At 41.7% G+C, this 121,896-nt stretch overlaps 1 protein-coding gene across 1 annotated transcript; it reads right to left on the reverse strand.

Annotated features, from left to right (window-relative positions):
* Positions 1 to 27,178: 27,178 nt before the first annotated feature.
* LOC102930848 (myocardial zonula adherens protein) lies at positions 27,179 to 121,318 on the reverse strand. The gene is made up of 15 exons (XM_037910810.2): positions 121,108 to 121,318; positions 112,805 to 112,894; positions 90,383 to 90,541; positions 86,111 to 86,203; positions 81,368 to 81,481; positions 80,246 to 80,398; positions 77,443 to 77,568; positions 76,404 to 76,532; positions 73,676 to 73,761; positions 72,626 to 72,731; positions 51,204 to 51,287; positions 50,598 to 50,698; positions 30,677 to 31,387; positions 29,138 to 29,360; positions 27,179 to 27,880 (listed from the first exon to the last, which is right to left on the reverse strand). The coding sequence occupies exons 1-15, from the start codon at positions 121,189 to 121,191 to the stop codon at positions 27,740 to 27,742; spliced, it is 2,400 nt and encodes a 799-aa protein (XP_037766738.1). The 5' UTR covers positions 121,192 to 121,318; the 3' UTR covers positions 27,179 to 27,739.
* Between the last annotated feature and the right edge of the window lie 578 nt (positions 121,319 to 121,896).

The following is a 121,896-nucleotide window of genomic DNA, read 5'->3' on the forward strand; positions in this document are numbered from 1 at the left end:
CTTTTTTAATATCACGACTGGCCTCTGTTCTTCCTCCTCACACTGAACCAGTGCAAGTGCCCAGCCCATGGCTCCCACACGTAGCTGTCACGCAACAAAGAGGCAGAGTTGATGCTAATACTGTCCCTACTACATTCCAGTCTAGGTGTTACTTGCAGAGTGATGAGACGATATCACTACTAGGAATGTGCAAACATTACAGGCATAGATAGGCCCCTTAGGGTCATCCCTAAGCTCTGCTGCAATCAGTTTGATGATTAGAGTTTTAATACAGTGCTATGGGTATACAAGGACCCTGCAGAGATCAGAAGCATATAACATACCCCAGCTACTTCCAGACTAGGAATGTACAGAGTTACACGGTAATGTATTATATTGTGAAACAATTCCAACCAAAGGGAGCAGCATGACAGAAAGTGGGAGGATAATGAGCTTGAAGATGATGAAGAGAAAGACAGGAAGCTGGTGGAGGGGTCTGAGAAGTAGGCTGACAAGGTCTGAAGAATGGGAGAGGAAGATTATTTTAGCAATAGCATTTGAATAGATTGTTAATGAGACAAACAAGAAGGTAGGCCAAAGAGAAGGAGTCCAGAGAAAATAAGGCCAAAGTTAAGGCCTTTAGACTGGTAGGGTAACTCTTCCGGCCTGCTGCAGATTTAGAGCTCTTGGGTTAAAGTATATTTATCAGAGTTAAAAGCAGAGTCAGTGTTTCAATTAGGTAGGGCATTTCCACTCAGGAAATTCATAACCACAGCTTTCTCAATCAACTGAGAGGGAGAAAGTGTGATAACATTCTTTAAAGATTGCGCAAATGTACCAATGATCTCAGGAGCTGATTTTTTCCAGGTTGGTTTAAATTGAGGGACGAATGAACACTCTAAAGAGCATTTTCAGGCACCCTTTGGTTTTAAATCAGCAAAAGAAAGAAATAAGAGCTATTTTAAAAGGTCTTTAACATATGGACTTCCCATATCCTGACAGGAATATAACACTAAAAAACAAAAGAAAAATGCTAATGAACTACACAGGCTCCTTCTTCATTGGGCAGTTCATACCTACCTAGACCTATCCTTCATTCAGTGGCTACAGCTTTTTCATTGGAGTGAAGGTATTTGGAGTTACATTCTTTTAACTTAAAGGAACAAATTAAAACTTGAGCTGTGTCGAACCCCCAGCCAGTTCTGAGATTGTAGCTCAAATGGATTTCCATGACCCAATTTGCCATTTACAGTTAGTATGATTCTATACCCATTCAGTCTTGATTCCTTCAGAACCCATCTGTCAAAGGTGAAACCCAAAACAGAAACATGTGCACAACTCTGTTGATTTATTTTGTTAACAGTTGTTGACTATTTAGTGGTAATTCTTGAGCTTGGCTAAGCAACAACTAAAGGATCCCATACCATTCTACCAGTACATCAAAGAGGAACAAGTACTATTTAGTGATACAAAGAGAATGAAAATCCTGGCCTCATTGAAATCAATGAGAATAATAATCAGGAGAAATGAGATGAATGTAAGAAACAGAATACTTAGGTTGAATATTCAGTGAGGAAATATTACCACACATCTGCACGAAAATACTCAAGGTACACACACAAATCTGGTAGATGTGTATGCACTGGTCAGTTTAGGACCCAAGTGGGGAGATGTATGTAGAAATAGCAGATTGCATAAGACTGCATTTTGCATAAGTTAGATACATATAAATATGAGGACATAGTTGTATGCATATAACTTTGATAATCTGGCCAATAGCGTAATGCCCACTTATCTGGGTGCACAACTTCCTTCTATAAGTTCGAAAACGTTTATTTTTCACCATCCTGTACTTCTCAAGCCTGCAGCACCCACACACAAGAGAAATCTCACATATAAAGATGTTCCTGTGCTCAGCCAATATGTAAACTTTGTGACAGTGGGTTCCACAAGTGCTGTAAAAAGAGGTAGCATTATGAAAACCATTGCCATCCTCCCTCTGAGTTAGTAGCATGCTCAGGTCCATGAACAAAAGCCCCTCTTTCCAGTGGAGTCCTCCCAAAACCACAAGGAGCATGGAAATATATCTTAAGTAATGCATCTTAAAATTTTCAGGGTATATTATAAACACAGCTGCGCAAACATTAGCATATGAAAAAAAGAATTTCAGCCAATTAGCACGCACTCCACCATTTAAAAGCCCCCCGGTGTCATTTTTGTTTCAGTAGGAAGAACTTAAATTTCAATTGTAACTACTCCAGAATTTTTATTTCATGGTAATCTGCTTTTCCATAACTCTAATCTATTTTATTTTCATTGCAATAGATGTTTCTAAAATGTAACATCTGGCTAAAAACAAAGAGTCTGAGCACTGTTTGGCTTTGTCTTCTGTTTATGAACCCAAGGTGAAGTACATATCAAAAGGAGAAAAGTTGTCATTGGTTTAATTCTACCTGCAAAGTAATTTTTTTCTGAGGTAGAAATATTGCACTAGTTTTCTGTGGGATTCAAAGGCACAACTCATCCTGAACAAATAACATAAAACATTGATTGATGTATATATACATTTTCACGCAGCATATTTATTTTCATACACTGCTGAATTCCGCTGTTACAAATTAGGAAATATTTATTGTAAGTTCCTCTTTGAATAATATTTCATTCTGATTTCACTAGTAACATGTTGACATTTTATCAACAAGATTTTCACCATGTGTATGTTACGAAAGTCTTTTTAACAAAAACTATCATAGTTTATGAAAGATGTCTCCCTTGGTTGAGTGTTCAGAGTGGAAAGCAAATGATAAGGGGACTTTAAAAGGGTTTTAATAAATGTGTTTGTGGGAATGTTAATAAGAATGAATTAAACTGCAACTGTCAAATATTCTCTTTATTTAGGCAGTGCCTGGTCCATCTAAATGCTTTATTCAGAATATTTATGTAATTTCTGCTTAACTGTGGAATAAATTGATGCTAAAGGAATTAGAAAAATAAATATAAAAAGATTATGTGAAAATAGCATTGGCAGTTTGAAATAAATGGAAAAACTAAAGCGACAGCTGGCACTTTGCCCTAGCATCTAGTGCTATAGTTGATTTATTACAGTCTTGCAGAGATGGTAGCGATAGATGCCCTTTAATGGGATGTCAGTGCTTCCACTTCCAAAAATATGGAGAGCTATAAAACTTTACAGGTATCTAGAAAACACATTTTTTCCCTAGTGCATCAGGGATTGATCTACTGCAGTAGAAATATCCGAAAGCATCATGGGGTTTTAAATTAAGCCTGTTGAATCAAAAACACCACTTTATGCAGCACTTTGGTGTTTTTTAAAAGACTCCCGTTCCAGTTCTGACCAAGGTCAAGCATGTGATAGGATCACAAAAAATGATAACGCTAACCTCTTCTTGTATGAGGATATCACCAGTGCTTGGCTGCAATGAATGTGTTTCCTCCATACGCGCAGGATGTTTAAGGTTTTGAAGTTAAAACAAGCCTCATGTCTCGGATTCGAGATGCCACAAGAAAACTCAGCACTAGTAGAAAAATCTGATGGAGGCCTAGTAGAAGCAGTGGATGCCTTTGTACTAGCCAGAGGCCCCGATAACTAAATAGAATGGTACTTTATGGCCATAAAGAAATCCTTTACTAATCTGGGGAGCATTCCTTGCTGATTCTCAATGCCACTTTAGGCTTGGTCAGAGAAAGCTGCACTTCTTGGGCTCTGAAAACTGCTAGATGCTCAAGTCCAGATTCTTTCTAGAAGGGTGAGCTCCTCAGGAGAGACCGGGGAACTTTGTCTGAGATCCTGCACTGTATTCCTAGAGATCAGCTACTGACTCTTTCTTTTGCACTGCACCAAAGTCAGATTCTTCATTCTTGCTTTTGAGGCCCTAAATAATCTTGCCACACCCACCTCTCTGCTTTTATTTCTTCCTGCTCCCCCTCTACACTCCTCTCTGTTCCTCTCATTTTACTGCTCCCTTAGTCTCTGTCTCCCGCTTTGTTCCTTCAAGCCTACTGACCACTATATTATGTGAGTACAAAGCACCCATCTTCTGAAAATCAGGACCCTTTACAGTGTCTCAAACTGGACACCCAGAATAACTTGTCATTTTTGAAAATTTAGGCTGTCAGAATCTCCCCTTTTCCTGAAATACCCATTCTCCCTTTCTTGAACTATTGTCCCATGTCTTGCACAGGTTTGTCTTTGTCCTGTCTACTGTAAACTGTTTAAGGCAGAAAATGTCTTACCCTGTGATTGTTAAGGGCTATTTATATTTACAGTGCTCTACAAGTGGATCTTATTTATAAATAGTTACATAGAATAGCCTATTTGCTCCAGAAGATGCTGCAGCTACGTGAATATGAAAGCACATTGTTACCGTACAATGGGTGTGGGTGTGGGGCATGGTGAAGGAGTCATATCCCTTATGAAATGCCATTTGACCTATGAGGAGAGCTACTAAACAGGCACCAGCAGACACAACAGTTGAGCCCGATTTGAAGACAGAGTAATTTTTCCACTTTTTTTCTTGTTCTCTGCTTGTGTACAAGCAGCTGTTCCTATTCATCATTTGAGAGCCCAGTGAGCATTTCGAAGAGATTGCTGAACCTTTTTCTAACTTGATGGAGGTCAGCTGGTGAGGATCTTTACCTGTAGAGCATTATTGATCAGGACATCGAATATGGATAATTTATCAGATGACCTCCAATTATAATATTCATTTCTATAAATGGACCTCAGGGCACACTTTCTGTATATAGAGACCACCACTTCAAAGGTAACAGACCATGTTTCCCTACCTTGCTTACCTATTCACATAAAACGCTAGAAGGCTACAGAAGCTTGTCTGGCAGAAAATGAAGACTACTTTATAGTGCCTTTCTCTCAACAGCTCGCTCCAGCCTCCACTGCACTGGGTCCCACATTCACCTCACACAGCCTGAGAAGTACAGTTTACTTTTAGCTTTGCTCCACACTGGCTTCTTCTTTGCTGAGGTCATTCTGCGTCCACACTGATGGTATGAAATAAAGAAATCTTAGGAGGCAGCTGAAGCAGAGTTGTCTGGGCTGTTATGGAAAATAAGATCAGTGAGTCGGGGGTTCTTTTGATTGATCACAGCCCCTGGGTGTCTGAGCCCAATAAAGTCCTCTATTCCTCCTGATTTTTAGGGAATACCTACAAACATAGCTCGCCTCACATCTGTCCAGCATGCACAGCTTTGCACCATTCATAAACCATGCGCAGTGGCTGCATACAGCACTGACAAAGCGACACCTATCTCCCTGTACCACGGACGCATCTGTTCTGTCCTCTCTCACTCTGTTTATCTTGTGTTGTGTTTCAGGCCCTACAGATGCCTATATCTACAGTACAGTAAATAGGGCCCCTGCAGGTAGATCACTGCAGGAACAAACACATCTTTATTTTTCCTTAAAGGAAAAATTCTTGGAGTGGTACTTTAAACTCCTGAGCAGCTAGTTAGCTCCACCTTCAAGACCCTGGCTGCTTCACCTACATAAACTGCTCTTGTCACAGCTCTGCAGAGCTTCCGTAGGAGAAAGAGTGAAGGGAACCACTGGAGCAGCCCTGGTTTAAAACATTACAAAATAAGAAAATAACTTCCTGGGCTGGGCATGATGGGTCACATTCACCCACATGCATAGTGCCCACATAAGGCCCACATCCAGCAAAGTCCCTCTGAAACCCTTCCAACAGGCTTTGTGCAAGCTCGCTACATGAGGTGATCTTCCCCTTATTCACATATTGCTGTAATCCACTAACATGGTGTTATTTCAGCATGGATTTCTCACCCAACGCTAGCTCATTCAAATGAACTAACAGTGAGCTTGGCCATTAACCCTAATAACACATATCAAACAGGAATACATCTCATACTTCCTGGCTCAGTTCTTTGCCACGATGTTTGCCCACCCTGAACAGTAGATTTACTTTCTCAATGTATTTCATCAAATGGTGGACGAACATCAAGCTGCTGGCCCTCTCTGGCTCCTCCAGTGGGACTGGGGATTGAGCCCATGGCCCCATTCTGGCTCCCTGGGTAGCTAAGGCAGTAGGAATCATAACTATACCACCATGAGCATATGACTTGTATGCAGCCACACAACTGAGTTTGCATGTTAGCCTGGATTCTGTCACAACACATGCATTATATAGAAACGCCAGCTGTCCACAAGAAAAGCCCAGGCTGGTTCATGAGGAAGAACTGAACAAGTGAAAGGAGGGGGATAAATCCTCTGGCAACATTAGTGGCAACCTTACAGCTTTCTACAGATAAAGCTGAGAAATTTTGGCTTAAGAAAATGGCTTTCTAGTGCTCCCCTGAAAGGGAGGGCTGGGTGGAGGCATTCCTGTCAGAACGAGGCCTCAGTATTCTCCACAGCTTGCATGCTGAATTTCTTTGCTTTTCAGAGTTGCAATTCATGGTGGCCTGTTAACACTTGTCAATTTGCTTAATATACAGCACTTTAGGTGACCTTACTGTATTATTTTTATTATTAATAATAGTCATGCTTATTACTTTAGTGCTTAGGGGGCAACCAAGGTCAGGACCCCACTGTGCGATGCACCCTACAAACGCAGAGCAGAAGACAGGCCCTGCACTGAGGAGTTAAGTAGACAGACAAAGGATAGAGGGGAAAGATATAACAGATACACAGAGCGATCAGTGTAATGGTGGCAAGTGTCACGCTAGTTCCACTAATTCGGGGGGGGGGGGGAGGAGGGCTAGGGAGGTGGGATTTAATTAAGAGAGAATGAGCTAAACAGAAAGACAAGGGATTGCCTTGCCTTCCCTACACTTACTACACAGAATACCTTGAATGCGACAGATACTGAGGTTATCTAATTACAATACTTATTTAACCATCAGGGACATTTGTCAAGTTTGTAAGTGTAGCAACAGTATATTGCACAAGATGGGTGAAGTCCTGGTTCCTTTGGCGTGAATGATAGAACTCCCACTGATTTCAATGGAGCCAGGATTTCCCCTGTGAGTTCACAAGAGTGCAAATAGTGCTAAGCAGGATACAAACAGCGTATATCACAAACCCTTAAACTTGCACTTCCCCTCATTTGCATGTGGTGGTTTTATAGTGTTGCAGATCAAGACGCCACCACGGCGTTCTGGAGTTCATTTAGCTCATGCAGCAATGAGGCACACTCACTGTTTGGTTTTCAACCAAAAACACTGCAGGGGTTGAAATTAGATAAAACCTCATAATTCCCCAAGTTTTTCCCCTCAGTCTCTATCGTAATTACCTGTTTGTTGCAGCTCAGTTAGCAATATTTTTCTCAGTTCCAAAAAGGTTTCAAACTCTGTTTCCTTGGCTTCAGTTACACACACAGTACAAGACCTGAAATTCTGTCTCCCTTATCGGTAGAGCTTAAACTGCTTCCCCCCGCAATATGTAAGCATATTTCAAACCTGTTTATGGATAGATTGCACCCCAGATAAATACAGCAGCATCTCCCAGTGTTAAACATGGGAGGGCTTCATTAATTTTCTTGGGGCAGCACACCTGATTGACATCAAATTCAGGCCCTCTGAGCCCCAGCTACATAGCAAAGAGAAGGAGAAGAATAATTCTGCCTATGGACTGTGCGGATGGGCAGAGCCTAGCCAGGAGCTGTGAGAAATCTCACACATGTTTGGTTTTCAGGAGTTCATGTGAACCTTTCCTTTGATTCTCGATTTTACGTGGTTTTGTCCTCCCTGAGTTTCACTTTGAGTTTGAGGTTTGAACAAAAAATTTAAAAGCTCAAATTGAAACTCAATTGAAACCACCACGTTTCATTTTCAAAACCATAAGTGGGCTCCAGGTTGATTGAAAGGTGCAGATTAAGGAATTTAAGTGGAACCTTCAACAGCTCTGGGTTCATTTTTGAGTTTATAACAAAACTTGAAAGCAGGCAAGTTTCATGTGGTTCTGTCAGGAACATTTCACACAGCAGTTCTCTGGGCTTATTTTTGGCAGTGGGGGGATGAATTTTCTCCCCTCTCTTGCCAAAGATGTTGCAATCCCCTAATTTGCCAAATTATTTTCCTTTAAAATTTCTGCTCAGTGGATCTCCTCCTAGCTCTCTCTGAAACAGGAAAAGCATAAGACCTTGAGGCCACAGATCTTTAAAATTCAGCCCTCAGAACTCAGTTTTAGAACATCAGTGACTCCTTGCACATACTAACACGTCATGTTGTCATCGCCAAAGGTCTCATTGCAGAAGATGGCAATCAGTTGGGGGCAGAGTTGGAGACTGCCACTCAGAACAGGGTGCTACAGGGTGCCTGGTTTAGCATTCTCTAGGCACAGGAGATTCGTACACTCAGAACAGGGAACAGCCTCCACAGCTGCAGAGCACAGGAGGCCCAGAGAACTTCCTAAGGCCAGCAGCTGTGGAAGGAAATTTTGGCTGGATTGATCCATTATTGTTGATGCACACGAGGCATGAAACTCATATTCAGGAAACGGTGCATAAGCTGGAAAGACTTGCTGACTTAAATCATATGTTTAGTTATGCAACTGTATAGTAGTTGGACCTAGCTTTGATGTGGAAACTGTTATATCAGTATTGTTGGTATAAGTAAAAGCTTATGCCATCCTTTCCACTGAAATTGTCCATTACATATATACATACACACATAAATATACACACACACACACACTCTCCTCGCAGCGGCCAGAGCAATTTCCCACATCATCTACATTAAGCCATTCGTCCAGTAGTCACTACTTGCAAAAGTTGTTACAACCATAACCTATGTAAAGTTAAAGATTTCTCCTTTTCATATTATGAATGAAGCAGACATGGTCCAGCATTTACTCTCACATGTAAACTATTTACCATTCCAGATTACCCACCAATCTGGCAGTCTGCCTAGCAACATAGCCAAAGTCTATCTTCCAGAGGTATCTTAGGTGAGCAACATGCAGATATCGAAACAGAACCAAAACTGTGCAGCATCTTTGCACTTTTCAGTACTTTTGTTTCAGTCATGAAGTGTAATGCTGGGGACCAGGAGATCTGTTACTACTCTGCTTCTGGTTTACTGTGATTTCTTGTGACACCTGGGCTAACTCACCTAATCTCTCTGTGCCTCGGTTTCTCCTTCTGTAAAACAGGAATAATCCTTACCAACTTCATAGGGGTTGTATGGTTTAATTAATTAAAGCCTGCAAACTACTTTAATATCCTCCGATGAAAAGTGGTGTGGAAGTTCAAAGCATTAATGGCATCAGCACAGACACTGGGAAGGTTGGGAGGATATTTGACCCACAGCTTTCAGCAGTGTCTTTTCCCCCCTTCATCTATGATGAAGAAATAAAATAAGGTCAGTTCCAGTCCTATATGAACTGCTGTGTGAAGCAGCAGACTCGACACTCTCCATTCCCTCCCCTGTGGAGCCACCCACCAGTTCATGAGCAGAGTTGCTCACCAGCTGAAAGACAGCAGTAGCACCAGACACCCAGCAGACAGCGCCAAGGAGGAAGAGCCAGCTTCCTTCCTGCTGGCTACAAAGGAAGGTGGAAGAAGAGTCCTCTCCTCACAACCCTACAGCACCTTGTCAGAGGCAAAGAACACCCATCAGACCCACTTCCAATGAGGATGAGGAAGGAACTGCTGGAAAGATGACAGATACGCCCTATTGGGAGACTGTGAACTCCCCCACACACAAAAAAAGAAAGGGGAGTGGGACAAAGAGCACTGGGGAGAGATGGGAACAGAGGACACTAATGGGGGAGACCCAATATTAGGTACCACGGGAGACAGGACGCTGGAGGTGTCAGAACTCCAGGGAATGGGGATGCAGAGCACAGGGGAGGGCAGAGCACTATGGGAACAGCCGAGGGTCACCAAGCACGGGGAACTAACACAGGAAGGGACAGCGAACAGAGAGACCTTGGGATACAGCCCTGATACAGGGCACTGGATGACACTGTAACAGAAAGATATCCACATGTGCGCACACACAGGTGCATATGACTTTATGGTGTAAATATATACAAAGTGCTAAGGGGGGGCTTTTGGGAGGACAGGAACTGAGCTCAGCTGTGGAGGCAGTTCTTTGTATATTTGGGGTCAGAATTACTCCATTTGTTCACTGTCCCCCCAAATATTCTTTGTGGTTCCACCCACGGTTAGTGGGATCTGGAGCAATTTGACCCAAGGTCACCAGTTTGGCTCTATCCCCATCCCTAATGAACAAAGGCTGTTACAATCTGATGGTTTGGGGATGGCCAGTGGGAGGTGAATTTGGTGAGACAGGTGGTCTCAGCCCACTTCCCAGTGAACGAGTGTCCACATCACAAGAAACAAGCAAGCAAACACCACCAATGGACTAATTAGCAACCCTGCACAATTGCGAGCAAGGTGTAAACAAGCCATGGAGACTCAGCTATTGTTCATTCATAGAGGTGATTTCTCCAGGGTATGGTTGAGGGGACACATTGGCAGGGCAGTGTAGGGAAGCTTTCACTGCTGCTGCCTTTGCTATACCTGTTCTGTGACAGAATAAGATTTCGTTCTCCAGAACTACCAATCCAGTTCTTCATCTCACCTTTCAAAACCTCTAAAGGGGAGTGGGAAAGAGAGAAATGTCCGAACCAAAGAACACAGAAACACACAGTGTCAAAAGAGGGTAGGAATCCAGCTGGATCACATGTGAAGGAAGGTACTATATTCAGGCAGTCCAGGAAACAATGGGACCCTTCCAGTCACTCACTCAAGCAAGTAAATATCAAAGCAAGAACTCTCTCCTTCCCATTTAATATAAAATATACATTTCTGAATATTTTTGCTTATCTCATAAAACTTAAAGTGGAATTAAATGCTTCTGTTAAGCAGGAAAAAAATTCTACCGAAAGGATTTCATTCCATGTCCTTTCTTTGCAATTGTGTAGTCCTGAGGGCCCAATCCTATTCCCAATGGAGTCAACAGGATGTTTGCCACTGACTTCACTGGGAATAGGATTGGGCCCCTTTTTTGTAGCAGAGAGTTAACTAAATGTAGTTGAAGCTATATTGTAGGAGACAGGAGTAAATCAAATTATGTGAAAACATTCCCACGGTTTTGATTTACTTCACAGAAAGAAGCAAAATATTAGACATCTTATATTACTTCACATTTGCCTTGGGGGCAGTATGTGAGGTAAACTTGCTGAAAATTCTAAAAATGTAGCAATAAGCCCTTTCCACCAAGTTCTGTATGATTGTTGCTTTATGGAGAATACATTTTTTCTTTTACAATGCCAAATTGTAATTTCTAATCCCATCTCTATTATAGACAGAGGCCAATAGATTTGACTGGTTTAGATTGCTACTCCTATGCAAAAGTGAAATTGTAAAAATAATTAAAATTGTAAACAGGACTTGCTTGAAGCAAGAATACTTGGAATGGTTGTAGTGTTGCTGACATCTACTGAGGAAAAGTGAAATAGCACCTCTTGAAGAGTTGATTAGAGGGAGGGAGTTGGACTCTGCTCTTGTTTTTCAAAAAATCTGCATTATATTATTTATCGTCATGTATTTATTTAATATTTATACTCTGAGCACTCAGATGTATCAATCAGGATAAGGTCCCATATAAACACATACTAAGAAATGGCCCTTACCCTGAAGAAATTACAATCTAAGTCCGTGATCCTGCAAATTGTTCTTGTGTGGGTACAGAAGTCTGAGTGCATGGAACAACTTAACTTACAGGGAAAGGGCTTAAAAAGACTAGTGCAAATGAAGGCAAAATCTGGCCCTGAGGGCAAAAGAGTGAATGCCCATGCTGCACAGCTGATAATACCTGTAGAACATGATGGACATTCAAATATAACTTGCCTCATTGTGAAAAGGGAATTTCAGATAAACTACACCAGAAACTAAGAAGGATAAAAATATCCTCATTGTGAAAATGTTAATTCAAATAATGATACAAAGGGGACCTTTTGGGTAGAAGATAATTGTCTGCTGCTGTAACTGCTGCTCATGATGCATGATCATTAAATGCTTTCAGTCAATTCAGGAATGTAGTAATATTTTTGCTAGGATTATGCATCTCATAAAGTTCATTTTTCCCAGTCCGAACATGGAACAATTTAGTATTATCCATTATTACAGCGCTTATCTAGTTATGAATTTTATTTACCAAAAAATAAAACAAAAGGTCTATATATCTATCTCAGTATATGATAATGATTATGAACCCTTGTTTTAAAAAAATGACAGCTACATCATGCAAAGATGTAATAGCTCTAAAAATTCTTTGAGAATCTTGATGACTGTGATCAAACTTGTGTATATCCCTTCTACTGGGCAAAATTCTCATCACTGAAGTTATTATAAATTTACAGGAGCATAGATGAAATTAGAATTTGACCCAGTAAGTGTTTGCAGAACAGAGTGACACAGTCACATTGTTAACAAAACAGCTTAATTAATTTACCTTTTATAACACACACACACATGCACACACTAATTTGAATGTGTGATTATTACATTCATTAGGAAAAAACCTAACATTCAATAGGGCCAGGATTTCACTCACTGCCTCCAGTATATATTTCTCTATATGTGTAATTCTCTTTTGTTCCTGCGTATTGTTTAATGGAAATATACATTAATGGAGATCCATATCCTGCATATCCTATTTGCATAAATGTATCACTCAGAGATTTTTAGTTATGCAGAACCAAATCTTGCTTGCCTTTTTCACATATGTAGTTCCAGTGACTGATGGAAAGCCTCTTAAAGAAATATTATACATTTATACTCTTAAATCCATCCAATTTTAAAGGACAGCCCTTACATTCCAGAGCACCTAAGGATTTAGTGGAGTGAAATCCTACAGCCTGGCCTTTTAGCTTCTATAACATTCCAATATAATGTCTCAAATAAGAATTACATTGATTAAAAATTAAAGGAGGAGGAGGAAGACACAGCTGAGCAGCCCTTCATTATAAACTGAACAAAAATGACTTCCTTATTGAATTATAAATCAATTTCAAATTACCTAAAGAGAATGTTGAAACATTTGGCTTGTTAGAAATAACCCAGTTCCAAAGATGAGTCCCTGAAAGAGCTTGTTCTGGATTGGGCTCAGATTAATATCAACATTTTGGAGATTCTAATAACAAAAGACTGCCAGAAATATGTTATCTATCAAATGTACACAGAAGAAACATGTGAGAATATTAAGACCAGATGTCACAGATATCTTAGAAAATACTTATACTCTCTAAGTACTGCGCAAGGCTAGACGTATGAAAAGTTATACAAGATAAAATTAATGTAGCTTTTTTCAGATTCCTTCCAAATACCTATAAGTTGTTATAGAACAATTTATGCTTGATAACACCATGGTGGAAAAGAAGGTTTGTATGTTTTCTTGCCAGTGGCTCTAACCCTTAAGAGTCCTGAGCGGCAACAGTTCAAATAAATAAATAAAGTCACCTTTCCTTGTCTGTTATTCAAAACATTAAGCTCTGTTTTAGAGAAAATGTATCAGACTGTTCAACTATCCATCACCATCCAGCTGTTTAAATTCTAATTCCTCCTCTAATGACCAGGAGACATTTTTTTTTCTACATACCTAAGTGAAAGGGGCCCAGTAGAAGAGTGACTGCAAATCTTACTCAAAGTAATTAGTGCATTAAAAAAAAAAAATAGAGGCTAAAAACAAAAGGCCATTTAGATCAGGGTTTTGTGACCCAAAATTGGATCACCAGAATGCATCAAGCGGTCGCAGTATTGGCTGGGCTCATCTCTCCACCCCAGGCATTGTAATCTGGTGCACGGGGTCATAGCACCACTCAGATTTAGTCAAGCTGCCCCTCCATCAGGGGCTAAATTTGAGTGAGTGGTGCTGCAATCCCATGCACCAGGTCACAATGTCACTTACATAAATGTGGCCTGGCCAGCGTCGCCTTCCCCCAACAGGAAGGCTGGGCCAAACCTGAATAGCAGTGCAACCTCGGAGGTCACAACACCAGGGGCAGAGAGCCAAGCCCAGCCAGGCCCACAGGACAGGAACCCCATCTTCCATATTCCGACACTGCAAGACAGTAAAATCACCAGAGTTGGCAGTACTGTATTTCTCATTGGAGGAGTTTTTTAAAGTCAATAACCAATAAATAAACCCAACACAACAACTTGGCATGCATGGATTTGAGCACATTCTTAAAATTAAACACATGAATCAAGGCCTAAAATATTACAAGTGAAAAAATATGCATCCTCTTCACAATTATAAGATGTGAAGGCACACATGGCATGTATTAATAGCTTAGTGTCTTCCTTTTGAATAATCTGATATCCAGTTTCTATAGCAAGTGGAATAGGGTTTACATTGTTTTTTAATTTCCTTTGTTTACTAATAAAGAGCAGTCAATGTGTCTTATTTACCTCATGGAATATAGCAGAGCAAGAAGGGATGCTTCAGTCTCCATCAGTGGTATGTGCTGATGGGAGTAGAAGGAGGTGCTGAGGTTTTATTTACTTATTTTGTTAGTATCTTTAGGCCCCAGGGCCCCATTCCTGCTCACCTTGGCTGAAATTCAGATCAGGGCTGTCAGCTTGGGAGAGCATAATACCTTCAGGTTATGGGCCATTTAGAAGTTTTTCTCAGCTCTCACTGAAATTTTTTCCTTGGCTCAGTTAGCCAGTGAAGGACCCAGTGGTTCCCCAGGTCCCTCCAGTCATTCCCAATTAATTCAGTTGCCACCTATGGTGTCAACTTCAGAGACTGCACCCTAAGAAGGAAGCTGTGCTTGAATACCTCATGTGGGGTATGATCCTGCAACCCTTCCTCACAGATATAGTCCTCCACTACGAGCCTTCCTGTGAGTAAAGGTGGCAGGACTTGGGTCCTTCGTGTTCCACAGATGTATTTCCCTCTCATGCTGGCATAAGTCCATTGACATCGGTGGACTTTCACTCATGTAAAACTGGTGTATAACATTCAGCCTCTTAGTTGTGTGCCTGATCCCAGGCAGCCCCAGGACATACATTATTACTATAAACATTTAATCACCATAGCTTTCTAGGTGACAATGCATGAATTTCATATCAAGTTCCATGATGAAGAGCAAATTGACTCAGTGCTCCTGAGCCTCAGCAATAAAGCTCCTTACTTAGACCTTGATTCAGCAAGGACCTTAAGCAAATACTTAACTTTAAGCACGTGAGCCGTCCCATTACTTATTCATGCCCCTAACATAGGTTAAGAGAACACCAGTTAGACAAGATGCCCCAAAGATTGCCTTACTCAGGCATAGGTTGGTCTCTGGCAGTACTAAATTGCACAACAACATCAGAACCTTTTGGAGTTGCCCTTTCCTGCACCTTGATTTATCGACAGCTTTAGAATTAAAAAGAAAAGAAAAGATACTTTTCTGCTTGTTACATTTCATATAATCAGACATATCAGACCGTAACCACCTTCCCTTTGCAGGCGGACTCTGGCATCTGTGGAATGCCGTGGTCATATAAGGTTAGAACCTGAGCTGCTGTTCTCTTCTCCCCCAACTGAAGGACTTCAACTGACCCTCCATGTGCCTAGAACCAGGAATTGCATTTGGGAGCTGGAAAGTTGAGGTTACAGTCTATGTGATATCACCATTTGGATCCCCTCACAAATGCCAGAGTCCTCCAGCAAAAGGGGGGTCTGATATTTCTAATGAGAAAGAAGAAGCAGACAGGAAAAACATTTTTGTGGAAGAAAAGAGTGATACTTCATAGAAGAACACTAGTGGGCAAACCTTGTACTGTAAAACTTTGCAGATTCCCTTTATGATAATGGCAATAGACTTTATGGGTCAAATCCTCAGCTGGTGAAATGGGATACAGCTCAACTGAAGATCCAACTGAGGATCTGGCCCACTTTATTTTATATAAGAACTGTGGTATCTTAAGTATAATATCTGTTTACTACTATGATTTTATAAGACAAACATATTTTAAGTTGTATTTAAACGCTGCAAAACTTTAGAACTGTCTCTTGTTAATACTGATGTAAATCAGAGATTTAATCAAGGTTAAGATTTTTTCTGCATCTTAACTTATACTATTGTGTAATGACAGGTTTCAGAGTAGCAGCCGTGTTAGTTTGTATCCGCAAAAAGAAAAGGAGTACTTGTGGCACCTTAGAGACTAACAAATTTATTTGAGCATAAGCTTTCATGAGCTACTCACGAAAGCTTATGCTCAGACAAATTTGTTAGTCTCTAAGGTGCCACAAGTACTCCTTTTCTTTTTATACTGTATGTCAAGCAGCTTTTAAAAGGCATATATGGAATAGATTGCTGCGTATTTTTAAAATAGTTAATTAAAATTACACCCCTGCAAAACTTTAAATATCACTTTAGAAATGAAAAATAAAGACACCACATTTAGGAATGATTTAAAAATGTAAATATGCTGGTATTAAGTATCTAATATTCATCAGGCTAAAACCATAAAGCACCATTAAACGGACCTTCACTATACTACGTGGGAGTTTGCAGGTCAAAAGAGGGGTCAAGGCAACCAGTATGAACACTTTTCACCTATATACAAAGAACGCATTAAAAGAAATGTAGGCATGTAAATTATTTGTGCTAAAAACAGCTTGAAGTGGGTTTTACTACTGTTTTCCATCAGCACTTTTCAGTGAGTTATCTTCCTTTTCTTCAGGAATGAGTAAATTAACACTTGGGGAGAATGCTATTAATAAGTAAGAAAACTACCCAGAGAATCCAGTCCCTGTGGTGAGATTGGATGGCAAAGATGGCCAGGGTAACTTTGACAGTCAATTTTCAGAGTAGCAGCCGTGTTAGTCTGTATTTGCAAAAAGAAAAGGAGTACTAGTGGCACCTCTGAGACTAACCAATGTATTTGAGCATAAGCTTTCGTTAGCTACAGCTCACTTCATCGGATCTCTAAGGTGCTAGTAGTCCTTGTCTTCTTTTACAGTCAATGCATTTCAAATTAAGGGCCTAGGTGGCAGTCCTCATTGAAGTACAACTTCCGTTAATTTCAGTGGGAGTTACAAGACAGCATAATCAGGCCTTAAGTTTTTCCCCACATATAGAAGTGAAGAGTATTGGTGCCTCATAAGAGAGGAGTATTTTTCAAATATGGAATGAGATAGTGCAACATATATAGAATTATAGACATCAGTAATAGGAAACATTGGTTAGCTCCTACAGTCCTACCCTTTACCAATGCAGAATTGTTCTCTATAGTGCATTTATTAGCACTTTGTCCAATTTAGTTTTAAATATCCTGCCTCTGCACAGGGGGCTGGACTGACCTCTCAAGGTCTCTTCCATTCTTACATTTCTATGATTCTATGAAAAATGGGACTTTCCCTTAGAAGACTATTCAACAGCTAACATACCTTAGAGTTAGGAAGTAATGCTTGATATTCAATCTATATTTTCCTTTTCTTAATTTCATCCTCTTGCTCTTATTTATTCCTCCTCACACCCCAAATACACCACTCTCAATACTTCCTTTCCCTCATCAGTGTTTATACAAGAGTGAAATAAATTACATTGCATCAGCTACAATGCTGACAGCTTATGGTGCACAGTTTTAGCAGTAAGAAATCAAGTATTCTAATAAATATAAGGTTTATAATTAATTTCCCCTACTTATAAGCTATAGATCAATTAGCAAGAAGTGAAATTGCAAGAGTGAAGCTTTTAGATTATCATACTTAAGGTTGATTTGTAGCTTTCTCTATACTTCCCTACCCATCATTTTTATAGTATATAGAAAAGGCCTACAAAGCACAAATTGCATTTTGTTTAATTAACATGGAAATTTTAAACACAGATTCAGATGAGAATAACCAGGATAAGTTACTGGTTATTTTTAGGATATCAAAGCAGAAAATGTATTTTACAGCTCTCAGAGTTGTGATAACATAGAATAAATTCTCTACATCGTACATACACCTGCAAACCCGCATCTCACTAATTCATTCCGCCCACCCCCCATGATTGGCACACACAAGACAGCAGACTTTTCCCTCTTTTCAGCACACTTTTGATGGCAGAGGGCCACTTTGGGCATCACTACAATGCAGCTGAGAGGCATGATTCCCAGCATGGGTAGACAGACTAGCTAGCCATGCGAGCTAGCCATGCGAGCACAGACCATATTCTTAACACAATTACTTTTACAGAACTAAGCAAAATCAGAAAAGACCCTTTTAAAAAGATATTGGGAAACAGCTTTTTTTTTTTTTTTAAACTGTAATCTTCTTTCACCACTATTTTAGTGGGCTGCATGGCTGGAATGAACTATAGTGCACGGCCAGGGTTTTCAGAAAAGGCCCTTCCACCCAAGGAAAAGTTCAGTTGCATTCTGCTTTAATAGCATTTGGCAAGCTTATGCTATTGTTTTTGTACAAACAGAAGTAAATTTGATATGAATAAAAAACTGCATTTAATGTGAATGAAACAAAAATCAAATTCTGTAACCTTCAAAAGAAATTATATACTTGAATGATTAACTATGATGTATTTATAAAACTAGAATAATTGAAAACAGGATTTTAAGGTGATTCATGTAGGCTGTGCTGAAATATTTATTATTGCAAGTCCAGAAGATCTGTCTGGGTTTTGTCACTGGAAATGTCTAAGCTCAGTGTCCAGATGTTTATTTAAGTTGCTCCCACATAGTTCTAATGTCAATTACCAGAGGTTATCAGAGAGCATCACTGTGTATCTTCCTTGACTAATATTCTCATTTCTTCTGCATCTTTGATGTTTTCTTTCATTAAAATTCCTGGCCTACAGCCACAAAAATCTGCTGTGCTAGCAAAAAAAATGGTCTGCCGGCATGACATATGATGATGCCCTATGTCTGTGCAAGGATAATATTTATCATCAGCTATCATTTAAGTAGTATTATAATCAGTACAGTGCCATTTTGGAACAGCTAAGATGAATAATATGAAACTAGGGGCTGAGAACTTATAACTAATATGAGACAACATAAGTCAGTAAAGAAAATATTATTTCACATAATGAGGATTTTGGGAATCCATATATTTATCTTTTTCCTTAAGTGGGAGGAAAAACCAACTGAAGACAAAGGCATTTCACACATAATTAGGAATGGATCTCATGGATCTGTAACTCCAGAAAACATAATTGCACCAAGAAGCTCTCCTGAGACATTTAGGAAACTGTGGAACTTTCATAGTAACCAGGAGGCAACAGAGCATTCATAATCTAACAGAGACTTGAACACGTCTGTCATCTTACACACAGACCTGAGGTCTTTCCTAAATTCAAATGAAAATATGAATAATTATTGTCTTGCAAGCTAACTGCTTTTTTTGAAAGCTCATTTATGCTCTTCATCCCCTTGGAGATCAGCAGTCTCCTTTGGCTCGTATTAGTTATGAATAGGGCCTTATCAAATTCACATCCGTGAAAAACACCTCACGGACCATGAAATCTGGTCTTTTGTGTACTATTACCCTATACTATACAGATCTCATAGGGGAGACCAGTGTTTCTCAAACTGGGGGTCCCGACCCAAAATCGGGCCCTGGGGGTGTTGCAAGGTTATTATAGGGGAGTCATGTATTGCCACCCTTACTTCTGCACTGCCTTCAGAGCTGGGTGGCTAGAAAGTGGTGGCTGCTGGCCAGGCACCCAGCTCTGAAGGCAGCACTGTCAGCAGCAGTACAGAAGTAAGGGTGGCAATGGGCGGCTGGAGAGTGGCGGCGGCTGGCCGAGCTCTGAAGGCAGCAGCGCAGAAGTAAGGGTGGCAATACCATACCAGGCCATCCTTACTTCTGTGCTGCTGCTGGTGGGGGCTCTGCCTTCAGAGCTGGGCTCCTAATCAGCAGATGCCGCTTTCCAGCCTCCCAGCTTTGAAGGCAACACTGTCACCAGCAGCAGAGCAGAAGTAAGGTAGGCAATACCACAACTCCCCTACAAGAACCTTGCAATCCTCCCACTTCCCTTTTTTGGGTCAGGACTCCTACAGCTACAACACGGTGAAATTTTAGATTTAAATATCTGAAATAATGACATTTATGATTTTTAAAATCCTCTGACCATGAAATTGACCAAATGGGCTGTGAATTTGGAAGGGCCCTTGTTATGAAAAGTGTATTACAATTAAGGCTGTCAAGCAATTTAAAAAAATTAAACACGCGATTAATCACGCTGTTAATAATAGAATACCATTTATTTAAATATTTTTTGATGTTTTCTACATTTTCACATATATTGATTTCAATTACAACAGAATACAAAGTATACAGTGTTCACTTTCTATTTATTTTGATTACAAATATTTGCACTGTAAAAATGATAAACAAAAGAAATAGTATTTTTCAATTGATCTATTACAAGTACTGTAGTGCTATCTCTTTACCCTGAAAGTGCAACTTACAAATGTCGAATTATGTACAAAAAAACCTGCATTCAAAAATAAAACAATGTAAAACTTTAGAGCCTACAAATCCAATCAGTCCTACTTCTTGTTCAGCCAATTGCTCAGACAAACAAGTTCATTTACATTTGCAGAAGATAATGTTGCCTGCTTCTTGTTTACGTCACCTGAAAGTGAGAACAGGCATTTGCATGGAACTGTTGTAACCGGGGGCGTCGCAAGATATTTACATGCCAGATACGCTAAAGATTCATATGTCCCTTGATGCTTCAACCACCATTCCAGAGGATATGCGTCCATGCTGATGACAGGTTCTGATCGATAACCATCCTAAGCAATACGGACCGATGCATGTTCATTTTAATCAGCTGAGTCAGATGCCACCAGCAGAAGATTGATTTTCTTTTTTGGTGGTTTGGGTTCTGTAGTTTCAACATCAGAGAGTTGCTCTTTTAAGACTTCTGAAAGCATGCTTCATACCTCATCCCTCTCAGATTTTGGAAGGCATTTCAGATTCTTAAATCTAGGGTTGAGTGCTGTAGCTATTTTTAGAAATTTCATATTGGTATCTTCTTTTCATTTTGTCAAATTTGCAGTGAAAGTGTTCTTAAAACAAACATGTACTGGGTCATCATCCGAGACTGCTTCAACAAGAAATATATGGCAGAATACAGGTAAAACAGAGCAGGAGACATACAATTCTCCTGTGTGCAGTCACAAATTTAATTAACCCCTTATTTTTTTTATTGGGCGTCATCAGCATGGAAGCATGTCCTCTGGAACGATGGCCAAAGCATGAAGAGGCATATAAATCTTTAGCACATCTGGCACATAAATATCTTGTGACACTCGTAAATGTAAATAAACTTGTTTCTCTTAGTGATTGGCTGAACAAGTAGGAGGACTGAGTGAACTTGTAGGCTCTAAAGTTTTACATTGTTTTCTTTCTGAGTGCAGTTATGTAACAAAAAAGCCTACATTTGTAAGTTGCACTTTCATGATAGAGACTGCACTACAGTACTTGTATGAGGTGAATTGAAAAATACTACTACTTTTGTTTACCATTTTTACAGTGCAAATATTTGTAATCAAAAATAATATAAAGTGAGCACTGTACACTTTGTCCAAGTCCCATTCAAATTCAACAGGATTTAGGCTCCTAAATCACTTCAGCACTTTTGAAAATTATATCCACAGTCCCTGTGACAAGGAGCTTACAATCCAAACCAAGTGACAACTGCAGGGCCAGGGATAACAATCACATATAATATTTTTTTGCTAAAAAAAGTTTGTAATAAAATATCGTCATCTGCCCCTCAATCTGGGCTCACCCACTTCACAATAGAAGCGGTATTGGAGCTCTACATGGTTACCACAGCACATCAGCTCAGCCCCTGGCTGCCACCAGCCTTCTGCAGTCTGGCTCAGACCCTCTCATCCCTGCCAGTCCTGGAAGGACAGAGCTTTACGCAGCTGCCACATACTCCCCCAGCAACTGGATGCTGTCTATACAGGGAACCTGAACATCAAGCCTTAGTAGGCATACATTTCTCCTTACTCAGGCCTTTCACGCTGCACTTCCAGGGAGGACTCAGCAATGTATTATGAAAACAATCACCAACTCATAAATCTAAGTAACATTGTCATGGAATTGTGGGTTTCCTGCCACAGAATTTGAATTTGTGTCACAGATTAGATAGGGCCTGGGGTTTAAGATAGCAGTGGGGGAGATGGTAGAACTGCAGTTCAAATATTGGTGCAGCAGAGGAGATTATGTTATAACCAGCACAAGGCTAATCCTATCACTACTGGGCAGTCTTTTAAATAAACGACATCACTACCGTGAGGGTTTCTCTTAAAAGACATTTCTATGATCGACATCAAAAGAAAAGTATAAACAGAAATCTTTCAGCGAGATGGGCAGTCAGCAAAAGTATACAAAGGGAGTCTTATAAAGTGTTCATCTTTAGACTAAGACTAGACTTTGGATTGCAACAATTTAAGCCTGTTACAAATTCACAATTATATTGGACACCTTGATCTAATAACTAACTACATTAATACCATCTGTGTACACAGAGAGGGAAGAAATATAAATATCTAAATTAAACATTATGGACTTCAATGACCTCAGTGATGACTCCAATGGATTTGCACTGATTTACGCTAGGTGATGACCCAGTCCATAATGTCAAATTTAAAATGTAAGCTGGAGGGATACTACTTAGTAGAAATTCCTGTAACTTCCCATGGTAAGAAATAACTCTCACCACATACTGGTATCAACTGCCAGTTGTATTTCACTGTTTTAATATGATTGTTTCCATTTTCCTGGTGAATTTTCATCCTAAAGAGCCATGGTGGTTTCGGTAAAATCTTTTATTGGACCAACTTCTGTTGGTGAGACACAAGCTTTTGAGCTTACACAGAGCTCTTCTTCAGATCTGGGAAATGTACTCAGTGTCACAGCTAAATACAATGTGGAACAGATTGTTAGACTGTTGTAACAAGCCAGAAATCTAGTGTGTCTATTCAGTCCATAATTTTTAGTATCTAGCAAAGTTATGCATTTAAGCTCCCAGGCTCGTTGTTTGAAGGTGTAGTGCAGGTATCCTCTGAGGACGAGGACTGAGAGGTCAGATGCAGAGTGATCGCTCTGTGAAAAGTGTTCACCCAAAATCTGGCCATTCAGACTCAGAGAATGAATCTGTAGGGGAGGAAGTCAGCCTGGTCATGGGATTTCAGCCAGGGACACACCACAGCACAAGAGCAGGAGCTGAGGAAGCAGATGTTGAGGGTAAACCAGGCTAGCAGTTGGCAGAACAGACCTTGTGATGGAAGAGAGAGGAGCAAAAGAGTCAAGGGTGGAGGAGAGTGAAACATGGAGAGAATCAACAACCATATTGACAAAAGACAGGGACAAGAGGACAAGGAGGAAAGGGCTGAAAGCAGATGAGAACTCATTAAAGCTGATGGACTGGATATTACAGAAAGGCCAAGACACAGGACATGCTGGGGGAGCTCATGGGCAATGCTGAGACCAGATGATAGTCGTGGGGGAAATCAGCTAGAGAGAGATCAGAGCAAGAGCACTGCTAGTTGAAGAGCTAGGCAAGTCATTGGCCTTTTTAGTGAATGAGAGAATTGAACCAGGGCTGCATGGTACAACAAAGAGATGAGGGTGAGGAAACTTTCAGATAAGGGGTCAGGTGGGTCATCAGCGTGGAAGCTGAAGTCACTAGAGAGAGATAACAGGAGTCAAAATCAGAGAAGCAAGCTGATGGGGAGGAGTTGGGTGGATGGTAGATGACGGCAACACAGAGGGGAGAGGGAAGAGTCAGATGCAGGGTTGTTCAAAACACAGAGTGGGAAATAGCGAGAAGTTGGAAGCAGCAGGAACAGAAGAGGAGAAACTCAGCTCCCTCACCATGTCTGATCCAGGGCAGGAAGTCAGAGAGAAGGACAGGCGTTTATGGCTATGTCTGCACTGCAGCCGTGAGGTGTGATTCCCAGTGCTGGTTGAGACTTGCGCTAGCTCAGCTCAAGCAGGCGCACTAAAAATAGCAGTGTGGATGTTCTGGCATGGGTGGCAGCTTCAGCTAGCTGCATGACCTTGGACCATGGGGGTCAGGTGAGCTTGGATCCGGGTGGATAGCCTGAGTTCTGGCCCATGCTGCAACATCCAAACTGCTATTTTTAGCCACTTGCTGGAGAATGAGCTAGTGTGAGTTTGTCTACCTGCGCTGAAAATCCCAGCTGCAGTGTAGACATACTCTAAAAGAGAGGGCAGCTGCAGAGCCAGTGTCAGATGAAGGGATTCTAGTCTCTGTGAGGGACAGGAGCCTGGAGGGAACAAGATATGGAGTGGTCCTAGATGGCTGTGATCTTTTCAGAGATGGAGTGGGTGTTCCAGAAACAAGAAGAGGAGGAAAGGAGTAAGATAGATGGGAGGTTAGGAATGATTGACTAGAGGGGCAGAGGAAGTGGCATAGATGGGTGTGGGAGGTGGAGAGGATGAGGATGGAGGGAGGACCAGGGCTGGAGCAAATCTCACCAGAGATGAAGGGGAGGAGGTAGAGGAGTGTGTGGACGTGAGAGCTGGATTGGTGCTGGGGGAAGAAGGCAAGCCTTTTGGGAGCTGCACAGCTAGGAGAGTCAGGGTGGGACAGTGGGGCTGAGGAGGATACTGGGACAGAAGCCTCTTCATAGTGGAAATACGTAATAGGGTGCAGCAACAGTACTTAAGCTGAGAACCTGAAGTGATGAATATTGTATCCAACTGAAACTGAAGAGGGACTTTATATATGCAAAATCTAGTCTCCAGAGCATCCTTACTCTTAAGAGAGACCCGAGATCTACATTGACTAATAACTTGACATTTGGTGGCGCTGAGCACCTGCCACTCCCATTAACTTCAACTGAGGTTGCTAAGTTTTAACGTTCTGAAAAATCAGATGTTAAATGGTCAAGACTACGGGATGTCCCTCGTAAAAGATGAAAACTTCAACAGTATCCCTTAATAGCACAGTCAGACATTGATTCATGAATGAATGAATGCCACTTATGAGCTGCCAGCACTTCCTGCACCACCTGGCTTTGTCCTTGGGAGATTCTCTGCTTGCCCCTCCCAGTCAAGAACTGAGCTTAGAAGAGCAAACCAGATAGCAGTTTAAAGTGGGATGGTTGCAAGAATCACCAGTAACTAATGCATAAGAAGGTTTAAGATTAGTGTGGGTGGGACTTACATAATTAAACAGGAGCAAAATCCAAACTCTTCTGGCAAGATTGCTCCTAAAACCCACAGGATCACAAATTAGACATACTTACACAGTTCCATCCCTTTAAACATGGGGCACTGAGGAGCAGAGTATCTGCTATTTAATCTTTCAATATACAGGAAAGTTAGTTTATTGCAATTGTGTCAGAAAACTTGCAGGATTCCCAAACTTTTAAACAAATATAACCAATTTCCAGTCAGTTTGCATTCTAATATAATTTTTAAAACCTGAAGATTCAACATATGTTTTCCTTACCAGTTCAACTGAGTTATTTTTGTACTAAAGGTTAACTGTCACTAAACAGAATCAAATTTTAAAAGCATGCATAACAGAAGTCAAAATGCTGAAAGTTTTGGATCTAATCGGATGCTTCATTATTCCAGAATGTACAAAACAACTATTCTGACTACATCCTGCAAGCCAAGGCTTTTCTCCTTTTCGATTAGCATCCTCCAGTTCCCTAATACAGCAACACAATTTCAGAATTATCCTTTAGATCAGAGGTGGGCAAACTACGGCCCGACCGGCCTACCCGGCCCTTGAGCTCTTGGCCAGGGAGGCTAGCCCCCGGCCCCTCCCCGTTGTCCCCCCCTCCCCTGGACTGATGCCACCTCACAGCGGCTTGCACCCGCCCACCTCCCAGGCTATCCAATAAGCCTGTCCTGCAGCTCCGAGCGGCATGGTAAGGGGCCAGGGGGGTTGGATAAGGTGCAGGAGGTCCCGGGTGGCAGTCAGGAGACATGAGGCAGTTGGATGGGGCGGAGGTTCGGGGAGGGAGCGGTCAGGAGACAGGGAGCAGGGGGGGTTGGATGGGGGTGGGGTCCCAGGAGAGCGGGGGACAGGGAGCAGGGGAGGTTGGATAGGGGGTGGGGTCCTGGGGGGGGCAGTTAGGGATGGGGGTCCTGGGAGGGGGCGGTCAGGGGACAAGGAATGGTGGGGTGGATAGGTTGGGAGTCCCGGGGGGCCTGTCAGGGGGTGGGGGCATCGATAGGGGGTGGGGCAGTCAGGGGATGGGGGGGTTGGATGGGGATGGGGTCCCGGAGGTCGGTTACGGGAGGGGGTTCCCGGGAGGGGGCGGTCAGGGGACAAGGAGCTGGGGTGGGGGGTTGGATGGACCAGAGGTTCTGAGAGGGGGAAGTCAGGGGGCAGGAAGAGGGGGGGTGGATAGGGGGTGGGGGCCTGCTGTTTGGGGGGCACAGCCTTCCCTACCCAGCCCTCCATACCATTTCCCAACCCCGATGTGGCCCTTGGGCCAAAAAGTTTGCCCACCCCTGCTTTAGGCAATAACCTTGCTAGCTATGATTTAGCTTGTTACTTATGTTTGGAAGCTAGAAAGTTTGCCCACCCCTGCTTTAGGCAATAACCTTGCTAGCTATGATTTAGCTTGTTACTTATGTTTGGAAGCTAGAAAGGAATCTGATGTTCAGGGTCACATATTTGAAGGACACAATGCTTGAGGCTTCAGAAACATGCATCTGAACACAAGACCGGTAGCTATGTACGATTTGCACAAAGTGTGTTTTATAGGTGTGAGCATACTTTTACAAGTATGGCACTTCTATGGAAAGGCCCTTACGTTTCCAGGTGTCAATCATTCAAAGCAGACTACACTATAGTATATTTAACGCTAGTGGACAAACGAAAGTCTTTTTACCTGCCATGGCTTGAGTTCTCCTACAACAGCTAATGCTATTCCCAATAACTAAGTCTGCAGCAGGGAACTGCATTCCTTATGCTGCAGAGGAGTCTTAGAACCCAGATCTTGGCAAGGAAAATAAAGAATTTTCTATTATTTTTTTATCTGAGCTGTATTTCTTTGCAAATAAGAAAAGCTTTTCACTGGTGCTCTCCACTTTCAAACGTCAGTTGAAGCAAAGAAAATGATGCTGTGTTTGAGAGATTTTTGTTCTTCAAGGGTTGGCTAGTTTGCATTACTGAAAAAACACCCAAGACTTTATTTCTTCCAATGAAACTAGAGGAAGGATCTCTTCTATTAATTTCAGCAGACAATAGTATTCCAAAAGTTTAATCAATGTACAAAAATAGTATGAAGTAAAAGAACACCAAGGCCTTTAATAGAAAATATTAGTCTTCAAATTAATTAAATCTTTAGATTTGCTTAACACCATAGCTGGAGAGAATGTCCCTTAGAGCCTGAAGAGGATTTAAGTTATTTTATAACTCAGAGTTCTTATCTATTCACAATAGGTTTAAGGGTGGAAAAATAAAATATAAAAATATATTCCTTTTACATTCATTTTCCCCCTAACTATAACCATCTTCTTGTAGACACTCTGTCACTGCTTGAACAGCTACTTTAGCTGAGCTATATAAAGCCCAATGGGCAATTTTCAGAGGCGCTGAGCACACACTCTGCGTATGAAAATCAGGCCACAAACACCAATATCATTTGTACTCAAACTATTAATCCCTTCCCAGAGCTGCAGTGCCACATCTCCTCTAGCAAACACAGCAATCTACAAGGCCAAGAATCCTGGTTATCGAGTTTTTAAAAGGATAGCGCAAGAGATCAATTACACTGTCCATTGCCAGATATTTTCCTTTTTGAACTCAGTCTTCCAATGAATGGTAGTCTTCCTCATCCCTCACTTCTCTGTATTTCATTGATGTTTCCCCCTCAGGTTCATACCTGACCATTTTAATATTCAACCTTTCTGCTAGCTTTTGTGCGGCAAGTTTTGCTTGCATTTCCTAAAAACAAAACACACACAGGAAGGAAAGAGAGACAAGTTAAACTATAATTTGTTATTCATCCTGGATGTCAAAAATCTACTAGCTAAAAAATAGAAACATTACAGAGTAACTCGCATGATCACACTAAGTGTCAACCCAACTATTCCTAACATCTGCAAGAAACAGTGGACATTTCCTTAAATTTAAACAAAAAGATCTTTAATATTTTGATTTAGAAATGATTTCATTTTATTACTTGAGCAGCAGTTTCTCCATGCTGCAATTCTTACATAAGACCTGCTTCCACTTGAGCAAGATCAGGCCTATGTAGAGATGTTGCCTACCAGAGTCATGTGAGAAACAGAACTCCCAGCTCCAACAAAGACTGTGGCCTTTGGCAACTCCTGTAATTTCTCCAGTTCTAATTTCTCCAGTTCCAATTTTTCCACCCCCCTGTAAAAAGTTCTTGTCTATTCACAATAGGTCTTAGGGCGGAAAAATATATTATTCCTTTTACATTCATTTTTCTTCCAACTAACACCATCTTCTTGTAGACACTCTGTTACTGCTTACTACAGTATGTTGAACAGCTACTTTAGCTGAGCTATTTACCTAACTCTCAGGAACGCTGAGATTATTAATTGGCAAGTGCTTGTAAAATATTAAGCAGCACCACACTGAAATTAAATAGCCCAACACCAATAAGTTTTTACTAGCTGTCCAGTTTTAAACGTTACCAGTCTGTCATCATATGGAATTCAATGCCAAAATCCAGTGCCACAGGAGATCTCTGTTCAAAATGAAATTTCCCTACTACAATGACTACAAAGAACTTGGTCATTGCCAGTCACAGTGCAAAGAAAATCAACGGTAATTACCTGCTCACATTTCAGATCTATAACACTGGATACTTCTTTTGCCTTTATTAGCATGAATGGGGCATCCAGCATACACTAGTGACTGGTATGCTCGTTACAGAGCATACTTTTTGAGTTCAAAGCAGAGGTGACAAGTGACACTGCAACGAATTGATCATTACTATATGCAAAGAATAATGCTAAATTTTATTTACTGCTTGATAAACAGCTCTAAAGACTGAATTTGAAAACACCACTGACAGAATCAAATAGAAAAATTAATCTGACCTTCTAAAGAGAGTCTGAGAGTCTCGACTGACTAACATATGAAAAGCATACCCTTTATACCATGGCTTTCCAGAATGGTCTCAGCAATATAATTACATTTTCCAGTCCAAACAGTAACACTGATTCATACCTCATATATTTCTTTTTGCTGTGTCTGAAGTGCTATTGATTCTTCTACAGATAACAGTTGGGTAGGTGCATGATGAAGTGGTGGCAGCCGGGCTGCTGTGATGTCATCCAGATGTTTCTTATCTCTAAGACGTCTTTCTTCTTCGGAAATTGAAGATCCAAGTCTCCTAGGTGAACGACTAGGTGAGGAATCATGAGATGAGCCACTCCACTCAGCTGGTAATCTAAAAGGGATCAAATGGGAAGTTGCGACCCATATTTGCAATGTGAATTTAAGATGTAGTTTTTAATTCTAGAAATAGTCATTTCTGATACAGAAAGACTAAGAAAGAGACAGTATAAATCAGGTCATATTATAATGTACCACATAAGTGAATAAGTTGAACTTTCATAGTGCTTCTTCATGTAAAAAGGTAATTAATTTTCACAGCACTTTTACAAGGAAGGAAACTTTACCAATGAGGAAAAATTCATGGACAGGTTAAGTGACTTCCCCAAAGCCACACCGTAAATCACTGCTTTCGCAAGGATTAGAATGGAAGAGTTCCCAGCTCAGCAATAAGTCTATTAGAATATGCAGCCTCTCTCAATCTACTGAACGCTATCTACTTCAATTAACTTCCCTGAGGTTGAGGACATTCATTTTTTCCACAGGAAATGCTCCAGCACATTGAAGGATCGTGCCCTACTTAAGTACAATCTCTCTCTACATACAGGTTTCTAATACTAACCATAAAATCACATACTACACAGACACCTGGAGTCACTCTTTCCCGCCTTCCTCTGTGAATATCTGAAGTTTTTAATCAATGGAAAAAATGAACTAGTGATTTCATACAGCTTGTAATCTTCTAATGTAGTGATCTGCAGCTACAATACGTTAATCTTTTCAATTATATGAAGGCACTATGATGATGCTCCATGATGCATATCAATTGTTTCCAGAATAGCACCTAGTAAAGGTGCAAAACGCTATCATGTCACCAACTTGTAGCAAATATTCTTTTCGGGGGGAAAAAATCTCTGCCAGAAGTTGTACTTCTAGTTCTATGTTTCTGTGTATTTTGTGCCCATAAAATAGCAATGGCTGGGAGTCAGGGAAACTTCAGGCAGTCACTGTTGAAGTTTCCAGACAATTTTGCCAATATAGAAATTAAAATTCAGAGTGATCCTGAAAAGCCACCTGCTATTACAGTTCAATTGTAGTCCTAAAGGAATATTTGCCAGTTAAGTAATAGCTTCGTAGCGTGAACCAAAAAAACCTTTCAGGATTGATGATGGTTATTTATTACTCGTGGAATCAGGAGACTAAGCGACACATTTTTTGATGATAACTTTTGAATCAGGATTTTAGCCCCAGTCTCCAGATGTGGGGGACTAGCACATTAAACTAGCATGACACTAAATGCCATACGTCTTTTTGATCCTCTAATTCTGTCAAAACAAAGCAAAAGCCAAAAGCATTTACAGTCGCAAATTTTATATAGATAATAGTTAGCCCTCCTATTTATGAGAAACTTCTATATTCCGCAATACTTACAGGTTGGTTTTAAATTTATTTTTAGCTCTTGGGTTCTTAGCTCTTGATTCTAGAACTTCAATATAATGTGGCTTTTTTGATGCCACGGTGGGAAAGCTTCCAAAGGGATTCTTCTTAAATTTAGCAATGTTCTGTTCTTTTTCTGATTTTCTTTCATTGTTATTCCCATCTCCAACTGCAACTCTTTCAAAGGCATCCACCAGCATGTCACCACTGCTGCCTGAAGCATCCACTGCACTTTCTGTTTCACCCAGAGAACTGTATTTAGGTATCTGCTGATCAATTTTCATCAGGCTGATTGTGGATGAATTTAAATTGGATTCACTTTCGTGAGATTTTGCAAGGTCTTCTATCATACTCTCTATTTGATCAAGTTTTTTATGGCCCTTTGAAGAAACTGTACCTGTGTCTCTTTTCTCGGTACATTCACCTTCCTTGTCTTGCAAAACAGTTGTAGAAGTTTTGTTTACAAGAGTAGCAGAGTTTTCATAAATAGATGAGAAAACTTTATATGTTGATTTGTTCTCACTCAGGGCAACTCTTTGCTTGTTTGTATTAATCTCCTCTTGTTTTGTCTGAAACTCCAGTCTAACAACAGACAACAGTTCAGTTGTCCTCCTTAATTCTTCCTGCTGTGCTATGGAAAGCTTCAGCTTTTCAACAAAATCAGAGATCTTTTTACCTTTATCTGGAAGTCTATAAATAAATGTCCTAAAAATAAGAAAGAAATAGTTATGTGACAAGCCTCAGTCTTATTTCTGATATTCACATATGTAATATCAGATGGATAAAGTTAATAGTTTTAATATTTTCATGAAACATTGCTGGTTCCATGACATTAGAATTCTAATGTTTTCAGAATGTTTTAAGTTTGCATAAATGCATGACATCTGTAGTTTTATAAGTTCATGACTATAGCAGAAAAAAAGTAATCATTTTGCCAAACCAGTGAAGATTATTCTGAGCTGAAATAATGATTTGACAAATATTTTACAACGATTTCATTTAAAAGATCACAGAACTGGGAGGGGAAAATACAAGACTGAAGTGAACTGTGCTATGATTACTGAAGATATTTATCAATTGACTTTAGAACTGTGAATTTATAAAACTTGAGTATACTTCTAAAACTGTTGTCTTGACAGCCTTACCCAGAACAGTCTTCACAACTCTATTATCTTATCAAAGCTATCTGTAGCAAATTAATCACAGAAGTGTGCGCGTGTGAAATCCAACCTATAAAGTGATGTGATTCTGACACAAATGAGTAGCATTCACAACCAGTAAATTGGGTCCAAGAAAGTTTTACTAACTGATTTTATGAAAAAATCAAGTGAAGTATCAGTAAGTAGATCTCTTAGGTGTAGTCTACACTAGAAAAGGTTTGCTGGTAAAGCTATACCAGCAAACCCTCCTAGTGTATACACAACTTACACTGGCGAAAATCTGTTTTTGCCACTATAGTTTATATCAAAATAAGCTATATTAGCAAAAGCACTTCTATGCCAGTATAACTGCATCTTCACAAGGGATGTTGCTGCTATAGAAATGTTGCAAAAAACCCAAAAAACCACAATGCCCTGACCAACACCAGGAAAAGATTTCAGTGTAGACCAGACCTTAGAGAATAGGGCTAAAATTGCACATTTGTGCAGGATGCATGTTTGTTCTAGTTCTTCCTTTTCCCCACTCTTTAGTTTTCCTTCACTGGAAGGAAAAAAAAAAAAAAAAAAAGATATGTCTTTATACTAAGTTAGCTACCTCACTGTACATTTTTTAGAGGGGACCAGGCACAGAAGTTTCTACCTCAGCATAGCTAGTTGTAATCAAAGCCCCACTGATTGGGGTTTACCTCAACTAGCTACACTGAGGTATAAAACTACTTGTGTCTTGTCTCCACTACAATTTTACATCAAACTTGCTATCTCAATGTGAAACAAGACATATCTTTTTTTACAATGAAGACATAGCCTAAGTTTTAGACACCACCCCTCTATATTTCCCCCCATAAATTGTGTTCCCCTCCCCACTTTGGCCTTTACTCATTAACTCTGTCTCTCACACACACTCTTTTTATTGAAAGAAGACTTGAAAGCCTCCTTAAAAACCACGTATTTCTGTAGATGACATGTTATATTTGCAAATCATTAAAGCCCTGACCCCGCAAACATGTAAACACGTGGGGTGGTTTTACTCATGTGAGGAGCCCCACTGACTTTGAATAGAGTCACTCATGCTTAAGTGCTTGCAAGATCAGGCCCTACTAACACAAAAGCATCACTTATTTATTGTTCTTCACTGGTTCTTGCTCCCAGACTCAAGATCTAAGTGATCACCATGTGTTGGGTCAGGAAGGAATTTTCCCTGAGGTTAAATTGGCAGTGACAAACTTTTTCACCTTCCTTTGCGGTGTGTGGGTGCAGGTTACTTGCTAGGATTAACTGCGTCTACCGAACAATCACTTTCCTGGCTTTGGGCGTAAATGTACCTCACTCCCACCTATTCTCTGCCTGTGGCACCTAACAGTCTAGTCTTCCGTAGACTGTAATACTTTGGTCATTGGGTTTAGCGTGTGGGCGCTGGGTGGCGTTGGTGGCCTGTAATATACAGGAATCAGACCAGATGATCCGGTCAGCCCTTCTGGCACTGAATTCTATGATTGTCTGATCCTGTATTGCTTGGACTCCCAAATCCTTCTGTCTTCTATCAGTGCACTCTCTGTGCTTGGCACAGCCCCTGTGAAGCGGCCCCTTCAATAGGGGAAAATTCTTCCGGCTGTTGAGCCTGTTCTGCCCACCAAACCCAATCTGTGACCTGGTTGTTATCCCTCTCACAAGAACTCAGCTCCTGTCACTGTGGTATCCACCATCCAAAGTGACAGCAGACAGTGGGGGGACAGGTGCTCCTGCAAAGTCACTGGCAAGATCAGGCTTCACTGTGTCATGTCTGCGTGTCTTGGAAATGGTGGTGGCTGTGGGTGGGTGAACAGGAGGAAGGCAGCTATGTGTGTGCGCACGCGTGTACAAGTAGGGGGGGATGATAGCGGTGTGTTGGTCTTGCGGTAGTGGTACCTCTATTTGTGTGTGTGTGTGTTGGAGGTGGTGGAAGCTAGGGGACAGGACGCAGGGCAGCTCTGTGTGTGTGCGTGGTACGTGTGTGGGGGGGATGACAATACTGATGGGGTAGTGGTGTGTCTGTGTGTGCGTGCGCGCGTGTGTCTGTGTTTTAGGTGGTGGTAGTGGTTGGGGGGGCAGGAGGCAGGGCAGCTCTGTGTGTGGAGCAGCGATGACAGCAATGTGTTGGGGTAGCAATGCGTATCTCCGTGTGTGGGTGCTGGGGGGGCCGGAAGCAGGGCAGCTCCGTCTGTGGGGCGGGGGGGGAATGAGAGCGGGGTGTTGGGGCAGCTCCGTGCGTGGGGCGGCGGGGGAGGGAATGAGGGCAGGGTGTTGGGGCAGCTCCGTGCGTGGGGCGGCGGGGGAGGGAATGAGGGCAGGGTGTTGGGGCAGCTCCGTGCGTGGGGCGGCGGGGGAGGGAATGAGAGCGGGGTGTTGGGGCAGCTCCGTGCGTAGGGCGGCGGGGGAGGGAATGAGAGCGGGGTGTTGGGGCAGCTCCGTGCGTGGGGGGGTGGAGGGGGAGGGAATGAGAGCGGGGTGTTGGGGCAGCTCCGTGCGTGGAGCGGGGGAGGGGGGGAATGAGAGCGGGGTGTTGGGGCAGCTCCGTGCGTGGAGCGGGGGAGGGGGGGAATGAGAGCGGGGTGTTGGGGCAGCTCCGTGCGTGGGGCGGGGGGGAGGGGGAATGAGAGCGGGGTGTTGGGGCAGCTCCGTGCGTGGGGCGGGGGGGAGGGGGAATGAGAGCGGGGTGTTGGGGCAGCTCCGTGCGTGGGGCGGGGGGGAGGGGGAATGAGAGCGGGGTGTTGGGGCAGCTCCGTGCGTGGGGCGGGGGGGAGGGGGAATGAGAGCGGGGTGTTGGGGCAGCTCCGTGCGTGGGGGGAATGAGAGCGGGGTGTTGGGGCAGCTCCGTGCGTGGGGCGGGGGAGGGGGGGGGAAATGAGAGCGAGGTGTTGGGGCAGCTCCGTGCGTGGGGCGGGGGAGGGGGGGGGGAATGAGAGCAGGGTGTTGGGGCAGCTCCGTGCGTGGGGCGGGGGAGGGGGGAGGGAATGAGAGCGGGGTGTTGGGGCAGCTCCGTGCGTGGGGCGGGGAATGAGAGCGGGGTGTTGGGGCAGCTCCGTGCGTGGGGCGGGGGGGAATGAGAGCGGGGTGTTGGGGCAGCTCCGTGCGTGGGGCGGGGGAGGGGGGGGGGAATGAGAGCGGGGTGTTGGGGCAGCTCCGTGCGTGGGGCGGGGGAGGGGGGAATGAGAGCGGGGTGTTGGGGCAGCTCCGTGCGTGGGGCGGGGGAGGAATGAGAGCGGGGTGTTGGGGCAGCTCCGTGCGTGGGGCGGGGGGGGGGAATGAGAGCGGGGTGTTGGGGCAGCTCCGTGCGTGGGGCGGGGGAGGGGGGAAATGAGAGCGGGGTGTTGGGGCAGCTCCGTGCGTGGGGCGGGGGAGGGGGGAAATGAGAGCGGGGTGTTGGGGCAGCTCCGTGCGTGGGGCGGGGGAGGGGGGAAATGAGAGCGGGGTGTTGGGGCAGCTCCGTGCGTGGGGCGGGGGAGGAGGGAAATGAGAGCGGGGTGTTGGGGCAGCTCCGTGCGTGGGGTGGGGGAGGGGGGAAATGAGAGCGGGGTGTTGGGGCAGCTCCGTGCGTGGGGCGGGGGAGGGGGGAGGGAATGAGAGCGGGGTGTTGGGGCAGCTCCGTGCGTGGGGCGGGGAATGAGAGCGGGGTGTTGGGGCAGCTCCGTGGGTGGGGCGGGGGGGAATGAGAGCGGGGTGTTGGGGCAGCTCCGTGCGTGGGGCGGGGGAGGGGGGGGGGGAATGAGAGCGGGGTGTTGGGGCAGCTCCGTGCGTGGGGCGGGGGAGGGGGGAATGAGAGCGGGGTGTTGGGGCAGCTCCGTGCGTGGGGCGGGGGAGGAATGAGAGCGGGGTGTTGGGGCAGCTCCGTGCGTGGGGCGGGGGGGGGGGAATGAGAGCGGGGTGTTGGGGCAGCTCCGTGCGTGGGGCGGGGGAGGGGGGAAATGAGAGCGGGGTGTTGGGGCAGCTCCGTGCGTGGGGCGGGGGGGGGGGGAAATGAGAGCGGGGTGTTGGGGCAGCTCCGTGCGTGGGGCGGGGGAGGGGGGAAATGAGAGCGGGGTGTTGGGGCAGCTCCGTGCGTGGGGCGGGGGAGGAGGGAAATGAGAGCGGGGTGTTGGGGCAGCTCCGTGCGTGGGGTGGGGGAGGGGGGAAATGAGAGCGGGGTGTTGGGGCAGCTCCGTGCGTGGGGCGGGGGGGAGGGGGAATGAGAGCGGGGTGTTGGGGCAGCTCCGTGCGTGGGGCGGGGGAGGGGGGAATGAGAGCGGGGTGTTGGGGCAGCTCCGTGCGTGGGGCGGGGGAGGGGGGAATGAGAGCGGGGTGTTGGGGCAGCTCCGTGCGTGGGGCGGGGGGGAGGGGGAATGAGAGCGGGGTGTTGGGGCAGCTCCGTGCGTGGGGCGGGGGGGAGGGGGAATGAGAGCGGGGTGTTGGGGCAGCTCCGTGCGTGGGGCGGGGGGGAGGGGGAATGAGAGCGGGGTGTTGGGGCAGCTCCGTGCGTGGGGCGGGGGAGGAGGGAAATGAGAGCGGGGTGTTGGGGCAGCTCCGTGCGTGGGGCGGGGGGGGGAATGAGAGCGGGGTGTTGGGGCAGCTCCGTGCGTGGGGCGGGGGGAATGAGAGCGGGGTGTTGGGGCAGCTCCGTGCGTGGGGCGGGGGAGGGGGGAATGAGAGCGGGGTGTTGGGGCAGCTCCGTGCGTGGGGCGGGGGAGGGGGGAATGAGAGCGGGGTGTTGGGGCAGCTCCGTGCGTGGGGCGGGGGCGGGGGGAATGAGAGCGGGGTGTTGGGGCAGCTCCGTGCGTGGGGCGGGGGAGGAATGAGAGCGGGGTGTTGGGGCAGCTCCGTGCGTGGGGCGGGGGGAATGAGAGCGGGGTGTTGGGGCAGCTCCGTGCGTGGGGCGGGGGAGGGGGGAAATGAGAGCGGGGTGTTGGGGCAGCTCCGTGCGTGGGGCGGGGGGAATGAGAGCGGGGTGTTGGGGCAGCTCCGTGCGTGGGGCGGGGGGGGAGGGGGAATGAGAGCGGGGTGTTGGGGCAGCTCCGTGCGTGGGGCGGGGGGAATGAGAGCGGGGTGTTGGGGCAGCTCCGTGCGTGGGGCGGGGGAGGAGGGAAATGAGAGCGGGGTGTTGGGGCAGCTCCGTGCGTGGGGCGGGGGGGGGAATGAGAGCGGGGTGTTGGGGCAGCTCCGTGCGTGGGGCGGGGGGAATGAGAGCGGGGTGTTGGGGCAGCTCCGTGCGTGGGGCGGGGGAGGGGGGAATGAGAGCGGGGTGTTGGGGCAGCTCCGTGCGTGGGGCGGGGGAGGGGGGAATGAGAGCGGGGTGTTGGGGCAGCTCCGTGCGTGGGGCGGGGGAGGGGGGGAACGAGAGCGGGGTGTTGGGGCAGCTCCGTGCGTGGGGCGGGGGGAATGAGAGCGGGGTGTTGGGGCACCAGTGCATCTCTCGGTGCGTGCGGGGGCGGGGGGTTAGGAGGTAGGCGCCGGGCGGGGATGGCAGCAGGGTGTTGGGCGGAACGTGCACGAGGGCAGCTGTGTGCGTATTGGGGGCGGGCAGCTGGTCCCCGGCGGGAAGCCGTTACGTCGGTTACCCGTCTCCGCCGCGCGGGCCCGTGGCCGGGGAAGGACGGGCTCAGCCCAGCCCCGGGGTGGTGGCCGCGGGGCGCTATTCCGGGGTCTCGCTCCCGCCTGCCCCGCGCTCACCGAGCGGCCAGCAGCCTCTCCTGGCGCCTCAGCATCTCCTGCAGCTCTTGCAGGCTTCGGCCCCGCAGCTCCCCGCCTTCCCCTGGCGGCGATGACATGCTGCCAGCCGGCCGGGAATAGGCACCTGCCACTGCAGGGGGTTCCCCAGCGCCGGCTCCGCCAGCGGCTTCCGCCGCACACAGGAGGCCGCCATGTTACCGGAAGGGACGGTACGGCAGCAGGGTCAGACTGTGTTGAAAGGCGGAGGCGTGCGCCACTGATCCCTGGGCCCTTAGCCGGTCGTCCCGCCCCTCTCTAGGTCCCGTTTTTCTACCAAGTGCGCGCACACCCACCCCCGGCCGGGTGGGTCCCGCCCCCCCCCCCACCCCCGTCTCTCCAGCGCCTCCATCCCAAATATGCCCAATCTCCCTCCTCTGCCCCTAAACCTCCACCCACCTCCCCCCTGCCGGACCACTGACCAGACACCCCCCGCTCCATAAACCCCTGCATCCCCCACAGACATTATACCCCCATCAGTTCCCCCCCCCAAACGAGTCCCAGGCTCCTCCCTCCACACAACCCTTCTCCAAACCCTGATCACCTCCCGCTCTACATGACCCCTGCTGCATCCCATACACACAAATAAACCAACTCATGACCAAACCTCACGGTCCTCTTCCCTCCATGCCCCCTTATCTCTACCCGCAATGACTTTGGGGTCTAATATCCCACGGCCCTGCCAACTGCACTCCCACTTTGCACAGAACTCCACACTCACCTTCCAGATAACCGTGTGTACGGTCATACATTATAATGTTTTTCTCTACCATAGATAAAACTTTGTGGGGCACTGTGTCTTAAAAATAAACGGTGTCAAAGATGATGTTGGAGTTGCGGATACAGACTAACACAGCTGCTACTCTGAAACCAGTTGTGAATGCAATCCTCAGTCACCCAAGTGTGTTCTACCTGTTCAGACCAATGATGCGGCCAGCTTAGAGTCTGCAATGTTTTCTCTACTGAGATCCTGATGTCTCATTAGATATTAATGCAGTGTTTTAATTCATTAGGGACAAATGCTATTCATTCCTCCCTCCATGATGTAGGAACAAAGATGTAGAAGAATCAGTGTGGTGGTTTCACTGCTCCAAGGGCAGGATTAGGGTGGTTACTCAAGTCTGAATTGTGGGGACTTTTACAAAGTCCCTCCACCTCTCAAATTAGCTCCTGGTAATAGCTGAAAAAGCAAAACCGATGGGAAAGGACAGCATCTATACCCTTCGTTCAGCACCCTTAGCAGCCCGCATGTGTCAAAGTGGAAAAGTTGTTCCTTTCGCTCACCCAACCTAAGTGCTTCTGCGGTTAGAAAGCAGATGCCTACAGCCAGATAGAAAATTTCCTCATTCCTGAAGCCAGTCATTTTGTTAAACTTTCTAGTAGTACTTTAAATAAACAAGAATAACAGAAAGTAGCTGTCTACCACCCCAAAAGCAACATTTATATAATGTTGTCATATTCACTCAATTATTGTGCAATGGGGCAACCCTTGTAAAGTGACTGATGTAAAGAACAGATACCAGGATGAGACTCAAAATGGCAATTTTCAAATACATCTATATTCCCTCAAAATATTAACACAAGACAACCAGCAAAATAGGAGAAATGCACTCAAGACTACAGGGAGTGGGACTTAAACAGCAGGAACCAGGAAGAAAGGGGTGGGTTAAGAGTGGAAGGAAGGGAATTGAATGAGGATGGTAGGGTGGCGCCAGTTTCCTATTTCAAGCTGAGTGGTGCAGATGTTTGAAAAGATCTGTGGCTTATGAACCACAGGTTGCTGACTTCTGCACTAAATAAATCAAGTGACCCAATTGAAGCAAAGGGCCCTCAGCCCATCAGAGTTCAACTCAAGATGGATCCCCATGTCACACAGTCTGCATTCTTGAACGTGGTTATTACGTTCATTGGAAGAAGCACATTTTGTAGTAAGCTGGATGAAAGAAAAAGTAGAGAACAGAAGCAGATACTTGTGTCTGGTGTTCAACAGTCAGTTTACTGAAAAAGTAGTGGGGGTCTAGATTTCTTACTAAAACTGATTTGCACTTTTCACTGGTAAAAAATCTAGCCACTTCCATTTGTTTAAATGGACATTATCTTTTAGCTGACCATAGGATCTTACTGGGACTCAAGATTTTTAATTGTCCGGGATTGCTCAAGTAAGGGTAAAGGTAGAGATTACAGGGATTTTTGCAAATTGACATTTTCTATTGACTATTTTTAGTTTGGCCACAAATTTACATTTTGAAAATACAGGTTTTTATAAAATGTAGTGACAATGAATACATTTCTACCTTTTTTAAAAAATTCCCAAATGAGAACAGATGATTTGAAGTAAATAAACATTCCTCTTCACAATGCAAGAGCTAAACCTTGCAACACAAAAGAAACCAAAAGTGAAACTGACCCCATTGACTTTCATTGTCCAAACAGAGAAATGCAAAATCTAAACAAAGAACATAGATGAGACTTGTTATGTCAAACTTGTTTTAAAATATCTTTGTGGGTAATACACAAAGTAAATATAGAACTTGAGACTCTGTTGGTTTGCTTATTTTGTTTTTTCTGAACTGGTTGTTATGAGTGCCATGATCTTTATTAAACCCACTCCATCTAGTAGTAATAATAATAAAGCCATTAGCTGAATGGTGGTTCCCAGGTGGCAGATTTGGGTCTTTTAAAGTTTATCCCAATAGAGGCCGCTTGGTCCAAGTACTAGTAAAGAGACATTTCTCAGAGATTGTTAAAACAGTTGTTTTATGAACAGGATGAACTGAAGGCCAGTCCCAGAGGGATTGAGAGAGGAAGCATGTTAAAATGACTATCCACCCCTTTGTTTGCTCAGCTGGAAGGTGAATGGAAAGGCTGAGGGCCAGGGGAAATGAGATTAATCAAGTCGGCAGCTACCCATTGGAAAAAAAAAATACCATGATCAGGGTGAGAAAAACCCAACTAAGTGACTAGTGAGTGGATTGTATTAGTGCCTGCTGCCCCCAGACAAGATCATCCCCTCCTGCAGAAAATCCTACAGGAGAAGGAAGAAATCTCTGTTTGCCCCATTTCTCCCTGATCATTCTGTCAGGGGAGGCAGGTTTGCCTCTGACAAATAGGCAAGAATACTCCCCCTCCCCAATTTCGGTGATCCCAGGGAAGCTGTAATACGCCAAATAAAGGCTCTATTCCCCTGCATCTGCTCTGAATTCTAGCCCCTCCTCTGGCCAACTCCCAAGCCCCAGTAACCCTTTAGACCTATAAGTGGAAGTTTTTTAACTTACTCTTCACACAGCCAGAGGCAGGATGATGCATATCCCTCAGCTCACCCCCTCCTGCCCTATATCTCCACCTCTTCTCCTTGTGCAAACCACAGAGGAAAAGGTGGCAATGTCATGGAAAGAGAATGCCCCCTTTTTCTGTAGGGGAACAGGGAGGCGCACATTCAGAGGGTCCTTTTCATGCACAGGTCTACGCAGGATGATCTACAGCTCTATCACTATTATACTTTGAGTTGCTGCTGTGTAACTTCCGTTCAATCATTATTACATGTGCAGAAAGGTAATAGCATTTACAATTTATATTTCTAACTCTGAACTGCAGCACCACCGTGCAACAGTAGGAGAAAAGGTGATGGGAATGAAATCTCATGTTGCAAATTACCAACATGAATCATCAGCAATGATGTGCTGGATACAAAACATGTGAGAGTTCCCCTATGGCATCACTCATAAGGACAATCACTCAGACTGTGACATTCATCTATCTTTAGCTAGCATCATTAGGAAAAATACTGAGTAGATGATGCCTGTATTAGGATAAGATTTAGAATTCCCTTTATGGTTTAAGTATGATCAGCAATTTAGGTGGAGGTCATCAAGTGATCCACCTATAGAAAAGAATGGGGGTGAATATACATTCCTGGTCAAATTTGATCTTGTCACTTATTCAGCAGAAGCCATTATGGATGCCTAGGCAGTGGAAAGCAGACGCTAATGCTCAAAGGTAGAAGTGGATCTGAAACACCCTCATCCTCCCAACCCCTACCCCTACCTCCCTGCTATGAACTGGCAGCCGGAGCAATTGCGGGGAAGGGGAAGGTCATGCATTCTCAGGCCTTGCCAGCTGAGAGTACAGAGAACTGTTTTGTAGGAAGGAAACCCCCCAAACAGCCCTGTTTCGAAGACAAGTAGATCTCATCAGACAGAACGTGGTCAGCCTAATATAATCTAGGGACTTTGGCCACTTCTTTTTCTACTGGGGTTTAACATATTTACATTGCACATCAGAAGGGTTGCCAATTTTGATATGATGAAATCTCCAGGAATACATCCAATGACAATCTTTAATTAAAGATTAATCTTTATTTCCTGGAGACTCCAGGCCAATCCTAGAGGGCTGGCAACCCTACACATCAATAGTATTTTCACAGCTTGTCTTGAAGAACATTCTCTTTGTATTAGAGCATGTTTTGCCTCCACATTAGAGGGGAATATTTCTTCCAGTCACCAACTGTTTTCTTGAACACTTTGTTCAGCACTCATATAAGGTGCTTATTATTTCACAGGATTGGTCCCTTTGTTTCTTATTGTAGTAGACTTTACTATGCTCCCCACTTTGGATATTGTCCCAAGAGAGGGTGCTATTAATAACAGCTGACAGAAGGCGATAGTCTGTTTTCTGTCATGTCTGAAGTCAAATGCAATTTATTCCTCAATAGTATGAGAACAGTTGCTATGCAATTCAGCGTTATTTGTATGGCAAATATCTTGGAACCTACAAGAAGATCCAATTATAAGAAGAGCAGCAGAGAAGAAAATCCACTCTTCTGATAAATAAAATAGAATAAATGAGGTGACAGATGAGACAAGGATAGGAGAGAGGAATATTGCTCTTTATATAGGGAGATTAGGCTTTCAAGTAATTAGGCAATGTATTCAAAAGTATACTGTTTGACATACTATACAAGTCACTGGGTACATTCTGATAGAGATAGATGTTTGCGTGTGTGAATTTTTAATACTTCTGGAAGGTACCAGAATGAAGCTCTCCATCCAAAGGATAGAAATAGGAAAAAGGCCACAGGATTAAAGCCAGTCAATGTTTTTCAACTAAAAAGTTTTATTGGAAAAATGTGGATGCATCAAAATTTTTGATTTACCAACTGGGAAGTTCTAAAAAAAAATGAAAATCTTAATTTAAATTGATATTTCAAAGCAAAACTAAAAATGTTAAATTTTGACTCAAAATGCCATTGACTTTTGGGTTTTGGAAACAAAAATTTCAGTTTTCCATTTTTTATTTTTTTCTGGTATCTCCTACTTAAAAAAAATTAAAATAGATGTTTCCATTCTCTGCCCCTCCCCCCCACTAGTGGTGTGTGTTCCTGCACTGATGATGGTGATATCTCCAGCACAGCCTATGGGTTTAGTAGAGGGCCAAATCCTACACTCCTAAGTTTCTACACTTTTTAACCTGCTCATCCACTCATAAAAACCCCCAATGTCAAAACCTCTCCAGCACATCAAGGATCTACAACCTATCCTGAAGGACGATCCCTCACTCTCACAGATCTTGGGAGACAGGCCAGTCCTTGCTTACAGACAGCCCCCCCAACCTGAAGCAAATACTCACCAGCAACCACACACCACACAACAAAACCACTAACCAAGGAACCTATCCTTGCAACAAAGCCCATTGCCAACTCTGTCCACATATCTATTCAGGGGACACCATCACAGGACCTAATCACATTGGGCACACTATCAGAGGCTCGTTCACCTGCACATCCACCAATGTGATATATGGCATCATGTGCCAGCAATGCCCCTCTGCCATGTACATTGGTCAAACTGGACAGTCTCTACGTAAAAGAATCAATGGACACAAATCAGACGTCAAGAATTATAACATTCAAAAACCAGTCGGAGAACACTGGTTACTCACACCTTCTTGTCAGCTGTTGGAAATGGGCCATCCTGATTATCACTACAAAAGGTTTTTTTTCTCCTGATGATAATAGCTCACCTTAACTGATCACTCTCGTTATAGTGGGTATGGCAACACCCATTTTTTCATGTTCTCTGTGTATATATCTTCCTACTGTATTTTCCACTGCATGCATCCAATGAAGTGGGTTTTAGCCTGCGAAAGCTTATGCTCAAATAAATTTGTTAGTCTCTAAGGTGCCACAAGTACTCCTGTTCTTTTAAAGATTTTAGTAGTGCATTTGGCAATTTACAGGAAAACCAGAGTCCACGTCTGAGATGCACACCAAAGCTATCAAAATTGCGCATACAAAAAGACATCTAAGACGGTATTAGCTAAGCTATAACACTTTACAGAACTCATCTTAAGAAACCAAACTAGTAACACTGCTCATCATTGATTAGTCACTGGTTCTAATCTTTGCTATTGCTTGCATATTTATAAGGCTCTTTGGATGCAACATATTATTTGCTTCATTTAAAATATGTTTTTAGAAGACAATATACACTCAATGTGTGTGATGAATAATGGAAATTGAAGTTATAAAAAATGGGCCAATTTATTCTAGTGGTATAATTCTAGTGAGGTCAATGGAGCAACGTCCCTGATGTACTTGGGAATCTGTCTTAATCTGTCCTTGGTTTAGACAACAGAACAGATAGTCATTTTTATACCAGTTTTTTTGTGTTTGTTTGAGGGACAAGGGACCATTATGCCAGTTATTTTGTATACAAAACAAGTTCTCTTTTCTTTAATTAAGAGCCTCATCTATTTGATACTTAGCTCAAAGAGCAGTTTTCAGTCTTAAACAAGGGAGTGATTTCCTGTTCTCAAGAGTGTATCTGCCAAAGGAAACATTAACAAGAAATTCCAAGAGCCAAACAAATCACTTTCAAATTAACACATGTTTTGCACCTAGAAGGGTTTGCAGGATAAGTTGTTTCTATGATTTTTATGGTAAGCTTATGTTATATTCAAATTAGTGTTGAGACACTAGAGTATAAAAATTCCTATAAAATACACAATATTTATTGCTGTTTATCCTTTTCAAAGCCTACATACCATAGATATTAAAATGTACAATGTAACTATTATTTATATGCAAACTGAATCCCCAAGTGCTTTCTTGATTTAAATACAAGACAGCTGACAACATGGTTTAAATTACAAAAGAATATGGGCTACAAACACTGTATTGTGATCTAAATAAAGTGATATAATTTACTCTTACATATTCAATGCACTTTATAGGACCTAGCTACATGGATCTCATTGACTATTTCCTAATTTCCAGTGCTGTAAGACACATTTATCCAAACCAGTGTTGACAAACAGGATATTGAAATATGAAAACATTTTTACAGTTTGACTTAGGTTCATATACTCAAAGGCCAGAAGGACCCACTGATCACCTAGTTTGACTCTTGACAGTGGAACTATGCTGATTTACACAGCTCATGATCTGACCCTAAATCTTTAGCTGATCTCTGAGTAACAAACTTTTTTCCCCCCTCTCCCTCCTTCTCCACCTTCATCATCAAGACCACACAGTACCCATCAATCAAGTTTGAACAAAATTCAATTATAAAATCCTTGTCTGTTTTTAGTCAGTGATTTCTATGCAGCGTATCAGATATCAAGATGTCCTTAACTAGGGCTGAAGAAACTATGTACTTCTCATTTAGTTTAGAAATTAATCCATATTTCAAATTATTCTATAAATAATATATTTTTAAGAGGAAACTTCTACAAGGAAGACTCAGTTGCTCTGAAAGAAGCCCAGTGCAGTTTCACAGTCAGAGTGGTTGATTTTTTTGCTTTACTCAGAGTTAATGAGGCCTGTATGACATTTTCCAGAAGAGATTCCATTGAACCCTTTGAAAGCATAATGAATTTCCTTTTGATATTTATAATAAAATACTGCCCAACATTTCCCCCATTCTCTCACAATCTCCAAGCAAATGCCATTTGCTGAGAAACTCCCCAAAATGACTCTTGTTTCTGAACCTTTGCCTGTGTAACTTCATTGGGCTCCATTATGACTCAGGGGGGAAAAAGGTTAACATCCTTTGTAACCATGCACCTTTCCCCCATCTTTTAATTCAGTCTTCATCCAGCCACCTGAAGTTTAAAGATTGCTCCCATATAATAAACCAGCCTCATCACATGATCAAACTGCTTGTGGAGCCATCTTGCCATGTAAGATGTCAAGAGGTGCTTGTGTAATGAACTGTGACTGCGTACCCATGAGGACACCAGAATCACAAGTGCGGTTCAATTCAAAAATCCTCAACATCAAGAGCAGAAGCATCTATCCCTTGAACAAAGTAAAAACATAATGAGGGCCTATCAACGCTTGAAACACTACAGCGACATAGCTGCAGTGCTGTAGTATTTCAGTGTAGGCACTACCTGTGCGGATGGGAGGAGTTCTCCCATAGGCGATCCACTTCCCTGAGAGGGAGTAACTAGCACTAGCACTGTCTACACTGGGGTTAGGTCGACTTAAATACATCTCTCCGTGGTGTGGATTTTTCATACCCCTGAGTGACTTAGCTGGGTCGACATAACTTTTTAGTGTAAATCAGGCTAAGTTATGAAATAGTCTGAATGGTTGCTGCTATCAGCCACTAGAGGGAGTCATGATCACATGCACTAGGCAAGCATACCATATATGCATTGGGTATAGAAAAATCAACCACCATTAGAAGAGTTCTGTGTAGCTCGAAAGCTTGTCTTTCACGAACCAAAGTTGGTCCAGTATAAGATATTACCTTACCCACCTTTTCTCTCACCATCATCTCTAGCACATATTAATGTATTTGAAGATCCTGCCAATAGTTTCATTTCTCATTTATAATTCTGATAAACTTCAAACTGGCTGTAAGATGGTGGAAGCCCAGTTCAGCCAGCTTAGTCTTTCAGAAACCACCAGGGCACCAAGTCTCAGGCACCACAGTGTAATTCAAGGAAAGATCCTCCACACAAGATTAAAACAACAGTTATCACTGATCTCAGGGTGTGAGTAGTTTCAGTGTACTTGCTACCTGGTCACAAGACAATTCCTCTGGTTTGCAGTATAAATATAGCTCCTCATTTCAGGGGTCTATAGAAAGTAACCCATTTTAATAAAAAGTAGGGGGGCTTGTCCTCAGGCCCTTTCCCAGTGGAGTGGTTTCTATGCCTTTTCACTACGAGAAACAGATTTATCCCTTCACTGGCATTAATGCAGAATCAGTATTTTAGAATTTTTTTTTTTAAACAAACATTTAAGAGCTACTTCTATGGTAGCACAGATTAAAATAAAACACTTTAGATAAGCAGATATTATACAGATCTCCATCCAACTGTATTTGAAGTAATTTATATATTCCTTGATTTTTTTTTTTGTGTGGTGGGGGAGGAAACAAACACTTATTCTGAATTTTGAAGATAGTATAATAATACTGAACTTTGCTTTTTAGAAAATGAACACTTTCAGTGTTCAGAAGCTGAAGTCCAGGTTCACTAGGCCCTACCTCTGCAGATTCACACACACAGTGAGATCTACTGTGTATATGAACTTGCAGAATTGGTGCCTTAGTTGATATTCCATTCCATTGCTTTGGTCTCTTCGAACAATTAATGTTTCTGCAAGTGTTCCAAACTATCCACACCAATGCAGACACTTGTGATTCCATCCTGCAAAATGTGCTATTTTATTTGCCAGTTACAAAGTGCAATTTCAAGACAAACTTCTCTAACAAGCATCCAAAAACATGAAAAACTTGGGAGTAAGCAAGGCATTTATTACATGTAGATTACTGATAATTTTAATTAAAAACACGACCTCTTACTTTGTTTCTACAGCTGGTGCCAAAGTTTAAAATCTTGGGTTAAGGTTGGGGAACACATTCATTTTGTGAAACCCTGAGGCATGCCTATTGTCGTCCAGTAATAATATGAAATGCTGGAGCAACATTAAGTAACAGTACATTTTTAAAAATAAAACGCAGCTGTGACTATAATATAAAGTTACTCTGTTTAAAAACTAATTTTAATAAAACCATAAGAAAACATTAAAAATAAAATTAGCATTGTTTTTTAAATTCTGGGATTATAAACAAGGTGTGAAAAATCATCTCTGTATTAAAATACTCGCAGGTAGAGCAGATGGAGTAATTTCTGCTAGTACATAGAAGCTGGGCATGAGATGTTAAGCCAAATTTTGAAGAAATGGTCTTCTGAATCAGAATCCAAAATCACATAATAGAATAATGCAGCTACTGCCGTTTGAAGGCAAAATTCTGCTCTGTAGTTATCATTCCTGTTTCTGGGGCAAAATGGACCAAGAACAAATCCAAATCCAAATGTAGGGCCTTGACTACAAGACTTGGTCCTGATTCTACAAACATTTATCACTGAATATAATTGCTTACATCTAACAGTAGTAGAAACGGAGGTCTCAATCCAACAAAGCAGTGAAGCTTTAGTGCTTACTCCTGAGAGCAGTAAGCAATACGTTCACTAGCAAGTGTTTGTAGGATCAAGTTCTTTGATAGTTACCTAAGGTACACAGCTCCGCTGTAAACATTCTGCAAAAGAATGTTGGACACTGGTGAACCTTTTTTGGGCAAACAGAGCCCATAGGACTGTAACAGGTGACCCATCCAAGAAGAAAAGAGGTGGCTTGCAAATCAACACCCTTTTGCAGGAGAATTACAGATTTTACACCTAATTATATTAGATTGAAAATAAAATAAATTACAGCTTCATTTTACAGAAAGATTTAAAACACACAATCAGAAAAACTATACAACTGTACAACAGTCTCTCCTTCAATGTGTTTGAAATATGAAAAATTGCACTATACAGCTTCCTCTCAAGAAGCAATACAGATTGCATTTTCAATCTGCTCTTCTTCCAAAACCCCATGCAAAACACTAATGTCAGTAGCAACTTCAGATATGGAGCTACTAAAAAGCTGCACACAGAAAATGTTGAGCAAGACTCTCTGCGGCTGGTCTTCTCTGTGGCTGCTTAGTTTAATTCTTATCAGACGTCAAGCTGCACAAGGCACTTGCTTATTTGTAAGGAATGCATTGACTTGTGTGTTTAAGATGTATTATTCTTCACACTAAACTCCAGGACTCTCTTGAATGGGATGTATGTCCTCACAGGTCTTGAAGTTTCAGGAGACCTTCTGCTGTCGATGTTTGTACTGCTAAGAGATGGAAAGACATTTTAACTGTCAAAGTCTGTGGGGTTCAACTTGTTTTGCTTGACATGTCAATTTGGGCAGCTAGACATAAACTTCACTGCAAAGAACTTGTGTCTTGAAGGTTCTTTTTGATACTAGCTCTAGAAGCTGTAATGCACATTAGATACACCCCAGATATCTTTTTAAATGTCATGAAGAACTCTTGGTAATCTTATGCCAGATAATAGCAAGTTTGGGATGTGAGCATCAACAAATCACATATTAGAATACATACCAACACAGGTGCTCTAATTTAGCATGCTTAAGTCTCCCTAAAGCCATAAAAACTAGTGACATGGAATTAAAAAATAAAATTGACTGTAAAAATGTAGTTTCATGAAAACTAAACTAGGTAGATGTCACAGATAAATTTAAAGAATGGGAGAAATCTGAGAGCTATGCAAAGGCTGCTTTGAGATCTAAAGGGGCCCCAAGAAGCACCACAAAGAAGGGTTTGTCAGCTTCATAGTGCCATTAAATTACACTCTAGGCTCAAAGTTGCCAAACAAGCTGAAAAACGGGCATGGTAGTTTTTATATTATGAGGGCAAATTATATTATACAAGATAGTTTACTGATTTCATGTGCCTACTTGCATTCCTCAAAATTAAATATTTATTTTGCAGGGCTGTTAAAATGGATTATTGTACCGCTGGGTATTTTAAAAATGGCAACGCTATTGGGGTTTATTGTTCATGCACAATTACTACTTTTTATTTTAAGTGAGTTTTGAGCAAGTTCTATCCCCCTCCTGATGCAAGTGCACGGAGCCTTGGTTATAGAAGAGCTAACATGGTTCCACTGGAGCATGTAAGAGAGAGAGAGTGTAGCCCATACAAATGGGCGGTGAAGACACCCTTCCCCTCAAAGAAAATAAAGCAGTTTAGGTGCAGGCTCAGGAGATAAAACAAAACTAAGCAGATCCAGTGGCCAATCCCCATGTAGGGCTGGGGGCATGTACAAGAACTACAGCAGCCTTCAAAGGAGCTCTACTGCCACTACTCAACCTTCAGAAGGAGTTGCCACTTTTTCCTCCCACCCCTGAAGCTTGCATTAGTCAGGCTTGTAACAGGATTCACCTAGCTACATGCACAGAGTCCAACAGTTAATATGTTAATAGTTATATTGTAATAGCTTTCAGAGGAGCTCTTACTGCAAACAGTGATCAACAATACGTTATTGCCTATATTAGGTTCCTGTAATATCTCAAATAATATCTAGCAATTTTAAGCTAACACTGACTTTTTAAAATAGTGATGGACCATGTATGTTACGAATACACAACATTAGCCTAATCTGAATTATGGAGCAGCCAAATTCCAGTACTGCCTAACATACTGGATACTTTACGCAACCCAACTGAAGTGCTAAAGTTCTGCAGCTATGTTCTGCTGCACTCACAGTAGGAAAACTTGAACACTATTTTTCCTATAGGTCACAAGAACAGTTCTTTGATATCCCCCCAAAAGGTGGAACTCTAGGGGGCCTAGGTTTAAACCCTGCTCATTTCACCCTTTTGTAGTTAAATACTCCAGGAGTCTCTACCATGCTCCATCATTTAAAGGAAAGAGACATGTTTGTTGTAGGTGTCAGAAATTAATTAAATGGTAAATATCATTTCTATGCTACACACCACTCTGTATGCCATGAAGAAAAAGATCATTAAATAAAAGTACATTAACCATTAGGCTGCAGATAAGTTCTTGAGAAATTACTGTTGGTAGATATAAGTGCTGTTGTTCCAAATCCATTTCTGGATAGATTTATTGACAGTGATTTTCTGCGGAGAACCTTTCCAGTAAATTATCTGAAGCTCTGAATACCTGGATGGAAGATCACATCCTATTCCGATCTCTCTTGTTTCTACATTAGTCCTTGGCTGGGTTTCCATTAAGTAGTCCAACCTGTCTTGTAATTCTTTATTCTGGAAAAGAAGGATTTTCTGCATGACCTTTCAAGTTGCATTTTCCAAGAAGACAAATATGTTTTAATGATTTTAGCTCATTAGCATTGTATTTTCTCTTTTAAATTAATAAAGTCCAGCATAAGGCTTTCTTCATCAACATTCCAAAATTATTATTTAGAATACACAAAAATTTTGGAAAATAAAGTTACTGTGACCATAAAACACAAGTCAATCAATGCCCTACATATAGAATGCTAGATTTTTTAAATGTCTCTATAGTGTAAATGCATAACTATGTTACAGAAGTTCAACATGAATGTGAAGATTATTTGTTTATTACATGCATTCATGATGATCCTGATGTTACAGATATTTCTGTTTCCATATTCAAGACCAGTTACTACATACAGTGAATTTACATAAAGAAAATATCAGACAGCATAGCTCCAACTCTAACAGTTCTTGTAAATCACATCAAAACAATTTTAACCCTTAAAAGAGTAAAGCTAATTTAAGTCCTTACCTCACATTCTAGGAAAGAGATTTTTTCTAGAAGCTGCATTATAAACAATTCCTTTTGCTTGATCTTTTTCTTTAGTATTTCGATCTATGAATGAAAAAAATCAGGAATATCTTAAGGCAAAGAGGTTAAAAAAAAGAAGAAACAAAAGACTATTCCACAAACCGAAACCAAAACTCACTGGATTTCAGTGTGCAGCCAATATTGTACTTTCTGTTCTAGAATGTGTATATATTCCAAAACAGTTTGAATTCAAAAGGGTCAGCTTGGGTGGTTTATACCATAATCACAGACATGCACTAACATGGCTTAATGCAGATGCCATGATCATACATGTGTACTAACATGGCTTCTGACACTTCATGCATTTTTAGTCTTTGGAAAGTAAACAAAAGTTTTCAAGTAACAACTAGCTGATATAAAAATATGTAAAAAAATAAAAAACTAAATTACAGGGTTCAGAGGACTCTGCTCTCAGATTTTAAGCTCACCCAAAACTTTTATTACATGGTGCTAATCTCTTGCCCTTTTTTGGCATTTATTTGGCATAGCATGAAAATTCAAATATTTCTATATGAAAACTTTTATATTTCATAGTTGGGGGGAAAAGTCATCATCAACAATTGCTTGTCAGATTGATTATAAAACAACAACAAGAGGCCACCTCAACAATAATGTGACATTTTCTGGGCTCTGTAGGGAACAATATTAACATCAATACAGTATTAATAACTTCAGATTCCCCCCTTCATTAGGGCAACCTTTCACCACTCAATTTGTGCAAACTTGTCTTAAAAGCTAATTTACCCAGCTACAAGAGGATCTCCCCTGAGTAGTGGGATCTTTGCATATTATTGTAGCAATTTTTAATCACACATCCCTCCCAGCCACTACTGCAATGGGTGTGGCCAGAGAAAGATGGACATGGCCAGGATGCCACAGAGCTCCCCAGTTGCAGTACCAGTCCCTTGGGGTCATTGGTAGATGGCTTAAGGCTGTTCTTAAACTGGGGGGCTGGTTTGCAGCATGTAGCCTCTGAAAGCCTCTATTGTCTCCACTTTTGTCCCCCTGCCAAGTTATGCTGATGCTGCTTGCCTGCAGCTGAGGTTCTGGCCCAACATGTGCATTTCTGTCTCTTGTGAAGGAGTATTTTAAGAAACCTGTTAACTGATTGCTTAAGTGAGTTCCACTGAAGTCGATCTGTATGTTGTTTAGAACAGAACACTAGTATAACAGCTCAAAACACAAAATGGAGTAGACAAGATTGAAGAGATGAACACTGAAGGCTTTGCAAAAGTACATTCTAAGAACCTAAAGGAGAAAAAGGGACGCTGCTTGTTGTGGGTGTGTGAATATGATGTAGTTTCAGGCACAGGAGAGAAATGCAGCACCAAGAGTGACAGAAAACAGCTCAGGTTACACCTACATTACAAAAACTACACTTTTCAAGAACAGTTTCAGGTTAACTAGTTGTGCCACTACAGTGGAACTGGTATAGCCTTAAAACGTTGTTTTAAAACTATACACAATACAACTAAGCCGTGCTAGCGGTGATGGTTTTTAGTATACATAAGCATAGGCTAGTACAAAGAGAGAATTTTGGAGGGAGGCTTGAGAGGAGCAGAAATGGACATTTTCCAGTACTTACTACATGTATGTAAGACGTGATACCTGAACACTTTACATAGAGTGCTGCAATGCAAAACCAATGCTACATTCAAAGTACATGAATTACTTGATTGTTCCAGATTTATATGTTGTATTAAAGGGCCATGGTCTAGTCAGACTTTAGACCTGAAATTTAGGTTATTAGTAATATACTAATATGTATTAGTAATAAATAACTTAATACACCAGACTGTACCCCTTTAAGAACAAAATGACACTACTCAGTTATTCATCCTATTAACAAATAAATATTTTAAAATTAGTTTTTAAGTTATTAATGGTATTTTCTAAACTGTTTAAGGATTCCTTAATGGTCTGCGTGAAGAGACGCTGACAAGTTTTATGTTACTAGAACCACTCCCCTAGATTATTAAAACGGAATTTTCTTTTAAATCTAGTTTTTTTTATTTACTATATATACTTTGTTTACTTAACTTTTTTTCCAGCCTGGACAACAATAATGAAGTCAGACTAACTTTCAGGTAAAGCTGGTAGAAATTTTTCAATGAAAAGATCTTGGGTGAAAAACAAAAACAAAAAAATTAGTGAAATTTTGATGGGCTCAGCTTTCAGCTTCTGAATGCTGTAATGTTTTGCTTCCACTGCCTGGAAATACTTAAGAACAACCTTTTCTAGTGGTTTTTTTGAAAGGTCACATTTCTGTTTACATCCCAACTATATTTTGGAATTTGAGTCAATGGTGCCTCTCTAATATAAAATACAATTGTTGGTATAAACATAGCTTTTAATCTAAAAATAATATATTTTAAAGGGTGCAGGTCATGTCCTAGGTGCAGAAAAAGGGAATAATAATAAAAAAGCCAATAATATTTACTGGATTCTGTACTCTGTATGAAGCTAAGTCACGTCAGGACTTAAACAGCTAAGTTCCAGTCCACCTTTACTGAATAATCAACCAACCATTTAAAAAAAATCAAAAGATCACACTAACAACTGGATTCTGGTTTCACTGAAGTCAGGATGAATTTTGATGTTGGACTTCCATGGAAGCAGAATCAGACATCAAGTTAGAGTTTTAGCAAACCTAGGCCCCATTCCTGCCTACTTCTGCATGTAGGTATAACCTCCTGCTCATGGAGTACCCATTGACATAAGTGATTTTACTGTTATCCATAGATGCTGGAATACAACATATGAAGAAAAAAAAAAAAGTCATGCATGCAGATTCTTCTTTAGACCTGCTATACTAGTATACAACCTAGCACTGTGCAGATGAAGGAAGGGGAATGCTACAGGAGCTGCCACTCAGCAAAACTGGATATGCCATAGCACAAAAACCTGAACATTCACCCCTTCTTCCCCCAATTAAATTCAATAGTTTGGGCTGTGAGCCAAGAAAAATTTCATAAATGCCTATAACTGTTGCCACAAGAAAAGTATAAAAATACTCATGAGCAATAAAAATAGGTATTTTCTATAAAATTCTCATTAAACTGAATGGATTTTATCCTGTCAGATTGCTGAATGGCTGTGACCTTTACATATAAAATTCTAAGGAAAAAAAAGTAAAAACTATTTATTCATAGAAGTGCAGTAAAATTTTATTTTAATTAATTAAATTTAAAAAACAGCCAATCAGAAGGCAACTGAAGTTCCAAATAATTCAATTTTCCACTTATAACTGTCACTGTGGTACACTGGAGAGATAAGGTGTTTGAGGTAATATCACTAATATGCATCAGAGTAAAACAAATTCCAAAAGCCTGTCCAGCTCTCTCTCCCTCTTCATTTCATCTCCCCCCCCCAACTTTAAATTTTTTTTTATTAAACTGTTTTTTGCTACTAAAAACCCCTTCTATGTAAAGCTCTCCAACATATCTGAAAATAATCAATGAAAAAGGTCTCAGAGAAAGAGGAAAAGAATCTGAAAAATTCAATTTAAATATTAAATACAATGGCCATCACTTTCACAAAATATCCATTGCAAACCAATATAAAAAAATTAATGAGTGCAAAAAACCCCAAAACAGTTCTAAAGAGAAAGACCTGGAAAAGGTTAGAGTAAAACACAGATGAATAAAAAAAAGGAAAAGAACTTAAAACATAAGATTTGTGAAGACAATAATAAAAAGAAGTACAGCTAACATGGGTATTTATCTTAATAAAAGTGATGTGTCTAATTTGTATTTTTAATCATTTATTTTCAATACAAAGAGGTGGCAATTCAATTATTGAAAAAAGGCAAGTGTAAATTCCATACTGTAAATTTTTCAACTAAATGATAATGATAAAATACACAGCAGTGAAGAAATGCTATGATCAACTCATCCATTTCTTTGCAAATAAGGGGTTTATTTTCAGTTCAAGCTGGTGCTCCTTCATCTGTCTTTCACTTTAAATAGCAGATTCTTCTCTGGCTAAAATATAGTTCCATTAGCATTGTCATTTAAAACTAGATTTTAAGTGATCTTTTCAGCTTTCATATCTTCATAGAAAAGTAATGTTTATAGCACCTGCAGACACTTGACAGCTATTGATCCTAGTCTTTAATTATTGCTATGTCTAACACTATAATTATAATTATAGTTCAGCCAGCATTTTTGTTATAAGTGGGTTTAGTCTTCCCACAATTTTGAAAGTGGAATATACTGACAGTATAAATTGTTTTCTTATGGTGGTATTTGGCAGGAATATTCTGTTCCCCTGCCATGCACAGAAGGAAATCGTTTTGGTATCAGACATCTGTATGCGTAGTGAGAGCAGACTTTCAGGTTGAAACCAAGTACAGCTGTGTAATCAGAGGACAATTTTTCCCTTACTGAGGCAGATCCTGTTACTGGAGATATTACACAGCAGTTGGTGCCAATTCTGATTTTTAAATTAATTTGGAAAACAAATGTTTTTATTTAGAGTAGTAATCTAATTAGACACCAATAAACATTTCTGAAAGCCAACTAGGGCCTTACACCTCTACCTTTTCATAACAGCTTATTTTACTGGTTCACAGAGTGATTATAATTCAAAGCCTTTACACCATGAAAGTTAAAATTGAGCAAAGAAGATGGTTCAGTATCACACTGTCAGGTACAAGTAGATGCAGTCTGATTAAAATGGAATCTACGTATATATTCATATATATTCCACATCTACTCAGAGTTAACACTGTATACACAGATCTGAATGATCTGAAAATGGTCTAGGGAGATTATACCGAGAATAACAATGAAAATGCTAGAATTAAAAGGAACATATTGAAATCTAGAACAGAACACTAAGATGGAAAGCCTGATGGATTCTTCCACCTCTCCCCAACATGGTATTGACTGATTTTCATTCAACTGGTATTCTATGATTTGGCATCAGATTTACTGCATTTGTGTTCCAAGGCAGGAGCCACTAACGGCTCTGGAGTTCTGAACCATACACACCAACAGCAACATGTCTTGGCTCATTTTAACATCGCTTTATGGCTGCAGTGCAATTCTATTCATCCTTTTCTTCAGTTCCTTTGGAGGACTGTGCTAAAATTGTAATCTAGTAAGTATACAAGTGTGTAAGAAAAGCAAAGATTCCTATGGCCTAAAAGCGTATTTGTTTATATCAGTAAAAATAATATGGGGTAAGATCAGCAGAGGATCTGGTTGGACCATGTGGATTACACTTGCAGTGAGTTGTTACACAAAATACCTGACTCCTCAAATCCTATAACACTGTTATTTTACATATTATATATAAGTGACACTTCATTCAATCCAAGATTTTAGCTATGTCGACTAAAATGATCCTAAATCCATTAGGGGTGAAACACACCCAGCAGTGGATAAGCCACAGACGTCTCTCTACCATGCAGAGAGGAGGACAGAGGTGCAGAAAGACTTTGCACCCCCTGAATGTGGCAGAGCTATTCTCTGTGCCAAATGCACATAGGCCAGCATGGAGGATGAGCAGGAATGTAGCCAGTGAGCTTGCAGTTATTCTGACCCTTTGAAGGGGACAGTCAGGTTCTTGGCAACTGCTGCAGTCCAGGACCTGGAGGAGCCACCACAAAGGGGCTATAGAGCTGCTGAAGCCTTGTCCAGGAGCTGACAGTAGATTAGACCTCCACTAAGAGGCCATTCACTGCATCTTTGGATAAAAGGTGTTAAATTCCCACCCTATGGCCTTTCATGTTGGGAAAAGACATTAAGAAGCAATCAAACCTGATCGTATAAAAACTTTTAGGGTACTATGATACCCCTGATGAGGAGATGCTACATTTAAAGGAAACATGGGAAAGGAAGCAACAACTTTGGATGAGTATAAAAGATATATTAAATAAAGCATTCAATTAAACACAAAATATAGGTACAGTTCATTGATATAAGTAACATTGCATAAAGTGAAAGTGTGATCTTCACTATGTTAGGAATGTAACAAGGGTATTGGCTCAAATACGCATACTTTCTGGTAAAATGTTTTTAAAATAAACAGAAGGGATACTTCAATCTTCCATAGTGCTTTCCTTTTTGCAAAGAGCTAGACAAACATTAACTCATGGAATCTAATCTAAAACACACACAACATCCCAACACACAGAAAGAGATGGTCTCTGCCATGAGCACTGGCAGTGTAAAGCAGACACACACTATGTGGGGCAAAAGACCAAAAAGCCATGAAGTCAGAGTTTTCATGTAGGGATATCTTGCAGAAAGAAGTGGATTTTAAGCAGCCTGTTCAAGGCATAGGTGAATATGTATGGGGAGAGAAGGAGCATGACAAATTAAAGATGATAATCAGGCTGAGAGCCTGACAGGAAGGATGGCAGAATTATCCACAATGAAAGATGTGGGTGAGAAGTGGAGCAGTTTGGGACAAAAAATAATCCTCCAACTCTTCTCAGACTCACTCCTGGATCCACTGCAGTCTGGCTTCTATCCTCTGCATTCCACTGAAAGTGTTATCACCATGGTCTAAAAGGACACCTTTCTGGCTAAGACTTAGAGCCTCTAATCCAGGGGTCGGCAACCTTTCAGAAGTGGTGTGCAGAGTCTTCATTTATTCACTCTAATTTAAGGTTTTTCGTGCCAGTAATACATTTTAATGTTTTTAGAAGGTCTCTTTCTATAAGTCTTTAATATAACACTAAACTATTGTTGTATGTAAAGTAAATAAGGTTTTTAAAATGTTTAAGAAGCTTCATTTAAAATTAAATTAAAATGCAGACCCCCCGGACCGGTGGCCAGGACCCAGGCAGTGTGAGTGCCACTGAAAATCAGCTCACATGCTGCCTTTGGCACGTGTGCCATAGGTTGGCTACCCCTGCTCTAATCCATTCTTATCCTTGATCTTTACTTAGCCTTCAGTACTGTTGGTCACTCCCTACTAGAAATCCTGTCCCCCCAGATAGTTTTCATGGCATTGTCCTCTCACCATTCTCTTCCTCCTTCTCTGACTGCTATTTTGGTATATCCCATAGCCCCTCTCTGGGGGAGCCTCACTGGGCTCTAACCTAGCACTCCCTTTACACCTTATCTCAGCTGTTCTTATCTGTTCTCACAGGTTCTACCAACATCTCTACATAGAGTCACAATTGTTCCTCTCTTCAGACCCATACTGACTATTTCTCTAACACTGTTATTTGTATTACAGTAGACCCTAGCAGCTGAAAGCCTCACTGGGTTAGGGGATGCACATCGTTCTGGATGGCTAGTCATCAGCTCAACTTTAAATATGGCCACTCTAAAGCCCTTTATTTTTCTTCAGTGCTCACCATCTTACCTCATTTTCTGTTGTCATTGAGCGCACCCCCATCCTCCCTGTCCTGCAATGTCATGGTCATCTTTCATTCTCAATCTCTCAGCACACATCCAGATCATCATCAAATCTTGTATTGTCTCTCTCTCCACAACACTTAGAAAATCCAACCCTTCCATTTCATCCCATCATTTAAGATGCTTGACTATGCTCTTCTCTCTCACCTTGGATACAATGACCTCCTCAAATTCCCTTCCTTGCTAAAACAGACTATCAATCCTCTCTTTGAAAAACTGTTCCCCTGACATCTCCTGGCATAGTCACCCCAGTTTAAACCTTTCAGTTTTTGTTTCAAGGCCCTACAAACCTTCAACCTGAACTACATCTTGGAACTCTACTTTGCTCTCTTTCATGTGAGCAAAGATGCTGGTTTTGACACCTACTTAATTTCTTTTGCCCTCTCCTGTCCTCTTCTATACTGCCCTCTGTGCATGGAACAAACTCTCAAATTCAGAGCATCAGGCTCACACTCCTCTTCCCAATCTCTTTCGCAGACCCACTCTATCTGAAGCTCCAAACAAGATTGTTTCTTTTAAATTATTCTCAATCTAATACAACTCCTTCCCCTGGCTCTCCCAGAGTGTCCTGTCTGTACTGAAAAGTTAATATTAGTTTTATACAATTTGCTCTTGAGATGGTGAGACACATCTGAAAGGAAATAGCCAGAAATGAAAGGTTAATGGTAGAAAATTAGATTTGGGAGTCATCAGCATAAAGCTAGGACTCTGAACCCATAAGAGTGAATAAGATCATTAAAAGAAGAGGAGAAAGAAAAGGACACTGCCCTGGGACAAAGATGTGGGGAAGGAGCAGAAGAAAATCTGCCAAAAAAAATGCTGAAGGAGCGAACAGTGAGATTAGAGAAGAATCAGGAGAGTACAAAGCAATTCAAAGCCAAGGAAATGAGAAAGAATGACAAAAAAGAGAAAATATTTAAGAGAATGATAAAATCATGTCAATCTTTGCCTTTTTTAAAAAGGGGTTGTGTAAATGGCACAACCTTGACATATTGGTTTTTTGCTAAATATGATCCATTTCAGAGCTGGAGGCTTGAAAATGTGTATTGATTTATCAGGTTGGAGTAGATCCAGCAGTTATTTAAATTCACCCAAGATTTACCACACAATGATATCATCCAGTTGAAGTTATTTCTCAGTACATCACATTGTACATTTACATGAGTATTGTATATTATAAAAAAGACATTTATATTTTACTGTTCATCTGCCATTAGTGAATTTGACACCTGTAACATGGTGATACATGACAAACAAAAATGGACAAACCAGTTATAAACATGACTAAACTTATTACAAACACACAATGGACTAAACAATACAGGACAGACAAGACATCACAACATTGACTAGAATGCTCAGCCTTTGTCATCTTTTTAGGGAGACAGTTGCTGTACAGGAAAGACCAGATTTCATTCTAAAAGTCTAATGTTTCATTCAACTTTAATTTTTAAATAAGCCAAGTTTATTGTATTCTAGGCATTAGAGCTGAGATTTTTCCAAGGGGCTCTATCAAAAATCAATAAGAATGAGCATCTTATTCCCTTAGGCCCCATTAAAAACTCCAGACTCAGATAATATCTTCTACTTTTTTTTTTGTTAACGTCACAGTTTTCACACTCTCTCATATATATTATATACACACACATACATATACATACACATATACACACACACATCAGTAAAAACAGATTTAACATAGTTGTAGTAACAGATATTATTACTCAAACTAGGTTTAGAGTAAATTATTGCACTAATTTAAGGGACTTTCTAATCTGTCTAGTTCTAGTAATATTATACCAGTCTTTTTCTCAATCTACTGCTACAGTAGCTCTGAGGAATCACTGGTGTTCTAGTGTGTAAGAAGTGTTTGTACAGTGTCTAGCATAACTGGGTACTGACCCTCCTGATTAGGAACTACCATAATACAATAATAACGTGGGTTTAAGTATGCTAGCTGGTTTGCTGCTCCAATACAAGTTGCAGGCGTCAATGCTTTGCAAAGTGGACTCTATAGATGAAGCTGGACCAGAAATGACAGATTGCCTCTGCCACAAATACATGAATGAACGTTCCCACCAAAGATCTCTGGTGGTTCTATTTTTGTTGTCTGTAGAGGTCTAATACATTCCATGTAGGATGTTGGACTGTATAGCTTCGTTTTTTAGATTCACTGAGGCATTCCACAAAAAGAAAAGGAGTACTTGTGGCATCTTAGAGACTAACAAATTTATCTGAGCATCAGCATTATGATTCTCTGCCATTTATGCTTTGAAGTTGCTCTTCTTAAGCCATGTTCCCATATGGCTTTTCTTTCTACATGTGGGCTCCTTTGTTGAAAAATATAGAGATGTTGTATCCCACACAAGTATAGAGTTTTGTTAGTAAAAATACAGCATCCCAGTTTGGATGGTGATTCCACAGTCCATGTTTCAGTGTTGCTTCTTTTACAGTTTTAAAAGTATTTCCATATTAAAACTGGCAATACCATATAATATGCCTGGAGTTTCTGAAATGTCTTGAGTAAGCAGTTTTCAGCTGGTCATATAGCCTTTTTTGTCACGATTCCTTCTCTTTTCCATTTGTTCAATATAATGTGTATCTTCATTATTTGGGTTAGGATTCACTCCTTAGCAGATGGTATACAAATATTCTCTCTTTCATGCCAATATCTGCTACAATAAAAAAAGGATATAGCTTCTTTTTCTTATGTCTGGCCGCCACTTATCTTCCAATGAATCTGAGACTAAATGTGGAGAACAGCTCGTGTGCCATGACCTGGAGACAGTTCAATTCAGTAGGTTAGGGGAATGTCATTCTAAATTTCTATTCTGTAGATAATTTCTTGCCAAGGAAAAAAACCCCTTCTTTCCCCTTTAAATCTCTCTCTCTCCCAAAATGCTCAGTTTCAAATTTCAAATTCAATCCTCTCTCAGTGATGAAATGCTTTATTATGTCAAATAAAGTCCCTTGTGTAATGAAAATGTGATCTTTTTACAGCATAATACTCAAAAGCAAAGGAAAGAAACTTCAAATCTTTTAAATGTCACCAGGTTGAAATTTAGCACATAGTCACTCAGCCTAGATGAATACTTTTGTTTGTTTAAAAAAAACCTAAAAATAATTTGATTTAAATTTTTATGTTTCATTTTAAGTTCTTTTAACTTGTTGTTTTTCTTAACAAAGTCCCTGCAAAAGGTTTTTGGGGGACGGAGGCAATTACAGCTATCCTCCACCATGGCAAGAGAAGGAAAAGATCACTTTAAAGATTTCACCCATGTCCATGCATTTAAGTAGACAAAAAAAGTGAGGCAAAGGTTTGGCAGCAACACCATTACCAGGTCAGAAGCACTGCTATCATCTTGCCTCAGGTCTCATAAGTCTGCATCTGCCTGTCCAGTTCTGTATCATCTTATTGGTGGCTGATCTCTCCAGTGAAAGTGTTTTGAAGAAAACATTTCTGCCCACTTCAATGTAACAGTTCTGCCTAAGAGTTTCACCATCTTTGACTTTCTTTCACTGCATTAGGCATTAGCCTGTCTGGTTAATAACCAAGTACTTTAAGATGTATACATAGGGAGAGCAAGAAGCAGACTATTGATAGTCTCTCAATTTCTCCCATATTAATGCTCACTTCGATTTATCCACTGAGATCCAAATGATCCACCTTCTCTGACACTTCCTTTCCTAAAAGAACCTGCACTGTAAACTTCCTAAAGTTGGCACAATTTCTTCTTAAAAATATAAATATGCCATGCCACCAGACATTGAGATTCTCCACCTACCATGGTGGTGGGGTCTTTCACATGCAGCCATTGGCATGGTAAGTAAAAAGGAAGTACAGTATATTGTGTAACAGGGCAGGGACAGAAGACTATAGGAAAGTAATGAGAAACGGGTACATTAGCTCTAGGCTAAACAAATCCCTGTTACCATGGTAACCAAATGGCAGTTGCTCCAGGTTAATCAAGACACCTGGCTAATTAAGATCCTTCTAGAAAGCAGTGGAGACAGCTAGGTTGATTGGGACACATGAAGCCAATCAAGGGCTCACTGGAACTAGTTAAAGGCCTCCCAGTTAGTCAGTTAGAGGTGTATGTCAGGAGTAGTAGTAGGAAGTTGTGCTGCTGGAGAAACTGGGCAGGACCAACCCGATCTGGGATCAACCTGGCTGGGATGATTTAACTGGGAATTGGTCCTGCTTCGAGCAGGGGGTTGGACTAGATGACCTTCTAGGGTCCCTTCCAACCCTGATATTCTATGATTCTATGATCAGGCACAAGGAAGGGGGCCCTGAGTTAAGGATGAAGTAGATGTTGAGGAAGTGGGGGCTGCTGTGGGGAAGTGGGCCAGGGAATTGTACTTGTCCTGTTTCAAAAAGTCAGCTACAAATAGCTGCTACTATTAGGGTCACTGGGCTGGAGCCTGGAATAGAGAGTGGGCCCAGGCTCCCTCCCCCGCCTCCACTCTCCCCGATTAATCACAGAGACAGTGACTGTGCGAGGGAGGGTTGCTTCTTCCCACCTCCCTTGCTGACTTATGATGAAAACGGCTGAGTAGGCTCTGACCCTTGCCTCTAGAGAGAGAAAGGCTATGAGGAAGGTCACAGTTAGCCTCTGAGGCTAGCATAAATCTGCCTGGAAGCATGGGACCCACTGAGACAAGGTTGGAGCTTTGTCACAATTGGGAACACATTTATTTAACAAGTAAGTTCTGCTTTGAGAAAATCTGTCAGTGTTAAATCATCTGCGGTTCTTCCCTACTTATAACACCAGACTTTATCATGCAACAACAACAACAGCTGGCAAGAAAGTTCTCTAACCAACTATTCTCTTTGTGTCTCACACAATAAAGAAACCCTATGAGGCTGCAAAATGGCTTTGTGTGGGGTCTAATGCAAAGAGATGTTGAAGGTCACAGATTCCAGTCAATTTCCATTTCATCTCTAATTTAAACATTTATTTTCCTCTGGCAGTTAGTTTCTGTCCTGAAATTACAACTAGTTTGTCTAGCTCAAGCTGACTAAACTTTTACTATAGCATGTAAGATGAGGGTTTCTGTTAAAATAGGGAGAACTTTGGCGAAAACACTCCTGGCATGTCGAACACAGAAGGTTGATCTTGGGCTTGATTTTTGGTCCCATTGAAGGCATTGGCAAAACTACCATTGAATTCAATGCCAGCAAGATTGGGGCCTCTGTGAAGAGCAGGGTTTAATAGCATTATTTTAAAGTGACTCCTTCTGCATCAACTCTTAGTCACTCTGTTCATCTGTCCTCACTGCCTCCTACATCCATGCTTCACTTCGGACTGCTCCTTTTGGACATATCTAGACTAGGGTTGACCACAACCTGCTAACACTTTTTTTAAAATGCTGGACACTGTCTACACTTGTGTTTAAAAACATATTAGTGAAAGTGTACTAGCTAGCATATTTCCTAATCTAGACAGTGTCTCCTTCAGCCCCTTCTAGTTTCATGCAACCCTTCTTGCTTGTAGCATCCCCTTAATTATTGTTTGCCAAGTGCCCTCAGTCTCCTCCTATAACAGAACTGAAGATCCACCTATTATGTGGAGCACTCTAGCCATAAAAACTCATTTCCAGTCTGTGCTTGCTCAGTTTTGGATACTTCTGTATAGAACCTGTATTTGCTTTTAAATTATATAGACTCTCTGGGGCAGGGTCTCTTATTTATTTGGCACCTTCTACACATGGGATACACGGAATATATGGGATTTCACACAAACTCTTGGTACAAAGAAAGGTAAGGGCTAGCACAAAGCTGCCTCTATATAGGAATAAGCATTGCACTACAATGGAGCTAGGCTGAAAAACTGTTAAAAGGAAATATGTTAACTTTTTCATACAGGAAAATCTTATGGCAAAGGGAACAGGAATTGGGAAAACAGGCAAAGAAACTGGGTAGATGGGTCTAAGTTTTGATATTTGCTTCTCAAGGTCCCTCAAATCCTGGTGTGCACAGTGAAAACAGATCCCCACGGGGTTGACAGATCTGGTCCCAGGTGCCCCAAAGTTGGAGTGCAGTCTTGCCACCAGAGCTATATCCTATTAGAACCTATAGGAATTGGATCAGGCAGTGTCAAGGTTCTTTCTCCACTCTGAACTCTAGGGTACAGATGTGGGGACCTGCATGAAAAACCCCCTAAGCTTATTTTTACCAGCTTAGGTTAAAACTTCCCCAAGGTACAAACCTATTTTACCTTTTATTGCTGCCACCACCAAGTGTCTAACAAATATATAATAGGGAAAGAGCCCACTTGGAAACGTCTTTCCCCCCAAAATCCTCCCCAAACCCTACACCCCCTTTCCTGGGGAAGGCTTGATAAAAATCATCACCAATTTGCATAGGTGAACACAGACCCAAACCTTGGATCTTAAAAACAATGAAGAAGCAATCAGGTTCTTAAAAGAAGAATTTTAATTGAAGAAAAAGTAAAAAGAATCACCTCTGTAAAATCAGGATGGTAAATACCTTACAGGGTAATCAGATTCAAAAGATAGAGAATCCCTCTAGGCAAAACCTTAAGTTACAAAAAGACACAAAAACAGGAATATTCATTCCATTCAGCACAGCTTATTTTATCAGCCATTTAAACAAAACAGAATCTAATGCATATCTAGCTAGATTACTGACTGAGTTCTAAGATTCCATTCCTTTTCTGTTCCTGGCAAAAGCAACACACAGACAGAGAGAGCCTTTGTTTCTCCCCCCTCCAGCTTTGAAAGTATCTTGTCTCCTCATTGGTCATTTTGGTCAGGTGCCAGCGAGGTTATCCTAGCTTCTTAACCTTTTACACATGACAGGGTTTTTCTTCTGGCCAGGAGGGATTTTAAAGGTGTTTACTCTTCCCTTTATATTTATGATAGGCAGAGATGATGCACTGCCTGTCTGACTAAACAGTACAGTCTCCTGGGATTTAACGATCATCCAGTTGGGACGGTACCATATTAAGATACTTATATGGCCCCCATTTCCCTGGTGTCTGAGCGCCCAACAAACTTTAATGTATTAATCCTCACAGAATCCGGTGATACTGTTGTAATAAAGATGTTCAATTCAGACCTCAACTATCCCTCATTTTAAAGAACGCCATTGATCTTAGCCTCTTGCCACTTATATTCCATACAGATTGTTGCTCCTTCACTTTTATTGCTGAAAATAATTTATATCAGAATAAATAATAAAAACTGAGTTTACAGTGTTATTTATACTGAAAGAATGAATCTCATAGCATTTAAGTCTACATTTAGGTTTTAACAGGTTGAGAGGTAACTAACAAAAGCTTATTCTGTAATCAAGCAAGCAGATGCTTACCTGAGCTTCTCACTTAGCTCTGTAGTTTAAAGCTTCTTGTTAAAAAAAGCAAACATTTTGCTTCACCTCATACAAGCATTATTGATATTTCTAAATTTATATACCACATATTTCTGTTCTGGGGTTCCTAGAGTAACCTGTTTTCTCAAAGCCAGGCCACAGTGATGCCAAACTGCATTATAAAATAATTTCCTAATTGTAAAATACTGTCACTCTTTTTCAATGATACTATTCAAAAGGATGTCGTCATTCTTCATAAGATGAACACATCCCTATGAACAGTAGGATGGGTTTTTGTTTTTGAATAGAGACAAGCCATGAATGTACTGCAATAATGATTAATAAGGTACCTTAATAAATTCTACCTCCCCAAGTTACGAGCTATTTCCTTTTGCATTATCTAAATAATTTAAAAGACTAACAGAAGGGGCAGTTCTGGGTATACTCTGTTGAACACTGAGTATGCCCAAGTCTCTGAACCTTACTTAACTGTGGAGCTCTAAAATCTCCCATGTTTAGGAGATACATGAAGCCATCATTTAATTTACTTTCAAATCAGTGGTGCCACTGTCTTCACAGACACCATTTCCAGGAGTACAGATTCCTTCACCCCACCAAAAGCAGAAATTCTGGTGTTGACATGAGTGTTAGTAACACTCATTCGCTTACGCAATGAATCCACTCCAAGAAATTCCGTTTGAAGCTTTGATTTCAGAATGGACATAAAAGCATGACCATCTATTGTGCTTTATCCATAGGTAAATCAAGTATTAAAGGGTGTGCACAAGCAACTGGAGGGGGGAGAAAACATTAACACCCACCTCTTCCCCATCATGGACTGTTCCTTTTTTGAAGGAGCTCTAGTTTCTATCATATATAAGACTGCTTTACTCTAGCCTTTTGAATAAATATAACCATTTGAATACACAGTTTAAAAAAAAAAAAAGGCAGGCTGACATCAATTTAGATGTAGCCTGAAACAGAGAACTTCAGAATGCTAGGGAAAGCATAAATTAACCCATCCTCATGCAGTTAAGGAAACAGGGTTCCCAAACCTATTGCAGTATGATCATCATCTGCTGCAGAATCCATTATGAACTGCAGAAAGTAGAGAATGCAGCGCTAATTGTGCTCTGGGATCTGCACAGAACCCTGACTGTAATGGAACTCTATGTGGGCACAGCAATCCACACACACAGAGTTCATTGTAAGTTCAGGGCCCAAGCTTGTATTTGGCATTATCTGATCTGATGAGGGTTGACCAATCACAAACCCCTACCTTGGGAATGCCAAAAACGGTTAGTGGTGAAAAAGGAGAAAGAAGAAAGGGAAGTTAGTTCACCTTAAAAGAAAATGAAAAAGAAGGTGCCTCTGAAAAGGTCCATGAAGCTCATGATGAAATTGATTAACAAAGATGCCAGTAGTTTCTTGTAGTTTTACATTCCTTATGGCTGTGTGACAATATGAATTTTCCCCAATTGCCATAATTAAAAAAAAAAAAAAAAAAAAACTATTCAAGGTACCAGCCTTTTATCTTAACTAAGTGGAGACTTGCACAAGGGCCAAGAAATGACTTGATAGGTGTCATATGCCTTTCTATTCTCTAGGATGATGACAGTGATTAAGTTATACATACGAGCAGAAAGCTTGTTTTAAAGCTTTAGCAGTGATACAAAAAGGTATTCCAAGATGAATATACTCTTCTATATTATAAGGATCCAACCAGACAAACTCACCCTTCCATTATTTTACTGAAGTTTATGAAGTTACACTAGGAATGAATTTGGTCCAATATTTTTGTATGCTTTTGCCAAAACACTCAATATGGAAAAACTGTAGTTGTAGAACCTCTAGTGAGCCAAGTAGGTACAACTATGTTGAGGCAAATTCCTAACAAGTTGCACCCATGCAATTTAGTACATATTTTGCAATAAAGAGCAAAAATTAGCTCATCTTATTTAGCATTTCTTCACAAATATTCCTGGAATCACCTTGCCTGCCCTGCATGTCATGGCTGAAGAGAGAATTCTCGTAGTTTTGTGAAAGAAGAATCTGCAGGGTGCTAGTTTGCTTATCTACACTGAAATGAAATTCTAGTAATAATTCTTAATATGTTCTGCCAGAAATCCATTAAATAAATGAGCACTGGAGAGAGAGAAAATGAATCCTGTCTATGCTGTGGTAGAAAGGTTTTAACAACAAGTTTGGAGTGGTTGGTTGACGTGTAGGTGGTGAAGCCATGAGTTAGGCAGGTCATCCAAGCGAAAGTGCCAATAAAACCTTTATACCACAGTGTTATGCACTCAGTATATGCCACAAATGTTACACCCAGAAATAGATATTTTTGTATCCCTCTGCCTCCTCATTTTCTTGATACATATTTTTGTATCCCTCTGCCTGTAAAACTAGGCTCCCTTAATATTAAAATGTACAATTATTAAATGTACAGGAGAGGAAAATTACAACCAATAATTAAAACGCCTCTAAAAATGGCCTAAAATATCTTTTCCAAGTTTAACACTATCATGATTTTAAAATCAAACATCAAGACTAGAGTGGGTTGGAAGTTTTCCAAATTTGCAATTTTGTCAAAATTTTTACTCCAAATACATTTTTGTGAAAATTGCATCAGAACCAGCTTTAGTTAGGGGCATTCAAGATTAGAATCAAGTGCTGCAGGGCTCAGCTGGTATAAATCATCATAGGCCCATGGAAATCAACCAAGGCTCATTCCACAGGGAATCATTTCCTCTTTCCAGTGCCAAAAAATCTTCCTGAAAAAGCACAAGATCAAATCCGCACAGACACACCCCTGGAATCCCGACCTCGGATATTCTATCTACTACCCAAGATCCATAAACCTGGAAATCCTGGGTGCCCCATCATCTCAGGCATTGGCACCCTGATAGCAGGATTGTCTGGCTATGTAGACTCCCTCCTCAGGCCCTACGCTACCAGCACTCCCAGCTACCTTCGAGACACCACTGACTTCCTGAGGAAACTACAATCCATCGGTGATCTTCCTGAGAACACCATCCTGGCCACTATGGATGTAGAAGCCCTCTACACCAACATTCCACACAAAGATGGACTACAAGCCGTCAAGAACACTATCCCCGATAATGTCACGGCTAACCTGGTGGCTGAACTTTGTGACTTTGTCCTTATCCATAACTATTTTGCATTTGGGGACAATGTATACCTTCAAATCAGCGGCACTGCTATGGGTACCCGCATGGCCCCACAGTATGCCAACATTTTTATGGCTGACTTAGAACAACGCTTCCTCAGCTCTCTAATGCCCCTACTCTACTTGCGCTATATTGATGACATCTTCATCATCTGGACCCATGGAAAAGAAGCCATTGAGGAATTCCACCATGATTTCAACAATTTGCATCCCACCATCAACCTCAGCCTGGTCCAGTCCACACAAGAGATCCACTCCCTGGACACTAAAGTGCTAATAAACGATGGTCACATAAACACCACCCTATACCGGAAACCTACTGACCGCTATTCCTACCTACATGCCTCCAGCTTTCACCCTGACCACACCACACGATCCATCGTCTACAGCCAAGCTCTGTGATACAACCGCATTTGCTCCAACCCCTCAGACAGAGACAAACACCTACAGGATCTCTATCAAGCATTCTTACAACTACAATACCCACCTGCGGAAGTGAAGAAACAGATTGATAGAGCCAGAAGAGTTCCCAGAAGTCACCTACTACAAGACAGGCCTAACAAAGAAAATAACAGAACGCCACTAGCCGTCACCTTCAGCCCCCAACTAAAACCCCTCCAACGCATTATTAAGGATCTACAATCTATCCTGAAGGATGACCCAACACTCTCACAAATCTTGGGAGACAGGCCAGTCCTTGCCTACAGACAGCCCCCCCAACCTGAAGCAAATACTCACCAACAACCACATACCACACAACACAATCACTAACCCAGGAACCTATCCTTGCAACAAAGCCTGTTGCCAACTGTGCCCACATATCTATTCAGGGGACACCATCACAGGGCCTAATCACATCAGCCACACTATCAGAGGCTCGTTCACCTGCACATCCACCAATGTGATATATGCCATCATGTGCCAGCAATGCCCCTCTGCCATGTACATTGGTCAAACTGGACAGTCTCTACGTAAAAGAATAAATGGACACAAATCAGATGTCAAGAATTATAACATTCATAAACCAGTCGGAGAATACTTCAATCTCTCTGGTCACGCAATTACAGACATGAAGGTCGCTATCTTACAACAAAAAAACTTCAAATCCAGACTCCAGCGAGAAACTGCTGAATTGGAATTCATTTGCAAATTGGATACTATTAATTTAGGCTTAAATAGAGACTGGGAGTGGCTAAGTCATTATGCAAGGTAGCCTATTTCCCCTTGTTTTTTCCTACCCCCCCCCCCCCCCCCAGACGTTCTGGTTAAACTTGGATTTATGCTGGAAATGGCCCACCTTGATTATCATACACATTGTAAGGAGAGTGGTCAGTTTGGATGAGCTATTGCCAGCAGGAGAGTGAGTTTGTGTGTGTGTGGTTTTTTTTTTTTTTTTTGGGGGGGGGGGGGGTGAGAAAACCTGGATTTGTGCTGGAAATGGCCCACCTTGATTTTCATGCACATTGTAAGGAGAGTGGTCACTTTGGATAAGCTATTACCAGCAGGAGAGTGAGTTTGTGTGTGTGGTTTTTGGAAAAAGGGGCGGGGGGGTGAGAAAACCTGGATTTGTGCTGGAAATGGCCCACCTTGATTATCATACACATTGTAAGGAGAGTGATCACTTTAGATAAGCTATTACCAGCAGGAGAGTGGGGTGGGAGGAGGTATTGTTTCATGGTCTCTGTGCATATAATGTCTTCTGCAGTTTCCACAGTATGCATCCGATGAAGTGAGCTGTAGCTCACGAAAGCTTATGCTCAAATAAATTGGTTAGTCTCTAAGGTGCCACAAGTACTCCTTTTCTTTTTGCGAATACAGACTAACACGGCTGTTACTCTGAAAAAAATCTTCCATATCTAGTCCTGTGAAATATTGGACCTTACACTTGTCACTGCTCAAGGACTGAACACTATCCACATTTTAGGGAAGGAGGGGACCCATTTATTTAGCAGCATGTTTTTTTAAAATGACAGCTTTTTGAAACTACTCTGAGGTTTGGAAGGTTAGAAGTAATCTAAGAAAAAGAGGAATCGGTGAGAAGAGCACACGTGAAGCACTCAAAGGCACATGATAAATGCAAATGAGCATATAGCTCTACAATTTAGCACACAAGTATCACCACACGACATGCAGTGTATACATACGTATGCATATGTATGTTGTATATTAATGCCTTTTACTTGAAGATTTGAATGTAACATCAAAATATAAAAAATTCTGTGTTTGATGTGAGGAAATTTTCAGACATTTAAAATTATGACTTGACAGCTGGCTAACATTCCAAGAACATGGGCAACACGTCCCTATCCAGAAACTTATGTAATCAGTGTGTGTCAACTCCTGATTAAAAAAAAAACCAAAAAACCAAAAAACACACTTTTCTTCCCCACCGCCCCCCCCTCCAAAAAAAAAAAGTGCTTAGTGCTGCTGCTAAAAACAAAAAACAAACAAACAAAAAATGTTAAAATGACTGTTCTCATCTTTGGAACTAGGAAAACAAACCAGGATACAGAAATTTTCATAGCAAAGCAGTAATACCACAATGCTGAATTAAGGGAAGAATTCCTATTCAGATCAGCAACAGCATCCATAATAATTCTCCACCATGATGAATGTTTGTCCAAATCTAATTGAAGGTGAATCTTCAGAGTCCTCCCTGACTACAATATTTGGGCCCAATACACTAGTGCAATTTGATTCCCCTGTGTCACTCCAATTTAAACCCAATTTCATGTCCAAAACCCTGTGCCATATCAGCCCAGCCTGCCCTGCCTGGACTCTAGCTGGCCTGGCTGCTGGAACAGCACTGGGGCACAGGCCGCTGGTAAATGAGCGCGGAATTCACATGGAAAACTGCTTTACCTTCCATTGGAGACCAACCCAGCCCCACGTGGTTCCAGGATTAGAGAAGTATAAGGGTAGATTAAAGCCATCTCTTCTGCACAGTATCTTTCATAGATATATTACTAAAAGCAAATAATCCTTCATCTTTTTCATTCCACAGACCACTTGTTTAGAGAAGGAACCAACCTCCTCACCCACCCACCCACCCACCCACCCCACATCCCCAACCCCAACTACTTGTGTGCATCACGTCTCCATTACTCACTGCTTAATTCTGAAAGAGTTTCATTCCATGGACCACCAGGAAGGGATCCAGAGCTACCACTGATACAGACTATAGCCTGAGAACCACTGGTATAAACCATTTTAACTTCCTCTTTCTGCTTTGCAATATACAGATGCATAGCTCATCCACTATTGATGCAGTAAGCAACATGGTGTAAGAAGGTAACAGGCTAAATAAAGCAGCAAGCAACATGCAGAGCTTTTGGTAGTGGAACAGGCAGAAGGACTTAGAAGAGAGCTCCCTCCTGGGCTATGTATTCAGCTTTATGGTGTACAGTGTTAAAACCTTCAAAAAGTTGTTTATGGAATGTATTGTTTTACTAGAGCTCACCTCTTCAACCATATGTTTGACTTTCTTCTGTTGGCAATGGACCATGTCATCCAGATGTTTGATTCGTTCTCTAAGACCAGCTGCAACATCTTCCAGATGCTGTGACCTGATATAAGTTATAAGAACTAAGTAAATATGTAGGAAGCCATGCAATGTAAATAAAAGAATAACTAAACAAAAACAAAAAAATAAACACAACGCCCAAGTAGATCAAGAAAAGGAACCGCATTAAATAAGCCAAATTCCACTGACAAATGTCATTTCCTATATTTGTCTAAAGTTCATTTTTATGGTTATCTGTTTGGTCATTAGTCATTGTCAGACACCACCCACTTAGCTCACCTTTACCTTACATATCAGAGCTGCCAATATTTAGAGAAGTTTCACAAGGGATAGTTGTTCAAACAGAATGATGATCTGGGATCTTCTAGACAATCAGCCCTGGAGAGCTGCAGGTACATTATGGTTTGTTTTAGCACTTACAAGCCGTTATCTGATCAATCCCCACTTCATCACCAAGAGGCAGATGTTACCAAGGAGAAAAAGTAAGAGTTCACAGACTGTGCTCACTGAGCTGTCCTACAGTTCAACATAGGATGTGGTACAGAAATTACTTTTTTTAAAATGTTGTGAATATACATATTAGAGAAAGAGATAATTAAGATATTGATTGCAAGGATCCTAGCAGCCTGATTTTGGGTGCTCAGCACTTCTGAAAAAAGAGTCTGACCTTTGTCTTTTATATCTATTTTAAAAAAGCATAGCAGATATGCATGAAACTATATGGACCTAAAAACTGATTTCTCAGCAATGCAATGTACTCTACCTAATCCATCATGATTGCACTCAACTTCTCTCATAAATAAAGCTAAGAAGGATGAGTTTTTGCAAAATAAATTCTCTTGCAGTTTTCCTACATAAAATAAGGCAAATAGAATTTGGGAAGGAATTATCCAGCTGGAACATATTACAACCAAAGTTAATATAACAGATTCAGGTTTGAAAATTTTTTAACAATGCTAGAAATCTCAGTAAGGAGTAAAATCTCACCTCTGTCTGTCTGAATGGGTTTGAGATTTTGCTCCAGATATCTGGATTTCATGTTGTGCCAGTTGTTTTTGTAGCTGGTGGCGTTCCTAAACAAGAAAATGTTATTTCTCCGCTTCTTCACATTGTAAATTTAAGTACATTTTATTGTGATTTAAAAAGGCCCATAATATGTTAAACAAAAACAGAAGCTGATTCAGCTACAAGTTATTACTATATTACAGGTGGAGCATGTATTTCCTACAGCCAAGAAGCACAGAATGGAAAAAACAAGGCTTGAATAAAGAGAACCCTGAATTCTCAGCTGAGCACAAGATAAATGGCAATGTTTTCAGTCTTCAGCGCCAGTGTCAAGGGGCAGCTTTGCTTGCAATTTTGTAGGTAAGTGAGACTCTGAAGGATAAAGACAGTGTGAGCTGAAATGCAACTCTGAAAGAACATTATCTTTCTGACCCACAAAGGGACTCCATCCCTCTAAAATTCTTACAGATCGAAGATATGATTGATTTAAGGTCTTGGATGCAGAGCTTAAATGAACCACATGACCACTGTTGATAAAATGAATATCAAATTTTCCATATTATTCCTCCAAAAGGATCTCCTGATCCAATGTATTTTGGCAGAGATAGGAGGTGTCTCCCTATTTTTCTCCCAAAATGTCCCTACTTGTCCTGTTCAAATGTTACCCAGCATGAGTGCTGAGAGGATCTGTGCACATGTAGGGTCTGATCATGCACCACAAGTCAAGGCGAGTTTTGCCTTTCATGTCAATGAGACCAGGACTGGGGCCTTAGATAACAGCCAAATATTTAAACAGCAACACAAGCAGAACAGCAGGAGTTTAGAGCTGACTGCATAAATTAATTAACAAAAAGTAAAGTTCACATGCATTTCCTAACACCAAGGATCATAATGTACCACTTTACTCATTGAATACCACCTTTATCACTATGAATAACGCCACTAAACGCAGTGGGACGACTTGTAGAGTAAGGAATTACACTCTGGCCCAAAAGTGATTTATCCAACATTACTGCTAACTGATAGCTTCATTTATTTTAATTTATGTCACAGCTAGATCTTAAACTGAGAAGAGTCCACCTAAATAGTTATAATCCAGTCAATGCACTTTTGTTAGTTGGGCAAAGAGGACATTAATATACTACATATAGTTTAAACAAGGGTTAGTAATCCCATCTAGTCAGCAAGTGTGGGTGGCGATATTTGTTTCTCTGTATTAGCAAATAATTAGTAGTTAGATTTAAATTGAAGCTAAAGCACACCAAGACCGTGGTTTTTAAGAATTGAGTTTTATTATGTTTTAGGATTAAAATAACCAAAACCCTACGTTCTTGTCACCACTCAGGATTTCTAGTGAGTCCTTACTTCTGCATTTCTGTCTTTTAGACAGTAAGTTCTTTGGCAGGGATTGTATTTATTTTCATATATTGAACAATGCCAGACATGCTAAAGGCACTAAACAAATAATATTGCAGACTCCATTACTGAATATAATGGAATCACTGATCATTTCAGATTAATAATTACAATGAAATTTCCCTTAGTTGACACTGGGGGAATAAACCTGTTTCAGACATCAGGGAACTTCCAACAGACAAGGTTCAGATAATAACTGTATGTGTAAGTAGAGGCACTGCACTACTACTAGACTTACATTAGAACAATTATCTCAAAACCAGTGTGAGTTTTGCCCGGGAACGAAGTCCATAAAATAGAAGAAGGCAGGGCAGGAGATATAAGGAAATGACAGAAACTGCTACAACAGAAACTGCTACAACTTGTTCTACAGCAGTGCTGCTAACGTCACAAGAGATAAGTATCTGGCAGCATTTCTGCTTTGAGGGAGTTACAAGGCAATTGTAAAAATATGCTCAAGGCTGCAGCATGGTAGACCATATTTGAGCCAAGGAGAGAAACATTTGACAATATTGTGTGCAGATAAGTAAGGAAGAACCATTTTATATATCAGAGGTAGACTAAAAACTGAATATCTGGGGTCACTGTCAGAGTATTTTGAAAAATAATCAAAAATAAGTTATGTGCACGGAAACATAGATGGTTGTTACATGCACAGAAAGTTTGACATCAAAATTCAAAAGGAATCTTAGTCTGAAGTTTTAAGAGTTTCATCCTGATGTACAGGAACCCTAAGGAGCAATTCCAGTTAAAACTAATTACAATAATAGGTTTTTCCCCAATGCATTTAGATAAAAATGTTTTCATATATATGCATTTGTTGCCCAGGTCAGCGGTACATTTATAAGATTTTATGTCTAATCACTAAAGGACCATAAAGGATCCAGAAAAACTTGTACAGGCTATTAGGAGATAAAATGTGTTTTTTTAAACTGTCCTTTCAAAATAAAGATTGGCCCCATGTGTGTCTCAGCTCCGAAGCAGCCCTGAAAGTTTTTGCAAGTAACAGCTCCCACAAACAGCAGAGTGGGCAAAGGGTGCCAACTTGCCATGGTGTGTCCTCAGCAGTCCAAGTGCTAAAAGCATGGACGGATGCAATAAAGGGTTTTTGATTTTATTAACAGGAAGAAGATAGAAGTGGTGAGTCGGATAGAGGCCATTGGAGGAGAGGGATGTTGTTGACTCACAGGGGACTGAAGAAACAGGTGCACTCCTATATAAGTTTTGCATTTCTGCTAAAAAGAGCATAGATATTGGCACCCATACTTTAACATTTGTGAGCAGAGAACGTTACCTCTTCCATGCGCTGAATGAACCGATCCAGCTCTCCAATCCTCTCGTCTTTGTCCTGTATACTTGTCTCTGTAATTTGCATCTTCTTATTTGCCTCCTCAATGGCCTTCAGAAGTCTATTTGTTTCTGCCTTTGAACAAACAAGTTTATGTTCATATCCACAAACAATCAATAAAATTGATGAATGAAAAGTAAGGAGCCGATTTCTGTGCTATACAATGGGGTTGTTTTTTTTTTAAAAGTAGACTCAATAAAGCCAATAAAGTTAGGTGCCCAAGAACTGAGACTTTTTGCAAACCAAACATCTAGCTATAGCATCGAATATGAGTTTTGTGGCACATAAAATGTGGGTGATCAAAACAGTGGCGTTATATCCCTGTATTAAAAGGCTTCTCAGCAATTAGCTTTAAAAACAAAAAAGGTTTGCACACCACATGAATATTTGTTCTCCCCTCAGTGGATGCACACGTACTCAGTAATGAGAGAAGAAAATGTACTATTCCCAAGAACAGTATGTTTAGTTCCCAAAGCCTGTCACTTTTAACTGCATTTATATCTGTATCACATTAAGGCTGGAGAGCTTGACTTCAGTTTCTGTGGCGATCAGTGAGTGGTGTTAGATAACCTTGTTATTGACCAGAAATATACAAAACATGATCAGAGGAAGTTTTTGGAAGGAAAAAAAAATATTCTCAGGATTTCTCTACTGAAATTTATTTTTTTCCCCTCTTGAGATTTCACTAAAGTCAGAGGATTTGTACTTTCCATTTTCTTAGACCAGGAGTAGAAAAACCATCCACTTTTTTCATTTTCATTTTGAAATTTAAATTTTTACTGTCCATTATGTTTAGACACCCTATTCTTCAGCTTTAAAGCTCTAGTGACTATGAAAGTTTAAAAGTTGCTGTGACAAGACATGAAATGAAAAGAAACTGGTTACAAATAAATTTAAGACTTCAAATTAAATTATGTTGACAAATGTAAGGACTGTACTTCAAACACTGAACTGAAGAGCACTGTTACAGACTGGCTGTACATACTATTAGAGTTTCTTTCTCAGCTATGTGTTTCTGTTCTTCTTCTTGTAGTTTTTCTTCATACTGGCTGTACAGTCTTCTGGTCATCTCTCTCATTACATCAGCATTGGCTTCTTGAGAGCATTCTACCTATAGGAGCGAACAAAAGAGAACTTCTACAGCTGAACCCTTTCTCGGTGCACCATTGCTGGAGACAAGAAAAATGGAGCTCAAACCAACCAAAAGGTAGAGATGTAACTGATGTTGATAGTTAGAGCCTTCCCTTAGCATTGTTACAAAATATACTCTACTATTAGGCCTGATTTACACCAAGTCCACATTATAGCACTCTGGCAGTGTAAAAGGGCCTTTCAAATGGGTGTAAGTTACAATTACACCAACTTTAGAGCCCCTTCACACTGCCAGAGTTAACGTGCCATTAAAGTAACTGAGAATCAGGCCTGACTCTTTATTAAGTTCTCTCATGACATCCTCTCACACACTTGAAGTTTGCTCCCACGTATGACGATTAATTCAAAATTCTCTAATTTTACAGGAGTATAGCTTAGAAATGAGCCTGAACCAAAACCCATATCCAAATGCCCATGCACTTTGCACTGATCAAAATCCAGATCCAATATTTACAGTTTTGAGCCCATCTGTGCTGTGGACTGAAATAAAAGCTAAATAAAACTAAACTAAACTAAATAGCTTTGCTAGGACTTGATTCTCCTCTTACTTGCGCTGCTGCAAATCTGGAGTGACACCATTAAAGTCATGGGAGTTACCCTGATCTAAGTGAGAGGAGAATTTAGGCCTACAAAACTATTAACTTAGTGTTATTTACATTCGTGTTAATCATGGTAATAAGAAAAGAATCAGGCACTTAGTGTTTAACGCTGGAACTCTAGTGCTCCTGGTTATAGAAGATCTCTGTTTTGAGCATCTGGGTTATCTTGTTTCAAGGACTGCAAGATTTATCAAACCCTTATACTGTCTTACTCAGTGGGAACAAACTGTTCAAATGTTATTGCTCTGCATAAAAATAAAAAGATATTTTGTCTTCTGAAGAGGGACAGATCTCGCGGAAGGATTCCATTTGCATTGTAACTGCCTTCTGTGGCATCTGACCCAGATCTCTACATTAGGGCAGAGAGCAAGTTTCTGCCAATGCAATCAAAAGGAACAGGAATTAAATAAACTTTAATTAAAGTATATGCTGAACCCCCAGAGTTACAGTAATGTGGTTAGAAATGACAAACTAGGAAAGCAGAGTTGCAACAGTTCAACCCTAACCTCCCTAAAAAGCATCAAAGTGGAGTATAATTTCCCGTGCCACCTCTCCCACTTTCCTTTGTTTACAATTTGGGTGGCCACTGCAATAACAAACAACGTTCTCAGGTGAGAATATAAAAGAAATTATTCTAACAGAGAGGAACATACCTGACTGGCAGTAATAAGGGTAGCTGGTACTTTTTGCCTTTTCACAGCCAACCCCCACAATACCAAATTCTCTTATGTGCCCCCCCCACCCCCAAATTAAAAATCAGATCCTGTAGATGTTTCTGCATATGACTTAACAAGCAACTTTCACTATGCCAGCATGTGCTTAACTTTTAGCACTTGCTCACATTCCATTGATGCCAACTTGCTTGACGTTAAGCACATGCTTAAGTGCTTCACTGAATTAGGGCCTACAGGCTGAATTCTGCCCTCAGATTCTACACATAGCTTTCCCTCACTTCATGTTTGGGCCAGGACATGTCCTCAAGATTAGAATAAACTACAAATTTCTGTTTTGAAATCCTGATTTCTTTTCCTCTACGCTCTTCCTCTGATTATCCTTTCCTTCTTTTTATTCCCTACAGACCACAGCAGATGCAAGCACAAAAACCTTGTAAAACTATTGTTGAAAGGAAATTAGAACATAAAAATACATTAGTAAGCTGGTACCCTCCCTCTTTAGTGTGATGGATCTGGGCCATCTATCATTATGCACCAATGTAGGATACAAGAGCCCCCAAGATAATCATCTGTTTCTGACTTTTTAAAATGTCAGTAAATCAGTGAAAAAAGAAAAGGAGTACTTGTGGTACCTTAGAGACTAACCAATTTATTTGAGCATAAGCTTTTGTGAGCTACAGCTCACTTCATCGGATGAAGTGAGCTGTAGCTCACAAAAGCTTATGCTCAAATAAATTGGTTAGTCTCTAAGGTGCCAAGTGAGCTGTAGCTCACAAAAGCTTATGCTCAAATAAATTGGTTAGTCTCTAAGGTGCCACAAGTACTCCTTTTCTTTTTGCAAATACAGACTAACACGGCTGTTACTCTGAAACCTGTCAGTAAATCAGTGGTCACCTAATTTCATGGAAGGGATTTAATGTATTTTTAAAAATATTTCTGATACTGCACGATTGTTCCAAGTTATCTGAAATGCTGTTAACTGCTCTGATATGATTTAATGGAAGCTTCCAAATGCAAGACAGTGGGACTCATAAAAAAGGCCCATATGATAGCTCCAGCTTGCATTTCATTCCCTTGTGCTTACCTGAAAACCTGTCCCACAACTAACTTCTCTTTTCAGGGTAATTTGCTCTTAGGGTGCACCTCTGTTGCCCAATAAATACTGTACATGTGAACAAAACATAACAGATTTCTGATGAAAAATTGTGAAAGGTACAGTACTGGCTGTCAATAACACTCCATGCATGGTCGGTGAAGAACTCTACACAAATGTGGCCAAATCTCTTTTTCCAAGAAATTAATCTCATTGCCTCAGCAATGTCCTTATTGTACAATATGAATAAGGGGAGTTTACATACCGTACCTTTAGTTTCAGTAGCTGATTTTCAACTTGGGCTGTTTCCAGCTGTTTTTGCTTTTCTTTCAGTTTTTCCATGGACTGCTCATGTGTGTGTTTTAAATTCCTTATTTGATCCCTTATATCTGTGTTCTCCAAACTAACATCCACTAAAGTTTTCTAAAATGAACACAACAAAATGAACACAATTTGCAGTAATAACAATAATAATAATAATTATTATTAATAATAATAATAATAATAATAATAAAAACCATAATTCGACCAACCTACCACAAGAGACTTTTTGCAATATTTAGAATATTTTAGAGTTTACTGTTTTGTTGACATAGTGTTAACATTAGTTAATAGCTTTGGCTCTTTAAAATTATGGTTTCCAATTATTTGCTTTATGAAAAAAATCTCTCCATAGGAGCATGTTCATTAAAATGCAGTCCCAGAGAGCTGTGATCAAGAGGAAGAGACACCCATGCATTACAGTGCAAACACCACTTCCATTTTATACTGTAATACAACTGAAGTGAAATGTTGGATTTCCCCCTCCATTCTTCCCCTTTCCAAATGCCAAATTTTAAGATAATAAACCTGAAAACACTGAAGTTTGACACAGGGAGGCAGGAGAGTCGAGGAGGCTAGCTGGGATGGATGCCAAGCTGAAAACATTTTTATAAACAAGAAAAATGATCTTTGTATGTTTACAAGAGTGGCTACTCAATATTTGTAAAATTAAAAAAAAAATCATTGAAATTTCCATCAATAGAAAACAACAATGGGACAAAATCATGTGATGTGTCATTGATTTGTAAAATATGGAAAGATTAAATTCACCTTTAATTTTCCATTAAGCAAAGGCTAATGGCTTTCATCAGCTGCAATGGAGTGAAACAACAACACTTTACTGCATATTAAAGGATAGCCTTTTAGCCAGCAAAACTCCTGGATTTTTCTTAACTTCATCATTTTTCTGTTTTAAATGTTGTTAGTCACATTTGATGGTTAAGATCCGAATGTGTATCTAACCATCATCCATCCCTTGTGTATACTGTTAAACTGATGGCACAAGAGGGAGTCTAGGATGGTGGCTGATGGATCAGGCCATTCTCTTTGATAGAGCTATTAACAGCATACCTGCAACTCAATTGATGCCGATGTCAAGGAGCTGTTCATTTCACTGAAGCTATCCAAGGCTGCAGCCTGCACTTGCATATGACTCTGTAAGGATTCCTTTTCAACATTTGTTATCTAAACAGATTAAGAAAAAGATATAAAAAACAATCCTCACATTTTAAAATTCTTTCAAAAGGATGACAGCGGCCGCCAATTTAGCACTGGAGAGACAAGAGATTAAAAACAATGGGATTAAGAGTTTGAATCTCTAGGTAAACTTTTCTCTAGTGGAAATCCTGTGTTAACCAAAACTTCATTTTAAAAGCTTAAATTTTGGCCTTGGAAGCAAGCTATGCTGAGATATAGAAGCAGTTTTTCAGTGTCTTCTCAGGCTGTGTGCCATCATGCACATTAATCACAACAAGGACTCAGGCTCTAACTCTTGTGGTCACAAAAAGAGAACTTCCCTCTGCACAAAGATGAATTTCTTCTACCAAGTTTAGCTAGAGGAAATTCATCCCTTTTAGTGCTTAATTGGGGCTTACCCGGTGCATAGGCCTTGTGCTGACCCTGTGCACAGAGGCAAGTTTCACCCAATAAGAACTCCTGCAGAGTTTTTCTCACCTTGAAGTTGTACTTTGCATATTTTTAAATTTTGCCAGTTTTCAAAAAGAAAAGATTCTGGTTTAGAAAAAATATTTGTATGTCTAGAAATGGCTGTGAGGATCTCCATGAAAGATCAGAATTGCAAATGCATATAAGAGCATTCCAGCAGGTGAAACAACACTCGTACTCATTTATTGTTATTTAGATAGCATGGTAAATTTTCACAATACTTTAGAGTAGCTAAAATATACAGACCCCCAAATTGACAAAGTCCCTGCCCCAAACACAAACACACACAAACAGATACAGGACAGCCGTTTATTAGCTGTCTGTGTCTTCAGTGCACAACTGAACAGATAGGAGTAGGAGGATGTTTGGTAGCTGTTTACTGGGAAAGCTGCTGTAGGCACATGGGGTGGAGTGCAAGAGGACATACAGTCAGGAGCAGGTGAAGGAAAGAAATGGAGAAGCTTAGAGAGAGGCGTGGCTGGAGTGCAGGGAGCACGATAGTGTAGGAGGAGACGAGACCAGGAACTCAGGGAAGCAAGTAAAAAGCTTTGAAGATAAGAAGCATGATCTTAAATGTGAGAGTGATCAGTGGGGAGGAGCCAACACAAACATTTACTATGTTTGAACTTTTCAAATACATATATGTGTGACGGGCTGGATCACAGAAACCCTCTTGGGGCTGCCACCTGATGTGCCAAGACTACTTCTGTCCCTGCCTTCCGTGTCAGCTTGGGACTCCAGAACCCTGACTGGCTGTGCCAGACATGCTTGCAAGCAACAAACACAGACCCAGGTCTGAATTATGTCCCACAAACTGCAAGCTTAACTGAGAGCAGCTTACAGAAGTGTGCCTGTCTCTAACACTCAGATGCCCAACTCCCAACGGGGTCCAAACCCCAAATAAATCCGTTTTACCCTGTATAAAGCTTATACAGGGTAAACTCATAAATTGTTCACCCTCTATAACACTGATAGAGAGATATGCACAGCTGTTTGGCCCCGCCCCAGGTATTAATACATACTCTAGATTAATTAATAAGTAAAAAGTGATTTTATTAAATACAGAAAGTAGGATTTAAGTGGTTCCAAGTAGCAGACAGACAGAACAAAGTGAATTACCAAGCAAAATAAAACAAAACACGCAAGTCTAAGCCTAGTACAGTAATAAAACTGAATACAGTTAAAATCTCACCCCCAGAGATGTTTCAGTAAGTTTCTTTCACAGACTGGACACCTTCCTAGTCTGGGCCCAATCCTTTCCCCGGTACAGCCCTTGTTCCAGCTCAGGTGGTAGCTAGGGGATTTCTCATGATGGCCGCCCCCTTTGTTCTGTTCCACCCACTTATATATCTTTTGCATGAGGCGGGAATCCTTTGTCCCTCTGGGTTCCCACCCCTCCTTATCAATGGAAAAGCACCATGTTAAAGATGGATTCTAGTTCAGGTGACAGGATCACATCACTGTAAGACTTCATTACTCACTTGCCAGCACACACGTATACAGGAAGACTTACAAGTAAGACAGAGCCATCTACAGTCAATTGTCCTGGTTAATGGGAGCCATTAAGATTCCAAACCACCATTAATGGCCCACACTTTGCATAACTACAATAGGGCTTCAGAGTTATATTTCATATTTCTCGTTTCAGAAACAAGAGTGATACATTTATACAAATAGGATGACCACTCATTAGATTGTAAGCGTTGTAATGATACGTTACAAGAGACCTTTTGCATGAAGCATATTCCAGTTACATTATATTCACACTCATTAGCATATTTTTATAAAAGCATTTAGGGTGCAACATCACAATATGAAATATAGAAGAAAAGATAAACCAACCAACCTTAAGGAGTCTAAGAACATAAAGGAAGATACACCAGACCAAACAGTGCCAATGATTATGAACCAAGGTCTAAAAACTTATCATGCACACAAGCAAACAAGGTCTACCTCTAGATAAAATACACAAGCATCGTGGACCAACCTTCATCAGTATTTAACAATTAGCATTTACTAGCCAAGCCATGCACCAACTGAGTGAGAGCATACAGGAGAAGGCAGTGCTCAAGGCTCACTTCATAGAGCTGTGTGCACATGTAAAAAGTGATCAAAGAAAGACTCTTTTGGACAAATTGCAGAAGAGAGGTTAGATGGGGAGGACCTAGAAGAAAGGTTCAGTGACCAAGGGCAGGATTTCACCTGTGCACAGGCAAGAGTTTTAGCAATAGGGATAAAAGTGAGGGGCAGTTTTTGGAGATGCTACAGACAGAGAGAGAATTTATGGCAAGGGCCCAGAGGTGATGGGAGCAGAAATAAAAGGATTCTAAAATGTTGCCAAGTATGAGAGCCTGGGTGTCTGGAAAGATGGTGGGGCTGTCAAAAGCAACAGATAAGATGGAGAAAAGGAGGCTTAGGGATAAGAAGTTTAGTCTGGGGAATGTAAGATGGTGGTTAAACACCCAGAAGGCAATACTGAAGAGACACTGGACTACACACTTAACTATCACTATGTCATTCCCTTGAAATGTCACACACAATTCATTTGACTGAGCCAGGATTGCATGACCTGAAAAGAGCTACATGTTACTGCTCTTCCTAACTACCCAATTTATGGCATTGGGATCTATTGACAAGCTACCACTACCTGAAAAATGATCCTATAATCATTAACTAGAAGGGGGAAGCTCAGCACAGGGTAGATGGAATTCCATAGTGCATCTGGCACACTTTACAGAGACAAAAATGGTGTGTGCCAAGAGTGCCTTGGGCCTTGAACAGCCCTTTATATTATTGTAGAAGTCCAAATAAACAAATAAATAAATTCATCCAATAATAGATCCCAGAGACATTTACATTTCTCCCATATTTCAGGCCAAATCCTGATCTCTTTGAGGTCAAAGCAAAAACTCCCATTGGCTTCAAGGGGATCTAGTTTAGTCCTTATGGCAGCATTTGGGACACAGTTCTCTGATCTTTAGCTACTTTTTGGACTCAGCTTCCCTTCTACAGGACACAGAAACTGATGGAAAAAAGATTAAGTGAAAGAGAAGCAAGTATTCATATTTTCAGACACTCCCAAGTATCAGGAAGTAGTCCAACAATGTACTAAGGAATGATGATTTTTTTTTCCCCTTCAAATTTTTAAGTTTGCTTCCAAACCTATAGAGATCATGATGCACACTCTAGGATAATGACTCGCAGAAGCTAAAGGCTCCATCAAGATAGCATTAGAGCACATATTTAAGTCCCACTAACTTAAAGTTAAGCATATGCTTAAGTGTTATCCTTATTAACAAGGCTTTTCTGAATCAGGGCCATAGAGAGTAATGTTGCAATTGGCATCTATAGCATAATTGTTGAACCAACCAGTTTTCTGAACTAAAGAACTCAGTTTGTATGGATTCAGGTCAGAGCAATTTTTAAAGTGCGTGTGAGGAAAAAAAAAAGGGGGGGGGAAACAATTTTCCTGACACCTTCACTATTATTGCTGCAGTGGAACATGGAGAGGCTTCAGCAGAGAACTGAGGCTGCAGCACTTTTAGGGCAATCAAATATATTTAAATACTGTAGTAAGTTACAAAGGCTGGAATTTAGTTTACTGGAATGACCTGTTGAGTTGCAAACGTGACCTCTAGTAAGCAATAAACGACAGATTCTTGTATAAGCCCCAGTGAGTTAATTTGTCAGCCCACAGAACAGTAGCTTTCTATGATAAACACCATCCTCCAGTCAGTATTAGAATATTAATCATACATAATCACACAAGCAATGTAATTAACAGTAGGCTTTATTTACAAAAAGCAGGTAATGGGGGTAATCTGTCATGCTCCTTTACATGACCAGACCTGAAGAAGAGCTCAGCATAAGCTTAAAAGCTTCTCTTTCACCAACAGAAGTTGGACCAATAAAAGTCATTACCTCACCCACTTGACTCTCTAATGATCCTTTACAGACAGAAAAAGCCTCTGCCCTGTTTTCATTTTGCTTGAAAAATACAAAGTACTGAAGGTATGAAAAATAATGAACTTAAATGGCTCTAAAACATGATTTGTTTCATGCCACATGCAGTCTTTCATAAAAAATGTTTGTAGGTAACCTTGTTTGGTTCACCTCTTATGACATCATTACAAATAAATGTGAACTTACTGTCAATTCATTAGTCAGTTGCTGTATTTTCCGTTTCATTTCACCATACTCTCCATACATTTTCTTTCTTACTTTTTCCAAAGTTGCTCTCACCTGTAGTCAGACAAATTATAAGCCTTTGTTATTCAGCCTTTATTACAAATATAATTTAGATTAGAAACCAGACAACTATGTTCTCCAAAGATCAAGATCACCTACAGTATCACCATTACTAAGCCAATGCTTGCTCACTGTGACATTGGTATCCAACACACAACTGTGTAGTAGCTGAGGGTTTATTTACCTTTTAAGGCCCTCTCTGTATAAACACTGATTTGCATGAATTTAGAAACATAATTTTATCACTAGATTCCAAAAAATAGGTATTCACCAATTTGATTTTAATACAAAAATTAAACGTAATTTAAAATAACTGCAGGTATAAATTGTTATTTCCTATATGTATTTTTAACACTGGAAACAAAACTGAGTTAGCTATGTTAATCAAACATGAACAGAAGCAACTTTTTAGCTCAAGATTAACTAGTGTTTACAACGGACACAACTAAATATATAACTGTTCATGCTACCTTCCAGACACATAGTTAGAGGTCGCCCTTTTCACTCAGTCATGATTACCTACCAGACTGATTAGGTATAGTACAACAGTGAACATAGCTGGGCCTATGCACAGCTGGAGTCAGGTCAGGAGGCACCGAGAGGTGGCTGCATTCGTGCGTACGTATGTAATAAAGGGGTTCTCAGGACAAATTTTTGGTGGCCTCAGAGTGCGGCCACCAACTCTTGCTGATGGTTGGTCTCACACTTTTTCCTAAAATACTTAATTAGCTTTAGGAAAAACAAATAAATATGCACATACACATGTCCAAATCATTGTAATTTATTTATTGCTAGCTAGTAAGTCTGTTGTGAAAAGTGATATTAAAAATACAAGTATCACTTTTCACAGCAGACTTACTTGGCCCTGCCAAGCCTGGGGACAAATTAAGCCCTGGATGTGGGGCCAGGGGAGGCAATAGGGGACTAGAGCCTGAAGGCCTGGAGCCCAAAGCCCGGTGGCCAGAGCCTGCCACTCCAGGGCTGAACCCCAAAGCCTGAGCCCCATCACCCCTGGGAAGGTGGGGAACTCACTGGGTGCCTGCTCCTCCAGAGGGGGGCGCGGCCCAACCCCTGTTGGTGGCCCCAGCATCAACACCAAGACAGGACATCCAGGAGCAAAAGGGAGGGAGAGGGGGCGCTACTCCCTCCCTTCTCCCCCCCCCACCCCCCCCGAGGCTGTGGCCACAAGAAATGTCCCTTGTGGTTGCATTTGGCCACGGTGGCCGCATCTGAGAAACACTGCTTTAGGGGGGTGCACTCTCAGAAAGGGGTTTGTGCTGCATGGTCATGCCCCAAACCATGTAGTCCTGTCCCCTTTGGAACATGCGCAGCTGAAAGCACCAGGAGCTCTCTCTCCTTCCCCTGCCACACACCATTCCTTGTGCTCAAGAAATAACTCAGTAGAGCCTCTCCCCACTAGTACACCTACCCAGAGAGCTATGATTTTTAGTCTACTTTAAGTTTAAATGTTAAACATCACCTTATATGCATATATGTAGTGAAGACAGACTAACACCTTGTTGTGCTGCAAAGAGGCAAGTCATTGGGAGGAGGGGGGAGCAAAGCTTTTGAATTGGTTTAGTTGAACGCAGCTTTACATGGAGAGAGAGAGGATCACACCTTCCCCCAACCTCTATACACAGCACTGCCAGAATCAAAGCCTAAAAATTTGTTCTTGTCAGACTTTTATATTAGATAGATAGACCGACCCACCGACCTTTGCCTTTTTTTGAGAATCTGTTCAGACAACACTACTGCCATCCTTTTGATTGGAGGACATACTCTTCATTCTAATACTTGTCTGGACTGAAGGCTTTGATCCAAATAATAAGTGTGCATTTACATAGTATCATACCTCAATTGGCACAAAATGACTGGGGAGGGTGTGGGAAGGGATCTGAAGTTTTAAACAGGATATGTCTGTGAGCTGGTATACCGTGTGAGGGGAAAAAAAACAAAAATAAAACAAAAAAAACACACAATGATGATGACAGCACTAGGGCAAACCAAGCCAACCCAGCAAATCCAAAGACATGCTGTACAATTTCCAATCAAAGTTCTTTGAGGCAGCATCTGTCTCTGTTCTGTGTATGTACAGCACAATGGAGTCTGGGTCCAAGATTGGAGCTCCTAGGTCAGTGGTCTCCAACCTTTTTATGCCCAAGATCGCTTTTTGAATCTAAGTGCAACCCAGGATCTACCATGCCCCTTCCTGAGGCCCCACCCCTTCCCACTCACTCCATCGCTCGCTGTCCCCCACACTCACTCACTTTCACCGGGCTGGGGTAGGCATTCAGGAGGAGGCAAGGGATGCACGCTCTAGGAGGAAGTTTCAGAGGAGGAGGGGGCTCTGAGCTGGGGCAGAGTGTTGGGGTGCAGGAGGCAGTACAGGGTGCTGGCTCTGGGAGGGGGAGTCAGGGCTGGGGTGCAGGTGGGGGTTTGGGGTGCTGGTTCTGGGAGGGGGCTCAGGGTGGGGCTTGGGGTGCAGGAGGAGGTTCAGAGTACAGGTGGGGGTATGTGGGGCTGGCTTCAGAACAGGGCTCAGGGCTGGGGATTGGGGTGCAGCCTCCTGCCAGGCACCACTTACCTCCGGCGGCTCCCAGTCAGTGGCAGGTGCAGCGAGGCTAAGGCAGGCTCCCTGCCTACCCTGGGCCCACACCGCTTCCTGAAGGGGCCAACGCACCCCTGCAGCCACTGGGGGGGGAGGGGGAGGGCACATGGCTCCATGTGCTGTCCCTCTCTGCAAGCACCACCCCCGCAGCTCTCCCAGCCAATGGGAGCTGTGGGGACGGTGCTTGCAGTCAGGAGCAGCTCTCAGAGGGAGAACCCTACCCCCCGCCCCTGGGGCAGCGCTGGCCGCTTCTGGGGGCAGCGTGGGGCCAGGGTAGGGAGTCTGCCTTAGTGGCAGCCACATTGCGCCGCCAGAGATTGCAATCGACTCAGAGATTCTCTAGGATCGACCAGTTGATCACAATCAATTGGTTGGTGACCACTGCCCTAGGTGCTACTGCAATAACAATACCACCACCATTTTGGCTCCCATCATTGTAGCATTTAAATATCAAGGCAGTGAACTGATAATGGATCAGCTCTGCTCACTTGCCACTGCCCTGCATCCTGTGTAGTCATTTACACCAGTCAGAATGAGAGCATTCTCACTCACTTTTCACTGGTGTAAATGACCATACAAGGGACAGGTCAATGGTGAATTGAGCCCAGAATATTACAAAGAGGGCAAGTTTCCTCAACTACAAGAAGCCACTTGGTAAGAGAGAGTCAATGATCCCTGACTATTAGAAAATGGCCTATTAGCATAAGAAGAAACAGCCTGCAAGGGCCTGTAAGCAAAAACAAGCAGATATTAGGAATCAACGTTATTACATCCCCTTAAATTGTTAGCCTGACTCACAGTGATTCTCTCTTTTATATAAAAGTTGATCTCTTGAACTTGAAATCAGTATAGCATCATCTGCACTGGCCAGCTTCTGTAAACTGGCTTCATGGGTGGAATGGAGTAAAGAGAGAAGGACGGATTATTTGCTTTGTGCTAATTAGCAGAATTACTAACTAAACCTAGAGGGTCAAAGATCAACAGGTGAAACATTTAGCTCCAGCATGATTTGGCACAGTCTTACCAAAGCCACTGAATTTACACTTCTATTTCAGGAGAGCTGTTACTTATAGTTAGCTATAGACATGTTAGTTTCTCTTATTATCCAATACTCTCTGTACAGTAAAATTTGTGCAATAGGCCACTGTTATTAGGCAACCCCTTACCCTGAAGCTGCCCCAAAGCATCCTTAAATGAATTTGCTACTTTACCATTTTTAGTAACCCACCCAGAACTGGAGAGGATGGGTTTGATCAGTCTTTCAAGGGCAGCTTAAACAATTTTCTATGTATTTGATTTCAGATTATAAGGGCTTTGTAACAGGGACCCTATGAGTTGTTTGGCAGCTTATTTGCTGAACAGAAGCAGGACTGTAGTGCTCTGGTCAGTGTATGTATTAGGTATTCCCCTCATGCCCAACCCACAGAGGATGAGAGTCTGTTACAGTCCCCTGCTACAGAACAGAGGTTTTTTTACTCAGGTTGTAGAGACTCAATAAACAACAACATTACAGAAAGGATATTTGAGAACATTTTTTAAAATTAAAAAAATATATAACTCACATCTTTAATGTAATTCATCTCTTCTTTCAGCTGATGAGCTGACCACCCATAAACCACCATTTCTTTCTTATGGTTATTGTCAGTCCTGTGCACGACACCATACACCATGCCATCAGAGAACTTCCCTGTAGACGTTCCATTCGGTACATGGTAGGGTTGCTATTTAAAAACAAAAAACCAAACACCTTTTACCCTAAATAATACTAAACACAAAAACAAATTCAGAACAGCAAAAGGGAGCATGCTACAGACCTGCAAAGAAGGATACAGAAATTCCTTAGGTCTTATATACTTGCATCATCAAGGAAGGACAGAAGTTTCATTAGTCTTAACAGAAATTATATGTGTATGTACAACTAGAGGACAGGTTTCAGAGTAACAGCTGTGTTAGTCTGTATTCGCAAAAAGAAAAAGAGTACTTGTGGCATCTTAGAGACTAACCAATTTATTTGAGCATAAGCTTGCGTGAGCTACAGCTCACTTCATCGGATGCATACTGGGGAAAGTGTAGAAGATCTTTTTATACACACAAAGCATGAAAAAATACCACCCCCCACCCCACTCTCCTGCTGGTAATAGCTTATCTAAAGTGACCACTCTCCTTACAATGTGTATGATAATCAAGGTGGGCCATTTCCAGCACAAATCCAGGGTTTAACAAGAACGTCTGAGGAGGGTGGGGGGTAGGAAAAAACAAGGGGAAATAGGTTACCTTGCATAATGACTTAGCCACTCCCAGTCTCTATTCAAGCCTAAGTTAATTGTATCCAATTTGCAAATGAATTCCAATTCAACAGTTTCTCGCTGGAGTCTGGATTTGAAGTTTTTTTGTTGTAATATCGCAACTTTCATGTCTGTAATCGCATGACCAGAGAGATTGAAGTGTTCCCGACTGGTTTATGAATGTTATAATTCTTGACATCTGATTTGTGTCCATTTATTCTTTTACGTCGTGACTGTCCAGTTTGACCAATGTACATTGCAGAGGGGCATTGCTGGCACATGATGGCATATATCACATTGGTGGATTTGCACGTGAACGAGCCAAGCCATTATCCTCTGATCCCACTGAGAGTTACCGGAACATGAACAAGAGGCTGCTCGGCAGCTCTCCAACACCACTTTCTACAAGCCATTACCCTCTGATCCCACTGAGAGTTACCAAAAGAAACTACAGCATTTGCTCAAGAAACTCCCTGAAAAAGCACAAGATCAAATCTGCACAGACACACCCCTGGAACCCCAACCTCGGATATTCTATCTACTATCCAAGATCCATAAACCTGGAAATCCTGGGCGCCCCATCATCTCAGGCATTGGCACCCTGACAGCAGGATTGTCTGGCTATGTAGACTCCCTCCTCAGGCCCTACGCTACCAGCATACCCAGCTACCTTCGAGACACCGCTGACTTCCTGGGGAAACTACAATCCATCGGTGATCTTCCTGATAACACCATCCTGGCCACTATGGATGTAGAAGCCCTCTACACCAACATTCCACACAAAGATGGACTACAAGCCGTCAAGAACACTAACCCCGATAATGTCACGGCTAACCTGGTGGCTGAACTTTGTGACTTTGTCCTTACCCATAACTATTTTGCATTTGGGGACAATGTATACCTTCTGATCAGCGGCACTGCTATGGGTACCCGCATGGCCCCACAGTATGCCAACATTTTTATGGCTGACTTAGAACAACGCTTCCTCAGCTCTCGTCCCCTAATGCCCCTACTCTACTTGTGCTATATTGATGACATCTTCATCATCTGGACCCATGGAAGAGAAGCCCTTGAGGAATTCCACCATGATTTCAACAACTTCCATCCCACCATCAACCTCAGCCTGATCCAGTCCACACAAGAGATCCACTCCCTGGACACTAAAGTGCTAATAAACGATGGTCACATAAACACCACCCTATACCGGAAACCTACTGACCGCTATTCCTACCTACATGCCTCCAGCTTTCACCCTGACCACACCACACGATCCATTGTCTACAGCCAAGCTCTGCGATACAACCGCATTTGCTCCAACCCCTCAGACAGAGACAAACACCTACAGGATCTCTATCAAGCATTCTTACAACTACAATACCCACCTGCGGAAGTGAAGAAACAGATTGATAGAGCCAGAAGAGTTCCCAGAAGTCACCTACTACAGGACAGGCCTAACAAAGAAAATAACAGAACGCCACTAGCCGCCACCTTCAGCCCCCAACTAAAACCTCTCCAACGCATTATTAAGGATCTACAACCTATCCTGAAGGATGACCCAACACTCTCACAAATCTTGGGAGACAGGCCAGTCCTTGCCTACAGACAGCCCCCCAACCTGAAGCAAATACTCACCAACAACCACATACCACACAACAGAACCACTAACCCAGGAACCTATCCTTGCAACAAAGCCCGTTGCCAACTGTGCCCACATATCTATTCAGGGGACACCATCACAGGGCCTAATCACATCAGCCACACTATCAGAGGCTCGTTCACCTGCACATCCACCAATGTGATATATGCCATCATGTGCCAGCAATGCCCCTCTGCCATGTACATTGGTCAAACTGGACAGTCTCTACGTAAAAGAATAAATGGACACAAATCAGATGTCAAGAATTATAACATTCATAAACCAGTCGGAGAACACTTCAATCTCTCTGGTCACGCGATTACAGACATGAAAGTTGCGATATTACAACAAAAAAACTTCAAATCCAGACTCCAGCGAGAAACTGTTGAATTGGAATTCATTTGCAAATTGGATACAATTAACTTAGGCTTGAATAGAGGCTGGGAGTGGCTAAGTCATTATGCAAGGTAACCTATTTCCCCTTGTTTTTTCCTACCCCCCACCCCCCTCAGACGTTCTTGTTAAACCCTGGATTTGTGCTGGAAATGGCCCACCTTGATTATCATACACATTGTAAGGAGAGTGGTCACTTTAGATAAGCTATTACCAGCAGGAGAGTGGGGTGGGGGGTGGTATTTTTTCATGCTTTGTGTGTATAAAAAGATCTTCTACACTTTCCACAGTATGCATCCGATGAAGTGAGCTGTAGCTCACGAAAGCTTATGCTCAAATAAATTGGTTAGTCTCTAAGGTGCCACAAGTACTCCTTTTCTTTTAACTAGAGGACAACAGACTGGATTTCTGGGTGAGAGAGAGTAATGAGGTTATTAAAAAAATTACTTGTTAATGAATTTGAGTAAGTCAATGTCTTGATCGGGAATTTATATATATATATATGTATGGTTGGGTTTGGAGGCTAGGGATAAGTAGATGTGTAGGCACAGCCCATAACAGCGGTTTTCCTTTGCCTGGAGCTGCTCTCAACTTTTGTTTATAATTTACTTTCAAAATGTTTCTTTTTGCACCCTTTAAAATAAAAATATCCTGGAGGAAAATCCAGGAGACATGATATATAAGATGTTTTATTGCTCATTTTAAAACTTTTTCACGAAGAAATACATGATAGATGCAGTTTTTACAACTCTCTTATGTAATGTCAGTGCAAGTCTAAATATTTTGCACTATAATTCTTAAACTTTTATGAATAAATGTGGGTCATTTATACATATGAACCCTGATTTAATGTAGTTCTCAGGAAACATCTGAAATTGAAACTTTGAATTAAAAAAATATATAAACTGCATTTAGGACATGGATTTTAGATTACAGTGGTTTGATATTTAGTGCTCAAAAAATATCAGGACTTACTTGTACTATATTTTGTTTATATTTTAAGCAGTCCAGTTCACGTTTGAAGCCTTTTTTTTTTTTTTTTTTTTTTAAAAAGCTGGCATACTCCCATGGTACCCCAATACTTCAGTTCAGGTTCTGTTTCTCCTGCAGGATTTAGTAACATCAGTACTGCAAGACTTGAAGTAGGGCAATGAGCTGCATGGTATTTGCACATATTTGTGTAGGTGTTAGGTATGTTATCAATTCTTGTAAGGGGGATACAGAACTCTGAACTCAGGTCCCGGTAGATAAAAGTATAGAGGAAGTTAAACTAAAAAAATATATATGCATATGTGTGCCTCAATTTAAGAGGGACACTGTGTCCCCAATTCAGGCTCTCTACACCTCTGAAAAAAATTAGACACAAGGTGTCACAAATTGGGCACCCAAAACTGAAGTGCACAAAATCAGTGAACACTGCTGAAAATATGGCTGAAAAATATTTATGCATCTGCTTAACTCTATGCACATGAACAGTCCCATTAAACTCAGCACATAATGTAAATGTTTGCAAGATTGACAAAACATACATTTTCAGTTTTTTTCCCCCTCTCTATATACTTAGCAGGACCTGGTAGATTTGGGAACATTCCTGAATGTTGCCCTTAGTCCCTCAGATAAAGATTTTGTAACCAAACAAATATTCCCATTCAACAATAAGAGCTTTTAAAGCTTTTAGGTGTTGAAACCTATTAAGTTTTTAACACCTCCACCACATTTCAACAGTCTAAATATTCTCCTTCCCCATCAACTGAGGGATGAGAAAGCTGCAGCTCAATTTTCAGTCTCTTATGATGTCACATCCCACTAGCTCTCCAGTTCTTCAGATAACACAGAGAAATAAAGACCGACCCAGCATGCTCTTTCTAGTGTAAAAAAGCTAAAATGCTGGTGGGGGATGAAGAACAAAGGGGATTATTGGAGTTCACCTTTAAAGTACTAACATTAAAGGAACCAAAAATACATCTCCTGGAACTATTCACTCCACAAGACAATGAGCTGACAACTGTAGTACATAATCAGTTTGTACTGTATTCTTAGACACAGTACATGAGTTAATCTCTCTGTTTAGAGATTGTTTTTAAAGGATACCTTGTACTGATTTGGAGCAAGCTAGTTTGTCTATTTTAGATAATCACACACTACATTAGCTGTGTACGTATCTGGGAAAACAACATTTACCATACAAATGAAAAAAGGAAATATTGCTGTAGCTTTGACATTTAAAAAAAAATACATAATTGTGAAATATTTCCAAGCTTCTGTTACACTGATATTTTCTCCCCAATATCATATACAAATATCACCCAACCCCCTCCCACCACATTAAAAGAACATTAAAGTTACAAGATCGAGCCCTCGAAAGTTAGGAAGTTCCAGAAATAAGGTTGCCTGTGTAACCTTAATTCATAGACTTTGTGCATAAGCATTATGATACATTCTCTAATTACATGCTCACATGCTTCTTTTTTCAACAGGACCTCTACCTCATTCATTGCACAAGATGGACCTGCTCAGGGGATGAATCAGGATTGTGTAGTAAAGGTAGCTGTTGTCTAGAAGACCACTGCCTCATTTATTGTACAAGTTAGAAGGTCTGTTAATAAGGCATGGCAGGAAGAGAAGGATGGTCTTATGCTAACAGCAGTTGAATGGTGCCCTGGACAACTGGATTCTATTCCTACCTCTGGCACACAGAGTTCTGGTGTGATGCTGGGCAAGACACTTAAAAACAAAAACAAAAAACACCCACCAAACATTTCATGGGTAGTCATTACTTGTGTGTTCCTCATTTTCTGAGTGCCCAGCTTGAGACCCTGGGGTCTGATGTGCAGAACACTCACACTCTAATTTGCTAAACTCTCACAGCTGCAACTGAAGTCAAGAGGAGCTGTTATTTGAAACTATCAAGTGCTGTATCATGCTAAGCACCTGAAAAAAAATCGGGTCTTAGACATCTCAAATTGAGCATTGCATCACTACCAGTCCCAGTCTCTGCCCAGACATTCCCAGTTCCTCCCTCCCAACTCTTCCCACCCTATATTTTTGCCCCAATCACCCCCCTCCCTGGCTCTTTGTAGCAATCTCTTTGCCCAGCCAGCCCCAATTCTCCCATGCACATCCTTGCTCCTTCTCATATCTCAGTTCCCCCACGCACATCCTGGCTCCTTCTCATATCTCTTCCCCCACCCCATCCCCCACTCATTCACCCCCCACTGCTTTCCAGTCCCAGTCTCCTCCTTCAACTACCTCCTGTCTCCCCCCTCCTCTAAGCACTGGGTCTGATCTCAGTGTTGTCATTCCTCCCCAAATGGCTCCCAGACCCCCATTTTATTTCACCAGCTCCCAGTCCCAGCCTTCTTGCCAAACAAGTCTCAGCCTCCTCTTTCTCCCAACCCCAGCCTCCCTACCATCTCTGGCTCCCAATCCCAGTCCCACCCCCCAACTCCCAGTCAGTTTCTCTCTCCCCCTTTCCTCCTCCTGTCCCAGGAAATCTCCTTGTCCTAACTACTCCTTTCCCTCTTCCCTGATCCAGGTCTTCTCCCTTCTGTATTCCTCCTCCATGCGGTCTAACCTCATTCTGAGAAATGATTGAAACTTATGAAAAATTCAGAAAGCATTTGACAAGGTCCTCATCAAATGTTCTTAAGCAAATTAAGGAGTCATGGGATAAGAGGAAAGGTCCTCTCATAGATCCCTCACTGGCTAAAAGATAGGAAACAAAGGGTGGGAATAAACAGTCAGTTTTCACAGTGGAAAGAGGTAAATAGCAGGGTCCCCCCAAGGACCTGTACTGGGATCAGCACTGTTCAACAATGACCTGGAAAAGGTGGTAAGAGTGAGGTGGTAAAGTCTGCCGACAATACAAAATTACCTTATATGGAAGATGTTCCATAACCCTAAATCACTTTTGTTGCCCTTCTCCATACTTTTTCCAATTCTAATACACCTTGTTTGACATATGGTGTCCAGAATTGCATGCAGTATTCAAGGTGTGGGCATACCATGGATTTATACAGTGACATTATGGTATTTTCTGTCTTATTATCTATCCATTTCCTAATGGTTCCAAACACTATGAGCTTTTTTGACTGCAGATGGACATTGAGTAGATGCTTTCAGAGAACTACGCATGAGGACGCCAAGATCCCTTTCTTGAGTGGTAACAGCTAATGTAGAACCCATCATTTTGTATGTATAGTTGAGATTGTGTTTTCCAATGTGCATTATTTTGCATTTTCAACATTACATTTAATCATTTTGTTGCCCCATCACCCAGTTTTGTCAGATCCCTTTGTAACACTTCACAGTCTGCTTTGGACGTATCTGTCTTCAATAAGATCATAAGAACAGCCATACTGGGTCAGATCAATGGTCCATCTAGCCCAGTATCCTGTCTTCTGACAGTGGCCAATGTTCTTATGTTCTATAAAATCATGAATGGTGTGGAGAAAGTTAATAAGGAAATGTGATGTACTCTTTCATATAACACAAGAGCCAGTCGTTGAAATTAATAGGCAGCAGATTTTAAAAACCACCATCAGGAACTATTTCTTCACACAAAGCACAGTCAACCTGTAGAACTCATTACCAGGGAACGTTGTGAAGGCCAAAAGTACAACTGGTTTCAAAAAAAGAATGAGATAAATTCGTGGAGTATAGGTCCATCAATGGCTATTAGCCAAGATGATCACGGACACAACCCTATGCTCTGGATGTCTCTAAACCTCCGACTTGCAAGAAGTTGGAACTGGACAACAGGGGATGCATCACTCGATAAATTGTCCTAATGGGCTACATGGACAACTGATCTGATCCTGTATGGCCCTACTTATGTAAATTCAGCGTGCGGTAAACACCCAGAGCATGGAAAATTTCAACCCAAATGGTTGAAGTTTCACAAACTTGTAAGCAACTGTAAAAAGAGTCTTATAATGGGAAATGTTGGGCAACCTTAATAAAAAATGGTGCTAACAACCTCATCTACTATACAAACGCACATGCACTTTCAGTGCAACTATCAACATACAATTCCACGCTTTAATAAAATAAAATACAAAAATCATCATCACAGGCATATTTTTGTATCCCAATAATCAAAGCTACATAATCACATAGTACTCTACCCATCATTAAAAAAACATTTACTTTGCTGAAAACACAAAGAAAGCAAGCTTGTTTTACAGGAACTGGGTGAGACATGATTTAAGACTAGCTTTACATTTCCTGGGTTATACAATTCGTTTGGTAGTTTCATATCAGCTCCACCCTTAAATAACTACTTGCATTAGAGCATTAAAGAATAATTTCCATCTCCCAGACGCCCAAGACAATAATCATTTCAATTGTGGCAAATTACTTCAGAAAATAATATGCTTCTAAGGACCTGAACATTATCCATGGAACAGCTACTGCCTAGCAAGTATAGCTTTCAAAGTCACACAACTGGTTTATCATCATTTTAATGGAGCTGTAGTAGCTGAACTTGTTGAGCCCCAGCAACAAACTTCTACTGGGTCTCCAAAATGTTACAGGACTCATTTAAAAATCTTGCTTATAGGCATTAACATGGAGATTAGGCAGGGAGCTATACAAATGACTGATTTTTTCGAGTTTGCTGGCAGTTCCAAAAAGACAGAATTGTTTAACAAACTGAAAAATTAAAAAAAAAAAAATTGCTCTGAATTTTAAGATTTGTTTTAAAAATTAAATAAAATGAGGACCTTTATATGAAATGTCACTTTGAATAGAAAAAGTGAAAATATTTTGTTTTGAAAGCGTGGAAACAAAGTGTTTAGATTTTTTCTTCCTTGTTTTCAACAGAAACAATTCAGCAAATTCAACACAAAATCATGAAATGTTTGGGTTGACCCAAATGTCCATTTTTGCTGAAAAATTTTTCAGTTGGAAAATTTCAGCCAGCTCTAGTTATAAACTTTCTGGCCACAACTGGGCTTTTCCTATGCCATGGAACACATCTGTGCAGAATGCCTTGGGAAGATCTTTTCTGGCAAAGATCTAGTAGATTCAAACTAACCAAGATCCGTATCCATCCAAACCACACGGTCCCCCAAATACACTTATTTCCCATTACACACCCAGGAGAGTAGATTTATATTTACACGACAATGGAATTATACATATGACATGTAGGTATATATATTACACAACCACTGCTTACACCTCTAACCATGCCTTTTGTTATCACCACCTGCTCCAGGAATTGTGCCTCCTTTCAGGCTGTTCTGTAAGTTTAGAACAGTGTCCCAAGCTTCCTCCCTCTCTCTCCTCTCTTACAAAAGAGAGAGTTTAAAAATTCCTCTAGTTTGAAAAGCATTCCACATCTAATAAGTACATGACGTACATTTGTTCTCTGCTTTACACTGTATTGTTTTGGTTTATGTAGTTCCTTCGTATCATGAACTCCCAAGGACAAGGTTCGGTTACAGTTTTGGTACAGGTTTCAGAGTAGCAGCGGTGTTAGTCTGTATTCGCAAAAAGAAAAGGAGTACTTGTGGCACCTTAGAAACTAACAAATTTATTTGAGCATAAGCTGTTAGTCTCTAAGGTGCCACAAATACTCCTTTAGTTTTGGTACAGTTTTCCCATTGTTCAATGCTATATAAAATTGACAGCACTATCTATGTTACTTTCCCTTTTACTGTCATTTTTCTCATCTTTTCCCTCCTTCGCTCCACTCAAATCTCTTTCCACCCCTGCCTCTCCCAACTCCCCCAAAGAAGTTGGTAGTTCTGTCATTTAAAGTTTATTTTTTCTAAACTATTTGTAGCAGGGTATAAGGGCACTACCTGGCCACAGTGCACCAGGGTGTTAATCACAATTCAGCTGCCTGTTTCACTTGCACAGCTACTCAGGGGAAGGGCTAGTGAAGTGGTCGCCTGAAAGGCAGAAGGAGAAGAATTCCTTGGGGAAGTGCAGGCTCACACTCAGGGGTCAGAGAATGTCTTAACGATTATCTTGACTTATTTTACATTCTCGCTATAAAACACTTACCACCTTACAAAAGAGGATCTTGCTGATTGCAACTGTTTTTTCCTCATGTTATTCCACCAGCATGCACCTGACATTACCCACCTCTTCCAATTTGCGTTCTCTGAGCACTTACTTACCGCCCCCACCTCTGGTCAGTGTTTCCCCATCAATATTTTATCTTTTTTCTCCTTTTCTTTCTTGTTCCCCTGTCATACCCCCTCCCTACCATATTCTCTTTCTCCCAAATCCCCAGGGTCCCCCTCTCCCCAACCCAGCATCATGGAGCGCTAGAGCCTTCACAGACAGTAAAATCTGTTTAAATACATGTTTACAGCCACATTTTTTCCACATTCCAATACAGAGGGGAGCCAGGCTGGTAGATCCTCTCCCCCTGCTCATGTATTCAGTGATAAAGGGGTGGAAATGGTAATCACCACCTCTCTCTGCTGCATGGTCAATGGTGAGGCAAGTGATAGATCTCTCAGTTGGGGATATTAAAAAAGTCAATGTGTGTCTTCAAAATGTTCAGGACCAGATGAGCACTGGTTAGGATCATTGCATTCAGCTGCTGAGCTTACTAAGTAAAGTTGTCAATGCTGGTGGACTTTAAAGCCAAGATCCAGCCTAACCACCCCCCTTTCTGGTCAAAACCATCACACTACTGCTAGAGAAATGTTAAGGAAACAGTTTTAGCTACCACGACATTGCCACACACTCATCACTGTGATATCAGAGCACTCCCTGAGCAGACACTACAGAAAAAGCACTGCATTTTATTTTAAAACTATTCTAACATGCGAGCTGCTGACTTGAAATTACAGGCTTATTTTGAGTGATTTCTGAGTCTGTGCTGCAATGTAAGTTAGTAGTGAGAATATACCATTTGCGTGCACAGCAAATGCTACGTGAATCTACAGTAGCTTCCAGGGATGTGCTTTGACTTGATGTGCAGTAGCACAGACACAATACATGGGGTGATGTCTAATAACGATCTTCTTTTCTTTGAGATATGCTATTTATTATTCAGTTCCTTGCACTATTTTAAATAGACATAGACACCTGAGATGTTGCAAAATTCCTGCTAATTACCAGGTGTCCTGTTTATCTCTCAAGCCAAATAATAGACTGTTTTTATGGTGGCTCTGCTTCATACCAAACTGCCTAAGGTGCAATAAAGTTCTACTCAGAACATAAAGTGCTACTTTTTGCTTCCTCTTTTATAGGCAGGCATGATGCCTATTAATTTACATGTACAATAAGAAACACATGCCAAGGAGAGCTTTTCCCCCAGTCAATATCCAATATTCCATTTTAAAATCAAATCAAAAGATATGTTCTAGACTTTCCTATCACTTCAGATTCCTCCTAAACGAGAGCTCAGGGTACACTCTAGGCATCCTTTTAACAAAAGGAGTAAACCCATCTAATTTAATGATTAAGACACATCTTGATGTGTTAGGTTGAGAACCACTGATCCAATTTACCATTGTGGGTCGCATCCAATACTACCTATATGGCCCTGAGGATGTCACATGGGCCACAGTTGTGTGCTGACTGGACCACAGGTTGAGAACCACTGGTTTGGATACACAACAGTGGATTCATGTAGGGCTGTGGGTGCGTTTAATAAGAACTTAAAAGTTTTAGCAAAACCTAATTGTTAATTATCTGTAATATCTCAAATCAATTCCTTTGGCATCTACTAAAAGTAGTTAAAATAGGTTTCTTATTTCTTCCTATTCCCAGAGCTATCAGAGAGTATCTGCTATATCAGTTCTGTCTCCTTTTTGTTTAGAATACAAGTTACCAATGATATAGACAATGATAATGTTCACACAGTTGATTAACTTACAAATTTCCTGTAAAGAAGAATAGCATCTTTATTATATCTATTCCATCAGCCAAAATTGCTCTACTGTGATAGATTATTATTTTTTTATATTACTTTGGTGTTCATGAAACTCATATTACATTCAGCCTCCTTTGCAGATGCTACATTATATTTTTAAATGCATTATGGATATGGAAATGTGTCAATACATATCTATACAAGCATTATTTCTTGAAATACAGCATATATGAAATATAGACTGAAAGAAATACACCAGTTAACGTCTATGATTCTATAACATTGCCAGGAACTTTAGAAAATTCAAAGAGTATCACAATTAGCAAAAACTATCACATATCTATCTACCAGTGCAGTAGCTGATTTTATAACATATACTGTAGCCTGGTAGTACCGAGCTGTTATATACTGCTTGTCATCAGTAGATTTCAAAGTGCTTCACAAAACCTACTTTAATGGTGCTCAATCCTAGAGAGACTATGTTTCAGCCAAAGGAGGTGCAGAGAACCCCAAAATACTCAGAGACACATTATGAGATGACATTAGTGCAACTGAAAACCACTTCTTACTAAAGGAGTATCAGGTAGAGAAGACTGTAACCCAGTGCCATACCATGGTATTTTTATAACTCTTTGGCACTCCCTTTGACACAATACTACCCCTCTAGCTCTTATCCTTCTCAAGCAGCTGGTAGAGATGGGAAGGGATCCTGGGAATTATCCATTTGCTCATCTGTTGCCTTGTCACATGGAAAGCATTCTGCTGATGCAACTGTTGTGTTTGCTCTTAGACTCCACGAGAGTTACATGTGGTTCAACGGTCAGGTGGAGCTTCGTAGATCAGAGTTGGGCAGTGCCACAGGGCATGCTACCTCACCCTTTCTCTTTGCGAGCAGTCCTCACACACTCTTACTTAAGTTCACCACAGCATATTATATTTGTCTCATGCAATTTCATGTCCCATCACCATAAGGCTTTTCCCAATCTTCAATGTACTCCTTGACAGAGGGATGATGGTCTCACTTTTGAGATCCTGAGCTTCTTTGCCCTTCCTTCCAGCCTTTGCCCCTCTCTTCCTGTTTTTTTTTTTTAAATGTCCCAGCTGATGAGTTGAACCACCTTGTTAGTTGTTTAGTCATCCAGTCCCTAACCAATTATCTCCTCAATTTGGGGATCTTTGCAAGGTGCATTGAAAGATGAGTCAGCCTTAAACTATTCACAGTAACAGGTTCTTAGGCCTTCTCCTCATTGCATTGTTAGCTTGAGCTGCAATTTGAGTTTTGCACCTAACCTGACTCCAGTCCATGCAAAAATCTCTAGCTCAATTTAAATGGTGTTTGAAGCTCATGCTAGTTCGAATGGGAATGCAGTATCTTGAATTACAACAGCTCATCAACTACTAATCCAATCACTCTGGGCATGTCTACACCGCAATTTAAGCCCAGGCTCAACCTAACCTCCACCTTTGTATCCACACTGCAAATGTGCTAACCTAGGGCTCTTTCCCAGGGTCCCAAGCAATGTTCTCTCTATTTTTTTCCATCCATCTGCAGAATAAATTTTGTTATGTGCACCGAGGTGATGTACACCACCAGTAGAAACAAAAATCCTAGATATAATATATATTTTTTAAAAGTTACCATAGGGATAATTACTCCAGCCAGGATAGGTTAGGCATTTTAGATCTCACTACTCAAAGAATTAAATTTAAGTGTAAGAGAGAAATAAAAATTATGAAATGCATAGACCAGTCAAAAAACTAAAATAACATTTTGAAAGAGTAAAATTACATACATACACACACACAGTGTGTGTATGCTGGCTGCTCGGGAAGTTTCTGAGAGACACCGTGCACTGTCTCTTTAAGGCACTCACTGAAAGCTCTTCTGTTCCTGAGCCCTGTCTCCCCACCCTGGCTCTGCAGAGATGGGGGACATGGGCAAGAGAGGGGGGGAGCACGCGCTCACACGCACACTGGCTGCTGGGGAAGTCTCAGACACCGTGTGCTGTCTCTTTAAGGCACTCACTCCACCCAGAAGGCTCGTTCAGACCTCAGCAGCTCTCTCCTGCTCAAAAGTCCTGAGCCCTGTCCCCTCTGTCCTGCTCTGTGGTGATGGGGTACAGGAGTGGGGGACAGGGACACCCTGACATCAGCACCCTCCTTCCCCCCACTCTGCACAGCCAGCAGGAGGGTCCCAGGAGCAGCTGCAGGAGCAACATGGCTGCAAAACAGCAGCAGAGAGGGGCACCTGAACACATGCTGCCAGATGTGTGCGACTCTGCTAATCAAGTGCACGGCACTTGAATCACTCCTGGGAGGCCATGCGGCCACGCAGCTTAGAGGGTACACAGGCCAAGACCCTTCAGGGCTGGAGGGTCTGAGCCCATATTAAGTTGGGACCTAGGATCCGAGCCCCATGGCTTCAGCTTGATGTGGGTCCTAGAAGTGCTCCTGTGTATCCCAGAGTTCCTGGCAGCAGAGGAGCAGCGGTGCAGGCAGCCAGAAGTGCCATTACTGTCTGGCCGAGCACGCTACCCCTTTCAGCTCCTCCCGCAGCAGCCACTCTGGCTCCTCCTCACTGCTGTGTGGAGCTTGCCCAGAGCAGGGAGCAAAGTTGACAGGGAGGAGGTGGCTCCCTGTCACTAGGATGTTGGATTAAAAATGCAATGTAGATGGTTGAGACCAGGATTCCCTGTCACAGGTCAGTTGAGTTAAGTCCCACTAACCCTTGGTGTACACTACTGTGTACACATAGCCTCTGTGAGGGTGTTGTTTTGCAGTGTGATCACTCTCAGTAGGCTTGAGTGGAGCAAGTTGAGTGTTCTAACTGAAGCTAACTAATGCACTAAAGAGAAGCCCTTTTGCCTTCTATGACAAGATAACTGGCTCTGCGGATGAGGGGAAAGCGGTGGACGTGTTGTTCCTTGACTTTAGCAAAGCTTTTGACACAGTCTCCCACAGTATTCTTGCCAGCAAGTTAAAGAAGTATGGGCTGGATGAATGGACTATAAGGTGGATAGAAAGTTGGCTAGATTGTCGGGCTCAACGGGTAGTGATCAATAGCTCCATGTCTAGTTGGCAACCGTTATCAAGTGGAGTGCCCCAAGGGTCGGTCGGTCCTCGGGCCGGTTTTGTTCAATATCTTCACAAATGATCTGGAGGATGGTGTGGACTGCACCCTCAGCAAGTTTGCAGATGATACTAAACTGGGAGGAGAGGTAGATACATTGGAGGGTAGGGATAGGATACAGAGGGCCCTAGACAAATTAGAGGATTGGGCCAAAAGAAATCTGATGAGGTTCAACAGGGACAAGCGCAGAGACCTGCACTTAGGACGGAAGAATCCAATGCACCGCTACAGACTAGGGACTGAATGGCTCGGCAGCAGTTCTGCAGAAAAGGACCGAGTGGTTATAGTGGACGAGAAGCTGGATATGAGTCAACAGTGTGCCCTTGTTGCCAAGAAGGCCAATGGCATTTTGGGATGTATATGTAGGGGCATTGCCAGCAGATCGAGGGACGTGATTGTTCCCCTCTATTTGACATTGGTGAGGCCTCATCTGGAGTAGTGTGTCCAATTTTGGGCCCCACACTACAAGAAGGATGTGGAAAAATTGGAAAGAGTCCAGCGGAGGGCAACAAAAATGATTAGGGGACTGGAACACATGACTTATGAGGAGAGGCTGAGGGAACTGGGATTGTTTAGTCTGCGGAAGAGAAGAATGAGGGGGGATTTGATAGCTGCTTTCAACTACCTGAAAGAGGGTTCCAAAGAGGATGGATCTAGACTGTTCTCAGTGGTAGCAGAGGACAGAACAAGGAGTAATGGTCTCAAGTTGCAATGGGGGAGGTTTAGTTTGGACATTAGGCAAAACTTTTTCACTAGGAGGGTGGTGAAACACTGGAATGCGTTACCTAGGGAAGTGGTGGAATATCCTTCCTTAGATATTTTTAAGGTCAGGCTTGCCAAAGCCCTGGCTGGGATGATTTAGTTGGGGATTGGTCCTGTTTTGAGCAGGGGGTTGGACTAGATGACCTCCTGAGGTCCCTTCCAACCCTGATATTCTACGGTTCTATGATGCTACAGCATGGAACAAAGATGGGTATAAAATTCAGTAAGTGCTCAAAATAAAATTCTTAGATTAAGGCCTTGTCTACACTATAGAGTTTTGTCAACAAAAAAGTTTGTCGACAATCAAAAAGCGTTACAACATCATCGCTATTGCATGTTCACACTACGCTCCCTCTGTCTGCAGAGCGCGTCCACAGTTGGTGCTCTAGCATCGACAGTGCACTGTGGGCAGCTATCCCCTTCTGCAGCTAGGACTTGTGGGAAGGCGGAGTGGATTGCAACACATCATGGGGGCAGGTTCAACATCCCATGATGCATTATTTTCTGTCCCAGCATTCCAGGGTCTTCCGACTACATTTTGTGACATTTTTCCAATGGCCTCTGTTTGCTGAGCACCTGTCATCTCTGTGTGAAAGGATGGATCCTGCACTGCTCCTGTTGTTGTCACTGTTATGAACATATAGTGGATGGTCATGCATTATATCATGAGCTCTCAATCTGAACAGGAATCAGAGTTGCCTGACCTGCTGTATGCCATGGAAAGAAACACCAGATGAACTTTTGGCATTCACGGAGCAGCTGCACACAGTGGACCGTTGCTTTTGGGCTCAGGAAACAAGCACTGAGTGGTGGAAGTGCATTGTTATGCAGGCCTGGGATGACGAGCAGTGACTTCAGAACTTTCGGATGCGCAAAGCCACCTTCCTGGAACTGTGTGCGGAGCTCACCCCAGCCCTGCCGTGCAAGGATATCAAAACGAGAGCTGCCCTCTTGGTGGAGAAGTGCATGGTGATCACAGCATGGAAGCTGGTGACTCCTGTCTACCACCATTCGGTCACGAATCAGTTTGGAGTTGGAAAGTCGACCGTGGGTGCCACGTTAACACGTGCGAACAGGGCCATTAATCACATCCTGCTACGAAGTACTGTGACTCTTGGCAATGTGTATGAACTAGTGGATGGCTCTGCAGCAATGGAATTCCTTAACTGGAGGGGCGATAGATGGAACGCATATTCCAATTTTGGCCCCGGACCATCTAGCAACAGAGTGCATGAATAGAAACTGGTACTTCTCTATAGTATTGCAGGCTCTTGTGGATCACCATGGGCATTTCACTGACATCAACGTGGGCTGGTCCGGGAAGGTACTTGACGCATGTATCTTCAGGAACACTGGCCTGTACAGAAAGCTGCAAGCAGGGATTTTCTTTCCACACCAGAAGATTCGGGGGGTGGGGGACAGGGATGTTGAAATGCCCACAGTGATCCTGGAAGATCCAGCATACCCCTGACTCCCAAGGATCATGAAGCCTTACAAGGGAAACCTGGACAGCAGGCAGGAGCACTTCAACAGGCTGAGTAGGTGCAGAATGACCGTGGAATATACATTTGGCAGATTAAAGTGCACTGGTGATGCCTTTATGGCAGATTATGGGAATGTTTTCCTCACTTAGATCTAGTCATAGCTGCCTGCTACATAATCTTTGTGAGGAGAAGGGTGAAAAAATTGACCAGGGATAGAGCACAGAGGCAGATTGCCTGACTGCTGATTTTGAGCAGCCTGATACCAGGGCTATTAGAGGGGCACAACAGAAGGTAATTCGAATCAGGGAGGCTTTGAGGAAACATTCTGATAATGAGAACCAGTAATGTATATTTCTGTTCAGTAATCTGTTCATTATTTTGAATTTTCTTATTTTGCCTAACACTTGCGATGTTTCCCGAATGGGATTTACCGTAAGCAAATGATTAAACAACTACATGCATATGTTTTACTACCAGCAGCTATCACTAAGTGTGGAACACAAATAAAGACTGGTTATCTTTCAGAGAGAGTTTGTTTTGATTAAATATCAATTAACACATACAAAAGGCTTGGTGGGAAGGGAGTTAGCAATGCAAGGCAGTGGATGCTCTCATAGCTGTGCTTAAGTCCAGCTCTCATTTTGGAAGCTGTCCAAAGAAGTGGAGTGAACAGGATACTGAGATGTTTCAAAAAGTTGGAAGGAATGTGTGGGAGGAGTTTGGGAAGGGCATGGAAAACAGTTCGGTATTGGCGGGGGGACAGGGGGGAGCAAAGATGCATCTGTTCTAACTGAAGTGTGATGAGGAACTTCAGCATCTCTGTTTGCTCCTCCATGACTTTAATCATCTGCTCATGGGCCTTTTGAATGCGCTCCACACGGTCCTTTCTATCCCATCTTTCCATTTTTCTCCCTCCGTTCTCTTTTTTCTGCCTCAGACAATTGGAGCACCTCACAGAACATGTTCGCCTTGCTCCACCTTGGTCACTTCCTTATCTGATGGAGGTGCTCCGCCAGTGTGTAGGTGGTTCCCCTGAATGCCACATCTGCAGAAGCGCAAGAAACAGTAATATACAGAAGCATGATTGTTAGTGCATGCACAGCACTGCATCATGACATTAAAATACACCTCTTTTCACATATGAATTGTTTCTCACTGTCCCCTGGCAAGCAACAGCTCGGTGGATACACTAAACATGGTGAGTTTGGCCCAGGGGGCGGGTGGTTGGGCGTTCAAGATGGGGCAAAGGGTCTACTTTTTTTTAAAAAAAAAACGGGATCACTGGAGGCAAGTAGGGACAATACTGTAAATTCTGCCACCATTTTCCACAGGTGGGGATCACTGAAGCAGATATCTCACTCCTGGCGGTAAGAATGAATGCAAGGGTGCATCTACTTCACGCATTCCGCTTCAGACCTGGATCCTATGCTGCTTGCCTGTGTGCCGCTTTGGTCCCTGCACCAGTGATTGTCGATTGGCCCAGGAAAGTTTCTTACAACAGAGGAAGGAACAAAGCAGCTCTGCCAAGGAACCTTCGACCGAGGATTGGCGAGTACCTCCAGGAAAGTGTCCTAGCGATCTCTCTGGAGGATTCCTATGAAATCTTGGTGTGCATCCACACACTGTTCCATCACACTGCTTAGCTGCACAGGGGAATGTGAACCATGCTCAAACACAGCTAGTCTTGTACATTTCTATCCCTTCACCCACTTCTACCGGATACAGAACAAAGGACACCTATATGTCAAATAACCGAGCGGCATCAGCTCAAAAAGATCACTTACCAGGGGTCTGCTCTCCAGCATCTGGCTCACCAGAGATGGACTGCTGAGACTGGCTAGACACCTCCTGTGAGGAGAAGAGTTCCCGATTCGTAGCACCACTGGACGACTCTGCCGTGGGCTCCACATCATCCTCCAAGTCCACCTCTAGGGTCCATGACTTTGTCCTCAGGGTTAGGTCCAGTGTCCACCGCCTCTAGCCCCATCCAAGTATCCACAGGGCTCTTGGCAGTGGAGATGGGGTCCCCGCGAGGATGGCGTCCAGCTCCTTATAGAAGCACCAGGTCTTCAGCACAACACTTGAGCAACTGTTTGCCTTCCTCGCCTTATGGTACACCTGCCTCAGCACCTTTATCTTCGCTTGGAACTGCACAGTGTCCCGATCGTAGCAGCCCTTATCGCACAAACCATATGAAATCTGCCCATAGGTGTCAAAATTCCTTCAGCTGGAGCAGAGCTGGGACTGGACAGCCTCCTCTCCCCATATACTCAGCAGATCCAAATGCTCCACTGTGGTCCAAGTGGGAGACTACTTGCCCTGTGGAGCCGCCATAGTCAGCGGAGAGAATGCGATGTGAGCTCTCCACGCTGAGCAAACAGGAAGTGGAATTTCAAAAATGGCCTTTAAAGATGGAGGGGTGGATGCTTGTTTACCTAGGTGCAGGACAGCAGAGTTCGAACTGCTGACCTGAATGGTCAGGATGGGCATTGTGGGACCTCCCGGAGGCCAATTACAGTGACAAAACGAAGCACTGTGTCTACGCTGACATTTTGTCAATAAAAACTTTGCCGCAAAAAGCTCCATGCCTCTAATCAAGATGGTTTTATTTTGTTGCCAAAACAGGAGAATTTGGTCAGCAAAAGTGGCATTGTAGTATGTACACCTCTCCTATTTTGTCGACAAAAGCTGCCGTTTGCCAACAAAAATATGTAGCGTAAACAAGGTCTTACTTTCATATCCAACACTAGCATTTTTCTGAATGTTTTTTGACAATATCCAGTATTTAAAAACAATACAACATTGTTATCAAACAGCTTTGCTGTCCAGTGACTGTCATGCGGTTCCTTTCGGTTCTTGGTACAGCTGTATTTGCATACTTTAATTGTTAAATGCAAGCCTGCAAACTGAACAGTCACCTAACCCTTGTCTCTATTATCCCCATTTATAAGAGGCTAAGGTTTCCTGTCTCACAAAGGCGTTCTGAGGATTAGTTAATGTTTGTAAGACACTTTAAGAGTAAAGGTAATTTTATTAATGTTGAGTCAGTCGAATATGGGTGGATCAGCTCAGATATCTGATCACAATATCTTATCATTCTGCAAATAAAATTTAAAAAAAGAATAAACAGAACTCTTTGTGCATTCCCAGTTAATATGCAACCAGGTAGGGTTTATACAAGCAATGCATTACAGTGACAATAAAATCCATCAGTAATAAATTACAAAATTTTCTTAAAGGTCTTAGGTGAGAACTGATTCACAGTCAGTAACTTTTTGCAGCTGTTTGTTTATATGGTGATATGCATTTATCTATCTACAATGGCCACAGGATACAATCTGATGGCATTGGGGGGTAAAATGCTCCAAATGTTTTTGAATATTTAATTGCAATGCCCACTGCCAACTAGATATATACTCTTGTACATACTCCTGAATATCAGCAATTATTATTGACAAGAATTACTTACCTTTGGAAAACTATCAGACTGTTATAACAATGCAATAAGATCAAACAGCCGGTAGATAATTCTGAATTTAACTAATATAAATCATGTAACAATATGTAGAAAGAATCCAGTGTCTTGGGAATATGTAAACAAACTTACCACTTTGCATTCTAGACTGTACAGAGGATTAATACAGTTGCTCCCCCTTAATACATTCTCTGGTATAAAACTGCCAGGCTCAACTTATGTTAAATTTGCAATTTGAATTTATAGTTGTAGAGGGAGGAGGTGGGAAATCTCATTTGCTTCCTTTAAATTCAAGGCCTCACAGTGAAAAAGACTGTCAGAAATAAAAACTGTCTCAGCTCTGATCATTCATGGGCCTCTGACACTTCTTTTCATTATTGTGTCCCACATACTACAGTCAACATATATCCTCCTTAAAAACAAACTAAGACTACTCTTAATGTGGGTGGACCCTACATCCATTGCCCTAATTAATTAGCAGGAATTCCTTGGGTATCAGATACAAATGAGGAGAGGATTTAAAGTGGCAAAAAGTATTCCACATGCTACAACTACTCAGTTTAAATATTATGGGTTTGATTCTAATTTACACTAAACTATCTTCAAGTGAGTGTAAGTCACATTTATAGCCACTTTAAAACCCCTTTAACAGCACCACAGTGATGTCAAGGGGCCTTAGTGTAAATAAGAATCCAAGCCTGTATCTTTGCACAAACAGATATTTGATAAACGCCTTATATTTTGACAATTTTGAACAAAATTGAAAGTAGAGAAAACATTTGTCTCTTGCTAAGTCAGGCTACAGAGCTGTAACTCACGAAAGCTTATGCTCAAATAAATTTGTTAGTCTCTAAGGTGCCACAAGTACTCCTTTTCTTTTTGCAAATACAGACTAACACGGCTGCTACTCTGAAACCAGGCTAAAGTTATGTTAGTTTAGAGATACTATTAAGTAGTTGTGTTTTGAGGGGATCCGAGTGCCACATCACAATTCAAACATTGTTCTGCTAATGTCCTGTTTCGGTTTGGTTTATTAAAAAGTGTTCATGTGGTCAAATAGTAAAAGATGCCCAGCTTTCCTTTTTAATCCTGGCTTAAGACAAGATAAACATATTTATGGCACTAAAAATCTGGCACCAGGTGCTTTTTTTAAAAAGGTGTTTACGTCCTAAATAACTGTAGAAAATCTGGTCCTTAAAGCTTGGTCTTGCACCCCTAAACTCTCAAAGTTTTGCCACTGCTTCTGTAGGAACAGAACTGGACCCTTTGTCTCTTTCTCACCGCACTGCTCTCATACCATTTTCTTCCCAGAAGAACCTTGATTTCCTTCTTTTGTATTTTCCCCATCAGTATTGGTCTATCTCCTCTGTGTAATATAGTTAACAACTTACACTTCACTTCCCCTCCCCCCCCCCCAAAAGTCATATGAAGGCCAGTTCAAACACACATTTTTAAGACACCAATCTTGCAAAAACTTAAGCATATGCAGAACTTTACACAAACAAGTAGTCCCACTGAAACCAATGGGGACCATTCATATGTTTAAGACTTAGCAGGATCAAACCCTAAGATGGTAAACTATTCGGGACAAGGACCTTGCCTTTGCAGGCACTTGTATGGTACCTAACACAATGGGGCCCTGATCTTGATTTGGGCTTCTGTTACAAATATTAAATAATAAAATCTTGCAAGTACCTCAACTGCCCATCACCTAGAGCCTATGTGTTGCAAAACTGTTCTAACCCTTACACCTCCAGGCACAATTTTGCTGCCACCAACTTCAGAGCTCACTCATACCTCAGTTTTGAACACAGTATAACTTTTATGTGAAATGTCAATTTTCTTTTCTTAAATTTGCAAAGATGTTGAAATTCCCATCAATGTTAATCTTATTTCTGTGGAAGGGATGAAACAAACACATTCTGATTGTTACTGATTGCATGCTGGTAAATGCCAGCCTACACACAATGCACTTACTTTTTTTGTTCTTTCCGGTTTATTTGCTCCTTGTTCAGAAAATGAGCCTTCATCAGGTGGCACTGTTAGGCGTAATCTGCAGACATTCATCTAGAAAAGAAACAAAGGTTTTCTTTCAGTTTTAAGAATGCTAAGAAAGGTCATTTTAACAGACCCCTCTACAAAATAAGATGCACTAGTTTTTGAGTTTTCATCCATGCCACAAACAATGGAAAAAGTTACTTTCTAATGGCTGGGTTCTTTAGCTGGCAAGAACTAATTCAAGGAGAACATTACATACCTGAAATAATAACATGCTGTTGACTGAAATGGGGTTTTGCTATGTTCACCCAAATGACATTGGGGATTGAAATACACTAACACTGAAAATAGTTTTCTTCAGTTTCTCTGCCTTGGATTGAAATTTGGCACATCTTTGATCTTTAAAATGGGAGATTCAGTATCTGAAAACACAAAATGCTTTCTAGAACAGACCCTGTTTTTATGTCGAGGACATACCAATAGCTTGATTCTGGAAACACTCATGAGTTTAGTTCCACTGAATTCAATGAGATTAATTACATCTGTAAATTATGCACATGGCCAAAAGTTCATAAACTCTTTCATAAAAAAGTGTAATCAAGGTCCCTCTTCCTATGTGACCTTGGAAAAGCCACTTCCTCGTTGGTGAAATGGGGTTAATATACTATTTTCCCATCACATTGTTTCCCTTTGTTGTCTGTTTAGATTGTAAGCTCTTTGAGGCAGGGACTGTCTTTTATTACAAGTTTGTTCAGTGCCTAGCATGACAGGGCCCCAGTCTTGGCTGGAGCCTTTAGGTGCTATAATAAAAAGCAATAATGATTTCTAAGCAATAGATACCAACTATTGAAATACAAAACACATTCTGTCCAAACAAAAATCCCAGACTCTCTCTGACATCTCCTTGTGGATGTTTAGCTCTTAAATTCCCCTCCCCCCAAAAATCCCTCCCTCCCGCTTTCTCAGCCACTATGGACACCATTACCGTCCTACCTGTCACGCAGGCCTGTAATGTGGGTATCATCTTGGACTCTGACCTCCATGTCTAATTCTTCACAATTCTTTGTGCGTAACAGGTCTAAGCTATGGCCTTTCCTATCCATCCACACAGCTAAAATGTTCATCCAGGCCCTCATGCCTCAATTACTACATCCTTTTCTCCAGCATTGAAAAATGCAATCCTGTTTCACTCATATTCACTGAAATTGCTACTGCACAGATCATTTTCTCAGCCTGTTGCTTTGACCAGTTCATCCCTCTATTAACTCCCCTTGCTCTGTCACTTTGAACATAAGCTACTGGTCTTCACTTTCAAGGCCCTTTAGATCCATTTAGATCAGTGATACTCAGACCTCAGTGGTTCAGGAGCCAAATTAGTGATCAACATTACCCAAAAGACACCATCGCATGAATTCTTTGTTTCATTTACTATAGTGCTATATATTCATATTTCAACAGTATGACGGGAAATATTTAGTTTTTACTCAGCAAAATAACTCACCATGTATTATTTTATCAACTACAATTGTTTAACAACATAGTAAAAACATCCAGATTGGTTAATAATTAAATCACAGTGTTTTAATATCATGTGCTGCAAAGAGCTGCAGGAGACACATTAAAGAGCCACTTGTGGCTCACAAGCGAGCCTCAGTCTGAGTATCACTGATTTAGATCTTTAGATCCATTTGCAAAACAATTTTAAACACAAAAAGAGCTCAATGCCATTAATCAGCATTCATTATCAAACCTACAACAACAAGCCAAAGTGCATGTGATGGAGGAAGTTAAATTTGATAACGAAACATTTTAATTTCCAGTTTCCAAAGGAATAAACAATGTGATTTATTTTTAAATGATGAATACAACCTTGACTGTGTCCACGTACACTGGCTTTTGACACTGATTAGGTGGTATCTGTAACTGTCATTAGAAGAGAATTCCAGATTCTTCCTTTCAGCCATTATAACAGAGAACTTTAAGGCACTTCCTGTTTATAAGTTAATAACCGTACCCTACACTACTAAACTCCTTGACTTTGGAGTTTATTGGCACAAAATATGACTATCAGAAAGCCCATATACACCTCTTATCATCCCCTTTCCCCCACCCATCCTCTTAATTTTTACTTTCCACTGTTCTTTCCTCCCATCAACTTAGCAAGGCTCTTCTCCCTAATACATATTTGTTTACAGGCATGAACCAGAAGGGAGAGGTGGGCAGTCTTCCAATATAAGCAAACAAAGACAAACATGTATGATTGTTCTTGTGGAGACAAGCATCTTCCTGACCCGTAGGATGGCAAGGGAACACAAGGGAATTTCGGGGGTTGCAAGGGAAGGTGATGAAAGAAAGAAGGCCAAATCTTGCTCCCAATGATTTCAGACCAGACAGAATTGAATACAGTCTCCCTTTCAGTGATTTTCTTTGATTTTAGGTATTTTTCTTGTTCACTGACAAGAGAACGATAAACAGAAGCATACACCATCTTTGAAGCAGGCAAAGAGCATGGTATTCAACAAAGGAGCCAGTCAGCAGTTGATTTAAATATTCACAGTACAATTATTTGTCAGTAATCACACTGAAATTATACAAGTCCCCATACGCTGACTGGTGAACAGTGACTGTCTGCCAGAGTACAGGGAATGAGATTCACATGCTATTTGGTTACTGCACCCAAACAATAATTATGCAGACCCACAATCAGAGTGCAGGAAACTGAATAACAGAAGAGTAATAAATTAGGGTTAGCAATTGCACAGCATCCCCAGCTCTTTGACTGGTTCTTTCATTGGTTCTTTGGTTGGCTGAGACCACTGACATTTATATTTTTCCTTTCTCCTCTTTCTTTTTCTTTAAGTTTAAAAAAAATTCAAGGTAGCACCCTTTTCATACTTCATTCTCTATTATCCCCCCAAAACATTACTGTATTTATATTACCATAACGCCTAGGAGCCCTTCTTTTCTCTGCCCTTTATTTCCCCATCCCCTCAGGCGCATAGCAGTACGCATATGCACACACACTCCAGAATATCATATTTTCATCAGTATTTCTGCTATGAGTACTGCAAGCAGCAAAGTGAAACAAACTTTACTGTTTCACATTTCAGCTTGCAATGCTCACAGAATACTAAAGGCCAGACTGTTGTAGAGTTCATCAGTTGACAAGACTGGGATCCTCCATCAAATTCTACAGACCCTTTAGGAGACATAGATGAAGAAACTGCACGTCATCACCCTGCAGAAATGGAATTTTACCAAACAGGACTGTACCCACACTTTCACAATCACCATACATCCCCAATTAAATCAGAACCCATGCACCAATCCCAATATCTCTGCAAATGCCACAGAAAACAAGCACACATTTTCAAACAGAACCAGTCACTAGCCTTTTGGACGAACCACCAGCCTGAGGGTTTGTCTCAAGGGGCACATGAAAGAAGTAGCTACATGACGCCATAAAACAGATTGGGCATATACTCACACAACCTCACTTGGGATTCCAGAATCTCTGATGCCACAAAGCATTGAACCAACTCTCCCATTCAATTTTAATAGAAAATGTAATTGAAAGATTTTTTTTTCCCCCCACACAAGCTACATATACATGCGGCCAGATCCTCAGCTGATGTTGCCTCTTGGGGAGGTAGCGTTTTGCATTGTTTGTTCACAAATTTACTGGTCAAATGAAGGAACAATTGTAATGGGCTCCAGAGGGAATCAACCCCAGCACTCTTTAGCTGTGGGGATGGTTGCAGAAATTCCTCAGAAAAAGACGGGGTACCTCAGATACAGACTAGGGAGAGACTGAACTAAGTGCTGGGTGAAGGGCGGAGAAATAGGACTGAGCTGAAGGTGGAGAAGAAATGGACAGAAACACTGGGGTTATGTGGAAAGACCCTTTCAGTTGCTATAACAAGTACTGTGTTGCTGTAGAGCTTGTAGCATAGACGTACCGGTACTCTGAGTAGGCAGCCAAGTTATGGACTGGAAGCATTCGCCCATCTACCTCCATGTCATCATAGAATATCAGGGTTGGAAGGGACCTCAGGAGGTCATCTAGTCCAACCCCCTGCTCAAAACAGGACCAATCCCCAATTTTTGCCCCAGATCCCTAAATGGCTCCCTCAAGGATTGAACTCACAACTCTGGGTTTAGCAGGCTAATGTTCAAATCACTGAGCTATCCCTCACAACAGGTTAGAATGAAATTGACCGTATCATGCTACTACTGAACTCCTGGTAGATGTAGGGGTATAACTTTGGTTTTATAAAGAATCAGAAACAATCTAAAAAAATCCATAACTTGTAAACTTTATAATTTGCAGTGACCACAGTTTTAGCAAACTACTCAACAAAGAAAGTAATCCCAATTTGGCCAATACTATGTGCCCACTGCTTACTCTGTGATAACCACCAACCTATGAGCAATATTCCCAGAGCTACGCTGGACGTCATCTGTGAGACTGATGCACACACAGGGAAGCAAAGACAGGTTCACTGCAGCTCTTAACATTAGTTTGCCAAATGGAATGGAAGTTAATAATTGGAGACATGCTTATATCATGCAGGATATCACCAAAGATAGTTTGTTGCAATATAGCACTTAAAAAGAAAATACTGAAGGTAAGTTTAAAATTTTAGACTATATTAAAAAAAAATAATAGGGCCCCACTTCCACAATCCTTATTCACACTGAGCAGCAGGCTCCTTGAATAAGCAGGGGTCTGCTTTACACAAGTAAGAGTAACAGACTCAAACCCTGAATGATTATTTTGACAAATGTTCTGCAGACTTATTTTTTTAAGCAAAATACTAGTGAAATATGTGGAGCCAGAATGCCAGCAATAGGGTTAGAATGACCAAAATGATATTTTTCTAGCAAAATAATATTTGTCTATTGATAATCTGTCCTACCTAAGATCTCCATATTGCTCCCACTGGAGTAAGACGCTCAATATTGACCCAACTACTGAAAATGACAAAATTCCCACTGACTTTAGAGGGTGTGGGATCAAAAAGCCGGAGAGGTTATTGGTTATGCCAATAAAGATACAATTGCTTCTGGCACTCAAGTGGTTTGGGGACTGGGAATTTTGTCGAGTAATTCCCTGCTGCTTGCCTCCATAGACTTTTTTTGATCTTTGCTCAATGGGTGAAGCTTAAGAACCACTCACTCTGCATAGGGTCCGAAGTTATTCTAAACTTCTGAAGACAAGACAAGAAACAAGTCTTTAGTTTCAGTCAGTGCAGAAAGATTAATCTGGTGATAAGGGACAACTGACAGACAATCTGTGAAAAAAAATGTAATTATAGCCACCTTTAGATTCATCTCTAAAACAACATGATTAATGGACACTTTTCCTGTGATTGCGGGTAGATGGGACTATGACATCTTGTGTTGGGTGTAATTTTACTTCATTTGTTATTCCAAGTGTTTTCATTCCCTTGTTTGAATAGCCATGTTTGGGAGCTAACATTTCACTACAAAAGAGAGTTTTACTTGCAAATTAATTCCGTTGTTGCCACTAGAAAAAGGGACTGCATTCTTACAAATTACCAGAACTACATATTTTTACTTTGTCCTGGAATGTAGGCTAGAGTAGATTAAGTTAAAAAAAAAAAAAGAAACTTGTATTCTAAAATATACTCTCAATATTAACCTGTTTAGAAGAAAAATATCAAACTTGAAATTTATTATGAATAATGAGGATGGGAATCACTTTATTCTTAAGAATTAGGAAGTAAGGCCATATTATACTATGTAATTCTTCACTAAAATATCTTATTTCCTTATTATTACTATAATAATAACAATAATAATAATAATTGCAGTTTCCAATGCTTTCTAATTTTCCGGTTTAATAACTTCGCTTCTCACCCACCATGAGTCTAAGTTTGTATACTCCTTATATTTGTGATGAAGAGTGAAGTCAGAGAGTTAACTGGCTCCTAGCATACAAAGGCAGATGACTTTGCTACAGCAACTTCACCAGTCTCACTGGTTACTATATGCAACAGGTGTCATGATAACATTCTTCACTGGTTTTGTGTTCTCTGATGAACAGGTGGGTGTTGCTGTTAGATGAACAGAGATAACTATTATGTATTTCAAAAGAACAGCTCTGTGTTAGCTTGAAAGCTTGTCTCTCTCATCAACAGAAGTAGGTCCATTAAAAAGATACCAGCTTTGTCTGCACTAGCACTTGTCAGCAAAACTTTTGTTGATCACGGGTGTGAAAAAATACCCCCCGACTGACATAATTTTCACTGTCAAAAGCATCGGTGAGGACAGCGCTATGTCAATGGGAGTGTCTACCGCCAATATAGCTACCGCCACTTGTTGGGGTGGTTTAATTATGCCAGCAGGAGAGATCTCTCCCATCAGCATAGAGTGGCTACACAAGAGACTTTACAGCAGCACAGCTGCAGCGGTACAGCTATGCCGCTGTAAGGTCTGTAGCGTAGACATAGCCATTACCTCACCCACCTCGTCTCTCTAAAAAGATTAGTCACACAACAACACTGGTTTGTAATGACAAGCTTATCACCTGATCCTTGTTGATTTATTGCCACTACAGCAGGTAAAGAATGTGTGTCCTCTCATGATAACAGCATATGTTGTTATAGTACTGAAAAAGCTATTTAAAGTAGGGTGGGTGTAGGAACATTCTTGTCACTATATCTGCCAGAATTTTAACAACATTTAGAAGACTTGCCAAGCAGATTCTTACATCATCATTACTGATCTTATCTTGATTATGAAAGATTCCAAAATATTTAAATATTGTTCTATTTAAAAGGCTCATGGGTTTAAAGCAACACCCACTAGCTACAGCATCTAAGGCATTAATTTAAGCATCCTTAATCTGTTGTCATCTGCATGTGAAAGTCCTTGATTCTTTAAATCCAGCTGGATGTTTGTAAACAACTGCACACCTCCTCTCCCGGAAAAACTGGAGCCACAATATTATGACTAGTAAAAGAAAACCTCATTGTAGAGCCCACAAAATTTGATCCTGTTTTCAGTAGATAATTCGATTGGAACAGAAACAAAGATGAAGCGCAGATTGGGGGCGGGGGGGGAAGAAGTCTGTCAAAATACACAGAGGGAAAGTTTTTGCTCTAAACTAATTAGTGAAGATTTTTAAAAAAAACCACAACAACCAAAACATTATTTTGCAGTATCCTGAACAGTTCAAAGAAAATATTGCTTCTTTGAAATTGTGCATCTTGATGTCAAGTGTGTTCTCTCTCTAGAGTAGAAACATTAATTTTGAAAAAACATAACATAAAAAACGAAAAGCACAGGTCCAGATCCGCAAAGGGAGTTATACCCCTAAATACCTTTGAGGATCTGGGGCACAGTGTTTCTCTTGAGACCAAAACGCTTTCTTTTACAGCTCTAGTCTTTGCCATGCAATAAAATATATTTTGGCACATTTTTCTTCTAGTCAAAAGGGAAATCATTAGTAAACTACATCTTCCTGTACACATGTATAGCTAGAGGGCAAACACTGCTGGACAAATATATGTTCTGCCCTTTAAAAACAATCCTTATTAAAGTATGAACATTAAACCAAGTCAGACTTCTTTCTGTCATCCGATGAAGTGAGCTGTAGCTCAGGAAAGCTTATGCTCAAATAAATTTGTTATTCTCTAAGGTCCCACAAGTACTCCTTTTCTTTCTGCTCTGTTCTGTAGCCTTTGTCTAACCCTGCTGGCTACGCGGAGTAGAAATGGGGAACTAGACATTTGCCCTACATTGTAAAAGCTCCTTTAGCGAATGGGGGAGAAGAAAAGACTCATGGATTCTGCCGCGCTCTCCACAGAGCAGAACGCCCGTAGTCTCTCCGCTCCTCCGAGCCAGCGCTGGCCGAGCCTGGTGTTGATAACCGGACCCCGCACACTCGGGCTCACGGCTACCATTGGAGGGTGCGGATTTGGGCAGCCGCTTGTGGCGGGATGAGGGTGAAACGGCGGAACGTTCCCTAAGCCAAGGCGAGTTTCGGGAACCAGCACCCACCCCTGCCCGAAAGCCCAGCTCAGACCAGCGGGGAGCAGCCCCCGCACGCAAGCCCCAGGCGGAGCCTGGCCCACACGGTGCCCGCGCAGAGTTATCCCGCAGGACTCTCTGGGGTCCCGCGCGAGGAGCGGCCCCAGGCCTGGCTTCACCCCTGGCTCGGGGTCCGCAGCACCGCGCGGGAAGCAGCCCGGGGGGACCCAGCGCCCCCCGCGGCCGAGCTGGGCAGGCTGAGAGGCCGCTCCCGGGTGACTCACCCGCTTCTCGCCGGGGCGGCTGCCGCCGGCGGGCGGCCTGGGGACCGTGGTGGTGACGGTGAGCGCGGAGCTGTAGCGCAGCATCCTCCTTCGCCGCCTTCCCCCTCAGTGACTGGCGCCGGGCCCAGCCGCCCCGCTCCGGCCGGGGCCAGCAGGTGCGGCTCCAGCCAACGCCCCGGGGAGGGGCCGCCGCGCCCGCCGGGCGAGCACGGTGCTCCCCGGACTCGTCAGGCAACCCGCGTTTTATCGCTCGCCCGGCGTCTCGCCAGCAACGCAGCGGGGCGGCCCCTGTGTGCCCGGCCTGTTCGCGGCCGGGGGGGTGGGGGGGTGCGAGGGGCATGGGTGTGTACAGCAGGTGCGTGCACGGGTGCGACGGGGCATGGGTGGGTGTGTGCAGTAGGCATGGGTGGGTGTGTGTACAGGAGGTGTGTGCACTGGGTAGTTGTGGGTGTATGTACAGCTCTACAGCAGGCGTGTGCAGTTGGCATTTGTGGGGGTGTGTGTGTGCACACAGCAGATGTGTGCGTCTGGTATTTGTGTGGGGGGGTGCACACGGCAGATGTGTGCGTCGGGTATTTGTGTGGGGGGGGTGCGTGTAGGGCATTTGTGGATGTGTACATACACAGCAGGTGTGCACACTGGGTAGTGTGGTTGTGTGCATGCTCGGCAGGTGTGCACACTGGGTATTTGTTGGTGTGTTCACAGCATGGGTGCGCACTGGGTATTGGTCAGTGTGTGCACGCACGGCAGGTGTGTGCACTGGGTATTTGTGGGTGGGTGCTTTGTCTG

Source organism: Chelonia mydas, chromosome 10 (assembly GCF_015237465.2).
Source record: "Chelonia mydas isolate rCheMyd1 chromosome 10, rCheMyd1.pri.v2, whole genome shotgun sequence".
Classification (NCBI taxonomy): domain Eukaryota; kingdom Metazoa; phylum Chordata; order Testudines; family Cheloniidae; genus Chelonia; species Chelonia mydas.

Excerpts from the sequence above, each read along its gene's own strand:
- LOC102930848 (XM_037910810.2), bottom strand. The coding sequence starts at position 121,191 with ATGCTGCGCTACAGCTCCGCGCTCACCGTCACCACCACGGTCCCCAGG. Across the intron at positions 81,482-86,110 it reads AACTGACTAATGAATTGACA|ATAACAAATGTTGAAAAGGA; the intron begins GTAAGTTCACAT and ends TAATCTGTTTAG. Across the intron at positions 72,732-73,675 it reads ACCCATTCAGACAGACAGAG|GTCACAGCATCTGGAAGATG; the intron begins GTGAGATTTTAC and ends AACTTATATCAG.